This window comes from Pezoporus flaviventris, unplaced genomic scaffold (assembly GCF_033815535.1).
Source record: "Pezoporus flaviventris isolate CSIRO_AGI_PZ_B2104156 unplaced genomic scaffold, CSIRO_AGI_Pfla_v1 ptg000147l, whole genome shotgun sequence".
Lineage (NCBI taxonomy): Eukaryota > Metazoa > Chordata > Aves > Psittaciformes > Psittacidae > Pezoporus > Pezoporus flaviventris.
This window is the reverse complement of record NW_026892695.1, coordinates 173068-294963: the sequence shown is the minus strand read 5'-3', so window position 1 is coordinate 294963 and position 121896 is coordinate 173068. Positions and strand designations below refer to the sequence as shown.

The following is a 121896-nucleotide window of genomic DNA, read 5'->3' as shown; positions in this document are numbered from 1 at the left end:
AAAATGACTGCTACTGCTGAACCCAGGACAGTGAGTTAACACGAAAGGGATGTTTGTGGGTTTGTAGGACTGGGGGAATCACATTGGTGTTTTCCTTGTTTGTCAGTGGAGTCTGTTCTTCCTACCTACCCAGCAGAGAACTGATTATTCTTTTTCTTGCCTGATTAGTAAACACTGATGTAAATCCCCCTTTGCGTAGTTATGTTTGTCTTCTGTCGGTGTACATTGGTCTTCAAATTTTGTACGTGGGGAGGGAGAGAGGTACTACTGTCAGTCTCAGTAACTTCACAGTGTAAACAAAGGAAAAACTACAGTACTCCTACTGAAGGGATGGTTCACAGTGGCAGCGCAGGGCTGTATATTCCAGCCCTCTGAAAAGAGGGCTTTATATTATTGGATGTATGTAGAAACAGTTCCCTGCTGTGTTAGGGCAGTAGTGTTTCAGACCAAAATGTGGCAGAGTTCGGCTCCTATCAGGACTTACATTTCTGTTCTTTCCTAGGTCACGGTAAGAATCACAAAGATGCTGCGTCGGTCAGGGCTACGCACCCTATACCTACAGCCTGTGGCATTTATTACTTTGAAGTGAAAATCGTCAGTAAAGGTAGAGATGGGTAAGTGCCTTGTTCCAGTTCAGTGGCTGGTGATGTGGATTTAAAAGTTCTGCTGTACTCTGACCTCCTTTCTGGAAGGACTGGAGGTCCTGTGGCTGCAGGGTGGAACAGGCAGGTACATCACAAGGAGGTTGGATTCTCTTGGTTAATAGATGTAAAGGTGATAGAATGTGCTGGAGGTAGAGGCACTTACATAGCTGTTTTCTGTGCTGTTTGATATGGGCAGTTTTAAAAATTTCAGAAACTTTGGGTCTGGTGCAGATTGAATTAAAACTGGTTTTCCTCTTGCTAGCTAGATCTGGTCACTTAGATTTCTGGAATTATGATGGCTCAGAAGTGGAGTGAAATAGGGAGGAATCTTGACCTTAATTATGGACTGTTAGAGAGATGTTGGTGTGGTAAAGAGTACTCATAGAAGTACTTGAGCTGTGGAAGGAGAACTTCTGAGGCTGTTTTTTATAAACCCTATATGCATGATCAAGGAAAACATGCTCAAAGAGGGGGAAGTGGGGTGATTGCAAATATAATTTTGAATCTGCTGATTCTGTCATCTCTGGTCTAGGACCTGAATTTGGCCTCGAGTCTACCTGTCCAGCCTCTGGGAAAATCTCTTTGTCCTCCTACATCGTCGTTTGACCCCAGACAAGACCCAAACCTGAATCTGCTTAACTCTTGAAATCAGTAGTGGGCAAAACACACTCTGTATGCGTGTTAGCATGGTGATTCCCATCACCATCAGCAAACAAGTCTCAAGAGCATTAAAAGGCCATTTAAAAAATTCGAAACTCTCAAATGTAAATGGTCTGGGGGGAGGACTGGGAGGGTAAAAGGATGTCTCCTTCACAGGTTGAGCACCTGAGAAGGAGAAAAAAGATGTGTAATTGCTAAGCACCTCCATCATATACCTCCCAAAGTATAAAGGTGGTGACCACACTGGGAACATAAGCCAGATCAGTTTCATGATCAATGATTCTATTGTATTACAAGTCATTACCATAAAGTACAATGGGATAAAAACCTTAGCCCAAGCCCCACACTTGAAAAACACTAATACAGCCAATACCGGATGGACGTAAGATATGGTATACTGAAACTGTGAGATCAAGAGGAAAAACCTTGAGAGCCAATAAATCAGCATTGTGACGAGTGACTATCAATCCAGTCAGATCTGTTCTTATCTCAACCCCTCGTGCCCCACGTTGGGCGCCAAAAAGAACTGTCGTGGTTTAAACCCAGTCAGGTAACTTGTTCACTCACTCCCAGTGAGTGGTGCCAAGCTGACAACAATCGAGGTCCGTGTTCGTCTCCCCCCCCCCCTGCACCGGGGCTCTCCCCTTCCCCGCTCCCGGAGGAACGGGGAGGAGGATCGAGAGAGTGCAACTCCTACGGGTTGAGACAAGAACAGTCCAGCAACAAATCACCACCGCTACTATCAGCTAAAACAATGATAAGGGAAAATAACAAGGGAAGAGAATACGATACCACTGGCCAAGAAAACGAGTTCCACCCGGAAGCTCCTGTCCTTCCGGGTAACTCCCAGTTACCCCCCACCCCGGGCATGACGTGCTGTGGTATGGAATACCTCCCCGGCTAGCCCGGGTCAGGCGCCCCGTCTCTGCTTCCTCACAGCTTCCCCTCCTCCCTGGCAGAGCATGAGCCTCACAGAGTCCTTGGTCAGGGTAAACATCACTTAGCAACAACCGAAAACATCGGCTTCACCAACGCTGTTCTCAAAACTAGAAGTCAAAACACAGCACTGCACCAGCTAACACAAAGGAAAAAACATGACTGCTACTGCTGAACCCAGGACAGGGCCTTAGCTCAGGATAGATTGCACCACAGAGCAGCATGACAACTGGAAGCTTGGGGGAGTGTGCTGGAACCAGGATACTAAATCTGAGGAAGTTTTTCCTGCACCAATCCTACTTTTTGTGGTACTATTTAGTATTGCAGGCTGTTGTTGAGACTGTGTTTGCCCTGTCAGTCTCTACTACTTAACCAGGAGCAAGTGGAAGAACGGCCACAGCAACAGATCCTCTAGGTACCATTAGAAGCAACCATCCCCTGTGAGTTGTCACCTTGGGGAGCTGAGCTGGCAGTGGGGTTTGGATCCCATCCAGTCTTGTGTTCACTCTGGCAGTATTTTGATCCAAGATGTAACTGAATGAGGATGTATATGGAGTTCCTTTAAAGCAATATTCAAGATGTTGGAAAAGCAATAAAGGGACATTTCTGACAAGGCCTGGGTTTCTACAGCTACTGCAGATTGAATTTTTAATCATTATAAAGGTATCAGCCTGCTGTGTGTGTTTGGTGTTTTTCATTGCTAAAGGATGAACATCATGGGCCTAACTATCCAGAAGGGAAAGCCCCACAGCAGAGTTATCAAGTGCAATTAATTAATCCTGTCCTTCAAGAATAACATTTGAACTCTGGCTGGTGAGCAATTGTATTCTCTCCCTTCATTATTTCCATTATCATCATTATTATTATTGGTGGTAGCAGTAGTAGTTTTGCATTATACTTAGTTACTGGACTGTTCTCAGTGTGGCTGCATGGTTTTGAGTTGCTGGCTGTGCTTAAACCACGACAGCAGGCAGCCAAGAAGGCCAGCGGCATCCTGGCCTGTATCAGCAATAGTGTGGCCAGCAGGGCCAGGGCAGGGGTTGTCCCCCTGTACTGGGAGCTGGTGAAGGTGCACCTTGAATCCTGTGTTCAGTTCTGGGCCCCTCACTACAAGAGAGACATTGAGGTGCTGGAGCAGGGCCAGAGAAGGGCAACAGAGCTGGTGCAGGGCCTGGAGCATGAGTGTAATGAGGAGCAGCTGAGGGACCTGGGGGGATTAGTCTGGAGAAGAGATAGGCCCAGGAGAGACCTTAATGCTCTCTACAACTGCCTGACAGGAGGATAGAGCCAGGAGAGGGCTGGTCTTTAGGATAAAAGGAAATGGCCTCAAGGTGTGCCAGGGGAGGTTTAGACTGGATATTGGGAACATTTTCTTCCCCCAGAAGGTGTCTGTTATAGTGGACTGAAATGCAGGATTAGTCTTCAGTGTGAAACTTGCAGTCTTTATATGACTTGCCCTCATTTGGATGCCTTTCTGTTAGATATGTGTAGTGCCTCTACTGTCTCTCTTGACTGTTTTCTAGGCTTCATTCATGCCAGGAAATATGACCTGTTGCTTAGACTGGCAGTCAAATAATCTTATGTCCATTCAATCATAGGAAGCTGTTCAACTTCCCTAATATATTGGATAAAAAAAATTTGGCAATTCTGAACTCGGTTTCCAGCAGCTCATTTGGAAGTGAGGTTTGTTAATCACCAGGTCAGACCGAACAGAACTTCTGCATATTCTTTTGGGTGTCACCAGAATAAATAATCAAAGTATTCATTTCAGTAATGCTTTATGCTGTCCCAAGGCTGAATGCACCATTTTCCACTGACAATTTATGTGACCTTTGTTGAATACCAGGTGACTTAGAGAACAAAGTCAGCTGTCAAGAGTGGAAAAAAAAAAAATGAAGTTGAAAAACCAAATTGGTGCAACACCTCAGTTTCAGGTACAGTTGGTTTCAACCATGGTATTTTGTAGGGTTTGGGGTCATGTTGGATGTGATAGTGCTTGGGGTGACAGATGGAGAAGTTGGTTATTCTTCTAGATCCCAGCGGTAATTTTAGCTTGGTGAGGTTTGTATTATGCCTTTTCTCTCTTAAATGGTGCTCAAGTCAAGTCTTCATCTCTGATCTGTATTTTCTGTCTTTCAGTGTTCCTACATATATTGCTAACCTACATCATCAGTGTTTTCCCTTCCTGAAGGTAACTCGGAAAAGGGAAAGATTTGACACTTCCTACAGCAGACAGATACCAGTTGAACATGATCCTGAAAGTGGAAGGGAGCTGGGAATCTGTCCTGGGTTCAGTAGTAGTAGTAATTTTTCTCCTTAGTAGCTGGTGCAGTGCTACGGGAGGAACAAGATGGGGGAGTGAGCAAGCAGCTGTGTGGTTCTGAGTTACAGACTGTGCTTAAACCACAACAGTTCTTTGTGGCGTCCAATGTGGGGCTCGAAGGGTTGAGATAATGACAGATCTGACTAGAGTGTCTAATCGTATTTGTGATAAGCATTGATTGTTTCAGATTAATAGTCTTCTGTCACAATGCGGATTTATTGGCTCTCAAAGTTGTTGCTCTTGATCTCAGAGTTTTAGCATGTTGTACCTACCTTACAGCTGGTATTTGCTGTTTTAGTGTTTGTTGGCTGGGGGCCTTGGGCTAAGGTTCTTGTTTCACTGTACTTTATGGTAATGAATTGTAATACAATAGACTCATTGATGATGAAATTGATCTGGCTTGCGTTCCCAGTGTGGTCACCACCTCTATGCTTTGGGAGGTGTATAATATAAGTGTTTAGCAATTACACAACTTTTTTTTCCCTCCTCGGGTGGTTAGCCTATGAAGGAGACATACCCTTACCTTCCCAGCCCCCCCCTTTAAATCAAATGATTGTCAACCTGCTGTAAATTAGAATTTCACTGTTTCTCCAGTGTGATCTTCCTTCTTCTTGCACTGTGTCCTGGGTTCAGCAGTAGCAGTCATTTTCCTCCTTCTTAGTAGCTGGTGCAGTCCTGTGTTTTTGACTTTTGGCCTGGGAACAGCGTTGATAACACCGGTGTTTTTAGTTGGTGCTCAGTAATGTTTACTCTGACCGAAGACTTTCTGAGTCTCATGCTCTGCCAGTGAGGAGGGGAAGCCGTGAGGAAGCAGAGGCAGGACACCTGACCCAAACTGGCCAAAGAGGTATTCCATACCACAGCACGTCATGCCCAGGAATAGAACTGGGGGCAGTTACCCAGAAGTGGTAGCTCACTGCTCGGTCGGGCTGGGTATCGGTTGGCGGGTGGCGAGTGGTTGTATTCTTTCCCCTTGTTATTTCCCTTATCATTATTATTATTGGTGGTAGCAGTAGTGGTTTTGTGTTATACCTTAGTTACTGGACTGTTCTTATCTGAACCCGTGGGAGCTACATTCTTTCGATTCTCCTCCCCATCCCTCTGGAAGGGCAGGGAGTGAGCGAGTGGCTACGTGGTTCTGTGTTGCTGTCTGGGCTTAAACCACGACAGTTCTTTGTGGTGCCCAACATGGGGCTCGTAGGGTTGAGATAACGGCAGATCTGACCGGAGTGTGTCTAATCATTCATTTCTTTGTATTAATAGTCACTTGTCACAACGCTGATTAATTGGCTCTCCAAGTTGTTGCTCTTGATCTCGGAGTTTCAGAATGTTGTGCCTTACTTACAGCTGGTATTTGCTGTTTTAGTGTTTATCGGCTGGGGGGCTTGGGCTAAGGTTCTTGTTTCACTGTACTTTATGGTAATGACTTGTATTACAACAGACTCATTGATGATGAAACTGATCTGGCTTGCGTTCCCAGCGTGGTCACCACCTCTATACTTTGGGAGGTATATAATAGAAGTGTTTAGCAATTACACATCTTTTTTTCCCTCCTCGGGTGGTCAGCCTATGCAGGAGATATTCCCTTACCTTCCCAGCCCCCCACCAGACAATTTACAGCATCATTTGAGAGTTCTGAAGGCTTTGAATGGCCCTTGGATACCCTTGAGACCTGCCTGCTGATTGGGATCACCATGTTGTCACCCACACAGAGTGTATTTTACCCATGACCATTTTGTCTGATCTTGAAAGTTAAGCAGACTTGGGTTTGAGCCTAGCCTAGGGTTAGACGACGATATAGGAGGACCAAGAGATTTTCCCCAAGGCTGGGAAGTCATGAGTGGCAGGGTGTGGGGGGATAGTATGGGCAAGTATCTAGGCCAGTGGGCCCCTCCAGTGCTTTGGAGCTTTACCACTGAACAAGTGCAAAATCCAGAAAAATTAGTAAAACCTTTAAATGAGGTGTGTTGTCATTCTGGTCATACCAGAGAGGGACAAATCATGGCAACGTGTTGTGGCTTGGCCTATGCTTACAGAGCCCTGTTCAACACTGTCCAGCACCTTCAAAGGGAAGAAAATGTCTCTGGATCTGTTGGCAAAGCAACCGACAATGCAACTACTCTAACTCCAAATACGGCAGCTACAACAACCCCAGTGACAAGTACAGCAGCTACTCAAACTTTGACTAAAGTAGACAACTCGGCTACTCCAACTCCAAGTACAGCAGCTACACCAGCCCAAGCAACAAGTACAGCAGCTACTCAAACTCCGACCGCCACAGACAGTGCAGCTACTCCAGCTCCAAGCACAGCAGCTGCACCAACCCCAGCGACGAATAGAGCAGCTACTCAAACTTCGACCGTAACAGACAGCGCAGCTCCTCCATCTCCAAGCACAGCAGCTGCACCAGCTCCAGTGACAAGTACAGCAGCTACCCAAACCCCGACATCAGATACTGTAGCCACTCTGACCTCAGTGATAATCACTGCAGCTAAACCAGAGGACCAGTTTGTGCCAGTATCGGTTGCCCCTGTACGCAAGGGGAAAAGCAAAAAAGAGGCAAGAAAGATGAAGCAAGATGAAGAAACAATGTACTCATCACCCGGGACAGCATTTGACCAGGAGTTATTAGTACGTGAATCAGAGGAAGAAGAGGTGACTTCTTGACCCAGGACCTTAACCAAGCTATGGAATATGCAAAAAGTTTTTACCTGTCAACCAGGGGAGCACATCATCACCTGGTTGCTCCGATGCTGGGACAATGGGGCCGACGGTCACGAGCTAGAAGGTAGAGAAGCCAAGCAGCTGGGATCACTTGCTAGGGAAGGGGGAATTGACAAAGCATTTGCAAAAGAGAAACAGTCCCTCAGCCTTTGGAGGCGTCTCTTGGCAGCTGTGAAAGAAAGGTTTCCATACATGTTATGAGTCGTTCGGCCAAGGAATCAGCCATTGTAGAGATGATCTGTCGCAAGCAGGATGCCGGGAAAAGACACGTAGATCCAGATGAAGTCGAATGTGTACGACCCATATGGTGGAAATTTACACGGAATGCGCCATCATCATATGCCCACTCATTGGCAGTAATAACCTGGAATGATATAGCACCACCAACAGTGGATGAAATGATTTGTCAACTCTGAGAGTTCGAAGACAGTCTTACCCCTTCCATCATTTCAACTGTGGAAAAACTGTCTCACGAGTTCAAACAATTGAGAGACGATCTATCCGATCTCTCCAGCTCCCCACGGGTACCAACCCATGTCTCGGCTATTAAAAAAAGGCGTAATACTGCTTGAGAGAGAAAATATAGGAGGTATATGCCACGGGCCACCCTATGGTTTTACCTGCGTGATGAGACAAGGGGGGCACAAAATTACAAAATTGAATATATAAACCTCTAGAATCAGTTTTAAGTAATGTTAAGTTTGATTGCTTTGTAACGGTAGCAATGGAAAATTACTGAGGTGCATGATACACAGAAAAATAATAGAGTACAGCTAGAGAACATACTGAGAATTCTTGTACAAGATAAATCGTTACAGTTGACATAGTTTTAAGAAAAACAGTCTAGAAGAACAGGATGCAAGGATAAGGAGTTTCTGGGAATGGCAGGTGTCCAGGATGGGCTACAGTTAAACTAACTGATAAGTAGGAGGACAGGAGGATTATTATGTCTCTGGTGCTAACGAACCAATTAAACTGGTATGAGCATCTACTGTGTGTGCTTCAAAGGCTGCCAGAAGTGATGAAGGTTGTTGGAAGAAGTAAACGACCCTCATAGACCACCACCACAATTTTGTACACATGTGGGGAACTTTCTGGAAAATAATGTAACCCATACCTAATCTCAGGAATATGTATGTATGCCCAGGGACTATATAAGGACGTCTTGTGTAGCAGTATGGGGGCACATGGTAGGAGGAGATATCTCCCGTGTCTCCCGGCGCCACAATAAAGATCACCTGCTTGTCAACTTGAAAACTTATTTGGCGAGCCTGTTCCTGGAGTTTTCTCCGTATCAATTTGGCACCCCAGATGGGACCCTCTCTGCTCAGCTGCAGGACCCGCTGAGGACAGGACTCCCAAGGGCCCTCGGGAGTTTTTCCCAGAGGGACCCCTTGGCTCATTTGGACCGCTGCGGGAGCAGACAAGGGCCATCTTCATAAAAGGTATTATTTTCTTTTGTATAGTCTTGTCGTGGTTTAAACCCAGTCAGGTAACTCGTTCGCTCACTTCCAGTGAGTGGTGCCGAGCTGACAACAATCGAGGTCCGTGTCTGTCTCCCCCCCCCCCCGCACCGGGGCTCTCCCCTTCCCCGCTCCCGGAGGAACGGGGAGGAGGATCGTGAGAGTGCAACTCCTATGGGTTGAGACAAGAACAGTCCAGCAACAAATCACCACCGCTACTATCAGCTAAAACAATGATAAGGGAAAATAACAAGGGAAGAGAATACGATACCACCGGCCAAGAAAGCGAGTTCCACCCGGAAGCCCCTGTCCTTCCGGGTAACTCCCAGTTACCCCCCACCCCGGGCATGACGTGCTGTGGTATGGAATACCTCCCCGGCTAGCCCGGGTCAGGCGCCCCGTCTCTGCTTCCTCACAGCTTCCCCTCCTCCCTGGCAGAGCATGAGCCTCACAGAGTCCTTGGTCAGGGTAAACATCACTTAGCAACAACCGAAAACATCGGCTTCACCAACACTGTTCTCAAACTAGAAGTCAAAACACAGCACTGCACCAGTTAACACAAAGGAAAAAAAACATGACTGCTACTGCTGAACCCAGGGCAAGTCTGTAAGGTGCAGGGGGCATCCTTACATAAAGACTAAATTGGTTTGGTTTGGTAAGCGTACGCAAGGTTTGGCAGCCTTCCATAAATCGAGATAGGAAATCTCGTAGGTAAAGGCGTATACCCGGCTGCTAGCGTCCGTTTGCTATACATCCACAAGAAGCAGGGGGCATCTTGTGGTTTGGGTCCTACAAGATGCAGGGGATGTCTTGTGGAAATGGTTTTGGATCTTGTTGGTATTTGATTTATTTTGTGGTTTGTTACATTAAGGATTTTGGTCTTGTGATTTTTGGTATCGGTGACAGGATGTTATAACTGTGTTATTAATTGTGGTTTGTTTGATAGAATTTTAGTCTCTGTCTGTTTTTCAAGTGTTGTAACTGTGTGGAGTGTGTCTGTGGCATCCCTAGTGTGTGTGAGTGAGAGATTGATAATGTAAAATCAGCAGAGTGAAGACATCATGAAGAAGAGTCCTTTAGGGCACGTTTTGGCACACTGGAAAGAACCGGGAGAGTCTCCCGGGGGCTCGGTAAATAAGAAAACATTGGTAAAATATTGTAACCGATGGTGGCCTTTGTATACTTTGGAAGATCAGGAAAAATGGCCTAAAAATGGAACTCTGAACTATAATACATTGTTACAATTAATGTTGTTTTGAGGGGGTAAGGAAAATGGGATGAAGTAATGTGTGCAGGTATGTTTTTCACTTTAAGAAACCACATGGAGTGACAGACTGAATGCAAACTTAATATAGCTCTGCCAGATTCCTTAATTTTGGCTTTGGAAAAGGACAGGGAAAAACTGGAAGTTAAGATGGAGAAATGTTGTTCAGCCTGTGATATTGGGGAAAGATGTTTAAAGTTAAAAAACAGTGATCAGGAAGATAGGTCGGAAAATTATGTATCGCCGGTACCTCTGAGAGGAGCACCGTCTGCATCTGTCCTATCTGATATTGATAAGGAGGAAGAGATTGCTGTCACTGGCAACAAGCAGCACATTCACATTCGGAGTTAAGAAAGGGTTAAACCAGTAGTGCTGTTGCAGAGGCAGGCATCTGCAGCCGCTGCAGAGTAGGGTGAGCAACTGGGGGGGGGGAGGGAAAACCAAGGGGGAAAGGAGGGGAGCTCGAGCAGCTCCTGTGTTTGAAGGTGGGAAGAGGGATGTCGCGCAGAGGTGGGGGAGTGGGCTCTTCTTCTGTGGAAGCGGATGGGTGTGCGTGCTATGGGGAGTTTGGACGCTGGAAGTGGGACTGCCCTGGGCAGGGAGTGCCGTGGGGTGGCTCCTGTGGCTGAATTGGGACTAGACTGACGGGGACCTGGAGAATCTACCCTAGCAGATCCACTGGTTAAATCAAAACTAGGGACTAGAGGAAATAAAGTGGAATTTTAGTGGATACAGGAGGACCTCCCTGAAATAAAAGAAAACCTTAATCAGGTATATCTGTGAGTATGGGCATCTTAAGTTCCTGGTAAAGTGAAAAAATGCTTTGCCTGTTAAAACTGAAATAAAAGGGGGGATGGGGGGGGGGCTGCCCAATTAGATTAAAACAATATCCCTTAAAATTAGAAGATCAAAGGGAATAAAAAAAATCATTGATAAATTTTAAAGTATAGATTATTAATTTAATGTGAATAGGAATATAATACTCCTGTCTTGCCAGTAAAGAAATGTGATGAAAAAGTTGCAGATTGGCTCAAGATCTCGGAGCAATCAACAGAATTGCAGAGGATAGTATCTAATTCATATGACTTATTGACTAAATTGAACAATAATCAGAAATGTGTTTCTGTCCTGGATTTAAAGGACGCTTTCTTTTGCTTACTATTAGCCAAAGAAAGCGTCCTTTAGGCTGAGAAAGTTGGGGCTGTTCAGCCTGGAGAAGAGAAGGCTGAGTGGAGACCTCATAGCAGCCTTCCAGTATCTGAAGGGGGGCTATAGGGATGCTGGGGAGGGACTCTTCATTAGGGAGCGTAGTGCCAGGACAAGGGGTAACGGGTTCAAACTTAAACGGGGGAAGTTTAGATTAGATATAAGGAAGAAATTCTTTCCTGTTAGGGTGGTGAGGCACTGGAAGGGGTTGCCCAGGGAGGTTGTGAGTGCTCCATCCCTGGAAGCGTTCAAGGCCAGGTTGGAAGAAGCCTTGGGTGAGATGGTTTAGTGTGAGGTGCCCCTGCCCATGGCAGGGGGGTTGGAACTAGATGATCTTAAGGTCCTTTCCCTAACTATTCTATGATTCTAAGAAAGCCAAAATTATTTGCTTCCGAATGGGAAAATCCTGACACAGGAAGGGAAACTCAGTTAACTTGGATGGTATTACCTAAAGGGTTTAAAAACAGTCCAGCAGTTTTTGGAAATCAGCACTGGAACTAGAGTCATGGAAGCCATCTGCTCAGACGGGGACTCTGTTACAATATGTGGATGACTTATTAATTGCTACAGAAATGAAGGAAGAATGTATCCAGTGGATGGTGGAATTATTAAAATTTCCTAGGACTGAATGGTTATCGGGTGTCCAAACAAAAGGCCCAACTAACCCAAACCCGAGTTTCCTACCTAGGGGTATGAAATAACAGGAGGACAGAGAGAACTTGGAGCTGCTAGAAAAGAAGCCATTTGTCAGGCTCCACGACCGTTGACCGTCAAGGAGCTCCAGACATTCCTGGGAATGACTGGATGGTGCAGACTTTGGATCCATAATTATGGTGTTCTGGTAAGACCACTATATGAACTGTTGAAGGGAAACCCTCCCTCTTTAGAATGGACTGATACAGCAGAGGGGGCTTTTAGAAATTTAAAAACAGAGCTAATGAGAACTGCAGCTCTGCGACTTCTGATTGTGACTAAATCCGTTTGGCTATATTCCCATGAAGAACAGGGAATAGCTTTGGGGGTCCTTGCTCAGAAACTAGGACCCTATAGAAGGGCAGTGGCATAGTTTTCAAAACAGCTGGATAAAGCGAGCAAAGGATGGCCCGGATGCGCAAGAGCTGTGGCGGCAGTTGTCAAATTGTGGTCACTAATGTTGTGAATCCAGCATCCTTTTTGCGGGAGCAATCAACGGAACCACTAACACATGCCTGGTTGGCCCCTATAGAGATTGTATATTCGAGCCGATCAGACTTGAAAGAGAAACCTCTGGAAGATGCTGATTCTTGGTTTACTGATGGTAGTAGCTTCATGAATAATGGTGAACGAAAGGCAGGATATGCCATTACCACCATTTCACAGGTAATAGAAGCTAAACCTTTACCGGAGAACACCTCTGCCCAGAAGGCAGAAATAATGGCATTAACAAGAGCCCTGGAATTGGCTACCGATAAAAGGATAAATATTTGGACTGATTCTAAATACGCATTTGGTGTGGTATACGCACATGGTGCTATCTGGAAAGAACGAGGACTTTTGAGCACACAAGGGAAACAGATTAAACATGCTACAGAAATGCTACGACTACTGGAAGCTGTTCAGCTACCTGAAGAAGTAGCTATTATGTACTGTAAAGGACATCAACAAGGTGACTCCGATCAGGAAATTGGAAATAATTTGGCCGATTTTGAAGTCAAACTGGCATCTGAGCAATCTCAAATCATGTCCTTAATCCCTGACAGCAAACTAACAATTGAGAAATCTAAACCTAGGTATTCAGAAGAGGATAGAAAATTAATTGAAGATCTAAAAGGACAGGAAAACAAAGAGGGTGGGGTTCAGATATCTGATGGGCGAATTGTAATCCCCTATAACCAACTCTGGAAGTTAGTTCAGGAGGAGCATAATAAAACTCATTGGGGTAGTAACTCTTTGTATATATACTTAAATAAACAAATTGTAAGAAGAAATCTATAGACTATAGTTCAATTAGTGACAAAACAATGTCAGCTATGTCTTAAGAATAATCCTAAAACTGAAAATAGAAAACTTCTGCTCCCAGTTGTCCCAATTTGATATCTGGGACAGCAGTGGCAAATAGATTTTTCTGAATTACCGAGAAAAAGAGGTTATCGGTATTTGTTGGTGTTAATGGGTACTTTTTCAGGCTGGCCAGAAGCATTCTGTTGTAGGATAAATAATGCAGAACAAGTGATTAAAACATTATTTAACGAGATAATACCTCGATTTGGAGTGCCAGCGGCTATTTCTTCTGACTGAGGTTCACACTTTAGTGCAAAATTGTCACAAGAAATTAGCAGAAGATTAGAAATTGATTGGCAACTACATGTTCCATACAGGCCTCAGGCCAGTGGGCAAGTAGAAAAAATGAACCATCTGATTAAACAACAGATTAGTAAAATATGTCGGGAAACAAATTTATATTGGTACCAAGGTTTACCACTGGCTCTATTAAGAATTCGAACTAAACCTTGGTCAAAAGAAGAGGTTAGCCCGTTAGAATGTCAAACAGACCACCGCCTTGTGCGTTGCAAACTGAATTTCCACTTCAAGCCCAAACCTAAGAGGGGCGGCATTCCGAGGAGGAGGCTCAATGTTAATAATCTCCAAATAGCTGCAGTGAGGGACAGCTTTCAGGCTAACCTTCAAACTAGGCTTGAAGACCAGCTTATAGATGCTTCTCCTGAAGCGCTTTGGCAACATATTAAAAATAGCATCCTGCAGTCCTCTGTAGAATCCATTGGGTTCTCCTTAAAGAAAAACAAAGACTGGTTTGACGATAGCAAGCAGGAGGTCCAGGAATTGCTGACAAAGAAGAGATATGCTCATCAAGCACACCTTGCTCAGCCACTTTGCCATGTAAGAAAAGCAGCCTTTTGTCTTGCATGTAGCAATCTCCAACAGAAACTTTGAGACATCCAGAACAAGTGGTGGCTCAACCTAGCAGAAAAGACTCAATTATGTGCAGATCTGGGTGACCACAGAGGATTCTATGAGGCTCTGAAGGCAGTGTATGGACCCACATTTCAGGTTCAAAGCCCCTTACTTATTGCAGATGGCCAAACGCTTCTTGCAGATAAAATCTCCATCCTGAATCGTTGGTCTGAACATTTTCAAACACTCTTTAGTGCTAACCGTGTAGTCCAAGGCGAAGGAATCCAGCACATTCTACAACATGCAGTGAAAAATGAATTGGATTTAGCCCCTACCATGGAAGAGACTCTTAAGGCTATAAAGCAGCTGAAAACTGGCAAGGCAGCTGGGGTTGACGGAGTCCCACCTGAAATCTGGAAGCATGGAGGCCAAGCACTTCATGCTAAATTTCATGAGCTAGTTGTGTGCTGTTGGAAACAAGGTAAATTACCATCAGATTTTTGTGATGCAATCATCATCACTCTGTATAAGAAAAAAGGTGTAAAGTCAGACTGCTCAAGCTACCGAGGTATAACTCTGCTCTCCATTGCTGGAAAAATTCTTGCAAGAATACTATTGAACAGATTAGTACCCGCTATCGCAGAAGAACTTCTACCTGAAAGTCAGTGTGGTTTCAGAGCTAATAGAAGTACCACAGACATGGTATTTGTTCTCAGACAACTGCAGGAGAAGTGTAGAGAACAGAATAAGGGGCTCTATGTAACTTTCATTGATCTCACCAAAGCTTTTGACACTGTGAGCAGAAAAGGCCTGTGGCTGATCTTGGAACGATTAGGTTGTCCCCCCAAGTTCCTCAAAATGATTATTCTGTTACATGAGGATCAGCAAGGCCAAGTTAGATATGGCGATGCACTCTCTGAGCCCTTCCCAATAACCAGTGGTGTGAAACAAGGTTGCATTCTCGCACCAACTTTATTCACAATCTTCTTCAGCATGATGCTCCAAAGGGCTACGGTAGACCTTGATGAACAAATTGCAACCCTGGACTTTAGCAGGGCAAACTTTGGCCTTTTCAAGCAATTGCTAGGGGAAATCCCATGGGCAAGGCTGTTTGAAGGTAAAGGGGCCCAAGATAGTTGGTTGGCATTCAAGGACTGCTTTTTCCGAGCTCAAGATGGGAGCATCCCGACACGTAGGAAGTCAAGGAAGAGGGCCAGGAGACCTGCGTGGCTAAATAGGGAATTGCTGGGTATGCTCAAGTGGAAGAGGAGAGTTTACAGGTCATGGAAGGAGGGGCTGGCCACTTGGGAGGAATATAAGGCTGCTGCTAGAGGATGTAGGAAGGCAGCTAGGATGACTAAGGCCTCCTTAGAATTAAACCTCGCGAGAAGAGTCAAGGACAGCAAAAAGAGCTTTTTCAAATACATGGCAAATAAAACTAACACCAGAGGCAATGTAGGCCCACTGATGAACGGGATGGGTGCCCTGGTGACAGAAGATACAGAGATGGCAGAGTTACTGAATGCCTTCTTTGTCTCTGTCTACTCTGCTGCAGGCAGTCCTGAAGAGCCCTGTACCCTTGAGACCTTAGATGAAGTCAGGTGAACGGAGCGGTTTGCCTTAGTCGATGAGGACTGGGTTAGAGACCAGTTGAGCAGTCTGGACATCCATAAATCCATGGGTCCAGATGGGATGCACCCGCGGGTGCTGAGGGAACTGGCAGAAGTCATTGCTAGACCACTCTCCATCATCCTTACCAAGTCTTGGGAAACGGGAGAGGTGCCTGAGGACTGGAGGAAAGCAAATGTCACTCCAGTCTTCAAAAAGGGCAAGAAGGAGGACCCGGGTAACTATAGACCGGTCAGCCTCACCTCCATCCCTGGGAAAGTGATGGAACACCTTATCCTTGGTGCCATCTTAAGGCATATCAAGGATAAGAGGGTTACGAGGGGCAGTCAACATGGCTTCACCAAGGGGAAATCATGCTTGACCAATCTTGTTGCAGAATGAATCTAAGAGCAGGACCATAGAGTTCTGGAGGACTGTGCAAGCAAGGCAGGGGGTGGCCCCCACAGGTGGCCGGAGACCAGACCTGGGAGGAGAATGTGGAGGAAGCTGTGGGGGGCTAACCCATACTGTTGTGCCAAGAAGGAGTGGCTGAATACCACTCCTATATATGTGTGAACTGCGTCACAAATAAAGTAGAAGTTGATAATGATAACCCATATTGGGTTGGCCTGTCTGCTTCTCCTCGCCGCTTACACAATCTCTTAGCCTTTTATGAGGAAATAACACGGTGGATGGATGATGGCAGAGCGGTGGATGTGGTCTACCTTGACTTCAGCAAAGCATTTGACACAGTCTCCCACAGCATCCTCACAGCTAAATTGAGGAAGTGTGGTCTGGATGATCAGGTAGTGAGGTGGACTGTGAACTGGCTAAAGGAGAGAAGCCAGAGAGTTGTAGTCTATGGGGCAGAGTCTAGTTGGAGGCCTGTAACTAGTGGAGTGCCTCAAGGGTCAGTACTGGGACCAGTATTATTTAATATATTCATCAGTGATTTAGATGAGGGAATTGAGTGTACTATCAGCAAGTTTGCTGATGACACTAAGCTGGGAGGAGTGGCTGACACGCCAGAAGGCTGTGCTGCCATCCAGCGAGACCTGGACAGGCTGGAGAGTTGGGCAGGGAATAACTTGATGAAGTATAACAAGGGAAAGTGTAGAGTCCTGCATCTGGGCAGGAACAACCCCAGGTTCCAGTATAGGTTGGGAAACGACCTGTTAGAGAGCAGTGTAGGGGAGAGGGACCTGGGGGTCCTAGTGGACGACAGGATGACCATGAGCCAACACTGTGCCCTTGTGGCCAAGAAGGCCAATGGCATCCTGGGGTGTATTAGAAGGGGGGTGGTTAGTAGGTCGAGAGAGGTCCTCCTTCCCCTCTACTCTGCCCTGGTGAGACCGCATCTGGAATATTGTGTCCAGTTCTGGGCCCCTCAGTTCAAGAAGGACAGGGAGCTGCTGGAGAGAGTCCAGCGCAGGGCAACGAAGATGATTAAGGGAGTGGAGCATCTCCCTTATGAGGAAAGACTGAGGGAGCTGGGTCTCTATAGTTTGGAGAAGAGGAGACTGAGGGGTGACCTTATTAGTGTCTATAAATATATAAAGGGGGAGTGTCGCGAGGATGGAGCCAGGCTCTACTCAGTGGCAAACAATGATAGGACAAGGGGTAATGGGTACAAACTGGAACACAAGAGGTTCCACTTAAACTTGAGAAGAAACTTCTTCTCAGTGAGGGTGACGGAACACTGGAACAGGCTGCCCAGGGAGGTTGTGGAGTCTCCTTCCCTGGAGACATTCAAAACTGGCCTGGACACATTCCTGTGTAACATTATCTAGGTGTTCCTGCTCTGGCAGGGGGATTGGACTAGATGATCTTTTGAGGTCCCTTCCAATCTCTAGCATACTGTGATACTGTGACTGTGAAAACGGCATTTATATTCGATATAGTACTGATGGTAGCCTATTCAATCTAAGGCGACTGAAGGCCCACACTAAGACCCTAAATCACCTTGTCTGTGAACTGCTTTTTGCTGATGATGCCACCCTTGTTGCCCACACAGAAGCAGCTCTGCAGCGTTTAACATCTTGCTTTGTGGAGGCGGCTGAGCTTTTTGGGCTGGAAGTCAGCTTGAAGAAGACAGTAGTTCTCTACCAACCTGCACCACAAAGAAGATTACCATCATCCCCACATTACCATTGGCGAGTCAGAGCTTAAGTCAGTTCAGCTCTCTGGGAAGCATTATTTCCTCGGATGCCACGATCGACAAAGAGATAGACAGCAGAATAGCAAAGGCATATAGAGCCTTCAGAAAACTCCATAAAAGAGTCTGGTGCAATAAATACCTGAAGAAAAGTACAAAGATCAGTGTCTATAGAGCCATTGTACTGTCTACTCTTTTATATGGGTCTGAATCATGGGTCATCTACCGCCATCACCTGCGACGACTCGAATGCTTTCATCAGCGCTGCCTCTGTGCAATTCTAAACATCCATTGGACTGACTATGTGTCAAATGTTACTGTCTTCAAACAGGCAGGTGTCACCAGTATTGAGGCCACATTGCTGAAATTGCAGCTGCGCTGGGCAGGGCACGTCTCTAGGATGAAGGATCACTGCCTCCCTAAGATTGTGTTTTACGGTGAACTTGCCACCGGTAGCCGCAAGAGAAGTGCCCCAAAGAAGAGATATAAGGACTCCCTGAAACAATACCTTAGCCTTGGCCATATTGACTACCATCAGTGGTCCACCTTGGCCTCCAATCAGGAGACTTGGAGACACACCATACATAATGCCGTTGACTCCTTTGAGAACTCACGCAGAACTAGTCTCGAGGAGAAAAGACAGCATAGAAAGAATTGGGCCCCGCCTATACCACCCAAGGAGACCTTTCACTGTGCTTTTTGCAGCCGGATTTGCCTATCTCACATTGGCCTTTTCAGTCATCAGCGCGCTTGTAGTAAGCGTGGGTAAAGCCCTTTGCAAAGTCAAGCCATGATGATGATGATGATGATGACGATGATGACGACGATGACTGCTTAGAACAGCCTCTTTGAGAGATCCCTGTGTTTGAAGTTAGGTTAGTCAAATATTGTCACTCCTGTGAAATAACTTTGCTTGTAGCTTTTTGGATAATTTCTGCCCAGTGAGAATATACAGTGCTTCCTGGCTGAGTAAATGCATAGAATCATAGAATAGTTAGGGCTGGAAAGGACCTTAAGTTCATCTGGTTCCAACCCCCCTGCCATGGGCAGGGACACCTCACACTAAACCATATCACCCAAGGCCTCGTCCAACCTGGTCTGAACGCTGCCAGGGATGGAGCATTCACATCCTCCCTGGGCAACCTATTCCAGTGCCTCACCACCCTAACAGGAAAGAATTTCCTCCTTATATCCAATCTAAACTTCCTCTGTTTAAGTTTTAACCCGTTACCCCTTGTCATATCACTACAGTCCCTAATGAAGAGTTCCTCCCCAGCATCCCTATAGGCCCCCTTCAGATACTGGAAGGCTGCTTATGAGGTGTCCTGAGTTCAGCAGTAGCAGTCATGTTTCTCCTTCTTGGTAGCTGGTGCAGTGCAGTGTTTTGACTTTCGGCCTGGGAACAGAACTGATAACAAGGATGTTTTGGTTTGGCCAAGGACTTTGTGAGCCTCATGCTCTGCCAGGGAGGAGGGGAAGCTGGGAGGAAGCAGAGACAGGACACCTGACCCAAACTGACCAAAGAGGTATTCCATACCACAGCACGTCATGCCCAGGATGTAACTGGGAGTTAGCCGGAAGGGCTGGGAGACTGCAGGGTTGGAGGAGGTATCGGTCGGAGCTTGGTCGGGCTTGGGGGCCGAGTTATCGGTCAGCTGGTGCTGAGGTGTTGTATTCTCTTCCCTTGTTATTTCCTTTATCATTATTATCATTGGTGGTAGCAGTAGTGATTTGTGTTATGCCTTGGTTACTAAACTGTTCTTAACCCGTGGGAGTTGCATTCTTTTCGATTCTCCTCTCCGTCCCTCCGAGAGCAGGGGGAGGGCAAGAAAGGGGGGGGAAGTGAGCGAACAAATACCTGACTGGGTTTAAACCACGACATGAGGTCTTCACACAGCCTTCTCTTCTCCAGGCTGAGCAGCCCCAACTTTCTCAGCCTATCTTCATACGGGAGGTGCTCCAGTCCCCTGATCATCCTTGTGGCCCTTCTCTGGACTTGTTCCAACAGTTCCATGTCCTTTTTATGTTGAGGACACCAGAACTGCACACAATACTCCAGGTGAGGTCGTTTCTTTAGGAGTTAAATTATTATTTGGAAGTACAGTCATCACTTTGGCTCTTTCCATCTCTTATCCAATTACAGCCTTTTATTGGTAGAATCGAGCAAAACCTTAAATTTGTGTATATTAAGTCTCTGCACTGCAGAATCCACCACACAAATTTTCTTAGGAGCCAGAAGTGATGCTGTCCTCTTTAAAGGTCACTGGGCTGGAGTAGCATGCATGCTGATGTTTACTGCTGAAGTACTTGGGAACTGGGGGAGGGAACCAAAAACTTTGTCTTTTTGAACTTAATCTTCATAGAATCCTAGAATGGCTTGTGTTGGAAGGGACCTTAAAACTCATCTCGTTCCACCTCTTCTGGATGCGCTCCAACAGCTCCACATTCCTCTTGTGCTGTTGCCCCAGAGCTTGATGCAGGACTGTGGGTGGGGGTGTCTCCCCAGAATACAGCAGAGGGGAAGAATCCCCTCGACCTGCTGTTCATGCTGCTGGAGATGCAGCCCATTCTGTCAGCATGCTGTAAGATCTAGAGGGAAAGCTATTGGCAATTCTGCTGGTCGTGTGCTGTGCAGACACGTGTGTAGAGTGAGCATTTTCTCGCATGAAGGCTTGCTACCAAGGTCCTTCATTCACCTGCTGTGGCCAAGGAGAACTGGTGTATGTATGAAAGGCAGAGCTGATGTTATGGCTTGTGGGAAGTGTTGCTGATTTAGTATAATCAAATTTTAAAAAGCAGCTGGGCTGAGGTGCAGGAGAAATCTGGAAGAATTTAGTGCTATGGTAACCGCCAAGGCTGCTGGTAAGTGGAAACAAGACCGTTCTGCCTGAATCACTAGCATGTGTCTGTGGTTTGTTTGGTGGTTTGTTGGGGTTCTTTTTGTTTCTCTGCTCTATTTGGAATTGATCTACTGATGCAGTATTTTTCTGATCTGGTTGGGGGGGCAGTCGCAAGTATTCCATGTTCACTGCTGAGAAGATGGTTTTAGGTGGTCACTTTTGCCTGGTTTTATTTAAGGTATATATTTTATGTATGATGGATAATGGGTTTAAATGTATCATTACCCAGACCCCTAAAAAAGATTATTTTTTTTTACTTATTTTTTTTTTCCTTCCTGTTTGAAGTGGGTGCTAACTTTTCTGTGCACCCTCTTCTAAGAGTCTCTTGGAATCCCTCAAAAAGAGACTGCAGTTAATGGATACCTCAGATAGAGTCTGTCCACACCTGAAACCTCCAAAACCAGGGATGATATAGGCACACAGGCTCTGCAGAGGTTTACATTGAATGATATTTAATGTTATAATTTATTCATAAAAAAAAAAAAGCAAACAAGCAAGTAGTAGGTCTGTAAGTACTGCTTAACTAGTTCTGAATTTGTTGTATACACAAAACTGGCTTGGAGTATTTGGAACCGAGGACGTGAGCAGCTGTTCAGCTCAGTTCTCATCTGCAGTGAAAAAAAAACCAAAACCCAAACCAAACAAAAAGCAATAATAGAGACCAGGAAGGGGAAGAATAGAAACCAAAATCAAGGACGTCATTATACTGTTGTCTGTAATAATCACCATGTGCATTTGTGTTGTGAATGACGGAATGACGCTCGCAGTTCTGGTTTCCCCTGGCTTCTCAAAGAGGATAACAGAACTAGAAGTGTAGCAAGAGTATTAAGATGTATAGAGGAGCTTCCATAAGATGAACAACTGAGTGGACTGTGAGTAGTCAAACATGAGAAGAGACCATTGCAGAGTAGGTTATGAATGAGGACCGTCAGAACCTTGAGTAAAGTTAACAGATAAATGCTCTTCCCCTGTCTTCTAATTCTTAAAATGCAAGCGTCAAGCAAAGCTAGCTTGGACCGTAATTGAGTGGTGGATGTTGTCTTTTTAAAGAGCTTGCAAAGGTTCAGAAAGTGGTCAAATTAATGGGAGGAAATCTATTGAGGTGTGAAATACAGAAAGAACACCTTTGGAAATATGTAAAATGTGTTGGACAACGAAAGAATGCTCTTGGAAAGTACAACCGTTTGCTGTATCCTGTGCATCCACTGCCAGCTGTTCCTGGAGGCAATACCTTAAGCTAGATAGACATTTGTCCCCATATACTATAGATGCCCTTAGGTATTTTTTACGTTCTTGTTAACCACCTATATAAGTGGGGGTATTTTTTCTGATATATGGAGTAAAAAAAAAACAAACAACAAAACCAAAAAAAAAAACCAAAACCAACAAAAACACAACCCACAAAGGACAAAACAAAACCAACAACAAAACTCAAAATCCCCACTAGTTTAGTTGCCAATTGCTTTCCAGTCCTCTTCCTACACATGAACAGCAAAAGAGTAGCTGTAGTTCTATACTGGAAAGCTGTCAGTCACTAAAGCAGACTGGCATTTTATCTTGCATTCAAGAAAAGACTGAAAAAGTAATGGGAAAATGATTTCAACATTGACCTTAAATGAGTGTGGATTGGGTTTTTTGTTTTTTACTGCTCTGTTTCTGCTGCAGGAAATCTGGTGGCTTGGCCATTCTGTGTTTGACTGATACTTTATTTGGTTTTTTGAAGGTACATAGGAGTAGGACTTTCTGCTCAAGGGGTCAGCATGAACAGGCTTCCTGGTAAGTCAATGTTCAAGTTTGTTCTGGTTATCAGTCTTGTCCTGGGTTCAGCTGTAACAGTTATTCCTTCTTAGTAGCTGGTGCAGTGCTGTGTTTTAGCTTTAGCCTGAGAACAATGCTGATAACACACTGATGCTTTTAGTTGTTGCTAAGTAATGTTTACTCCGATCAAGGACTTTTTGAGTCTCATGCCCTGCCAGGGAGGAGGGGAAGCCAGGAGGAAGCAGAGACACGGGACACCTGACCCAAACTAGCCAAAGGGGCATTCCGTCCCACAGCACATCATGCCCAGTATAGAAAGTGGGGGGAGTTACCTGAAAAGCCCAGATGGCTCCTCAGGTTGGGCAGGCTCCTCAGGTCAGCGGGTGGTGAGCAACTGTATTGGGCATCACTTGTGTTGGGTGACTTCTTGATCCCAGTCCTTGATTGAGCTGCGGATATGAGAAAATATTTCAGCTGATTGCTCTGATGCTGGGACAATGGGGCTGATGGTCACGAACTAGAAGGTAGGGAAGCCAAGCAGCTGGGATCACTTCCTAGGGAAGGGGGAACTGACAAAGCAATTGCAAAAGAGAAATGAGCCCTCAGGCTTTGGAGGTGGCTCTTGGCAGCTATGAAAGAAAGGTTTCCATACAAGGATGATGTTATGTGTCGGTCAGCAGAGCGGACCACGATAGAGAGAAGCATCCAGTCTCTGAGGGAATCAGCCATTGTAGAGATGATCTGTCGTAGGCCGGATGCAAGGAATGCGCCTGTAGATCCAGATGAAGTCGAATGTAAATGACCCGTAGTCCTGGGTTCAGCTATAGCAGTCACTTTTCTCCTTCTTAGTAGCTGGTGCAGCGCTGTGTTTTTGACTTTCATCCTGGGAACAACGCTGATAACACTGATGTTTTTAGTGGTTGCTAAGTAACGTTTACTCTGACCAAGGACTTGTAGTCTCGTGCTCTGCCAGTGAGGAGGGGCATGGGAAGCCTGGAGGAAGCAGAGCCAGGACACCTGACCCAAACTAGCCAAAGGGGTATTCCATCCTACAGCACATCATGCCCTGTATGTAAACTGGGAGGAGTTACCTGAAAGGCCCAGATGGCTGCTCGGGTCAGGCAGGGTATCAGTTGGCACATGGTGAGCAACTGTATTCTCTCCCCTTATTATTTCCCTTATCATTATTATAATTGGTGGTAGCAGTAGTGATTTTATGTTATACCTTAGTTACTGGACTGTTCTTATCTCAACCCGTGGGATTTACATTGTTTCCATTCTCTTCCCCATCCCTCTGGGAGCAGGGGGCATGAAGGGGGGAGCGTGTGAGTGGCTGCGTGGTTCTGAGTTACCGGCTGGGCTTAAACCATGAAAACAGTTTTGTTTGGGTTTGTTTTGTTTTTTGTTTTTTGTTTTTTTTCCCCTGTCATCTTTCACAGATCCCAGGGCATCTTTCTACTTCAATTCTGTCTAAAGAAGTTAATTTCCATGTATCAGTTTATGCTTCTGTTGTTCCTCTCTGTGACTCCAGTGACAAATGAAGGACTTGTGCTACAGGACTTAGTCCCAATGGTAAATATAAATATGCAAGATGGGACCTCACTGAATCTTCTGATCTGAAGCTAATTCAGTTATGCATCAGTCCTGCCTGAAAGGTGTGTGTCTAAACCAGCATTCCATTACCTTTCTGGCAGTGTTAAAGGACAGGTTGGATGGAGTCTTGGGTGACATGGTTTAGTGTGTGCTATATCTGTCCATGGCAGGGAGGTTGAACTAGATTATCTTAAGGTCCTTTTCAACCGTAACTATTCTGTGTGATTCTGTAACTTATTCCAGCACTGTACTTGTGTTGGAAACTTTTCCTGATGACTAAGCTGAATCTCCCATGTAGTCAAAGTCCATTACTCTTGGATCATGTGGAGGTGGAGAATAACTAATTTCTTTCATCTTTGTGTACATGAAGACCTTTATCACTGCTTTGTGGTCTTCTCTCTGACCAAATATCCCTGGCTCTTCATTCACCCTGTCCCTATTTGCCATGTTTTCTTGATTTGTCACAATGTGTGGTGACCTTTTCCTGAACTCTAACCACTGGGTGTATCACAAGCACCAGTGTCTTACTCCCTGTACTGAAAGAAAACATTGAAATTCAGAGCAAGTTCAGGAAGTGGCTGTTATCCCACACTGAAGACGTGCAAAAGAAAATCCTTGCCAAGCTTTCACAGTTTCTAAGGCTTAAACAGAAATGGGAAGGGAACAACCTGAGAAAAGAAGGGCCTCCCACTGGCTTCTAGAGCAACCAGCAAGCGCCCTGAAATATGGGATTAAATTGAGTCTGATTTCAAATCCTCCTGGCTAAGTCAACATTTTGGACATCCAGCTTGATTTTTCTATCTTAAGAAGTAATTGCTATTAAGCTTGTTTAACTGTTCATGCAGCTGATCAAGCTGTCTTAAAATACCTTATGGTATTTGCCCTGCTGCAAAGCTCTTCCAGAACCATACTTAAAAATAGTTGACCAAAATGTCACATGGGATTTCTGTGCACTGTCTTAGTGTAAGGTCTTACACCATGGAACTTGTACTTCTTTGCCTCTTTAGTAAATATACCTCAGCTATAACTTCTACTCTATTTGCTATGTTGAGGAAATAAAGCAAATCAAAGTTTTGCTTTTAGTTTAGATGTAATTTTAATGCTGTGTCGTGGTTTAAACCCAGTCAGGTAACTTGTTCACTCACTCCCAGTGAGTGGTGCCGAGCTGACAACAATCGAGGTCTGTGTCCGTCTCCCCCCCCCCCCCCCCCCCCCCCGCACCGGGGCTCTCCCCTTCCCCGCTCCCGGAGGAACGGGGAGGAGGATCCAGAGAGTGCAACTCCTACGGGTTGAGACAAGAACAGTCCAGCAACAAATCACCACCGCTACTATCAGCTAAAACAATGGTAAGGGAAAATAACAAGGGAAGAGAATACGATACCACCGGCCAAGAAAGCGAGTTCCACCTGGAAGCCCCTGTCCTTCCGGGTAACTCCCAGTTACCCCCCCACCCCGGGCATGATGTGCTGTGGTATGGAATACCTCCCCGGCTAGCCCGGGTCAGGCGCCCCGTCTCTGCTTCCTCACAGCTTCCCCTCCTCCCTGGCAGAGCATGAGCCTCACAGAGTCCTTGGTCAGGGTAAACATCACTTAGCAACAACCGAAAACATCGGCTTCACCAACACTGTTCTCAAAACTAGAAGTCAAAACACAGCACTGCACCAGTTAACACAAAGGAAAAACATGACTGCTACTGCTGAACCCAGGACATGCTGTAGTCTATCCTTCTTGCAACTTGTTAACACATTAGGAAGACAGATGGGTGGGAAAGGTCAAGGGAAGTGATTCTGCCCTTCTGCTCTGGTGAGACACACACCCCTTTCGTGGTTTATACCCTAGCCAGACAGCTTGTTCACTCACTCCCAGTGAGTGGTGCCAGGCTGAGAGCAATCGCCCCCCCCCCCCCCCCCCCCCCCCAGGCTCTCCCCTTCCCCATGCTCCCGTGAGGGATGGGGAGGAGGATCGAACGAGTGCAACTCCCACGGGTTGAGACAAGAACAGTCCAGCAACCAATGTACAACACATATCACCACCGCTACCACCAACGACAACAATGATAAGAGAAAATAACAAGGGAAGAGAATACAATACCACTTGCCAAGAAACAAGTCTGACCCTGTCCTTCCAGGTAACTCCCAGTTACCCCCCACCCCGGGCATGACGTGCTGTGGTATGGAATACCTCTTTGGCTAGCCTGGGTCAGGCGCCCCGTCTCTGCTTCCTCCCGGCTTCCCCTCCTCCCTGGCAGAGCATGAGCCTCACAAAGTCCTTGGTCAGGGTAAACATTACTTAGCAACAACCGAAAACATCAGTATCACCAGCACTGTTCCCAGGCTGGAAGTCAAAACACAGCACTGCCCCAGCTACCACAAAGGAGAAAAATGACTGCTACTGCTGAACCCAGGACAACCCCCCACCCCCCTGGAGTATTGAATCATCTGGCTCTGGAGTCCTCAGTACAGGAAAGGCGTGGACCTGTTGGAGAAGGGCCCAAAGGAGGGACACAAAAATGATCAGAGGGCTGGAGCACCTCTCCTGTGAGGAAAGGCTGAGAGAGTTGGGCTTGTTCAGCCTGGAGAAGTGTCCTGGGTTCAGCTGTAGCAGTTATTTTTCTCCATCCTAGTAGCTGGTGCAGTGCTGTGTTTGGGTGGGTTTTGGTTGGTTGGTGCTGAGCAATTGGATTGTGCATCACTTGTGTTTATTAGGTTTTGGTTTGTCTTCTTGTTGTGGGTTTTTTTTTTCCCTTTTTAGTTTTATATTCTCACCTCTTGTTATTTCCCCTATCGTTATTATTAGTAGTGCTATAATATACCTTAGTTACTGGACTGTTCTTATCTCAACCTGTGAGGTTTACGTTCTTTTGAATCTCCTCCCCATCCCTCTGGGAGCAGGGGGAGGAAGGGGGGGGAGTGAGCGAGTGGCTTTGTGGTTCTGAGTTACCGGTTGGGTTTAAACCACGACAAGAAGAGAAGACTCTGGGGAAACCTTATTGCGGCCTTTCAGTTCTTAAAAGGGGCCTATAAGAAAGATGGGGAGAGACAGCAGGGCCTGTTGCAACAGGGTGAGGGGTGATGGTTTTAAACTAAAAGAGGGGGGATTCGGGCTGGATTTGAGGAAGAAATTTTGTACAATGAGGGTGGTAAAATCCTAGCACAGGTTGCCCAGAGAAGTGGTGGATGCACCATCCCTGGAGACATTCCAGGCCAGGCTGGATGTGGTTCTGGGCAACCTGATCTAGAAGAAGATTTCTCTGCTCATTGCAGGGGGATGGACTGCATGAGCTTTGAAGGTTCCTTCCAACCCAGTCTGTTTTGTGATTCTATGAAAAAAAGGATCAGGAAGCAGTGGCAGTCCAAGCTGTTGACAGTGTAGACTCCACATGTCAAGGCTGGGCAAGCAGGCATCAGGCTATGGGCAGGCTGCCTGTTGTGCTCTGTGCACATCGGGCTGAAGTAAAGCTACTCGTGTGATGCTTGTGGAGTGTGTAGGGAACCTTGGAGCACCACAGAGAAACCCAAATTCTGTTCCTTCTATCTGTTATTATCCATAAGGAAGGTTTAATGCTGTAAAGAAACATGGAGACATTCAATTTACCTGCCCCTCAACCCCCTGCTTTGCTCTTAGTGTTGTAGCTCTTAAAGAACTTGAGGCCATTGAGGTTTCTAGTTAAACCACTCAAATTATTCAAGAATGGCTGAAGGAAGCCTTGTGATCTCTTAGGAGAGGTTTGAGTACTTGCTTTTACATGATCATTGCTTATAATCCTCTTTGCTTGCCTGTTTTCTTTGCATTTTCTACTTGCACTTTGTTGGGTCCTCCTCAGGACTAAGCACCAGGGACCTTTGAGTGTAAGCGGCGAGGAGAAGCAGACAGGCCAACCCAATATGGGTGATAAGCAAACTTCTACTTTATTTGTGACGCAGTTCACATATATATAGGAGTGGTATTCAGCCACTCCTCCTTGGCACAACAGTATTGGTTAGCCCCACACAGCTTCCTCCACATTCTCCTCCCATGTCCGGTTTCCGGTTACCTGTGGGGGCCACCCCCTGCCTTGCTCGCACAGTCCTCCAGGGCTCTATGGTCCTGCTCTTAGAGTCATTCTGCAACAATTCCCCCCTTTTTCTTTGTGCGAGCAAGGCATTGTGGGTTATTCTGTTCACCTGTTTTATCACACAACTATAAGCAAGTCTAATAGCTACGATGATTAACCTAACAATGATACATAAGTGCAATACTTTAAACCGCAGTGTTTGACTCAACCTGTAATGCCCCGTGAAGACAACCATCTAGTTATTCTTAGGATATTGCTCATTTACTATTGTTGGGTAAGCTGAGCCAGGGTTCTCAGCTGTGCGTGCATCAAATTAGCATAATCAGAGAGACTCATACAACACATTCCATCAAACTCTTCACGTCCATGTCCCTGTTCCAACAACAAAAGGTTCTGCAGTGTTGCATGTCTTACAGAGTCAACATTAAAACAAATCAGAAATCGCCTTCGATGTAGAATTGTCTGCTTAGCAACTCAGCAACCCAGTCTGCTTAGTTGAGCCAAGGCCCCAGCTGAAGCACTTACAGTGATTTGGCATATTATGATTGGATACATGTTTTGAAGACCCTTAGTGACTAACATATAATTGGTTAAACACAGGTGTGAGAACTCAACCTTGAAAGCTTGCCAACAGTCCACAGTTCTCATTAACTTGATGAATTCCAGCCTCTTATCTTGCTTGCTTAAGCTTCTTCAGGCCTCTCATGGCCTTGCTGTATCTTTCAGGACTATTCAAAGTTTATGTACCAATTATGCATTCTCCCGTGAGAACACTGTCTCCACATCTTCCCCCCTTACCTTTTTATATATGGTTTGGATGACCCTACTTGAGCAGGGGATCTGGGCTAGATTATATCTCCAACATATGCCAACTAGAGGCTGCTGGGCCTGCCCCTTTTTTCTGCTGTATGTCTCTCTGGTAACAGGCTGTATAGCTCTCTGATCCTTCACATCAAGGTCTGGCATGGCATGTGTCCCCACCGCTCCACGCCTGCTGGGTTGCAGCCAACAGCAGAGCTAAAGGTTCTTCTTGGTGGCAAACACAGAAGCCAACCCAGTCTTGCCCTTGATTGTGGTAGCAGGCATTTGGTCAGCCTCAGTCCTTCCACCTTGTTGTCAATGCACAGTTTCACCTGCTTCATCCAGTAACAAGTCGCTAGTACAGCAAGGCACACACAAATTTACATTAGCAGAGTAACTATTACAGGGTGCAGCAGCATGTTGAAGATGCTGATGGCAGTGAGGGACTAGCCAAAGTCATTTCTTCCCAGTGGAATTCTCCCACCCTCTTAATTTGTTCCATCACCTGCTTTATAAGACTACCATTGTATTAAAATCTTTCTAGCTTTTGCCTTAGCATTTTCTAGCAGCAAATTTCCATACTCTAACATCTCTTTTACAAGTGACAAATCTATACAATACAAGGTGCAGTTTCTTATTAGCAACTAGCTAGTAAATACAGGTGGTTTTATACACAAAATCACAACCTCTAATAATAGCTGTTTTACAAGCACACATATTCAGGATGTTACTTTTCAGTTGCCCCCAAGTGATGTTTTGCAGTTAATCGTTCTTTCTCTTCCTCTATCTCATTCTGCTTGGGGTATTCACGGTCAGCTCCTGTAGCTGAGGATCAGGTTTTTCCATTCGTCTGTCCAGCTCATGGCAAGGCTTGACAAACTTTGCAGGCAGTCGCCATGGACTTGTAGGCAGGAGGACACAAATATACCCCCCTCCCTCAGGTTATCAGTTCTTCAGTTCTTGAGAAGTAGACTGGTTAAACAGGTTAAATGCAGCATCATTACTCTCTCTCTCTCCCCCCCCCCCTTTTTTTTTTTATTTTTTTATTTTTTTCAAAAGCCATCCTGCTGGGCAGCAACTATAGCAGCCTGCCTGCTTCAGCAGCAACCATAAATACCTGCCGGCAACTGCACCTTTACGTTAACCCTTTCATGCCCAAAATGTTAAACAGCTACCCGTTGAAAGCTTTTACATGAACCCAACAACAAGAAAAATACCCAGAACACCGTCTGCCCTCAGCACACACATACAAATACACACACGCGTATGGGATCCCACAAGCACACCACACAATATTTGAAGCACCAAATCCAGATAATCATTACTCCCACTACAGTCCCACGTACAGAACGTGGCACAAGGACCCTGTGGAGACTAACAGCAAACCAGCTCCGAGAAGCATCATTGCAGTGCGAGGTGGCAGGCTCAACCTTAGCGGGTGTCCCCGCAGAGGCTCTCCCTCCCCCACATCGTATGAGGCTTGGGCTTTTATACTGACCAAAATGCACACTCATTCCGACACAGGTGGCCAGCCTGTGCTGGAAGAAGTGGTCAGCAGTATCTACAAAGGTCTCCAAGGGTTGATAGAAGCCTGGACATACTTATATTTACCAACTTCTAGTACATGAGTATCACAGAGAAACTGTATGGGCTCCCCCTGTCAATTGCAAGAAAAAATCATAACATATACAGCTTGAGTGTAAGAGGATTTTAACGCATACGTGGTCACTGTTTGTCAGGCCTCCTTAACTATTTTGAGATCAAGAGCTTCCCACTCTTTAGCCCCCTGCTGTGTAGCAAACACAGGATATGCAAAGATGCCCATTGCAGAAAATTCCCCAGTAATGATCGTATCCTTGGTTACCCATTGTTACACCTGAGCGTCTCCAGGGCCAGTAAGTCTAAGCAGACCGACCCAGGAGACGAAGAGTCAAGGTCTGGAAGCAGAGGATATAAATCTGGCTCGGATTCAGGGGATTCAGGGGCTGATCCTGCGCCGGACTCAGGGTCTCCGTTGCTCGCAGCTGTGTCTTTCTTGTCAGATGTCTCTCGTTCGGTATGTAGCCATCTGCAGACCTGGCTCCTCCGTGACTGAGTTAAAAACTTTTTCACTCTAGGGCATAGTGGGTTGGAGAGGCTCGCAGTTCCTTTAAATCTCCCGCTAGCGCATGATCTCTATTTTATACTGCGTGCTTCAAAATGGCGCCCCAATCGATCCGGCGCCGAGGCACCGCCCTCTTTCTTTCGGATTCCTCGACATTTATCATGCGTATACCTTCTAATATACTTTCTCTGTCCTTTTCAAAGTCCCTACTTTCGGAACTGGGGTGGTGGGGGAGCAGGGGGTTACACCTCCTCCGCGGCACCTTCTGATGGGGGGGGGGAAAGGAAAGGGGGGGGGTGGGAAACCCTGTGCTCCCGTGGGTTGGGGGAAACGAGTTGTAATCTTCCCCCGGTTTCAACTGACCGGGGACGTCTGTTCCTAGTTTCTCCATTGCTACCGCGGCAGTTTTCTTTTCTGCCTTGTATCTTTTTATACAGTTTATTGCTTCTCTCCATGGTTTACCGAGTTTCTTTGCCGTTTTATCATCATTTAGCATTGAGTCAAATAGCTCATCACCAAACTTTCGCCACTCACTCTCCTCAAAAACTGTATTAGGATCTACAAAAAATCCCTTAGCCTTCCCTACAGCCACTAGACCTGCTAGCTGCTTTAGAGTCTCAGGCTCAATTCCCCTCTTTTATAAAAAGCACTGTAATAAGTTCAGGGCTCAATTCCCCTCTTTTATAAAAAGCACTGTAATAAGTCCAGGGCTACCTCTCGGTCCATTTTCATGGCCGGCCTTTTCCGGATCGTCTTCTTCTGGGTCGTCCTGTAACCTCGGTCTCCGGATCGGCCTCCCGACGCAGCAGTGTCTGGTTCGTCCCAGCGGTGGACTCCTTTCGGTTAGTCCAAGCACCCGGGTCCGTCACGCCACCGCAGCAGCATTGCCCGCGCTCCCTGGCCGCTGCCGCCGGCGCCGCTCACTTGCCATTCCGGGTCCCCATTAAACCGGGGCCCTGTAATCCGGGTCCCCGTTAAACCGGGGCCCTGTAATCCGGGTCCCTGTTAAACCGGGGCCCTGTAATCCGTATTCCCGTTAACCGGGGCCCTGTAATCTGGGTCCCCGTTAACCGGGGCCCTGTAATCCGGGTCCCTGCTAGTCCGGGCCCTGTATTCCGAGTCCCCGCTAGTCTGGGCCCTGTATTCTGGGTCCCCAGTGACCAGGGCCCTGTAGTCCACGTCCCTGTTCGGGCGCCGTTTGTAAGCGGCGAGGAGAAGCAGACAGGCCAACCCAATATGGGTGATAAGCAAACTTCTACTTTATTTGTGACGCAGTTCACATATTTATAGGAGTGGTATTTAGCCGCTCCTCCTTGGCACAACAGTATTGGTTAGGCCCACACAGCTTCCTTCACATTCTCCTCCCATGTCCGGTTTCCCGTTACCTGTGGGGGCCACCCCCTGCCTTGCTCGCACAGTCCTCCAGGGCTCTCTGGTCCTGCTCTTAGAGTCATTCTGCAACATTTGAGTACTGTTTGATATAGAGTTTTGGGATAAAAGTGGTTCTTATGTAACTTTAGGTGGCACCAAAATGTATATTTGGTTCAACATTTAATACATTTTATGGCAATTTGGATATGTTACTATTACTTCTACTAGATCGGTAATGGCAAGACTGTCTCTGCAGTGTCCTGGTGGAGTTATTCAGTGAAAAGTTAGTATATAACCCAACTCCACATTTAAACCTTTAACCTTGCTAGCCAGGAGGAGATACAACTTTTCAGGAAATTTCTTTTATTTGTGCAGTAAGTATAACCCAGATTGAATAGTCCCCAAATCTTTGGTTTGGTGTCTGATTTGCATATAGGTAACTATAGTACCCATAAGGAATTTCATAAAGACACACATCACTTATTTAGTACCTGCGTAAATTGTAGAGTATGGCGATTAGTTTCTGTATATTAGTTAAAGAAAAAGTAAGGCTGATATCGATATTTTATTATTTTTTTTAGTCTTTTTTTATTTAATAAATAAATAAATGTGCACTCCCCCAAAGCACCTTTAGAAACACCCCCAGGATGTAGATACACATGCTTATGCTTCTGGTACCCTCTAATTTATCCCAACAAACTAGTTTGTGGGACTGCATATGAACTGGGTCATGTAATTGGGTTAATAATGATGGGCAGGGGGCACTGGTTGTTTTGGGGGTTGTTATTAACGTGGATCTGTTTGTTGCCCAGTTGAAGCAACTCCTCTGTGAAACTTAATTCTACAAACGCATGGGTAAAAGTGGTCTGAGATGATTTTTGATAGAAGTTTTACTCTCACCTGTGATATGTGCTGAAAGCCTTAATTAAAGCCTGAGTGTTCCCTCCAATTAACAGTTATCCAGCTGATCGTGGAGACTTTTTTTATGAAGGAGCGTCTTGCTAGGGTGTACTGGGCTAAAGCTAGCTTGGTTGGCTGCATCTCTTGGGCTAGATACCTTTTATTTTGGTGATTAGTCAGTTGAACTTGCTTGGATTATTTTTTTTTTTCCCCCCACTGTGCTTTGCTTCATTCACTCACATAATAAAGCATTGAAAACAAATGTTAATGACAGCATATGCTTGTCTTGCTGTTACCTATCTTATAGCTCACATGATGTTGCGGTTTAAACCCAGCCACGCAGCTCGTTCACTCACTCCCCCCCGCCCTCCCTCTTCCTCCTCCCAGAGGGACAGAGAGAAGAATTGAAAAAAATGCAACTCCCACGGGTTGAGATAAGAACAGTCCAGTAACTAAGGTATAACACAAATCACTACTGCTACCACCAATAATAATAATGATAAAGGAAATAACAAGGGAAGAGAATACGATATCACCTGCCGAAAACGAGCCCGACTGAGCAGAGAGTGCCCTTCTGGGTAACTCCCATTTACGTCCTGGGCATGACGTGCTGGGGGATGGAATACCTCTTTGGCTAGTTTGGGTCAGGTGTCCTGTCTCTGCTTCCTCTTGGCTTCCCCTCCTCCCTGGCAGAGCATGAGACTCACCAAGTCCTTGGTCAGACTACACATCGATGTTATCAGCTCTGTTCCCAGGCCGAAAGTCAAAAACACAGCGCTGCACCAGCTACTAAGAAGGAGAAACAAATGACTGCTACTGCTAAACCCAGGACAGTATCCACTTATATGGTTATTCCATACCATTCATGTCATGCTCAGATCCCACATTTTCAATATACCATTGCTCTTACATATATATGCATCCACATACGCAGGCAGAGCGAAAGAGATCCTTTCTTAGTGCATGGACCAATCCCTATAATGCGGAAGAGTCCATTTGGTCCATGATGTCAGGTTCCATCTCTTGTAACAGTCTTTCAGGGCAGGCGAGGCTGTGTGCAGTGTTGGATCGTTGCCTGCTGATGCTGATCGTTCCTTTACCGCAGAACTCGTCTGGTTCTATCAAAGTTCATTCTCTGTTGGGATGATGGTCGGAGGGAAGTCGGGGCCAGTCGCTGGTGACCTGAAGACATCTAGTTGATGGGCTATAAAAGCATTACACAGCAGGCAACAGCATACAATTGAGTTCACTGGCTGTTTTCCCCTAAAATCAAATCCCCTTGAGGTCTACATCGGACTTCCCCATCTTCCCGCATTACCCACCAAGTATATCCAGGTCCCTGAGCAAAAGCAATCCCACGAGTGGGTTTGCCTTTACCTGAAGCAGGAATAACCCTGACTGTCTTCCCCAGCAAATTCTTCATATGCACCACGGGAACTTTGTCCCCCTCTACAATATGTAAAAGTTCTGACTGGGCTGGGCCAGCCCTGTTGGCAGATCCTCTGGTGTTGACCAACCAGGTGGCCTTTGGTAAGTGTGTATCCCAATGCTTGAAAGTTCCCCCACCCATCGCTCTCAGTGTAGTTTTTAACAGCCCCTTGTACCGTTCGATTTTCCCAGAGGCTGGTGCATGGTAGGGTATGTGATATACCCACTCAATGATGTGCTCTTTGGCCCAAGTGTCTATAAGGTTATTCCGGAAATAAGTCCCACTGTCTGACTCGGTTCTCTCTGGGGTGCTGTGTTGCCACAAGATTTGTTTCTCAAGGCCCAGGGTAGTGCTTCGGGCAGTGGCGTGGGGCACAGTGTATGTTTCCAGCCATCTGGTGGTTGCTTCCCCCATGCTAAGCACATGGCGCTCGCCTTGGCAGGTTGCTGGCAGTGTGATATATTCAATCTGCCAGGCCTCCCCATATTTATACTTCAGCCATTGTCCTCCATACCAAAGAGGCTTTAACCGCTTGGCTTGCCTAATTGCAGCACATGTTTCACAGTCGTGAATAACCTGGCCAGTAGTGTCCATTGTTAAGTCCACCCCTCGAACGTGGGCCCATCTGTATGTTGCATCTCTGCCCTGTTGGCCTGAAGTGTCATGGGCCCATGGGGCCAAAAATAATTCACCCTTATGTTGCCAGTCTAAGTCCATCTGAGCCGCTTCAATCTTAGGCACTTTGTCCACTTGTTGTTTGTTATAGTGTTCCTAAGTGGCCTGACTCTTGGGTACATGAGCATCTACATGGCGTACCTTCACCACCACGTTCTGCACCCGGGCAGCAATATCTTTCCACAGTGCAGCAGCCCTGATGGGCTTACCTCTGTGTTGCCAGTTGCTCTGCTTCCATTGCTGCAACCACCCCCACAGGGCATTTGCCACCATCCATGAGTCAGTAGAGAGATAAAGTACTTTTCTCGTTCAGCAATGTCCAAGGCCAGCTGGATGGCTTTCACCTTGGCAAACTGACTCGATTCACCCTCTCCTTCAGCAGTTTCTGCAACTTGTCATCAGGGACTCCATACCGCTGCCTTCCATCTCCGATGCTTTCCCACAATACGGCAAGGCCCATCAGTAAACAAGGCATACTGCTTTTCACTTTCTGACAGTTTATTATATGGTGGGGCCTCTTCAGCGCGCACCACCTCCTCCTTTGGTGACATTCCAAAATCTTTGCCCTCTGGCCAGTCCATGATGACTTCTAGAACGCCTGGACGACTGGGATTTCCTATTCAAGCTCGTTGTGTAATTAGTGCAGCCCATTTACTCCATGTAGCATCAGTTGTGTCATGTGTAGAGGAGACCCTGCCTTTGAACACCCAGCCCAGCACGGGCACCAGGGTTGCCAGGAGGAGCTGTGCTTCAGTGCCAAACGCTTCTGAAGCAGCTCGAACCCCTTCATAGGCTGCCAGTATCTCTTTCTCAGTTGGGGTATAGCTGGCCTCAGATCCTTTGTATCCCCGACTTCAGAAGCCGAGGGGTCGACCTCGAGTCTCCCCTGGAGCTTTCTGCCAGAGGCTCCAGGTAGGACCATTCTCCCTGGCTGCGGTGTACAGTCCATTTTTTACATCTGGCCCGGTCCGGACAGGTCCAAGGGCTACTGCATGAACTATCTCGCGTTTAATTTGCTCAAAGGCTTGTTGTTGCTCAGGGCCCCATTTAAAATCATTCTTCTTCCGGGTGACATGATAGAGAGGGCTTACAATCGAACTGTAATTTGGGATGTGGATTCTTCAGAACCCCACAGCACCCAAGAAAGCTTGTGTTTCTTTCTTATTAGTTGGTGGAGACATTGCTGTTATCTCAACCCTTCGCACCCAACATTGGGCGCCAAAAAGAACTGTCGTGGTTTAAACCCAGCCACACAGCTCGTTCACTCGCTCCCCCCCTTCCTCCCTTCCCCTCCTCCTGGAGGGATGGAGAGGAGAATCGAAAAGAATGCAACTCCCGTGGGTTGATATAAGAACAGTCTAGTAACTAAGGTATAACACAAATCACTTCTGCTACCACCAATAATAATAATGATAAAGGAAATAACAAGGGAAGAGAATACAATATCACCCGCCGAGAACAAGCCCGACCGAGCAGAGAGTGCCCTTCTGGGTAACTCCCAGTTACATCCCGGGCATGACGTGTGTCGTGGTTTAAACCCAGTCAGGTAACTCGTTCACTCACTCCCCCCCTTCTTGCCCTCCCCCTACTCCCGGAGGGACGGAGAGGAGAATCGAAAAGAATGCAACTCCTACAGGTTGAGATAAGAACAGTTTAGTAACTAAGGTATAACACAAATCACTACTGCTACCACCAATAATAATAATGATAAAGGAAATAACAAGGGAAGAGAATACAACACCTCACCACCAGCTGACTGATAACTCACCCCCCCCCCAGCCCAACCAAGCTCTGACCGATACCTCCTCCAACCCTGCAGTCTCCCAGCCCTTCCGGCTAACTCCCAGTTACCTCCTGGGCATGATGTGCTGTGGTATGGTATACCTCTTTGGTCAGTTTGGGTCAGGTGTCCTGTCTCTGCTTCCTCCCGGCTTCCCCTCCTCCCTGGCAGAGCATGAGGCTCACAAAGTCCTTGGCCAAACCAAAGCATCGCTATCAGTTCTGTTCCCGAGCCGAAAGTCAAAACACTGCAATGCACCAGTTACCAAGAAGGAGAAACATGACTGCTACTGCTGAACCCAGGACAACGTGCTGGGGGATGGAATACCTCTTTGGCTAGTTTGGGTCAGGTGTCCTGTCTCTGCTTCCTCCCGTTTTCCCCTCCTCCCTGGCAGAGCATGAGACTCACCAAGTCCTTGGTCAGACTACACATCAATGCTATCAGCTCTGTTCCCAGGCCGAAAATCAAAAACACAGCGCTGCACCAGCTACTAAGAAGGAGAAAAAAAATGACTGCTACTGCTAAACCCAGGACAGAAGGTTTGTGAAGCTACGAAGCTGAGAAGGGCTATTAGCTGTTATTAGAAGGGCGGAGTGCTAGTAGTGGCAATGCCTGGGCTATGGAAGGGTTTCACGAGGATGTGTGATGGAAGAGGGTCCTGATGAAATCCATCCGCGGGTCCTGAAGGAGCTGGCAAATGAAGTTGCTAAGCCCCTGTCCATCATATTTGAAAAATCGTGGCAGTCGGGTGAAGTTCCCAACGACTGGAAAAAGGGAAATGTGACCCCCATTTTCAAGAAGGTGGAAAATGGATGATCCAGGGAACTACAGACCCGTCAGTCTCATCTCTGTGCCTGCCAAAATCTTGGAGCACATTCTCCTGGAAGGCATGCTAAGGCACATGAAAGACAACGAGGTGGTTGGTGACAGCCAGCATGGCTTCAGTAAGGGGACATCCTGCCTGACCAATTTGGTGGCCTTCTATGATGGGGCTACGGAACTGATGGACAGGGGTAGAGCGGTTGACGTCATCTACCTGGATTTGTGCAAAGTGTTCGACACTGTTCCGCATGACATCCTTGTCTCTAAATTGGAGAGACATCAATTTGATAGGTGGACCACTCGGTGGCTAAAGAACTGTCTGGATGGCCGCACGCAAAGAGTTGTGGTCAATGGCTCAATGTCCCGCTGGAGGCCAGTAACGAGTAGTGTCCCTTCAGGGATCGGTGTTGGGACCAGTCTTTTTCAACATCTTTGTCGGTGACATGGACAGTGGGATTGAGTATGCCCTCAGCGAGTTTGCCGATGACACCAAGCTCTGTGGTTCAGTTGATAGGCTGGAGGGAAGGGATGCTATCCAGAGGGACCTTGATATGCTTGTGAGGTGGGCAGATGCCAACCTTATGAAATTTAACCATGCCAAGTGCAAGGTCCTACACCTGGGTCAGAGCAATCCCTGGCACAGCTACAGGTTGGGCAGAGAACTGATTCAGAGTAGCCCTGCGGAGAAGGGCTTGGAGGTGTTGGTCGATGAGAAAATGAACATGAGCCGGCTTCAGTTTGCGCTTGCAGCCCAGAAAGCCAACCGTATCCTGGGCTGCATCAAAAGGAGCGTGACCAGCAGGTCTAAGGAGGTGATCCTGCCCCTCTACTTTGCTCTCGTGAGACCTCGTTTGGAGCATTGTGAATGGTTCTGTTGTCCTCAACATAAAATGGACATGGAACTGTTGAAACAAGTCCAGAGGAGGGCCACGTGGATGATCAGGGGACTGGAGCACCTCCTGTATGAAGATAGACCGAGAAAATTGGGGCTGTTCAGCCTGGAGAAGAGGAGGCTGCGTGGAGACCTCATAGCAGCCTTCCAGTATCTGAAGGGGGGCTATAGGGATGCTGGGGCGGGACTCATCATTAGGGACTTGTAGTGATAGGACAAGGGGTAACTGATGAAAACTTAAACAGGGGAAGTTTAGATTGGATGTAAAGAAGAAGTTCTTTCCTGTGAGGGTGGTGAGGCACTGGAATGGGTTGCCCAAGGAAGTTGTGAATGCTCCGTTCCTGGCGGTGTTCAAGGCGAGGTTGGACAGAGCCTTGGGTGGTATGGTCTAGTGTGAGGTGTCCCTGCCCATGGCAGAGGGATTAGAACTAGATGATCTTAAGGTCCTTTCCAACCCTAACTTTTCTGTGATTTTATTTTGGGTAATTTCTGGGCCAAATGCCTTCTAGCTGTGTCTGTTTTCTTGCTGGTGCCTGGCAGTGTTCAAGAACAGGTTGGACTAGGCCTTGGGTGATATGATTTAGCATAAGGTGTCCCTGCCCATGGCAGGGGGGTTGGAACTAGATGGTCTTAAGGTCCTTTCCAACCCTAACTATTCTATGTTTCTATGATTAAAGAGGCTGTGATGTGCAATGCCGCAGTTATTAATGCTGTAGATTGCGATGGAGTGAGAGCATCTACAGGAGTTGTCTTGGTGGTAGTGGAAGTAATCATCGAATCACGGAATCCCTGGTTGGAAGGGGCCTCAAACTTCATCTGATCCAGCATTTCTAGGCAAAGCATGACCTAATGTAGATGTCCCAGCACCCTGTTCAGCTGAATCTTAACAGTGTCCAGTGCTGGGGAGTCACGGAGCAGTGGGACAAGGACATCTTTATCTCTGCTGGTGGTGTCCTTGTTTGGTTTTCCCCAGCACCCTGTTGCCTTTCTCTGCCGCACCCACTCACTGGTCACTCCTATGGATCTTGTGTCCTTCAGGACCCCCAGGTCCTGTTCCCCAGCGCTGTTCCTAGCCGGGCAGATCCTAGCCTGGGCTGCACTCTGGGATTTTGTGACTTCTTGCAAAGAAAACAACTTTTACTATGAACATGCTGTGCAGGAATTGCAAGAAATGCACAAGCTTATGTACCATTCCCTCTTTCTTCCCAGTAGGTCTTCGGTTTTGGAGTCGTGATGCTGAAGTGTGCTGTGTAGGAGCTGTGGCTTATCATTGGTAGACTCACACAGTTTTTATAAGCAGTCGAGAATATCAAAACAAGAACTGCTGAACTGGAAGTTGGTTTTGTGCCTGGAAGCATGAACAGTTTCCTTCTTGATCCTCGTGGCTGCCACAGCCCCCGGCACTCCTGTGCTCTGCTCATTAGGTGTGCCTCCTCATCAGGTTATCTTGCGCTAGCTGGATGCAAGTTGTTTAGGTGGGACATGTTTTAAAACATGAGCCTTCTGCTGAGAGCTGATACTGGGTGAGTTGGCATGGCAAGAGGAGTTTGACATATGCCTTAGTTCACTGCTTGATACTTGCTGAAGAGTGACCCCAGAGCGGTGATAATAAAGTCCTCAAATGACAGTCTGACACTTTCTCAAATGTGTTCAGAGGTGGAGAGTATCAAAAACAGCTCCTGAAGCACAGAATGGGGATAAGTAACCTTCTGAGTTAAGCGTTTTATTTATGGATATTTATGTGAAAATTAGGAATGTATAAAGTAAAAGTGACTGCCTTGTTACCCTTCTGACCCACTTCAGTTCATGTGTTTGCTTGTATTGCTCCTACTGACTACCCTGTCTGCAGCCAGCAAAACTGCTGCCAGCCATTTGGGCAGGGTTTTTAGGGAGGTGTTGTTTTTTCCTCCTCTCTGTCTGTTGGTCTTTTTAGTTAGACCTGCCTTTGGGCATGCAGACTGCAGTGTTGAATGGAGAAGGCGGACCAAACGCTGAACTTTCAGTAACTATGCTTCACCCTGGAATATTTGGGAAGGTGCTTAGTCACATCATTTAAGCTGAACAAAACCATCAGTCAGTATTTCAAGACAGAAACCCTGGCATTGGAAGGTTAATCAAAGAAATTGTTTCCACTATTAAGTGCTCAGGCATCAGTGATTCTTACTTAGGGAGTAAGGATGTCCCACACTTTTTGATGCCCTGATTTCTGTGCCATAACTCGTTTGGAGATGGGCTGGCTCGTTGTAGAGGTTCTGCGCTCTTATGCAGCATGTTCCCACAGATGCATGATACTGGCATGCTGGAGCCTGTCTTCACCTGGAGCTTTCTGCCATCCCACAGGTTGTGTTAGTTCTGTGCCATGTGCAAAAAGAGTTTCTAAAGTGGAGTGGGGACAGCATTGCATAGCGGGTTTTGTGCTTTGGCCTTCACCAATACCACAGGCTGCATCTCCAACTGTAGCTCAGGTTATGGACAATCCATGTGATCTTAGTGACAGTTAAGAGTTGACTGGTGATTTAGAGACAGGAATTTAGCTGTCAACAAGAGTTGTAATCGGCACTGTTTGGTTTTCAGAATAGAAAAAATAATTTTATAGTGGCTGTACCTATTACTTGAGCCTTTCAGATAAAAGGTAACATCAACACAAAGCTAAATCTCACTGCGACTCAAACTGATGAAGAACAGATGTTTCTACTGATGGATAAATATGATCCTCTTCAGAAAACCCTGTTGCTTTACCTTAATTGATGTGGAAAGTAGTTAAGGAACCTCAGTTTTGCATCTAGAAGGCCTTGTTGCAAGCACTTAACATCATGAGATGTGCTGCTTCTGGAAGACTTCTCCATAAGGTCTTGTGTTTATGTAAAAATTTCTATAGTTCATAATTTGCTTACCTCATTAAATACCGTTTCAGGGATTGTTTTTAACAGGAGCTGGGTGCTAGTCCCCTGCATTCCACAGGGAACCCTGACGTCTCTTCTGTCTGAGCCACTTCACTGCTCTGCCTCAGTGTCTCTGTACAATGACTCTTACCCATTACCTTGCGAGATTTTTTGGAAGGTGTCTTAATATTTTATAAAAGTGTTCTGGCCCATCAGCTAAGAGTTGAAATGTTGGCCTATAAAATGAGCTTGTGAATTATTTAGTGCAATAAGATTTGAAGCCTGTGTACGTGATAAGCTTTTGTATCCAACTTGTTCTTTGCCTCTGTCACTTAATAGATCATAGAATCCCAGCCTGGTTTGTGTTGGAAGGGGCCTTAAAGCTCATCCAGATCCAGCCCCCTGCCATGGGCAGGGGCACCTTCCACGAGAGCAGGTTGCTCCAAGCCCTGTCCAACCTGGCCTTGAACACTGCCAGGGATGGGGCAGCCACAGCTTCTCTGGGCACCCTGTGCCAGTGCCTCAGCACCCTCACAGGGAAGGACTTCTGCCTAAGATTTCATCTCAATCTCCCCTTTGGCAGGTTAAAGCCATTCCCTCTTGTCCTGTCCCTACAGGCCCTTGTCTGAAGCCCCTCTCCAGGTTTCTTGTAGGCCCTTCAGATACTGGAAGCTCTGAATCACTCTGTGGCCACAGCTGTGGGAACACTGTCCTCTCCTCTTCAAGAGGGAGAGTCCTGAAGAGGCCAGTGTGTTGCCTGAAGAACACTTCCGCTTTTAAAAGCTGGATTAATCTCTCTTCTTTGCAGTAGTTACCAGTTATATTTGGCCTTTCTATATGTAGGAAATTCACAAAAGAATCTACAACAGAATTGGGGTAGAACAGAGCAAAATCAGGAGCTCTGAATAGTGGAATTACTGTGAGGTGTGGAAAAGGGCAAGCGGGCAGGACGCAGTCCCTGAGCCCAGCGGTAACTCTGGCACAGTGTTACTAGCAGAAGAAATAAAATATATTAATGTTAGAATTGGACACTTTTAAAATCACCAGCTGAGAGTTGTGCTGTACGATGCCCACAGAATGGGAAATGTCACCACCCAAGGGGAACACAGAAATCCTTATCAGCTGTTGGAAGGGAAATGTAAATGTGAGAATGCAAAAGGTGCCTCTGGCCATTGGGTTACATCTGTGAGCAGACAATGCTGCACTTGGCTGAGAATTATTTCATTAAATGCTTCTGCTGGAAGATGGTGTTAGTGGGAAATACAACTGCAGGCAAGATAAAGCAGAAATAGGTTTTTAATGGCTTTTGAAACAAAATCTCTCAATGACTTTTGGCAATTTGTTCCTTTAATTATTTCTCATAAGGGACAAACGAGGTTGAAATCTAATTGATGTATCATGATTGATGACTTTTCAGTTACTGGTATGTGAAAATTAATATTGGGATGTATCAGGAGTAGGATTAAAAATTTTGAATTTCCTCCCCGAAAATTGTGTCCTCAGCTGAAGTGGCCTCACTGCTGACTTGTTCTTTTGTCTTGTCTTGTGCAGGATGGGATAAACATTCCTATGGGTACCATGGGGATGATGGGCACTCCTTCTGCTCTTCGGGGACAGGACAGCCCTATGGCCCTACGTTCACCACTGGAGATGTGATTGGCTGCTGCGTCAACCTCATCAACAGTACCTGCTTCTACACGAAAAATGGCCACAGCTTAGGTAAGTAAAGAAAGGTGTTCTCAGGAGAGGGTTGCTCCTCCCCTGCTCTTGCTGCTGGTTACTCTAATACTTGGCATGTGTCGTAACACTTGTCCCACATTTGTGGAATGGGAGAGAAAAACAGTGCTGGGCAGCAGTCAGGAGTTGGAAATGGGCTGCAAGACAGAAATGCTTCCAGCATGTGAAAGGGTTTCCATGCTGCTTTATCTGTTGAGGTAGGTTAGGATTGCATCCCTAGCTTCTGCTCTTTTCTTCTGCTACTGCACAACCAGTGGGAGGTAGGATGAGATGGCAAATGTTTGGTCAACAGGGAAATAAAGAAGTGGTACGTTTAGTTAGTGTGTTATTCAACTACCTGCAAAGCAACTGTACCAGCATCTTTTCATTTTTTAAAGGGACTTGTCCGTCTGTGAGCCTTAACACGTCAGTCCAAGCATTCCCAAACTTGGACATTAATTCAGCTTAAGAAGTCTTACTTAAGCACTTACCTACGATTAGGTTCATTCCACAGTTGTTTATTTCCCCTAAAGTTATGGACTTAAAAATTTTGCCCAAAGGTGTCTCTCACAGATAGAATGATAGAATCATTGAATAGATAGGGTTGGAAAGGACCTTAAGATTATCTAGCTCCAACCCCCCTGCCATGGGCAGGGATGCCTCACACTAGACCATGTCACCCAGGACTTCATCCAACCTGGCCTTGAACACTGCCAGGGATGGAGCATTCACAACTTCCTTGCGCAACCTATTCCAGTGCCTCACCACCCTCACAGTAAAGAACTTCTTCCTTATATCTAACCCAAACGTCCCCTGTTTACGTTTGAGCCCATTAACCCTTATTCTACCGCTGCAGTCCCTAATGAAGAGTCCCTCCCCATCATCCTTGTAGGCCCCCTTCAGACACTGGAAGGCTGCTATGAGGTCTTCTCGCAGCCTTCACTTCTCCAGGCTGAACAGCCCCAACTTTCTTTTTCATGGTTGGTTTCTGAGCTGCGAGCGCACAGTGAAGCCGACTCATATTCAGTTTCTCATCAACTAAAACCCCCAAGTCCTTCTCCAACAGGGCTGCTCAGAATCTCTTCTCTGCCCAACCTGTAGCTGTGTCAGGGATTGAGGGCGCACTCACTCCCAATGTCCATGTCGCCAACAATCCCACTTATGTCCATGTCGCCAATAAAGTTGTGGAACAAGATCAGTCCCAACACTGATGAACTTCACTCGTTACTAATCTCCAAATGCACATTGAGCCATTGACCACAACTCTTTGCGTGCGGCCATTCAGACAGTTCTTTAGCCACCCAGTGGTCCATCCATCAAATTGATGCCTCTCCAATTCAGAGACAAGGATGTTGTGCGGGACAGTGTCGAATGCTTCTTTGCACAAGTCCAGGTAGATGACGTCAACTGCTTTGCCCCTGTCTTATCAGTTCCATAGCCCCATCATAGAAGTCCACCAAATTGGTCAGGCAGGATTTCCCCTTAGTGAAGCCATGTTGGCTGTCACCAACCACCTGGTTGCTTTTCATGTGCCTTAGCATGCTTTCCAGGAGAATCTGCTCCAAGATTTTGCCAGGCACAGAGGTGAGACTGACTGGTCTGTAATTCCCCATGTCTTCCGTTTCCCCCTTCTTGAAAATGGGGGTTATATTTCCCTTTTTCTACTCATCAGAAACTTCACCTGACTGCCACGGTTTTTCAAACGTAATCGACAGTGGCTTAGCAATATGATGGACAGGGGCTTAGCAACTTCCTTTGCCAGCTCCTTCAGGACCCGCGGATGGATTTCATCAGGTCCCATGGACTTGTGCGCATTCAGGTTCTTAAGATGGTCTCAAACCTGATCCTCTCCTACAGTGGGCCTAAGGTCTTCATTCTCAGGGTCCCTGCAACCGCCTTCCAAGACTTGGGTGGTGTGGTCAGAGCATTTGCCAGTGAAGACTGAGGCAAAGAAGTTGTTGAGAACCTCAGCCTTCTCCAAATCCAGGGTAGCCATTTCTCTTGATAGCTTCCGGAGAGGGCCCACGTAATCCCTCGTCTGTCTTTCATTTGCTACATACCTATAGAAGCCCTTTCTGTTTTCCTTCACATCCCTTGCCAGATTTAATTCTAGCTGGGCCTTAGCTTCCTGGGCAATGTCCCTGTATTCTTCCCAGGCCACCTGTCCTTGCTTCCACCTTTTATAAGCCTCATTTTTCCCCTCTAAGCTTCCTCAGCAGCTCCTTATTCATCCATGGAGGTCTCCTGGCCTTCTTGCCCCATTTCCTTCTAGTTGGAACGCAACGCTACTGAGTGTAGCAGGTGATCTTTCAATATCCCCAGCAGTCTTGGGCCTCCCAGCCCTCTAGGGCTTTATCCCATGGAACCTTACTGAGCAGGTTCCTGAAGAGGCCAAAGTCTGCTCTCTTGAAGTCCAGGGCAGTGAGCTTGCTGTGTGCCTTTCTCACTGCCCTGTGGATCTCAAACTCTACCGTCACATGATTGCCGCAGCCAAGGCTGCCTTGGAGTCTTACATTCCCCACCAGCCCTTCCCTGTTGGTGAGCACGAGGTCAAGCATGGCACCTCTCGTTGTCAGCTCCTCTGTTACTTGCAGGAGGAAGTTGTCTTCCATACAGTCGAGGAATCTCCTGGATTGCTTGCGCCAGGCCGTACTGACCCTCCAACAGATGTCCGGGTGGTTGAAGTCGCCCATGAGGATAAGACCCTGTGAGTGTGAGTCTGCTCCTGTCTGTCTATAGATTGCTTCATCCATGGCATCTTCCTTATTGTGCGGCCTATAAGAAGATCCCCACAGTAATGTCCCCCATTGCTGTTCTCCCTTTCACCCTGACCCACAAGCTCTCAGTTGGCCCATCACCCGTCCCCAGGCAGAGTTTCATACTCTCCAGTCTATCACTGACATAAATAGCTACTCCACCTCCCCATCTGCCTGGTCTGTCTTTCCTGAAGAGCTTATAACCTTCCATTCCAACACTCCAGTCATCGGAGCCATCCCTTCCATCTCTTCTGTTTGGAACTGTAGCAGTGTAGTTGAGGATGGAGTTGTTCTCGGGTGCTCTTGAATCCTGTTGCAAGGCTTTTCCCCGGCAGTAATGCAAAGTGTTGAATGTTCATCCCTGTCTCTCTGGCTAGTGAGAACTATTTATAGCCTTAACCGGAGCAATGTTATGGTAAAACTCTGTTAAGCCCAAGTGAGTCTTGAAAACTGATTCCTTCATAATAACAGAGGGAGAAGCAAAGAAAAGAGGAGCTGCCTTTTAGAAAATCAAGTTTTGGGTCAGATGTTGGAAACATTTAGGCTCTTCCCTGAACCTTTTTCCAGATGCAAAACCTTCCAGAGGAGGGGGCTGGGGAAGGAAGTTACTTCTAGATACTACAGGTCGTGAAGAGCATTCTCAGAGCTGAGAGTTGCTACCTAATGTTGCTGTGTTTCGGTATGTGCCAAGTGCAAGGTCCTACACCTGGGCCGGGGCAATCCCAGGCACCGCTACAGTTTGGGCAGAGAGGAGATTCAGAGCAGCCTTGCAGAGAAGGTCTTGGGGGTGTTGCTTGATGAGAGACTGAACACGAGCCAGCTTCAGTGTGTGCTCGCAGCTCAGAAAGCCAACCGTATTCTGGGCTGCATCAAAAGGAGCGTGACCAGCAGGTTGAAGGAGGTGATCCTGCCCCTCTACTCTGCTCTTGTGAGACCTCGCTTGGCGTACTGCGTATGGTTCTGTTGTCCTCAACATAAAAAGGACATGGAACTGTTGGAACAAGCCTAGAGGAGGGCCACGAGGATGATCAGGGGACTGGAGCACCTCCTGTATGAAGACAGGCTGAGAAAGTTGGGGCTGTTCAGCCTGGAGAAGAGGAGGCTGCGTGGAGACCTCATAGCAGCCTTCCAGTATCTGAAGGGGGGCTATAGGGATGCTGGGGAAGGACTCTTCATTAGGGCCTGTAGTGGTAGGACAAGAGGTAACGGCTTCAAACTTAACGAGGGGAAGTTCAGGTTAGATATAAGGAGGAAGTTCTTTACTGTGAGGGTGGTGAGGCACTGGGACAGGTTACCCAAAGAAGTGGTAAATGCTCCATCCCTGGCAGTGTTCAGGGCCAGGTTGGACAGAGCCTTGGGTGGCATGGTTTAGTGCGAGGTGTCCCTGCCCATGGCAGGGGGTTTGGAACTAGATGATCTTAAGTGCCTTTCCAACCCTAACTATTCTAGGATTCTATGTAGCCAAGCAGGGAGAAAATCTTGTGTCTTTTTAATTCTAGTATTTTTTCCCCCCACAGGTATAGCCTTTACAGACCTCCCTGTAAGTACACCTCTTTTCTTTTTTTTAACTAGGGATGCAAAGTGAAGGGAGAGGGAAGAGTGTTTGTGTGATTGTTTGATGCCCTGTTAAAGAAAGCAATGTTAAAGCGTTACTGAATGATGCGGATGCTCTTTTTTCTGTGACTTTGTAATCCTGTGCCTGGGTTTGTGGGCTAATCACATGCCTCCTGTCATCCCTCGCCACCTCTGGAGGGTGAGGCATCCTCTGGAGGTGGTGAGGGATCCTTTTCCTCTAATTAAAACAAGGATTCAAACTTCATTACGGGTCAGTGTCTTCCTAATGCAGCTTTGACTCTGGGGAGTCTGTGCAAAGCTATTGAGTAGCCTCTCATATGTCCCATCATCAATCTGGCTTTAGCATGCCTGCTCATCACACAAGTTTTTGACAAGCCTTCTCCCACGATGAGTAACCAGCTCGTGGAATTGCCGGAGGAATGTATTTTGTATCCATGTGGGGCTGATAGTTACTCCTCTGATTCGCCAACTGAGTTACACCAGGCAATAGCATCTAGTCAGAACGTAGAAAAGCACGACTTTCACAGTGAGTCATGAGCAAAACCATGGTTGCTCTTTTTCAGACTCTCTTGGACAAGGAGCAGAATTTTAGAAAAAGAAGATAAAGACAGGTCAGGCATACACCGATACATCCACTGCACCCACTTCCCTCATACACAGAACTTCTTGTCCCTGAGATTGCACTCCTGTCTTTGTACTTAATAACCCCAAGTGAATTTCCTCTGAGGAATTCCTTGGTTTCCATAACTTGTTTAGGCCTTCAAAGTGCTGATTTTCTTGGTTGGCTAGAAGCACAGAAGCACTGTGTGGAAGAAAGCTTGCTCTGCCTGGCACCTCTTGCTGAAAAATATATTTTGTTCCTCTAATTTTTGTGTTGTGAGAAATAATGCCTAGCCCTCCCTGGTTGCCTTCCCAATGGGATTTATGGCTTTACCGATCTCTCCTGTATCCCAGCCAGTGTCTGTGCTGAAAGATGTTCCAGTTATTTAATATGCCTTTTCACATCAGCTGTCAATACTGTTTTTTCCTTGGTTCCCAGGCTCGCTGAACTTGGTTGCAGTGTGTTCAAAGCCAGAAACCCTCTTTCTGTGGGTTGTTTCATAGCATTTTATTCACTTGATCTAAGTACAGTTTTTAAAAAAGTAAAAGATGATTTTTACCTGTCCTCACCTTTTGGAGTGAGTTGTTTTGACAGCCTTGCTCCATAGCAGGAACATTCCTCTGTGCTGTTATCCCTTAGCTTTAGGTGCTCTTTGTTTTCCCTCTGGACTTGGATTACATTAGGAGTCACAGTTTTACCATATTACTTCTAATTTTTTCACCACTTTGTTTTCTCATCTGGCTAGACTGCTTCTCTTTCTGAGATGAGAGCACTCTTCATGTTGGGGTAGATGGGTAATTACTATTTAGGCTCTTATCAATAAAAAATAGCCATCCAGCACCCATACCATTGCTCTGTCATTCGCAGCAGAAGTGTGGCCATAGAGCTTTCCAGTGTGGATTTGGCAGGGGAAGATGTGAAGAGCTTGTCAGAAGCATCTGCCTGGTTAGTGGGCTCTGGGGTGATGTCTCCCTGCATCTGGCAGGGTGGTGGAGATATGTGTGGTTTCTAAAAGTTGCTAACCAGAGAGGACACATCCCACATGTGAAAAACGGAATTTTAATTTGGAGGTGATTTGAGAGCAGTTGGGGATGGGCAGCTTCCCCTCAAAGATGAGCACACCCCAAAATGGCCGAAAAATATGTGATATGTTGTATCTTGTTGGTTTTTTTTTTAACTTCTAACTTCCAGGTATTTTGGGTGTCTGATTCCTGGCTTTGTATGTCCTTGGGTTCATAATACTAAAAAGCTAAGTTAATAAAGAAGTTGAACTTATGGACTGTGGAAAAGGTCTGATCCCTCATTACAGATATTTCTTTGTCAGCAAGGTTTGAAAGAGGAGAGACTGACTTTAAACATGCTGTTTTCCTCTGGTAGCTCTTCCTGTGTCGTGCTCTTATTTTCTTTGCACACCTCTAACCCAGCGACTTCCTTGGCGTGAGAATAGGAAAGGAGGTGTGCTGAGTCAGCAACAATGTGGTCATCCTCATTTCCAGCCTCTATTTATAGGTTCATGTTTTTTCCTTTGGTTTTTGAGATTTGATCATCTCAAAGGTAGAGGAGGTTGGTCAAGACCTTATCCAGTTGAGTTTTGAATACCTCAGAGGATAGAAGTGCTTCAGTCTCTTTGGAAACCTGTTCCGGTTCTTAATTATCCTTACAAGAAAGAATTTCTTCCTTACGTCCCATCAAAATTTCCCTGGTTGCAGCTTGTGCCCATTGTCCTTTCACTGAACATCCTTGAGAAAAATCTGTCTCCATCTTTTTTTATCACATTCCTTTTGGGAGTGGAAGACTTGCAGTTAGATATTGCCCTTTTGCCTTCTTTTCTCCAGGGTGATTCCCTCAACCTCTCCTTATGTGCTGTGCACTCCAACCCTCTGACCCTCATAGCAGAACCCTGCTGGGCTGGGCCCCATTTGTGATTTTTTCTTGTCCTGGGGAGGTGGATTTGGAAGTGGGGAACCAAGTATGGTACTGCAGACGTAGCCATGCCAGCGAAAGCAGAGAGAAGTAATCGCTTTCCACAGCATGCTGGCTCCATTTTTACCAATGGGATTAGGATTCTGCTGAGTTCCACCTCATAACCGTCTTAATACCTTTAGTAAAAAGTAAAATCCACAGCAAGGTCTCAAGGGGCAATCAGTGACGTTGCCAGTGTCTCAGGTCTCTGCAATAGTGAAAAAATGAGTTGAATAAGTGTTCCAGGTAACTGCAGGGAAGCCCATGCCCCTCGCTATAGAGGAGGAGAGAACTTAGGCTTTCTTTAGGATGACCGTCTACCCCACAGTAGTAGATCTTGCTGATTTGATCTAGAGAGGTCTGCCCCTCTGCTGATCTACTCTGACATGGATTCCACCATGAGCAAGACAGGACAACCAGGCACCTTCCAGACTTGAATTCCACTGTGGACATCCGCGCGTCTTGCCCAGTGTCTGGTTTCTGGCTAGGTCAGTATCCAGCGTGTCAGCTGCCAAGGAATAAGAGAAATCAGTCAAAAAAAGTGGAGGACACATAGATCTGCGTATTGACATGATGCCCGTTTCATTTTTATTGCTGTTGTTGTTAGCTGCTGGCTCTTGAACTTTGGTAGAAATTGCTTAGAAGACTAAGCCAGGAAGTGGACAGGCCATGGCCAGCAGCCATGGCATCAGTCAGTGACTGCTGGGGGATTGAACCCGTGGCTCTGGTTTTATGCAATAGTTTTCAATAACTGTGCAATAAGTCGTGGTGTTCCTTGAGAGGTCCCCAAAGGGCTGTTGCCCCTCCCTGCTCCAGTACATTGTTCAATGCAAAGAGCAGCTCTTCTGTCTTACCAAACCACGTAACTGGAACTAGGAACAGAAATCTCAGTTTAATAGACGTTTCTTTTTCTTCTTTCCTAGTCAAATCTCTACCCTACGGTGGGTCTTCAGACTCCAGGAGAGATAGTTGATGCCAACTTTGGGCAGCAGCCATTTGTGTTCGACATTGAGGACTACATGAGGGAGTGGCGAGCAAAGATTCAGAGCACCATTAAGCAGTTTCCCATAGGAGCCAGACTAGGCGAGTGGCAAGCCATGCTGCAGAAGTAAGTCACTGTTCTGATGTTCAGCTTCCTCTGTTCTTTTAGGCCATAAATACTTTTTTTAATGCTAATTTATGCATTCTTATGGCAAAAATTGCCAGGTAGTGCATTTTGCTCAAATTGTGTTACCCTCTGTTTTGTTGTTTGATAGTCTTTCCTATGTAGATCGCTGCTGTTTCAAATGTAAAAGATATGGAAGAAGTTTTCAGCCAAAGACTGTGTGAAAGTTTGTAGGAACTTTGAGGTGAAGCACTGGGGGAAGGGGAGGGTAAAGGACACCATAAAAACTCTTAACATACAAGAAAAGCCAGTATGTAAGTCAGCTGAATTGAGAAATGAAAGAGCAAGAAATAGCCTAAACCAAAGGCTTCCAAACTCAACTTAACTGAAAACACAGTTATGGCACTTTGTAAATGTATGAATATTGAATGCATTTCCAATGGCAAAAAGGATTGAGTGGAGCTTGACGAGAACAATTGACAAGAGTTGTCAGAGGTCAAGAGTATCTTCTGCCTGAAGGAAGACAGAGCTGACTAAGGCTTCACAGCTTGGAAACAGGTAATTGAGGAAGATGGAAGTTGGAAGATGGAGGAAGTTGTCTGTCATCAGTCATTCACACCATGAAGAGCATGGCTAGAAAGTAATTATTCACTGTTTCCCAAACCACAAGAATTAGAGGAAAAGCACATTCTCAATTAAAAACAATATTTTTTTTTTTTCATTGAAACTGTGGGACTTGCTGCTGCAAGAAGTAGTGGGAGTTTAAGTAGATTTTAAAAGATACATATTTAAATATTTATGGTAATCCACAGAGGCCAATTCCACGGTTATATTTTGAACCTCCAGGTCTATGGCTGTTGCTTCTATCTCTGATTACAGAGAGCTCTGTGTTTCACCTTTTTATTATGTTCTTTCCCTAAACACCTGATACCGGTCACTGTCATTCAGGAGACTTAGATGCAGTTATAATCACATCCATGTGATCGTTCTTGTTTTCTGTTAGTCTTGTATTTAGTTATTTGAAGATAATTCAGGGCAATCAGCAAAACTTTTGAAAAACAACTAGCAGAAGCTATTGAAAATAGTAATAATATCTTTCTTCAAGAAAATAAGGAGCAGGAGGCTTGCCAGAGAGTTTGTAGGGCCTGTAGGAAGACTGCAGTATAAAAAGAGACCTTGGGGAGTATAAGACCATATCAAATTGAATTCTTTGCCTGTGTGTGTCCAGAAATCAGGTAGGTTGTCATGCTGGGATGCTTCTTTATGAAGGACTTGGCAGAGCCTGTGTCTGGGTTTGAAGTGTCTGTCAAAGAAGCACTGGAATAAATAGGTGAGGGGAAGTCAAGAAAGTCTCTGGGATCAGATATTTGCCCAGACTCCTAATGAGACTCAAGGAGAAAACAGGTGAACTTGTGGCTGTGGAACAAAATTTCTCTCCAAACTGCCTTGCATCAAGAGAAGGGGAGGATGGTGTGTATGGTGCCGTGTTTCATTGAAGGGTTTCAGAAGAGAGTCAGGCACCGATGGGCTGAGAGAACCTTGATGTCTGACTTGGACAGGTGCGTAGAAGCGCTACTGAAGTGTAGATGCGTTGGACACATAGATAATAGAATAGATCATAGAATAGTTTCAGTTGGAAGGGACCTTTGAAGGTCATCTAGTCCAACCCTCTGCGATAAGCAGGAATACCACCCCTGGAAGAGTTAAAAACCCATAGAGATGAGGTCCATAGGGACATGGTTTAGTGGTGGCCTTGGCAGTGCTGGGGTAACTTGATCTTAAAGGTCTTTTCCAACCTAGCTGATTCTGTGATCTTCAACAAGATCAGGTTGCCCATAACCACATCCAGCCTGGCCTCTAGTGTCTCCAGGGTGTAACCACCACCTCTTTGGGGAATCTGTGACAGTGTTTCGCCATCTTCATCATAGGAAATTTCTTCCAGGCTGCTCTATTTCCTCTGGTTAAAAACCTGCCCTGCTAATTACTCTGCTTTAGAAACATATCAGGCGATGTGAGGGGATGCACTGTATGTCCTTGTGTCCGCTTGTGTCCCCTCCTCCAGAGGCCAAACACTGGTACCAACGTATTTCAGCTCCATGTGTTTTGGGTTCTCTCTGCCACTCAGGGCACCCTGTCCATCCCATAGTCTCTGTGTCCAAACCACTTTGGGGTGAAAATGGAATGATTTTAACTCTTCAGAGTGTAATAGACCTTGTCATGCCCCTCATGCATCCTCCACTGTTAGGCAACATGTGGAAAAATCAAAAGCATAAGAAATCACTTTTCTGTTTCTTTATTTTCTCGGAATCATCTTAATTCATCAACACCTTCCTGTCATTTTGTGGTGGTTTTATGGCTTGAGAAGTTTATGGTTGTGCTTGGTTTAGTGTTTTTGTTTAGGGTTTTTGGCTTGCGAGGCTTATGCTTGCATGGTTAGGGTTTTGTTTGGGGCTTGTATGGGTTTTGGGGGGTGGTTTTTGTTGTCAGTTTTGGGTTTTTTCAATTGAGAAATTGCAAGAAGGTGTCTGACACTCAAGAATACCTGTAGCCTCCCATTGTGCGTGGAGAAATGTGCTGAATTCAAAGAAGCTTCTTAGACTGCCTCTTTTGTGGGATTTTACACAGGATTTAGAATCATAGAATCGTAGAATAGTTAGGGTTGGAAAGGACCTTAAGATCATCTAGTTCCAACCCCCCTGCCATGGGCAGGGACACTTCACACTAAACCATCTCACCCAAGGCTTCATCCAACCTGGTCTTGAACACTGCCAGGGATGGAGCATTCACAACCTCCCTGGGCAACCTATTCCAGTGCCTCACCACCCTAACAGGAAAGAATTTCCTCCTTATATCCAATCTAAACTTTCCCTGTTTAAGTTTTAACCCGTTACCCCTTGTCCTGGCACTACAGTCCCTAATGAAGAGTCCCTCCCCAGCATCCCTATAGGCCCCCTTCAGATACTGGATGTGGGTTTTGCAAAGAGGAGCCTGCAGGCATGTCAGTGTGGTTCTTGGGCTGCTGTCTTCGTCTTGGAAGTCCAAAAAGCCTTTTGAGAAGTTCCCTCACTCAAACTAAGGTGGGTCTATGCAGCCAGAGGCTAAGGGCACATGCCTGATGTGGATTATGAGTTGTTTAAGAGACAAAAGAGGGAATGAGTGGGTGAGGAATTGCGCTGGAATGGATGGGAATAAGGGACCCTTCAGGAAGGAATGAGATCATCTTTGGGATCTGATGAATCATTACACGGAAATGTCAGCTTTTTTTTTTTTTTTTTTTTTTGGTAGCAAGCAGAAAAAAAAAAAAGTAATGCAAGGATTTGTCAGGGGAAAACCAGAGGCCAAAAATAATTCTGTTACTGTGTGAATATGTGGTGCACCCTTAATGTGATGTTTTGGTTCTTTCTCTCCAAAAGCATGCAGTAGAAGTGAGAAAAGCATGAAAAAAACCCAAGAACAAGCCCATAAATCAGGATATGCCTTTGCACATGGGGTGGGTGGGTGTAAGGCAGGGAATAAATATACAGCGTTGGTTGTTAAGGGTAAGGCAGAAGTGTGAAAAAATGTCTTGGATAACCTTTACAACGTGATGAAGGAACAATTCTACTGGGCCCCTCACTACAAGAGAGACAGTGAGGTGCTGGATCAGGGCCAGAGAAGGGCAACGGAGCTGGTGAAGACTCTGGAGCACAAGTGTGATGAGGAGCGGCTGAGGGACCTGGGGGGATTTAGTCTGAAGAAGAGAAAGCTCAGGGGGGACCTTATCACTCTCTACAACTGCCTGACAGGAGGATGGAGCCAGGAGGGGGCTGGTCTCTTCCAAGGATCAAGTGATAGGATAAGAGGAAATGGCCTCAAGCTGCGCCGGAGAGGTTTAGACTAGAGATTAGAAACAATTCCTTCCCCGAAGAGGGTGTTCAGGCATTGGAACAGGTTGCCCAGGGCAGTGGTGGAGTCACTGTCCCTGGAAGTATTCACAGACTATGTAGATGAGGCCCTCAGTGACATGGGTTAATGGTGGCCTTGGCAGTGCTGGGGTAAATGGTGGACTCGATGATCTTAAAGGTATTTTCCAACCTAAATGATCCTATGATTTTAAGTGAAGTTAACCAGATGGCACATTTAGAAAGAATAAAGGAGGGGTTTTTTTCACGCTCTCTTCCATAAGGTGCCATGAAAACAGCATGGATCCAAAAAGTGACTGAAGAAGTTATTAGAAAGAAAAATCTATCAGAACTATGGTGGAGTGAGGTTCCACCACCAGGATAGGAGCTACCTGACTGATCATTGGAAGCTGGAAGGGTTATAGGGAAAAGTATATTTCACGTGTGCCTTGTTCCTTTATTTTTTCCTAGGCATTTGCTTTTGCCATTTAGGAGGTCCAAGTACTGGGCAACAGGGTGTTTGGTCTGACCCAGCATGGATGAGATGTAACAACTGGCATTGACTTTAACATTCTTTTTCATTCTGATGTACTATACCGTTGACTCAGTGGGGGCATTCCGTTCTCTGCACCGCACCTTGCCCGGCTTTGGAAAGACAAGATCTGCTTTTGGAAAGCAGCCAAAGAGAAGGAAGGGTTTAATTGATATTTAAATGGAAATACTTGGTTCCTAGTGCTCAAAAGGTGACTTTTTCAGAAAAAAAGTGCATCCCCTGCATCTTCGAACGTGAAAGGACCTGCAGTGTGTGAGAGCACTGGTCTGTCAAGCTTAGTTTTATGAGTATGTTGGTAGCACATGTTCCTGCAGCACTAGAGTGGTTTTTTCCTTTCCCGGGTAAAAATGACGGGTTTTGCCACTGCATTGTTGAACTGAATGTTCAGCCATGTTGGACCTTTCCTTTTATCACATGGTAACGCAATTTCTGTGGGAGGGTTTGCTGAAAGACTGTGAAACATCTTTGGACAACCAAGTGGATTGCAAAAGTATCTCTTCTCTGCCTGTTTCCAGACTCCCTCCCAAAATATCACCAAATGAGGGAGCCATGACTTCCCTTTACAAAAGCCACTGATTCTTCTGCAGTAGGACAGGTTTATCCCTGTATTTGTTCCTTGCGTTCTCCAGAATTGTTCCTGCTGACATGCATGGTGGAAGTGTCAGGGTCACTGCTTTGGAGTTTCTCATATCTCCTTTGGACTTCTTTTTAAGAATCAGCATCGTGTTTCTATCTTCCTCCTCTCTGTGGGCAGGTTTCGGTCAGGGATTATACCTCATGTTAGTAGTCCATCTATTTCAGGTTGGAGCCCCAAGCTCTTGGGATGATGTTTTCTTGTCCTGTGGTTTCGTTCAGATACATAGTATCTTATTTAATCTCTAACCTTGCAGTTAAGCATTCATTTCCTTCTCTTCAAAGACTCTCCTCCCTGACAGATCCTGAGAGGTGCAGACTTAGAGAGGCTGTCACTGGGAAGGTTTGTTGTTAGGAGTGCCTACCTGCAGAGCAAGAATTAGCCTGGCAGAATTTTTCATCTGTGTTGCACTCCTGGATATCCTGTCACTGGAGAGGCTGATCTGGCAAGGTTTTCAAGGGCTTGGAATCCTGAAAGGGACTCATGTGGATAACTTGTTGTCTTTGTGTGTTGTTACACTCTTAAGGATCTCTACCCTTTTTTAGCTTTTGCCATGAAGAACCTGAGTAGGAGTATCTGAGACTTGAGGTCAGCTGGTGTGGTTGATTATGGGAGGGGGGGAATGCTGTAGGTCCTTATTTCTGATAAAGTGGGAGGACTTGGCATTGTTCATTTGAGAGTCTAAGTGGTACCATGCAGAAAGAGAACTTTATGTGCGGGAGAAGCATGCAGTTGAGTTCTGTTTTGAAGAGGAAAAGCCAGATATGGTACAAGCCTCTCTACCACCAACCACCATGACTGCTCCAGGTGAGAGAAGCCCTCTGAGATGCAGCACAGAGATAGCTGCTCCCATGATTCGAGCACTTCTGCTGTCTACAAGTCTTAACCATGGTTCCCAAGTGGTAAAAGCACTCATTTGGAGAACCTGGGATTCAGAAAGTTTTTTTATTGTCTGCATGAACATGTCACATAGGTCACAGTGCAGTGTGGTAATGTTTCCCCAGAACTTCAGGAGAAGTACCTCTGGATGCAAACATGCTGCTGGATGTTTGAGAGTGTGCAGCACGGCTGTAGGAAGTAGCTGAGACAGAACTGATAAGTCATTGCTGAAAATGAGCCTGTCATAGTGACCAGCGTGTAATACTGCTGTGTACCCAGCAGGGACCCTTTCTGTGGTGCCACGGGCAGAAGTGGCATAGGGAGGAGCTCAGGTTTTGTGCAGTATTTAAATCTTTACTGCCTCTCACTCTGGCTACTGAATTACACTGGAGCAAGAGTTGCCTTTTCCCTCTGTTCCTGTCAGCCTGGATCAGTGTTGAGTGTTTCAACCTGGCTGAGCCAGGGTAACCTGGCACCTACTGTGCTTGAGAGCAAGAGGGGTGCGCTTGGATCTTCTTGTCTGTGCCATGCCAAGGGCAAAGGGCATGTCTTGGACCAACCCTGGTCAGAAGCACTTGCTTTTAAAGCAAGTTTTAAAAATTGCACACATGCTTACAATGTTATGCCTGAAAACAATTGCTGACTCATAAAATACTACTTCCTTGTACTGAGAGTAGCCAAGTTGAACATGAGGTTTGAGCTGTGACTTAGTTCAATACCAGCTTCTTCATGAGAAGCCTATTTTGAGATTCATCACTAGAAGCTTTGAAATCCTGTGCTGACTTTTTAGCTTTTGTTAAGATCTGGTGAGCATTAGCATTTAACCACTATATCCTGGGAGGCAGAAGTGCTTTAGAAATGCTCTGTTCAGAAAGATGCTTTGTGGTGTTTGTTTTCTGACAGTGATGCTGCCTCCTCCTCCCTCCCAACATTTTTGAAAATACAGCTTTAAAATGTGTTAATGTTTGTAAAATCAGTGCTGATGGTCTACTTGTTGTAAATCAGCAGATAAAACTAGCTGTGAATGTGTAGAATTCATAAGAAGATTCAACTACCAGAGATAAAATTGCTGGCAAAATAAGTGGTGGAAGAAATTCAGGACCAGAATGTTTTATTTTTGAGATCTACTTGGAAACCGTGAGCCTTTCTGAGGTTCAGATGTGCTGTCTCTATAAGACGTCACTGGATGCAGTACTAAGCCCTTACAAGTGACCCTGGACAGCAGGCATGAAATAAATAGCGTGTATGAACTGGGATTCTTTATTTTTTTTTATTATTCTCCCCCAGCCCCTGTAAGGTGAATTTAGAGCCTTCCTCCTGTTTGCTGAGGACCAGGTGCCTATCTTGTAAATTTACACTGTCTGAACCCTGGTTATGTCCTAAGCAAGCTGAGTTTGGTCACTGCACTTGCAGTTTCTGTTGTGATGAGTGGATAGAGTCCACAGCTCGCTAAAGTTGTAAAGTAGGTATGCTTTATTCAGCGCTGAGGCGCATGGGGGATAGCTCCTCCAAAAGCATGTGCACCTCATCGTTGTTTCCCCTTTACATTTATCCTCTAAAGTTATACATATGCATGAGGTTGCACAACACGCCTATGCATATTCATGTCCTATCCCCGTTTCGTATTATAATGAGCTAAGAAGTCCTTTGCGTCTGCGCAGTGCCTTCTGGTGGTCGTGGGTGAGGCTCTCAAGATTAAGTAAACGAGTCTTCCTCGAGCCTGAACTTTTCACCTCTGGTCGTTACGCATGCTCCCTGGAGGCTCTGTCTTTGTCCAAAGCGCAGAGCCAATTTCAGCCGGCCCAGGCGTCCAATGGACTGGAATCAAGTCACAGTCCCTACTTCTTAACAATAGCTATGTCCTTATATCTTGTCCTAGCATAATCATGAGTGAGCAATGATATCGTTAAGCAAGTGTCCTGATCTGTTCCCTTGTACATTGCAAGTACGATAAGCATGAGCAAGCAGTAGCGTTGTTAAGTAAGCGGTTTGACCTATCCCCTTGTGCATTGCAAATACCATGTACGATAAGCATGAGCAAGCAGTATCATTGTTAAGCAAGTGGCTCAACCCTAACCCCCCTGTACATTTGTTAACCCTTTGCATCAGTTGCATTGAAATTTTTTTTTTTTTTTTTTTCTTCAGTGGATTATCCTGTTTTACCAATGTCTTCATATGTTTGTATTTTCCTATTTTCTAGTATGGTTTCATCGTATTTGGTTCATCATGGGTACTGTTCAACAGCAACTGCCTTTGCCAGAGTCACAGACACCACAATCCAGGAAGAACAAAACTCAATAAAGAATAGACAAAGTAAGTCTCTTGGGTAGTCACTCCCAAAGCCTGGCACGCTGGCCATGTGTTACCTTGAGGAGTCTGCAGAAGAATGGAGTGCTGTGAAAGTAGAAAAGTTACTCCATGACAGTACAGAGCTGTACAGAGCGCACTGCTGACTCATTTTTGCAGCCTGTGGGTCAGCAGAGCTTGGGGACCACTGCTGGGAGCACTTTTCCCATCATCACTGTGTCTCCTTGTCCTGGGTTTGGCTGTAACAGTTATTTTTCTCCTTCCTCGTAGCTGGTGCAGTGCTGTGTTCTGACTTTAGTCTGAGAACAGTGCTGATAACACACTGATGTTTTTAGTTGTTTCCAAGTAATGTTTACTCTGATCAAGGACTTTTCAGTCTCGTGATCTGCCAGTGAGGAAGGGCACAAGAAGCCAGGAGGAAGCAGAGACAGGACAGCTGACCCAAACTAACCAAAGGGGTATTCCATACCACAGCACATCATGCCCAGTATAGAAAATGGGGGGAGTTACTCAGAAGGCCCAGATTGCTGCTCACGTCAGGCTGGGTATCGATCGGCAGGTGGTGAGCAATTGCATTCTCTCCCCTTATTATTTCCCTTAACATTGTTATTATTGATGGTAGCAGTAGTGATTTTGTATTATACCTTAGTTACTGGACTGTTCTTATCTCAACCTGTGGGAGTTACATTCTTTTCATTCTCCTCCCCATCCCTCTGGGAGGGGGAAGAATTGGGGGAGTGAGTGAGTAGCTGCGTGGTTCTGAGTTACCAGCTGTGCTTAAACCATGACACCCCTCCACTCTCTGCCCTCTTTGCCTGAGGAACTGCCCTATTCTTTCCTTTGCCTGTCTGCTCTGAGCACTGACCTGCATGCCTGTCAGTGTTGAGTGTGCAAAGTTTTCTGATCAACTTGGTTAATTTTCCTCAGTCTTGTTGAAAATGAATAGCTGAATCCTGGAAGTTGAGATGACTCAGCTTTGAGTCCAGCAGTTTCACACATCAGGCTAAACATGGTATCTAAGGTGCTTTCTTGAAGGTAGTGCTAAATCAGTGGCAAATAGAATGGTTACCTTGGACTTTATCTGAACTGAGGTCACTGTGTGCCAGAGATCCCTTTGGGTTTGGGTTATTAGCATTTTGGGTCATTAGTTTCATTAGCCTGCTCATAGGGACTCAGACATATCAATCTGTTTTTACTGCAGCTTCCAGAGTTAATGAACTTTCCAGTCCTTTCATACATTTTGTTTTCATGCAAGTTCTTTGCATATTGAAGGTTTTGCAAACTTGCAGCCAATGTGTTTAGCTTTCACTGGGTGAAGGATTTGCATTCACTGTCTGGTTTGATTACTGATGTTTCCTCCAGAGTGGCTTATCTCTTAGCTGGGGAGGCTGTAAGGGCTTTTGGTTGCTGCAGAGTAAGGCCTGTGGCTGTTGACTGCAGGCTACATCAGACTCTGTAGTTTCCATTCCTTTTGTGAACTGTTCCTGATGTGATTGTTACACATAGGGAGGATCGTGCCCTTTTGCAGCTCACTCTCCATACATTACATGCGCTTAGCCAGCATTCAGGTTCATCTGGGGACTCTGCTTAGTACCCACGATAACTTGTAGCTGCTGGCCGGTAGTGGTGATGGACTTTATGCTTTCGAAGTCATGCATTGTGCAACCCTGACCCCAGTCAGTGTTCTGCTGGTGTGGGTTTTGGTGGTAAAGCCTTCCAGAGGTTCATGAGCCAGTGCAGTCTCATTTGTCCGAAGACAGGTGATGAGACAGACAGAGGAGCTTTGAAGCTGGGGCTCAAATAAAAGGTGTGAGGAATACACAGATGGGAAAACAAAGAGAGGGGGAAGTAAAAAAGCAATGACATCTGTGAGAGTTGCCAAACAAGGCAAAGAGAGCTGTCAGAAGCAGTGAGATGAGAAACAGAGAGTGAGATGAAGGAGTGCAACACACATTGGTGTGAGAGCTACCTCTTTGGTTTTGGCTTTCAGCTACGTTGACAAGCAGATAGACACTGAGACGTGGGAGCCAAAACAAGTCATTGCATGTTGTTACTGGGGGTTGCTAATGAGGATTTCCAGGCTGGGCTTTCAACTGCTCATGACTTGCAAAAGTCATGGCTTGCTGTCATTAGAGCAGGTGATCCAAAATCTTCTTTCTGTTGTTTGTAAGGAGTCCTGGAAAAACAGAGAAGGAAGTGCAATGCATTTGTAGTTTTAAGGACACTTGTTAAAAAAAAAAAGTGTGAACCTCAGTAGATCAGCAACTTTGCTGAGTGTTCAGGGGTGGGATCTCAAGTTAGGTCTTGCTCTTGTGTCTTCTGACACATGCGGGCCATGAACACCCAGGATCATAGATGGCTTCTGCCTTGTATCTTTGCACCTCCTAGAAACATACAACTCGTTGGGCTGTTTCTAGCTTAGTCAGTAGCTGATTCTTGGAGCCAGCTTACAGGTGCCGCATTCTTATTGCAGGCCAAGCTCAGGTTACTTCAATGCATTGAGGTGGGACTTGCAGGAGCCCAGTTTTGTTGGTATAACTACTTCTACTTAGAGGTAGTGATATTGGGGAAACAGCACTGGGCTGTGGTTTAAGCCTGAAGACCCTCTAAGAATACTCTGCTTGTCTGATGCTCAGCCATACATACACTTCCAAGTGTGAACCAGCCAGAGGATGTAACATGGGAGTGACCTGGGGTCTTCACAGAATCACAGAACCATTAGCATTGGAAGGGACCTCTGGGGATCATCCAGTCCAACCCCCTACCAAGGCAGGGCCACCTAGAGCAGGTCACAGAGGAACCAGGTGGGTTTTGAATGTCTCCAGAGAGGGAGATTCCACAACCCCCCTGGGCAGCCTGTTCCAATGCTTTGCCACCCTCAACAGAAAGAAGTTCTTCCTCATGTTGTGTGTTAGTTTATGGCCATTGCTCCTCATCTTGTCTTTGGGCACCACTGAAAAGAGTTGGCACCATCCTTCTGGCACCTGCCTTTGAGGTATTGATCTGCATTGATGAGATCCCCTCTGTCTGCTCTTCGATAGACTAAACAGCCCCAGCTCACGCAGTCTCTCCTCATAAGAGAGATGCTCCAGACCCCTGATCATCCTTGTGGCCTCCACTGGACCCTCTCCAGTAGCTCCTTGTCTGTCTTGTACTGAGGAGCCCAGAACTGGACACAGTGCTCCAGATGTGGCCCCACCAGGGTCAAGTAGAGGGGGAGCATCACCTCCCTCGACTGCTGGCCACGCTCCTCCCCATGCACCCCAGGATACTTTTGGCCCTCCTGGCTCAAGGGCACACTGCTGGCTCATAGTTAACTTATCATCTACCAATCATCTACCAGGTCCTTCTGAGCTGAACTGCTCTCTAGTAGGTCAGCCCCCACCCTGTGCTGGTATTTTGGGTTCTTCCTCCCCAGGTGCAGTACCCTACACTTGCCCTTTTTGAACCTCATTAGGTTTCTCTCTGCCCAATTCTCCAGCCTATCAAGGTCCCGCTGAATGGCTGCACAGCTTCAGGTGTATCAGCCGCTTCCCCAGCTTCCTATCATCAACAAACTTGCTGAACAAGTTGAATAAGACTGGACTCAGTATTGATCCCTGGGGAAAACCACTGACTACAGGCCTCCAACTGGATTCTACTCCACTGATCACAGCCCTCTGAGCTCTGCCATTCAGTCAGTTCTCAGTCCACCTCACTGTCCATTCATCTAACCCATGTTTCCTAAGCTTACCTACCAGGATGTTATGTGAGACAGTGTTAAAAGCCTTGCTGAAGTCAAGGTAGATAACGTCCACTGCTCTCCCCTCATCAACCTATCCTGCCATGTGTCGTGGTTTAAACCCAGTCAGGTAACTTGTTCACTCACTCCCAGTGAGTGGTGCCGAGCTGACAACAATCGAGGTCCGTGTCCCCCCCCCCCACCGGGGTTCTCCCCCACTCCCGGAGGAACGGGGAGGAGGATCGAAAGAGTGCAACTCCCACAGGTTGAGACAAGAACAGTCCAGCAACCAATGTACACAAATCACCACCGCAACTATCAACTACAACAATGATAAGGGAAAATAACAAGGGAAGAGAATACGATACCACCGGCCAAGAAGACGAGTTCCCCCCGCAAGCCCCGTGTCCTTCCGGGTAACTCCCAGTCACCCCCCACCCCGGACATGACGTGCTGTGGTATGGAATACCTCCCTGGCTAGCCCGAGTCAGGCGCCCCATCTCTGCTTCCTCCCGGCTTCCCCTCCTCCCTGGCAGAGCATGAGCCTCACAAAGTCCTTGGTCAGGGTAAACATCACTTAGCAACAACTGAAAACATTGACTTCACCAACACTGTTCTCAGGCTGGAAGTCAAAACACAGCACTGCACCAGCTAGCACAAAGGAAAAAAAAAACAAACATGACTGCTACTGCTGAACCCAGGACACCATGTCATCATAGAAGGCTATCAGATTGGTCAAGCAAGATTTACCCTTTGTGAATCCAGGCTGACTACTCCTGAAGACCACCTTCATGCTTGGTGATGACCTCTGAAATTGTTGTGTCCTGCTTTCTTTTCCATGGCTACATAGCTCTGGGACTAAAGGACAAAAGTCCCAGAGCACCTCACCCCAGTGCACCTACTTCATCCTTCAGATCCTTCCACTCTTGGTGTTTCTGAGCTACTAACAGATTCTATCAGGCTTTTCCTCACACTAATCCATAATAAACAAGATGTGTTCCCCAGTTCTTCCTAGCCCATGGGCAAGGTGGTAGTGGGGAGCCATGTAGCATATGTGAGACAACTCCTCTGGCCATTTTTGTTGGGCAGTCCTGTGTGTCAATGGATCTCCTTTTGCTTTCAGGAATACAGAAGCTAGTGTTAGCAGGCAGAGTGGGAGAGGCTATAGAAGCCACCCAGCAGCTCTATCCTGGTCTTCTAGAACATAACCCTAACCTGCTCTTCATGTTAAAGTAAGTATGAATAGCTTTATACTCCCTAATGTTGAAATGTGTAGATGGAGAGAAGAAAGAGGCTGTCCAGCCATCCAGTCTGGCTGCACACCTTTGTCTGAATTTAAACTGTTTGAGATCCCTTCAAGAGCAGGTGGGAGAGGACGGAGGTTCAGTCCTTTGCACAGTCCTTGTAGCAATGTAGACCTAGCCCTTTTGTTGCTGCTCAGACCTGGTATGGCTTTGCCTTGTGAGGTCAGGCCAGAAGTAGGTGAAATTTTAGCTCTGTGAAGGAATTTCTGCTCCTTCACAGATGGCCTTTACTTGTCTTGTGGAGATCTTGCAGCACTGGAGCACGCGGTAGTCACTGTGAAGGTTCCTAGAAAGGCAGGGGTATAGAAAAGGCTGTCTGGGGAAGAGTTTAAAAGGAAAAAGAGCTTATGTGTCCCAGTTTTTCCAGCCATACAGAGTGGCTCTCCCCAGCCTTCTGAGACATATAAGGACAATTCCCAGTAAAGCTAAATGAGGAGCTGTCCTCACTGTCCCTGTGGATATTGCATTTTTTACCCTTGCTTCTCTGTTTTCTATTAGCCACCAGTATTTCCAGGCTGATGGAGTAGTGGGGGAACTATGATGTTTGGCAGATTTAGTATCTTCTACCTGGAAAAAAAAACCCAACCAACAACAAAACAAACAAACAAACAATCAAAAACCAACCCACAATTGAATTTTGGAGTACCTGCTAGAGGTGGTGGAGATGAAAGCATGCTGTAAAGGAACAGTTTATTCTTACCACAGTGGAAATAAGCTTGCTTTTGGGGAATGTCTCAACATTCATTAACTTCGAAGTTGCAGTTTCCAAACTCCTTCCTCCTATAGCATTATCAGAGCACTTGCAATACACGGGTACCGGGAGTCTGGAATGTCTTTTTGAAAGCCAAGAAGTTTAACTCCTATGCAGTTTCCGGAAGTTCTCCACTCGGTAACTGAGGAAGCCTTGGTGCAGAGCATCCTGGCTGTCACGCAGCCTCTTCTCCTTCTTACCTCCTGTGCAACCAGGTGTCGGCAGTTTGTGGAGATGGTGATCGGGACAGACAGCGAAGTCCGTTGTTTCAGTGCCCGCAGCCCCAGATCCCAGGACAGTTACCCCAGGTCCCCCAGCTTAAGTCCTAGACATGGATCGAGCAACTCACACGTTCATAGTACTGGTAAGCGTGTTTTCTGTGTCTTGTACTGAGAAGAGCAAATGTCAAAGGTGGACATGGTTGTGTGTTACCTTACCTGCTACTTTCTGTGCATTATTCTATGAATTCTCCTTTCCTTTCTGATAACCAGCTGAGAAGACATACTGTGATCATGGGTGTGTCTACACTGTTGCAGAACTGGTTTTGCATTAGGTATTTTCCACTGACAGTTGTCTGCACAGCAGGTTATTTTCACAAAAAAGAAGCTTTTGAAGATGGCCTTCTAGTGCAGCCACTAGTGACTCAGTGTTCCACTGACAGAGCTGTACAGGGAGGTCTGGAAAACAAAGCATGTTCCTGGACCTTGGAGTCTGCAAAAGAATTGCTTTCCAGTAACAACTGAGCAGAAGACGCTCTGTTCTGGCCAACTGAGGGAAAGGTTAGGGGGATGCCTTGCATTAGAGTATCTACTGCCCCCGTGGACTTTGCTCTTGCAAGATATAAGCAGAGATTCAGAATGTTTGGGGTTGGAAAAGAACTTAAGATCATCCAGTTCCAACCCCCTGCCATGGGCAGGGATGCCTCACCCTAGACCATGTTGCCCAAGGTTCTGTCCAGTCTGGCCTTGAACACTGGAACACTGCCAGGGATGGAGCATTCACCACTACTTTGGGCCACCTGTTCCAGTGCCTCACCACCCTCACAGTAAAGAACTTCTTCCTTATATCTAACCTGAACTTCCCCTGTTTAAGTTTGAACCCGTTACCCCTTGTCCTATCAATACAGTCCCTGATGAAGAGTCCCTCTCCACATCCTTGTGAGGACCCTTCAGATACTGGAAGGCTGCTATGAGGTCTCCACGCAGCCTTCTCTTCTCCAGGCTGAACAGCCCCAACTTTCTCAGCTTGTCTTCATATGGGAGGTGATCCAGCCCCCTTATCATCCTCGTGGCCCTCCTCTGGTCATGCTCCAACAGCTCCGTGTCCTTATTTTGAGGGCACCAGAAGTGCACACAGTGCTTCAAGTGGGATCTCAGGAGAGCAGAGCAGAGGGGCAAGATCACTTCCTTCGACCTGCTGGTCATGCTTCTTTTGCTGCAGCCCAGGACACGGTTGGTTTCTCGCCTGCAAGCACACAGTGAAGCAGATAATATTCAGTTTCTCATTGACCAGCACCCCCAAGTCCTTCACTGCAGGGCTGCTCTGAATCTCTTCTCTGCCCAACCTGTAGCTGTGCCTGGGATTGCTCCGACCGAGGTGTAGGACCTTGCACTTGGCTTCTTGGCTTGGTTGAACTTCACGAGGTTGGCATTAGTCCACCTCTCAAGCGTGTCAAGGTCCCTCTGGATGGCATCCCTTCCATCTAGCGTATCAGCTGAACCACACAGCTTGGTGTCATCGGCCAACTTGCAGAGGGCACACTGTCCGTGTCACTGACAAAGACGTTGAACAAGATTGGTCCCAGCACCGACCCCTGAGGGACACCACTCATTACTGGTCTCCAACTGGACGCTGAGCTGTTGACCACAAGTCTTTGCATGTGGCCACCCAGCCAATTCTTTATCCACCGAGTGGTCCGTCTATCAAACTGATGTCTCTCCAGTTTAGAAACGAGGATGTCGTGCGGGACAGTGTCAAATGTTTTGCAGAAGTCCAGGTAGATTACATCAACTGCTCTGCCTCAATCCAGGAGTTCTGTAGCCCCAACATAGAAGGGTCACCAAATTGGTCAGGCAGGATTTCCCCTTAGTGACGCCATGCTGGCTGACTGTCGTGGTTTAAGCCCAGCTGGTAACTCAGAACCACGCAGCTGGTAACTCAGAACCACTCCCCCTCCTCTTCCTCACCCCACTCCCAGGGGGATGGGGAAGAGAATGGAAACAATGTAAATCCCATGGGCTAAGATAAGAACAGTCCGGTAACAAAGGTGTAATACAAAACCACTACTACTATCACCAATAGTAATGATAAGGGAAATAACAAGGGGAGAGAATACAATTGCTCACCACCCGATGACCCGAGCAGCCATCAGCCCCTTCTGTATAACTCTCCCAAGATTCAAGATTCTGTACTGGACGTGAACATACTGTGGTATGCAATACCCCTTTGGCTAGTTTGGGTCAGGTGTCCTGCCTCTGCTTCCTCCCGGCTTCTTGTGCCTCTCCTCACTGGCAGAGCATGAGACTGAAAAGTCCTTGATCGGGGTGAGCATTACTTAGCAACAACTGAAAACATCAGTGTGTTATCAGCATTGTTCTTAGACTGAAGCCAAAACATAGCGCTGCAGCAGCTACTAGGAAGGAGAAAAATACCTGTTACAGCTGAACACAGGACACTGTCACCAACCACCTCTTTGTTTTTCATGTGTCTTAGCATGCTTTCCAGGAGAATCTGCTCCAAGATTTTGCCAGGCACAGAGGTGAGACTGACTGGTCTGTAGTTCCCTGGGTCTTCCGTTTTCCCTTCTTGAAAATGGGGGCTATATTTCCCTTTTTCCACTCATCGGGAACTTCACCTGACTGCCACGGTTTTTCAAACGTGATGGACAGTGACTTAGTGACTTCATTTGCCAGCTCCTTCAGGACCCGCGGATGGATTTCATCAGGTCCCATGGACTTGTGCGCATTCAGGTTCTTAAGATGGTCTCAGACCTGATCCTCTCCTACAGTGGGCCTAAGGTCTTCATTCTCAGGGTCCCTGCAACCGCCTTCCAAGACTTGGGTGGTGTGGTCAGAGCATTTGCCAGTGAAGACTGAGGCAAAGAAGTTGTTGAGAACCTCAGCCTTCTCCAAATCCAGGGTAGCCATTTCTCTTGATAGCTTCCGGAGAGGGCCCACGTCATCCCTCGTCTGTCTTTCATTCCCCACCAGCCCTTCCCTGTTGGTGAGCACAAGGTCAAGCATGGCACCTCTCGTTGTCAGCTCCTCTGTTACTCGCAGGAGGAAGTTGTCTTCCACACAGTCGAGGAATCTCCTGGATTGCTTGTGCCAGGCTGTACTGTCCCTCAAAGAGATATCAGGATGGTTGAAGTCCTCCATGAGGCCTAGAGCCTGTGAGCATGAGACTGCTCCTATCTGTCTATAGATTGCTTCGTCCACAGAGTTCTCCCGATCAGGTGGCCTGTAACAGGCCATCTATGTGTATTTTGTTTCAGTATTCCCACTGTTGTGGACAAGCAAACACTGAATTGAAAGGAAGACAATTACTTGAATTGGTAAGTACTGCGGAGGGATTCTTCATTAGGGACTGTAGTGTTTGGACACGGGGTAAGGGGTTAAAACTTAAGCAGGGGAAGTTTAGATTGGATATACGGAGGAAGTTCTTTACTGTAAGGCTGTTGAGGCGCTGGAATGGGTTGCCCAGGGAAGTTGTGAATGCTCCATCCCTGGTGGTGTTCAAGTCCAGGTTGGACGGAGCCTTGGGTGACATGGTTTAATGTGAGGTGTCCCTGCCCATGGCAGGCGGGTTGGAACTGGATGATCTTAAGGTCCTTTCCAACCCTAACTATTCTATGATTCTATGAACGCCTCCAAGATGTCACTCACCTTCCTAAGCCAGTATCTTTTTTTTTCCTGTATTGTATTGTGAGGAGCCCTGGGTATTTTTCTCCGACTAGACAGTCAGAATCATCCCATCAGTCTATAGAAGCTCTTGGTAATACCTTTTTTTCAGCCAGGAGATGCCTACACCTGTAGCACGAGGCAGCATTCATATGTATGGCTCCATCCATGGGACATCACCTTCACAGTTCTCTCTGTCAGTCCTTGTGCTTTGAAAATAGTGATCATTTCATCAGTGCATATTTGAAATGTTAAGCAGAACTGTTGTGCACAGTCTGCTGCATCCTTGTCATTAAAATGCACAGAATTGCTCCTTGTTTGACTCTCTGTTGTCATGATAAAACCAGAAATTCCCTAGCTATAAATATAACTGTATGATCAGCTGATGAATTTGGATATATCAGTATTTCTAGAAGAGCAGCCATGCCCAGGTCCCATCATCTAGCCAAGATCCTGCGGTCAATAGTAGTTGCCTAGGGAAGGGTATAGGAAGGCAGAAAAAACATATTGAGGTTTTCCCAAATTATTATTTGAGCCTCTAATCATTTGCAGTGGTCTGGGTGTTAAATAGCCCTTGTAAGCTTAGCCAGTCCTTTCTGAATCCATATAAAACTTTCAGTAATGACCTGTTTGTGTCCTGCGTTAGTGAGGTCCACAGCTTGTTAGGGACCTTTTTGGGGGGAGCAGTTGAGAGTTGGTAAACTTCTTTACAAACCATCTATGCTTCATATTTCAACAGTAATTTCTATACTTGTGTGAGCTGTTTCCGCTCATCCTTTATTTACAGCCTGGTTTTAGAACTTCCTTAAGCTTGGATGTTGCCGCTGAGCAGTGAGGTTCTTTCCATATTCATTTGTGTTTTCTCTAAGCCCCATTGAATTTAAGAACAATAAGCCATAATTTAAGCTCTGCATCCTTATTTTGCTGTCTTCCTTTGGGGCCTGCTCTCTTGCTAAATTGTTGGCTTCACAATTGAATTATATTGTCAGTCTGGTCTCGTTTTTCCCTTTCCTCTTGACTTTCAGGAGCAGATAGCCCAACCTGTAGAAATGGAGTCATGTCCACGAAAAGCAAACAGAGTCACAGTAAATACCCAACACTGAGTTCATCATCTTCATCTTCCTTCTCCTCCTCCCCCTCATCTGTGAATTACTCTGAGTCTAATTCTACAGATTCTACTAAATCTCAGCAGCACAGTAGTATGAGTAACCAAGAAACCAGGTATTTGTTTTCCTTTGTAGATGCCTGAGGAGGCTGAGATGGTGGGAGAGGGCTCAGTCTGCTTTCTGAGGAGCCAGGCATTTGTCCTGCTCTTCTGAACAGCAGAATAACTCCTCATTATCTACAAGATCACTACTATTCCCAGCAGAAACAAGCCTGTTCCAGTTCCCCTGCTCTGGCTTGGGCTTGGGGGCTCATAGAATCACAGACTGGTTTGGGTTGGAAGGGACATTAGAGATAATCCAGTTCCAGCCCCCTGCCACAGGCAGGGACACCTTCCACTAGAGCAGGTTACTTCAAGCCCCGTCCAACCTGGCCTTGAACGCTGCCAGAGATGGGGCAGCCACAGCTTCTCTGGGCAGCCTTTGCCAGTGCCTCAGCACCTCCACAGGGAAGAACTTCTGCCTAAGATCTCATCTCAGTATCCCCTCTGGCAGGTTAAAGCCATTCCCCCTTGTCCTGTCCCTACAGGCCCTTGTCCAAAGCCCCTCTCCAGGTTTCTTGTAGCCCCTTTAAGCACTGGGAACTGCTCTAAGGTTTCTCTGGAGCCTCCTCTTCTCCAGGCTGAACCAGCCCAGCTCTCTCAGCCTGTCTCCAGAGCAGAGCTGCACCAGCCCTCGTAGCATCTCTGTGGCCTCCTCTGGCCTTGCTCCAACAGCTCCATGTCCCTCCTGTGGTGTTGCCCCAGAGCTGGATGCAGGACTGCAGGGGTGGGTCTCCCCAGAGCACAGTAGACGGGAAGAGTCCTCTCCCTCAACCTGCTGTTTACGCTGTGGAGATGCAGCCCAGGACATGGGTGGTTTCTGGGCTCAGGTGCTCACTGGTGGGTCATGGAGTGGTTCTCATTGACCAACACCCCCAAGTCCTTCTCAGGGCTGCTCCATTCAGTCTCTGTCCAGCCTGTGTGTTTGGGATTGCCCCTACCCAAGTGCAGGAATTTGCCCTTGGCCTTGTTGAACTTCATGAGGTTTGCACGGACCCACTTTCTTCCTTTCACCTCAGTGACAGTGAGATGGAAGTGGAGGCTGAGCATTATCCAAACGGAGTCCTGGAACATTCATCCACCAGGATAATGAATGGAACCTACAAACATGAAGAGATCCTGCAGACAGATGAATCCAGCATGGGTAGGGCCTCAGAGGCAAGAGGGGTAAAGGGAAATAGAAAGAGTTGGTATTGAGAGTTAAATTGTAATTGGATTGTAGAGAAAAAAACCACATACCCAGCCCAGTGAATGAAGTTCTCGAGATGCCTGTTTCATGGGGAAGATGAATCTGTCCTGGAACTAAACTAGCTCTGGCTTTTCATAGTCTCAGCAGTGCTGGTGATGTGGAGCAGGGAAAGCAATAGGAGTCAAAGGGTTATTCAGCACTGGTTGTGAAACCAGCTCAAAGCAGTCCTGGCACTTTTGCCAACTGAGGAACCGAACAGAGCTGCGCAAAGCTGGCTGATGCCCAGTCACAAAGTGTCCTCAGCAAAGTGTGGTCAGCTACAACTGTCGTGTTTGTGGATGCTTTAGCTGGGAGAGAAAGGATTAATCAGCTACACTACCTCTGAAACTGGGGATTCCTCCAGTTCGAATGGGTCTTGTGGGCAACCAGTTCTGGGAAGTTGGTGGTGTTAGCATCTCTGACTGAAAGTTTTTGGAGTCTGGGATTGGTTAGACCAGGAGTTTCCATGTTGTGTGCACTATATTACACATGTGAAGGGGAAACACTGTTGGAGTTGCAAGCTCCCATGATTTTATCAGAAGACTCAAAATGTAGCTAATCCTCAGGCATTAAGCAAACTGAGCTCAAGTTTTCCTGTACCTAAAAGGTGCTGTGAAAAAAATATTACTGGCTCTTGCAGTGCAGGGATCACAAAAAGCTTCCAGTGGGATAAACTTAGAGTGGAGAGCAGCTACCTGCTCCAGAAGGGGAAGGAGTTTATGGGTGGCATGTCACAGAGTGGGCAGCAGTGGGGAATGGAAGACGGTTGTTACTTCTCCACTGCCTTTCTTCTAGAAGACTTCTGCCCCCAGAGGCAACTCTGTGGAGGGAGCCATGCTGCCACGGAGCGAATGATCCAGTTTGGACGTGAGCTGCAAATACTGAGTGAGCAGCTTTGCAGTGAATATGGAAAGAACACAGTGCACAAAGAGATGCTTCAGGTAAGCCTGGGCCTTGTGCTGCATCACAGTAGTTCTGTGGGCCAGCACTGGGATTGTGGGTTCTTTTGCAGAGCTCTGGGTAGCCCCCACTTCTGCTCCTGGTGAGGAAGAGGGGGCCTGTATGGGGATCAGAGGTGAAAGCTTGGTGAGCACAGAGCATCTAGACCCAATTTTCAGCACAGGAGAGAAGAAACACAGTTCCTGCCTGCCTCCCTGGAGCAACTGCATGCTCTTCTCTACAGGTGACTACCTGTCTTACCGTGCTGGCTCCCCTGGCAGGTGGAGGGGGCACCCTTTTTAATCCACTATCTTGATAGCTCAGTGTGGTCCCTTGCTGCCAAGAAGGGCCCTTTCTTTTCAGGAGGTAGGCACCTGTCACCTTGTCAGTGGCAGGAGGTGCCCCAGCTGATGGACCTGGTTTTCCTGTGTCTTTGCAGCCATGCATGACCTTACTGTGCCTTTCTGTTCTCTCGCACAGGATGCATTTAGCTTGTTGGCTTACTCAGACCCTTGGAACTGCCCCGTTGGTCAACAGTTGGACCCAGTCCAGAGGGAACCTGTGTGTGCTGCTCTTAATAGTGCTATATTGGGTAAGGCCTGGTTCCTATGTGAGTGCTACCCACTGGACTTACCTCTCAAGGGCTGTTCTGTGTCAGGCAAGCCTGTGAGTGTCAGGAAAAGCTCAGAAATATTTGTGGTTAGCTTTTGCCTCTTCCTGTTGCTGGGGACTGATAGGGCAGTGATGCAGGAAGGGAGGTGGGAGGGAAGCCTGCAGAGAAGGGATCCTTCTGATGTAATCTAATTTTGACTCCCTTCCTTGGGTCTTTCTCAGTGCTGCTTCCAAGGATGTTCCTTATGATTTTCCTCCCTTGCTTACTGAAGAAGCCAAGATCTCTGATTCATTTCTTGCTCCTCTTGCTTCTTGCTCTGAACTCACCTGAATCATTTTGCTGGCATTACCAGAGCTCTTCCATGCTGTTTGGGTTGGCAGAGTCTTGTCCTGCCATCATCCTACTTTCTGGCAGGGAATGCAGTTGCTCTGTTGCAATAAACTGTAAGTGAAGCAGGTTTCCACAGTGCTGGCTGTAAAGCAGAGGGGAGCCATAATACCACTTACCTTTGAGCTTATGCCAAACATGCAGAGTTAAATGCAGACAGGGTTTGTCTTCCCTTCAAGCGTTGCCTCTGTGTGTTCCCATGATGTGCATATAGTTTGGGAAGGAGAGTCCCTTCCCCTGACAGTCAGCATGGACTGAGTCCAGCTGGGTAACTCAATTGTTGTTTGTCCAGCACTTGAGAATCATGGTCAAGTTGCTGAGGGGTGTCACCAGGGAGATATGAAAGATGGCGTCTGGACATGCTTCATCACACAGATGGCAAGATACCTTGTCTGTCAAGGTCAGCTAAGGATTCCCTCTTGCATACATAGCAAACATTATGTTGAAAAGAAGCAGTGCCCAGTGAGTGAGTTTGTCTAGTGCTTGGACAGCTGTGTAGACTTGCATAAGCGGGAGAGATGGAGACGTTGCCTCTCATTTGTTCCCAATTTCTCCTGCCTTTCCTTATTCTTCCATGCTATAATATCTCATGGTTTGAGGGTTTTCTGGCAGACACTAAGGCAACAGGAGCTCAACTGCCTTTTTCTTGCTCTGGCCACCACAGTAGCGATTTCTCAAAGGCCCTGGTGAGCTGTGGCTCCATGTGGGATGTGTCACGGGTGGTAGGGTGTGCAGAGGAGCAGCGGTGCAGAGCCACTGTTGCTCAGGAGTAGCTTCCTTCCAGAGCCAGTGCCTTAGAATCATAGAATAGTTAGGGTTGGAAAGGACCTTAAGATCATCTAGTTCCAGCCCCCCTGCCATGGGCAGGGATACCTCACACTAAACCATGTCACCCAGGACTCCATCCAACCTGGCCTTGAACACTGCCAGGGGTAGAGCGTTCACGACTTCCTTGGGCAACCCATTCCAGTGCCTCACCACCCTCACAGGAAAGAACTTCTTCCTTATATCCAATCTAAACTTCCCCTGTTTAAGTTTGGACCCGTTAGCCCTTGTCCTACCACTGTAGTCCCTAATGAAGAGTTCCTCCCCAGCATCCTTGTAGGCCCCTTCAGATACTGGAAGGCTGATATGAGGTTTCCACGCAGCCTTCTCTTCTCCAGGCTGAACAGCCCCAACTTTCTCAGCCTGTCTTCATACGGGAGGTGCTCCAGTCCCCTGATCATCCTCGTGGCCCTCCTCTGGACTTGTTCCAACAGTTCCATGTCCTTTTTATGTTGAGGACACCAGAACTGTACACGGTACTCCAAGTGAGGTCTCATGAGATCAGAGTAGAGGGGCAGGATCACCTCCTTCGACCTGCTGGTCACGCTCCTTTTGATGCAGCCCAGGATATGGTTGGTGTCTGGGTTGCGAGCACACACTGAAGCTAGCTCATGTTCAGTTTCTCATCATCCGCGCAGGGCTGCTCTGAATCTCTTTTCTAACTGCTGAGGGCACACTCAATCCCACTGTCCATGGTGCCGACAAAGACGTTGAACAAGACCGGTCCCAACACCGACCCCTGAAGGGACACCACTCATTAATTGTTTCCAACTGGACACTGAGCCATTGACCACAACTCTTTGCGTGTGGCCATCCAGCCAATTCTTTATACACAGTGTGGTCCATCCATCAAATTGATGCCTCTCCAATTCAGAGACAAGGATGTCGTGCGGGACAGTGTCGAATGCTTCTTTGCACAAGTCCAGGTAGATGACGTCAACTGCTTTGCCCCTGTCTATCAGTTCCGTAGCCCCATCATAGAAGGCCACCAAATTGGTCAGGCAGGATTTCCCCTCAGTGAAGCCATGTTGGCTGTCACCAACCACCTGGTTGCTTTTCATGTGCCTTAGCATGCCTTCCAGGAGAATCTGCTCCAAGATTTTGGCAGGCACAGAGGTGAGACTGACTGGTCTGTAATTCCCCATGTCTTCCATTTTCCCCTTCTTGAAAAGGGGGGTTATATTTCCCTTTTTCCACTCATCAGGAACTTCACCTGACTGCCACGGTTTTTCAAACGTGATGGACAGTGGCTTAGCAACTTCCTTTGCCATCTCCTTCAGGACCCACGGATGGATTTCATCAGGTCCCATGGACTTGTGCGCATTCAGGTTCTTAAGATGGTCTCAGACCTGATCCTCTCCTACAGTGGGCCTAAAGTCTTCATTCTCAGGGTCCCTGCAACCGCCTTCCAAGACTTGGGTGGTGTGGTCAGAGCATTTGCCAGTGAAGACTGAGGCAAAGAAGTTGTTGAGAACCTCAGCCTTCTCCAAATCCAGGGTAGCCATTTCTCTTGATAGCTTCCGGAGAGGGCCCACGTAATCCCTCGTCTGTCTTTCATTTGCTACATACCTATAGAAGCCCTTTCTGTTTTCCTTCACATCCCTTGCCAGATTTAATTCTAGCTGGGCCTTAGCTTCCTGGGCAATGTCCCTGTATTCTTCCCAGGCCACCTGTCCTTGCTTCCACCTTTTATAAGCCTCATTTTTCCCCTCTAAGCTTCCTCAGCAGCTCCTTATTCATCCATGGAGGTCTCCTGGCCTTCTTGCCCCATTTCCTTCTAGTTGGAACGCAACGCTACTGAGTGTAGCAGGTGATCTTTCAATATCCCCAGCAGTCTTGGGCCTCCCAGCCCTCTAGGGCTTTATCCCATGGAACCTTACTGAGCAGGTTCCTGAAGAGGCCAAAGTCTGCTCTCTTGAAGTCCAGGGCAGTGAGCTTGCTGTGTGCCCTTCTCACTGCCCTGAGGATCTCGAACTCTACCGTCACATGATTGCTGCAGCCAAGGCTGCCTTGGAGTCTTACATTCCCCACCATCCCTTCCCTGTTGGTGAGCACGAGGTCAAGCATGGCACCTCTCGTTGTCAGCTCCTCTGTTACTTGCAGGAGGAAGTTGTCTTCCACACAATCAAGGAATCTCCTGGATTGCTTGTGCCTGGCCGTACTGACCCTCCAACAGATGTCCGGGTGATTGAAGTCGCCCATGAGGATAAGACCCTGTGAGTGTGAGGCTGCTCCTGTCTGTCTATAGATTGCTTCATCCACGGCATCTTCCTTATTGTGCAGCCTATAAGAAGATCCCCACAGTAATGTCCCCCATCGCTGTTCTCCCTTTGACCCTGACCCGCAAACTGTTGACTGATCAGCCGTCCCCAGGCAGTGTTCCATACTCTCCAGTCTATCACTGTCATAATTAACAATTCCACCTTCCCGTCTGCCTGGTCTGTCTTTCCTGAAGAGCTTATAACCTTCCATTCCATCACTCCAGTCATAGGAGCCATCCCACCGTGTTTCTGTTATGCCCCTGATATCATATCCCTTTAGCCGTGCACACATCCCTAACTCCTCATGCTTATTCCCCATACGATGGGCATTTTTATAGAGGCATCTGAGCTGAGCTCCGAATGAAGCCGGCTCATCGACTGGAGCGACTGAAATAGCTCTGCGTCGCTCCAAGCATTTATTACAGGTGCTGGCAACTGACTGGGGGTGTTGGGAAGGATAGATGCCTCCCTCACCCAACACATCTCATTTAAAGCTGCGTTGACCAGCTAGGCAAGCCTCCTACCAAAACAGCTCTTCCCCTTCTTTGTCAGACTCTAGCTCCACCAGCTTCCAGTAGACCTGGCCTTCCAGACCTATTCCCTTCTTCTAAATAACCAAACCCCTGACTATGGCACTACCGTTCTAACCATTTATTAATCTGCCAAATCTTCCTGGCTTTTTTAAGGTCCTCCCCTTTAACCTGGAATATTGATGATAAAACTATCTGAGCTCCAGAGCACCTGACCACCTCTCCCAGGGCTCTGTAGTCCTTCTTAATGTTCTCCAGGCTACTGCTATCTATATCGCTAGCACCCACATGGACCACTAGAAGTGGATAATAGTCAGCGGAACTTACTAGATCAGGCAGCCTCTCTGCGACATCCCTGATCCGTGCCCCTGGTAGGCAACACACCTCCCTCGAGACTGGGTCAGGCCAACAGATAGGTGCCTCTGTGCCTTTTGAAGTAGAGTCACCTGCTACAATAACCCCCTGCTTTTTCCTGGCAGCACCAGTAGTGATCCTCTTTCCTGGTGCATCAGCAGGTTGTTCATGTGGCGAGGTGTGTTTTTCCTCGTTAGCCCCCTGCAGAACTGCAAAGTGGTTCTGGGTGGGGATGTCACATTTAGGAGGAAGCCCCTTGCTTTTAATTGTCCTTTTCTTCCTTTCTTTGGGTGGGTTTCGGTTTTTTGGTTGTTTTTGTTTGGGTTTTTGTTTTTGTTTTTTTTTTTTGCGGGTTTTTGGTTTGGTTTGGTTTGGTTTTTTTTTTTTGGGGGGAGGGGGGGTGTTACTAGTTCCCAGCTTCTTGGGTTAATGCCCTCCTTTTCTGTATGAGCTGTGATGTACGCTTGTGGTCCCTGCACAGTTTGGGCCTGGAGCAAGCAGTCCAGCTCCCTGTCAGCTTCCCTGACATCTTTGAGCCTGAGTCTCCCACAGCTCAGCCACCTGCTGCAGGAGGACCTCCACCAGGGCTCACCGAGTGCAGCCCTGCCCATTTTGTACCCTTGCCTCAGGCGACAAGTGGAGGCACCTACTACACTCCGAGGTCTGCGCTGCAGCCTCCCTTCTCATCAGCTCTGTTTGGGTGCCTACGCTGGCCACCGTCCAGGCAGCCAGAGCAGAGCTCCCAGACCAGGCCCTGGTCCTGAGGCGAGTGCTCACCATCGCACTTGCTGCCTGCGCAGACTGCCGTGCTATGCCCTGTTTGCCTTGCTTCTGGTCACTTGGGCTCCCTGGGGCAGGTTTTTACCCACTCAGGGATGGTGCTGTTCCTCCTGGCGCTGCCCCTTGTGAGTCAGCTGCTTGTGTCGGCTGAGCTGCCAGCTCCTGGGCAAGTCCTGTCAAGGACTTGAGGCTCCCTCAGTGGCTCTCGCTGCTCAGAATTGAGGCTCCTGGACGCTCTGTTTCCCCTTGCTCTGGTTTTGAAGGCATCCTCTCTGGAGCTACTCACCTCGGCCTTCTGCCAGGGGTGCTGGGCTTGGTGCCTGGGTGGGACTGAGTGGGACCGAGTGCAGGCAGCCCGCACTCAGCTGGACACATCTCCTAAACAGATTTCAGTTTTTTCTGTTTTTTGCCCCCACAGAATCTCAGAACCTGCCAAAGCAGCCCCCACTGATGCTTACCCTGGGCCAGGCCTCAGAGTGTTTGCGGCTTATGGCTCGCGTGGGCTTGGGCTCCTGCTCCTTTGCCAGAGTGGATGACTATTTGCACTAGCCACCAGAACCAAGATGGAGTTGACATCGTTGAATGCTGCCCTTCATCTTCTGTTGCTGCTACTCTACACCACCACCTCGTTCAACAGCCTGACCTCCCTGCCACCCCCACCCCCTCTAGCACACACACACACACACAGAACCTGTGAACATATTGAGTGAGTCCCTCACTATGTGGCTATTCCCGACCCCAGGAACGACTGGCAGATCTTACCTGCCTCTCTGCCATTGCTGTAGCTCCAGCAGCACTCAGTATTTTGCTGGTTATTCTAATGTAGTACCTTACAATGTAGGGATTTCTCTTTTATTTTGATTTGAGTTGTTTCTCATGGATCTGGAGAGTTTTGCTGAGCTGGTTTCTGCTGATTTACTGAGGAACCTCATCAAGTTGCTGACAGCTTGTTCTTCCCTTCTCCCTCCATCATGCACATACAGCATCATTTTCTGTGTTAGTTATCTGAACTCTTCTTGCAGTAGCAGCTCAGAGGGAATTTATTTTATTTGAATCCTGTTTATTATAAAGGTCTCTTCCACCTCCACAAAGTCATCGATGTATTTATTGCTCACAGACTCAGTCCCAGTCATACATGTCATGCAGCCCTTCAGGAGATTTGATGAGGTAGGTCCTGTCATGCACTAATTATGAGAAATGAAGGAGCTTGGTCCTTCACGGTACATGCCTCTCTCAAGAGCACGAGCCTCACAAGTCCTTGTCTTTGTGAGTGGGAAGAGTAGAAGACTTGATATTGCCTTATGTTAGCGGCTGAACTACAGCATCATCTCTCAGTCCTCAGTCCTGTGAAATGGGTAAATCCAGCTCTCACAGCAGCTAGAGGGACAGGACTGGACTGATGAATATGAAGTCATCTACTATTGTGTTGGTAGAAGCAGGTCGTTGGCCTCCAGGAAACATCTGTGGGTGCTGCCAGTTGGGCTGTCAGTTTTGGTGTTAAATCACAACCCCCCCTTTTTCATCATATAGGGGGGCTCTGTCACTAGGACTCAGTAATAATAGTAATACCCCTCAAGTAACACTGATCTAAATAAGCACTTTTAAATTTTGCCAGTGTCTTGGGAACACTAAGCTGACCTGTGCTCATCCTTGCAAGTGGCACCAGCTGTGGATTAGGTCAGTACCAGCTTTGTAAGATTTGAGCCATTCAGAAGGAAGCAGGAACATTTCTTTAAGGAGTGCTGAGAAAATTATTTTAGTTTCAGGCCCAAAGCAAGGATCTGTGTGTGAGTAACCTCCGAGTAAGATGGACTAATGTGTCCATTTGCAGTATGTATCAAGCCCAGGGACTCGAGTGCCACTAAGCTGGCATTCAAACCATCTGCCTGTGTTTCTGAGCCTGTACTTTTAAGTGGTGAGGCTGTGTAGCAGAACCACGTGCTTTGCATCCTCTGATGTACCCTTGGGAGACTTCAGGCTTGGTCTGGCTGCACAGGAGGCCGTGTAATTCTGCACCAAATGAATTTTAGGTCAGTACCCCTGAGGAGGGCCCAGGAGAGCTCAGACTCAACATGTATTTTACTGCTGTTTATGATTTTGTTTTGGAAAGGTCAATGAAAGATGAAGAGATTGTGTTGAAGTTTGCCCTTAAAATGAGGGTTAGCTTTTGCCAGGGCTTCATGCAGCCAGAGAGCTTGCGTGCTGCTGAAGAAAGGAAGGTGCTGTGTGACCTCTGTGCAGAGCTTTAAGGATTTTCTGCGTTTGCAGCTGGAACATGAGGTCTGAAACCAAGGCAGAGCAGGGATCAGGTGTCCCCTACACTGCAGAAGGCAGCTGTGGCAGTGAATATGCAGATGGTGTTGGCAGTGGTTCGAAATGCCTATCACTACCTTTTGGTGAAGGTATATGATGTGTAAAGGCAGTGCTTGAGCCATGGTGGCCTAAGAAAACAGGCAACATGAGGTTTAGAGATGGAGGAGAGATTTTTATTAGATCAACTCAGCTGAAAGAAGCAGAGGGAGAAGCTCTGTGTACTACAGCTTTTCTAGACGGACAGGAGCAGAGAACTGCACCACACAGAATTTAACTTGCAAATCTGGGGCTTCTGTTTCAGTTCTGGGAACAGCTCATGTGACTGAAAGCTTCTCTACTGATTCTCAGTTCTGTTCGTTGTCCTAGTGAGGGCTGTTACCCAGCCTGTAGTCCTTTCCTCACTGCAGTTGTAGAGACACTTAACTCTTTTCTGGAGCCCTTGTGTGCCTGTGCTAAACCTGAGGCAGCACACGAACTTGTCCTGGTGAGAGATTGTTCTGCAGGCTCTCCATTTCATAGACCCAGGTTTATGGCATGCTGAGGAGCTGATTGTGGGTACTTAGGTTGGAAATACCATGGTACATGGCTTTGCCTTTCACATTTGGCAACTTCCTCTGCTGTTGGTCAACATTCAGCTTGCTGCTGTCTGGCTACAGTCAAAATTCTCTCTCATCTTTGTAACAACGCTGTCTTTATCTGAGTTGTTTTGGTTTTTTTTTGTTCCTTCTTTTTGTGGTTCCTTTAAGCCAAGTCCGTCATGTGTCATATTAATGCTTCACTTAGTCTTTCGGCAAAGCTGTGCTGACTATCCTAGAGCATTTTGTTTTGTGTTGTTTTCACTGCAAAAAAAACCCAAGAGATGCTCCTAGATATTGGGTTATTCTGGTGCCAAAAAGTTCTGGTGTAATGAGATGGTCTCTCTGTCTTCTCATGGAGAGCCTCCCTGTGGTAGTGTCCTGGGTTCAGCAGTAGCAGTCATTTTTCTCCTTAGTAGCTGGTGCAGTGCTGTGGTTTTGACTTTCAGCCTGGGAATAACACTGACAACACCGATGTTTTTAGTTGTTGCTAAGTAATGTTTACTCTGACCAAGGACTTGGTGAGTCTCATGCTCTGCCAGGGAGGAGGGGAAGCTGGGAGGAAGCAGCGACAGGACACCTGACCCAAACTAACCAAAGGGGTATTCCATACCCCAGCATGTCATGCCCAGTATGTAAACTGGGGGCAGTTACCTGGAAGGGCTAGATAGCTGTTTGGGTCGGGCTGGGTATTGGTTGGTGGGTGGTGAGTGGTTGTATTCTCTTCCCTTGTTATTTCCCTTATTGTTATTGTTATTGGTGGTAGCAGTAGTGGTTTGTGTTATACCTTAGTTACCGGACTGTTCTTATCTCAACCCGTGGGAATTACATTATTTCGATTCTCCTCCCCATTCCTCCGGGAACAGGGGGAGGAAGGTGGAGGGGAGTGAGCGAGCAGCTGCATGGTTCTGAGTTACTGGCTGGCCTTAAACCATGGCAGTTAGAAACCATCTTGCTCTTGTGTCAGGGTTAGTGCTGAGGGGTCACACTCATCTCATGCTGGTGATTAATTATGAGTCTCTGCCACTGGCAGTGTGCAGCACAGTGGCAGCAGATCCCTGTAGACAAGACAGCAATGATACTTTCTGCTTCTTGCACTCAAAGCAGTAGTGCCAGCTTGAGTTGTTCTTCTCTGTCTACTTGACCCAGTTTCTGACAGACATCACTGCTGTAACTAGCACCCATTGCTGCTGCCAGCTTCTTGCCAGCTCTTGTACCTGTTGTCCTGATTCTGGTTTTTGAGGAGTGCAAAGGCTTTTCTGCTGTGACATATCTGTCCCATACCTGTCACTTGTTTGGTTGGTTTTGGTGTTGTTTTGTTTTTTTTTTTTAATGTCAGGTATTCCTGTGGTTTCACTAGTGGTTTCTGATTGTTGTGCTCAGGTTCTGACTAATGCAGCCATGACTTTGTGTGGGGACGTGTAAGCTTGTTTGTGATGTGTGGGCAGCTTCAACCAGCCCTGGAGGAGCGGCCACCACTGGGCTGCGATGGAGCAGATCTCCTCATTGCCTTGGGAGGAGGGGAGGTCTCCTCTTTGGTACAGCATTGCCTAAATGGACATTACGCAAATTGTGCACATTGATTCAGTTTAAGCTTAGTATTTGTGAATTAAGTTATCTGACACTTTGCATGAAAGCTTGAAAAAGGGGGAGGGGTGGATTTTAACTGGGAAAAAGCCTATGAAAATATACTGGAATTATGGTAAAGAAACCGATGATCTGCTGTGTATTGACAGAATTATTTTTATTAAAATACACATCCCTGTGCAAGGGCCAGCATGGAGCCATGTGATTTGTCAGCCTTACACACCAGTGATCCCCGTGGCTTGGGACTGGCCATTCAGAGGGAGCTGGGCTCTGCCTAACAACGTTGAGCTGGCTCTGGGATGAGTTTTCCCCATCCAGGGGTGAGGGGACACAGACAGAAGCACGTCCCTGTCGTTAGGCAGGTCCCTTGGTGGTCAGGGCTGGCTCTTGGCTTGAGCATTGCTGCCTCACGTACAGTTTTTAGAGGGAAGCAAGCAGTTAGACTTTCTGGTACGTCTTACACAGCTTTGGTAACAGGACATTTAGGGGGCAGGTCATGCTGCAGCAGCTGCCAACATCTGTATATATTTCTGCTGACGCCACTATATATTTCCACTACACCATGTTCTCAGCATAGCAGGAAGCACATGATGGCTGTTCTACAAAACATCTACAAAAGAGCTTCTCCCACAGTTGCTAGAGTGTAGAAGTGATGCTTCCAGTGATCGAACCCTTAGAGCAGACCCTGGAAATTTTCCATTGGCGTCCTTTTTTCACAGACCACCTCCCGCATCTTGGGTCCCAATGCTATGAGTTCAGTAACATTCCCACCTGGCAGCAGTTAACTCATCAGCTCATGTGAGCAGGAGTTCCTTGGGGTCTGGATGAGTCCTGAATGGCACTGCAATTCCACCCATCACCCAAAGCAGGCTATCACGGTGGAGAATCCTCAGAAATAACATTGGCATGTCCTGCAGAGCATTGTTTTAATTTGTTAGTGAAGGGATAGAGACTAGTAAAACCATAATTATGAGGGTTGGTTTCTTTTTTTTTCACCACCACCTTTCTCATAAATGGTGCGATGTGGCATTCCTAGATGATCTGCTGGTGCTTCTCAACGTTTTCACCTCTCGTTGGCAATAGCATCTTGTAGCGCCTTCCAGATCTTGTCAACACAGCTCTTTCTGCAGGTCAAAACTTTCCAGATTAGCTGTGTGCCATGGCAAGAATCACTTTTTCTCCTTGAGCACCATGTTCTCCATTTGAAATCTGGTTGGGGACCTGTGTGGTTTTGATTTGCAGCAGTGTTTAAAGCAAATGGAGGAAATAATCTTTGCAGCCCTCCAGTGTGAATGACTGGGAAAGGCTGCTTAGTAAGGGGAGTGTTTAAAGAGTCTCTGAAATACAGACTGGGGCTTTCTATCCATGAGCTTACCACCTTTGCATTACATATGGTGCAGATCCGTTTTTTTTCTTTTAGAAGACAACATGGCCATCACAGCCCTCGGTGTTACATGCTCCCAAGGTATAACTCTGGAGCTTTATGTCTATAAACAGCCAAGTGCCATCCATGAGATGTTTGTCCCCCAAAATCTGATTCTGCTTCAGCTTCCCTTTCCATTGATGCATCATCCCATGGTGCTTATGATTTGTGGGATGGGTTTTTCCTGTCCCCTGCCTACATTCAGTACTCTAGAAAATACAGCCCTGACTGTTTTCTAGTCATGAGCGTGAACCACTGATGAGGTTTTAGGCTGAGGATCAGTCCATGGCACTTACCACTGAGGGGGTTGTGTCCTCACCCTCTGGGCACTGCGGATGTTTTCATCTCCCTCACCTTACAGCAGCCACCAGCATATTTGGAAGCTGATAAAGGGTTTGGCAGATCTTCTCCTTGAACCCTTCACTCCAATCACCTACTTTTGGAATGCCTGCAATGCCCATGGGGCAGAGAGCATGCTGTAAGGATGAATAGCCTTACCTATGGGTAAGGGTAACCTCACCTATGGGTCAAGACCTGGCCCCCCTATCGTGTTCCCAATGAAGCATGCAGTGACCAGGCACAGTTTGCGCCAAGCCTGGAGAAACACGTGCCTGTGGCAAAAGGGTTTTTCAGTCACACCATGCCTTGGGCTTGTGGGATGTCTCCTTGGGCTGAAGAATCAGGAAAAATTCAAAGAGCAATTTGTGGCAATGAGTCTTTATTATCATATTTATATATTTATTATAAATATTTGCTCCACTGGGCACATCCTAGTGGGGCAGTGACAGCAGGAGTAACTTCGTGGCCACCATTACAATGGTCCTGGGGTGGTCCGGGCTGGATCTACCTACAGTGATGGTGCCCACTGCCATGGGACCCTTTGGAGAAGCACCATGAGCACTGTCAGCTCCCTCCAGAGATGGGAGGACTGGATGGGCGAGTTGGATGGTGGACGGCAGAAGGAGGATTTAATTTTTTCCTTGGAAGCTTTTGCATAGCTCCTCAACTAGGGCTTCCTGGGGCTGGCTCAGACCTCATCGCCAGTGACAGCCACAATCCTGCATTGAGAAAGTGAGGAAAGAGAGTGAAAATATGAACTATGAGCTGTTCCCTTCCCATGCACTACTTCTCCCCTCTCTGTGTGCAGCCCCATCCTGGATGGAGGCTTGGAGCCATCTCCAGCAGCCTCTGCCCTCCTCAGGCTGATGGTCCATGTCTGAGCCTTCCCAGACCACTGGCATTAGCAGAAACCACCAAAACAGAAGGGTTTTCCCCCTTCTGCCCATCCCACAGAGCTGTTTTCCTACCACCACCCCCATCACCACCCCGCAGGTCTATGCTCCCAGCTGGGTCTGAGTTGTTGGTAGGGATGGGGGGAGCTGCTCTAGCTCCCAGCCGTACTGCAGTGCAAACCCCGGGGGTACTCACACAGCTGCAAGCAGGGAGTAGCCTCAGGGCGTCTTGTAGATCTTCACATACTGGATAGGTTTCTGTGCATACTTGATGCATCATTTGGTGGACGTGATGTGGGCTGTCAAGGGAAAGGAGAGATGTGAATGCCCTTGGCAGCACTTTGCAGCTAACTGCATTGCCAGACACTAACACTGCAGGATATTGAACATGGGATGGCAGCTGTGGAGCTTCTCAGCAGCTCCCACAGCACCCTGCAGCAGGGATTGGTTTCCCTTCATGGCCACAAGGACAGGAATGGGAAACATGGACAGTAGTGGGCAGAGGGAACACGTGGGACCCACAGCCCACACTGCTGCAGTGTATGGTGATATCGGGTTGCTCAGTCTGGGGATGAGTTTTTGGGGGTTTCCAAGGTAGGGTCACAACTTGCAAGGTGTTTTGGGAGGCTCCAAACAGCTGCAACGGTCTCCCCCTTCCAAACACTTGTTCATCCAGCTGAGATCTGGGGAACAGCTGCTAGTCTCCTCCAAGCAGGGTTGGCTTTGCTGAGGTCACCTAGCACCCTAAGGAGAAAAATGTCTGCTACTGCTGAACCCAGGACACACCCACTTCAACCACTTTTCCCCAAATTTCAGACATATTCTAGGAAGCCTCTTAGACAAGGGGATTTCTGTCGTTTATTTTGGGGGCCACATCCAGTGGCAGGTCAAAGAGGCTGAGGAACGGGATGGCCTCTTCTGCTTTCTGAGGAAGAGCCACAGGGCTGAGAGCGGCTTCCAGGAGGTTTCGGGAGAACTGAAATTTACCCAGGAAAGCAGATTCTGTGATGACAAAATGTCAAGTCTAATGATTTCCTCTTCATTTCTAAAAGGAGAGACAACCCAAAATCTCTGGTCAGTCATGGGTTTAGCTGGTTTGCCTGAGTTGTCAAAGGCAAGTGACTGATGAGTTCCTGCCAAACCATCCTCCCCAACCACCCTGCCCATACCAAGAGCATTGGGTTAGGCACTGAAACACTCAGCATTGGATAGGATGGGATGAGACGAAAAAGCCACACTGGACTGAACTAGGAGGGACCCCAGAGAAAGTGGTGACAGAGATGCTTTTGGTGACTTTATAGAAAGGGAAGAAATGGGGCAACAGCAGTGGGATGCCTGTGTCTGAGCCCGTGTCTGAGCCCAAGTCTGAGCCTAAGCATTGCCTCCACCTCCCACATGGGCAATGGGATTGACATGGGATGATCAGAGGGATGGAGGCTCGTGATTATCAGTATACAGACAGGTCATTCCTCAGGGAGATGGGACAAACCCTACCACAACCCCAAAAGAGTCATCCCAGACCCCAGAGAGGACCCCGAGGGCAGCACCACACAGCACTGGTGGACATCAGCCCAGCTTCCATGCAGAGATCTGCTCCCTGGGAAGATGAGATGCAGCTGTAAGGAGGGGGTGAGGACCTGGTGGGAACCCACATGGGATGATGCTGAGTGGGAGCATGGGAGAGGACCTGACTGTGGCTTGGGAACGAGGCAAGGCTTCTCGGAGGAGAGGAAAGGTGAAAATGGACTTCCGTGAAGATTATCTCATGTTTGTGTGACTTCTCTAGAAGAAGAAAGGAGAAGGAAACAAATCAAATGTGCTGACAACTCTGTTTTGGAAGAATGGTCTGCAGGCCATTCAGGTCTGGTGGCCTGGCATGGTAGCAGGGTGGCCATGCGGAGAGCTGGGCACAGCATCGCTGGTTTCTAATGCTACTTTTCCCAGAAAAGGGATCTGCAGGGAGAAGACACCTTATGCACAGTCCCTGAGCCCCCTTCTACAGCCTCTGCATCCCTCAGGCTCTCCCCCCTTCCCTTTTGCAGCTCCTGCCACCTCCCTGATGTACAGACCCTCAAGCCCAACAAGCCACCAGGGTCACACCACCTCCTAGACATCGGTTAAAAGCAAAGGGCTGTAATTAAGGGGGAACTGAGCTGATAGCTTTCTCCAGACAAAACATCTCCTCACGCAGAAAACCTCATGTGCCAAGCTCACTTTTCAGGCTCATCTGAGGCACACGGTCACTGCTCCTTTTCCCTAGCTAATTAACCCTGTACCATCAGAAGCATTAGTAGATGCCTCCACTATCTGCGCCTCATAAAGCAAATGACTGCATGTGGAGTATTTGAAGGCCTGAAGAGGCTCCAAGAGGCTCTCTGGAGGACTTGGGCTTTCCCCTGTATCTTTTGGGCTTGGCCTTAGTCTTTCCCAGCCCCTTCCAAATTGCTGTGCCTGGGTGCTCCCGGCGATCTCCTAGGCCATCCCCACCAATGGCAGAGTCTCCTCTCCATGTGTGAAGCTCCAGGGCCTCCCCAAGGTTTGCCTGGTTGGGCAGATGCAAAGGCAAGGAGCCATCTGTGTAGAGAGAGGAGGAGGGACAGGCTGTGCACATGATTTTATTGATGTCTACACCAATTGCAACCCCACTATAGTTGAATGCAGCCCTCTCTAGAGAAAGCCTTCATCGCCATCAACCATGGCCAAAAAGGCATAAATCCACTAGAGCCTCCTTGCCATGGCTAGGAATAAGGGAATTGGAAAAGGCAATGTGTCAAGGGAAATAATAGCATAACAAACTGTATGGTAGGCAGCAAAAAGACCTTACAAACAGAGATCAAATCTGGATCTCAAATGGTGATACAAAACCAATTAGAAAGAGAAAGCTGACAGCAATGGAAATTGATGAGAGAGTAAAAGGAATTAAAGCCAGAGAAAACCAACTCTTTAATATCATAGAATCACAGACTGGTTTGGGTTGGAAGGGACATTAGAGATAATCCAGTCCCAACCCCCTGCCACAGGCAGGGACACCTTCCACTAGAGCAGGTTGCTCCAAGCCCCATCCAACCTAGCCTTGAACACTGCCAGAGATGGAGCAGCCACAGCTTCTCTGGGCAACCTTTGCCAGTGCCTCAGCACCCTCACAGGGAAGAACTTCTGCCTAAGAGCTCATCTCAATCACCCCTCTGGCAGGTTAAAGCCATTCCCCCTTGTCCTGTCCCTACAGGCCCTTGTCTGAAGCCCCTCTCCAGGTTTCTTGTAGCCCCTTTAGGCACCGTGACCTGCTCTAAGGTCTCCCCGGAGCCTTCTCTTCTCCAGGCTGAACCAGCCCAGCTCTCTCATCCTGTCTCCAGAGCAGAGCTGCTCCAGCCCTCACAGCATCCCTGTGGCCCTCTTCTGGACTCACTCCAACAGCTCCACATCCCTCTTGTCTTGGGGACCTCAGAGCTGGATGCCTCTGAGGGATAACCCTGACACACTGTGGGTCCCGGAACCAGAGGTCTCATGGGCACCATGAGGCAGGTGGTGATCTCCCAAGTGCACCAGGAGGTGCTTCAGCTTGAGGAAGCCTTTTAAATTGTTGACTTTACTCTTCAGGAGACTTCAGACCATGGAGACACCCTGTTTGCTTGGTCTCAGTGCCCTCCCCTGGCAGCTGTGCTGGGCTCACACAGGACAGCAGGTCCTGGGTTACCCAGATCTTCCCATAGGATCCACAACTGCTGTCCCAGGCAGGTGCCCTTCTCCAGTCCTGGGTCGGGACCCTCTGTTGGGGGTTTTTAATGTACACCATGGCCTCACAGCCCTGTTCCTGTCCCTATCCACAGGTGACAGCAGCTGCAGAGGTCTGTGCTGGTTGGAGAAGTCAGCTCCAAAGGATGGCCCAAGCCCCACTGTACTGGATACCATGGAGCTGGCAAGGGCAGGGGCTGGTGGGACCCACATGCACCATAGACAGGGCAAGAGGCTTCTCAATGGGCTCAGCTGGGGCCAAGGTCATTGTGATGCTGGTTCTGTGCTGGCACATCTCTGCCAGGAGCTGATGCTAGGGAAGGCGGATGAAAGCCCAGGCTGGAGGTGAGGCGCTGGGCTCCCAGGCACACTGTGTTCATCCCCTGCACAGTGCCTTGCTGGACATTTCCATGCAGAGCCCTGGGGTCGGTGCTGCATCCATGCCACAGCTGTCAGGAGAGGGCACCAAGACCAAGCAAACAGTGTGTCTCCATGGTCTGAAGGCTCCTGAGGAGTAAAGGCAATGGTTCGAAAGGTTTCCTCAAGCTAAAGCATCTCCTGGTACACCCAGGAGATCTCCACATGCCTCCCTTGTCTGCTTAAGCATCTGTTCTACCTGCCCAAGGACGTCTGCAGGACACAGCTCAGATGCACTAAAGTCCTAGGGAAGATGTGGCTACCAGGCTTTGCTCATGTATGGCTTGCATGGGGCAATGCAAAGGACAAGCTGAAAGCTGAAAACCCAAAACCAATGGCAGTGTTGTACCTAAAAGCCCTCAGAGTAGTCTTCAGCCCTTCTTGCATCCCCTTGAAATGAGTACCCAAGTGCCCAGAGCACCCCATTCAGCACCATCCCATCCCCCCAGAGAGACCCAAGAGGTTCTGGGAGGCAGCAAGAAGAGCTCCCATCCCACCCCAGCCCCTTGGCTGTCTCCATTCCTCGGCATGACAAGCAGCAGCACAGTTATTGGGGCTGGGAGAAGAAATGACACCACCACTCTCCCATACCACATTAAGTAAACCTGTATTTTGTGGCTGTGCTCAGCAGGCGGGTGCTAGTGGGGCCGGCAGCACCCCAGGAGCTGGTGCCCTGCTGGTTGATGCAGCACAGCGCTCTGGGGAGTCAGTGCCCACCCTCAGCATTGGGGACCTGATTCGGAGAAAACTCCAGGAACAAACATGATTTTCCAACCTATCTTCCTGATTACTGTTTTTTTAACTTTAAACATCTTTCCCCAATATCACAGGCTGAACATCTCCAGCTTAACTTTGAGTTTTCCCCTCTCCTTTTCCAAAGCCAAAATTAAGAAATCTGGCAGAGCTATATTAAGTTTGCATTGTCTGTTACTCTGCGTGATTTCTTAAAGTGAAAAACATATCTGCATACATTACTTCATCCCAATTTCCTTGCCCCCTCAAAACAGCATTAACTGTAACTATGTATTATAGTTCAGAGTTCCATTTTTAGGCCATTTTTCCTGATCTTCCAAAGTATACAAAGGCCACCATTGGTTACAATATTTTACCAATGTTTTCTTATTTACCGAGCCCCCAGGAGACCCTCCAAGTTCTTTCCAGTGTGCCAAAATGCATCCAAAGGACTCTTTTTCAAGATCTATCCACTCTGCTGATTTTCCATTATCAATCTCACATTCACACACACACATACACAAACGGGATCCCGCAGACACACTCCACACAGTTACAACACTTGAGACAAAGACAGACTAAAATTCAAACAAACAAACAACAGTTAATGACACAGTTATAACATCCTGTCACCAGTACCAAAATCACAAATCATTACTGTAACAAGCCACAAAATAAGACGAATACCAGTAGAATCAAAAGCAATACATCCTAACCCCGATGGCTCAGACCATATTGTAACATTAATAGGGGGGTTTCCTTGAACCCTTTATAGTTGACCAGCCTGTCAGTGTCCCAAGAAGGATGAGACCCTTGTGCCCGACCAGCCTGTCAGTGTCCCAAGAAGGACAAGACCCTTGTGCCCAACCAGCCTGTCTGCATCCCACTGTGGGACGTACTGGACAGCCCACTGTATCGGAGGGTGATTCGACTAACCTATTCAGGGACGCACGCTGGCAGCATCACTGAATCAAATCCCTTATGGGCTGTTGATAGCACACTGGACCCAAAACCATTTCCACAAGACACCCCCTGTGTCTTGTAGGACCCAAACCACAAGATGCCCTTGCTGTCACTGATACCAAAATCACAAGACCAAAATCCTTAATGTAACAAGCCACAAAATAAATACCAACAAGATCCAAAACCTTTTCCACAAGACGCCCACTGCGTCTTTCAGGACCCAAACCACAAGAATCCCCCTGCTTCTTGTGGCTGTATACCAGTAAAATCCAAAACCTTTTCTACAAGACGCCCACTGCGTCTTGCAGGACCCAAACCACAAGATGCCCCCTGCTTCTTGTGGGTATATACCAAACGGACGCTAGCAGCCGGGTATACGCCTTTACCTACAAGATTTCCTACCTTGATTTACGGAAGGCTTCCAAACCTTGCGTACGCTTACCAAACCAACCCAATTAGCAATTTAGTCTTTATGCAAGATGCCCCCTGCACCTTACAGACTATATAAAAGAAAAGAATACCTTTTATGAGATGGCCCTTGTCTGCTCCCACAGTGATCCGAATGAGTCGAGGGGTCCCTCTGGGAAAAACTCCCGAGGGCCCTAGGGAGCCCTGTCCTCAGCGGGTCCTGCAGCCGAGCAGAGAGGGTCCCATCTGGGGTGCCAAATTGATTCGGAGAAAACTCCAGGAACAAACTTGCCAACAAAGTTTTCAAGCTGACAAGCAGGTATTCTTTATTGCGGCACCGGGAGACACGGGGGATAGCTCCTCCTAACGTGTGTCTCCCCATTGCCACACAAGCCGTCCTTTTATAGCCACTGGGCATACATACATATTCATGAGGCTACGCATGGATTACATAATTTTCCAGAAAGTTCCCCGCATGCATACAGAATTGTGGTGCTGGTCTCTGAGGGTCGTTTACTTCTTCCAACAATCTTCATCACTTCTGGCAGCCTTTGAAGCATGTGCAGTAGATGCTCATACCAGTTTAATTGGTTCATTAGCAGCAGAGACATAATAATCCTCCTATGCTCCTACTTATCAGTTAGTTTAACTGTAGCCCATCCTGGACACCTGCGGTTCCCAGATACTCCTTATCCGTGTGTCTTGTTCTTATCCCTGTGTCCTGTTCTTCTAGACTGTTTTTCTTAAACTATGTCACAACTATAACGATTTGTCTTGTGAGAATTCTCAGTATGTTCTCTAGCTGTACTCTATTTTTTTTCTCTATGTATCATGGACCTCAGTAATTTTCCATTGCTACTGTTACAAAGCTATCGAACTTAACATTACTTAAAACTAATTCTAAAGGTTTCTATATTCCATTTTGTGATTTTGTTCCCCCTTGTCTCAGACCTCTGCAGCCCCTCCCAGGAGGATGGCTATAAACCTTCCTTCCCACCAGGATGCTGGGTAGCCTGAACCAGTCTCAAACCTGCCAAGAGGAAAGGTGAAGCTTGGTGAGAAACAACAGATATAACACCACACGTCCATGCCATCCTCCCCACCCTGCTCTCCTGCTCCTCTCCCTTTGTCCCTGTATGCTGCCCCTGGGTATGCGGTGTCCTACAAGCAGCTCATCCCACGGCCCGGTGCCTCTAGAGCCTGTGCAGAGCCTTCAGGAGCGGCGATGGACTTGTTACCACAAAAGTCAGTTTGAGAAGCTCTCTAAGACTCAATGTGGAGTTTTAGAAAGCAGCATTCTTTATTGCAGCGCTGCGCGCACACGCAAATCATTTCGCAAAGGTGAGCGCACCTGTTACTTGCTGGCGGCAGCTCTGTATTTAGCGTACTCATAGCTTTCCCCATGGAATTATTTGCATATTCATGCGATTTCCAGGAACTAATTATAATATTTGCATCCTAATTACGCATGCGCCTTCTTGCTGAGTGGGGGTCTCTGGTGGTCCCCGTTAGTCTTCCTCACTGTGTTTACTGAATGACCTCAAGTACTTGTGCACGCTCGCAAGGTCCTAGTGCTCTGTTAGCAGTGGTATGTCCTTGCTTCTGTTCCAGTCTCTGTCATCTGGAAGGCTGGCATCCTTGGTCTTATTTACTGTCTCCTTAGTTGTTATCAGTCCCATGATGTTCCTTCCCCTGTCAGCCAAACATTCCTTACTCCCTCCGTGTCAGCAAGTTAGAATAGCTTGCTGTATTTTACTATGTTAAAGTCATACATATTACTGTTAGTTTAAACCTAATAATTTAATCCTACAGACTCACCTCCTTAACTCAGCCCTGTAGAAGTGGCCAGTCATGTCCATTCCTCTTTGTGATGGAAGACCGCCACCCATGGACTGGCCACGCAGACCTGGCCCAGTCCTGTCCCTAGATCAACTGAACCTGTGGCAGCCCAGGAGACAGCACAACATTGGGGAAATTGCTAGGACTTACATAATTGCTGGGGAAGAGCACTCCTTGGAAGTGCCTTCAGGTTAGCCAGCCGTAAAGGGGACTTCTGTAACTGACGCAGCACTCGAACGGTGTGTAAGGGGCTAGAGAAGACAAAGAGAGATGGTGAATGCTGGCTTTGGAAAGCAGTCTTTAAGACCTTCCCCCATGACACGACTGATGCACACAACATCCCCCCATTCTGCAGATGCTGCCATGAGGAGCCCCAGGTGCCCTGCTCCATTCCTGGGGCTGGAGGATGCTCCGGGTTATCCCCCAGCACCAACAGCCCTCAGCTGGCTTTACCAAAGCCACCCATCCCTGGGAGCAGTCTCCATCCTTTCCTGCACTGTGGGACTGTGAGAGACTGATCTGAAATCAGACTCCATTGTCCACTGTCTCAAAGATTAGCATGAGAAGCTGAGATGGAATTCCACTAGTCCATTGTCTCAAAGATGGGTGGGAGGAGTTGAGATAAGACTCCCATATCCATTCTGGGAGAAGGTTGTGAGGAGCTGAACTGGCACTCCATCATCCATTGCCTGAGGGATGAGTGGGAAAGAGCTAAGACTCTTCCATCCATTACCTCGAGGAGTGCTCTGAGGAATTGCTGCCCATTATCCCAAGAATTGCTGCAGACACATGCAGGTGAAGAGCTGGCTGCAAGACCATCAAAACTGGTCCACCAGGAACACGTGTAATACATGACATTAAGAGCATAGGTACTCCCCCAACTCATAAAAGGGGGAAAAGGTAATCACGAAAGGAAGCCATTGCCATGAGGATGACTCCAGAAAGACACCTCCATGAGGACACTCTCCACCAATGAACACCGATGATGCATCTTAATTTCACTCTTGGGATCACAAACAAAACAGGGTGTGGCACTGTGGATGTACAGCCCTGCCCTCACCAGGGGGTTGCTCTTCCTGCCAGCAGCGCTGTCCCTGCTTCATACCGTGGTTTCTTGCCCTGACCTCCCCAACAGGACAACTCTCAGCCCTGACCCACAGCGGGGGCCCACGAGGAGCTTTATCTGCATCACAGTGTGGAGAGAGGGCAAGTAGCATCGCGAGCACCAGGACCATCCTTGCACTGAGCATGGTGGCAGCGTGATGGCTCTTCCTCTCAGGGTGCTCCTCATCAGAGCTCAGCTGTGAGCTCAGGCAAAGGGGTGCTACAATTTATCTTCAAAGAATGTTGACCAAATTCAAGTGAAAGACCTGTAGGTTTCCTTTGACCAAGGGGATTTCCATGTCACGTGGGATCTTCAGGGTTACTGACAGTGGTGATACGTAGAAAGACTGAACAGACTTGAGCAACTTTGTTCATCGAGGAGGGCCTGTGGGAAAGCCACAGGGTCCGCAAAGGAAGTGAAATCCTCCTCTGCAGAGGCGTAACCCCGAGGACTCACAAACCCACAGAGGGGATTCATGACAACAGGAAAGGCAAAGCCCGGCTTTCCCCGCAAAGTCACTTAGCCCCAGAGCCACCACAGACATGCTGGAGATGGCTGGATGGCTTCTGAACTCGCTGGGAAGCATTAAGTGGAAACGCAGTGACCACTGCTGCCACAGACCAAGGGAGCTCACAGCCTGCCCTGACCATGCCTGGGGCAAAGCCACTATCTGAGGGCTGGACCCTGATCAACACAGAAGGATTTTTGGGATGGACTTGCTGCAAGCCCATGGCGAGTCTCCCCATGGCTTCACCCAACCACTCCATTCATGGAGGATGCTTCAGGTGGGCAGCCAGGGCAGCATGTAGCACTGGTGACTGAACAAGTACAGGGGCACCCTGAAGCCAGTCAAGGAAGAGACTGCTCTGGATGGAGAGGACCTTGAGAATTAAAACTACTAGTGGGGGCCTGCTTCTGCAGAGTTGGGCCGGCTTATCTGGCAGACGGTCTGGCCTGGGATGCTCTGCTTCCCCTTTCTCAGGTCTTCCAAGCCATCACTATTGCAGCCAGACAATTCACAATTCCCTGGAGACCCTCTGATGTTTATTCTTTTACTTTTTGGGAAGGGAAAGGCTGGTGTGCTGTCATTAACTGATGAGTGCGGGAAAGCCCCACTGCTGACCCAAGTTCCCTTTTCATTTGACTGGGCTCTGGAGAATTTGCTTGTTTACATAAAACATAAGCAGGGCTCTCTTGATCCTACACGAGGAGGAAGAGGAGGAAAGCTTGGGGACACCTCAGGTGCAGCCTTTGCCAGCAATGGTGCCAGTGGAGGGAGGAAGGAGCTGGGCAGAATGTGCCCCATGCTTGGAAATGGGGTCTCAGCAGGTAACTGAGCACACCCAGCTGTGCTGGAAAACAGCTACACTGTCACTGTGCTGCTTGGGAACACACAGGCTCCACGCTGCAGAGGAAGCTGGGCTGCCAAAGCAGGAGAGATATGGCTGATCATCACCAAGTGCCTGAAACCTGTCCCCAGGGAGGTGGTGGGAGGGTTAGCAATAAGCTTTTCCCTATTATCTTTGGTTCTACCCAGTCACTTTGAGTCTTCTCCATTTAGAATATTGTCCTGGGTTCAGCAGTAGCAGTCATGTTTTTCCTTTGTGTTAACTGGTGCAGTGCTGTGTTTTGACTTCTAGCTTGAGAACAGTGTTGGTGAAGCCGATGTTTTCGGTTGTTGCTAAGTGATGTTTACCCTGACCAAGGACTCTGTGAGGCTCATGCTCTGCCAGGGAGGAGGGGAAGCTGTGAGGAAGCAGAGACGGGGCGCCTTACCCGGGCTAGCCGGGGAGGTATTCCCATACCACAGCACGTCATGCCCGGGGTGGGGGGGTAACTGGGAGTTACCCGGAAGTACAGGGGCTTCCGGGTGGAACTCGCTTTCTTGGCCGGTGGTATCGTATTCTCTTCCCTTGTTATTTTCCCTTATTGTTTTAGCTGATAGTAGCTGTGGTGATTTGTTGCTGGACTATTCTTGTCTCAACCCGTAGGAGTTGCACTCTCTCGATCCTCCTCCCCGTTCCTCCGGGAGCGGGGAAGGGGAGAGCCCGGCGGGGGGGGGAGACGGACACGGACCTCGATTGTTGTCAGCTCGGCACCACTCACTGGGAGTGAGTGAACAAGTTACCTGACTGGGTTTAAACCACGACAGTTCTTTTTGGCGCCCAACGTGGGGCACGAGGGGTTGAGATAAGAACAGATCTGACTGGATTGATAGTCACTCGTCACAATGCTGATTTATTGGCTCTCAAGGTTGTTCCTCTTGATCTCACAGTTTCAGTATATCATATCTTACGTCCATCCAGTATTTGCTGTATTAGTGTTTTTCAAGTGTGGGGCTTGGGCTAAGGATTTTATCCCATTGTACTTTATGGTAATGACTTGTAATACAATAGAACCATTGATCATGAAACTGATCTGGCTTATGTTCCCAGTGTGGTCACCACCTTTATACTTTGGGAGGTATATGATGGAGGTGCTTAGCAATTACACATTTTTTTTCTCCTCCTCCGGTGCTCAACCTGTGAAGGATACATCCTTTTACCCTCCTAGTCGTCCCCCCAGACCATTTACATTTGAGAGTTTTGAATTTTTTGAATGGCCTTTTAATGCTGTTGAGACTTGTTTGCTGATGGTGATGGGAATCACCATGCTAACACGCATACAGAGTGTGTTTTGCCCACTACTGATTTCAAGAGTTAAGCAGATTCAGGTTTGGGTCTTGTCTGGGGTCAAACGACGATGCAGGAGGACCGAGAGATTTTCCCTGAGGCTGGACAGCCATGAGTGGCAGGGTGTGTGGGATAGTATGGGCAAGTATCGAGGTCAGTGGGCCCCTCCAGTACTTTGGAATTTCACTACCGAACAACTGCAAAATCCAGAAGAATTAGTAAAACACTTAAATGAGGTGTGTGGTCATTCTGGCCATACCAGAGATGGACAAATCACGGCAACGTGCTGGGGCTTGGCCTATGCTTACAGGGCCTTGTTCAACACTATCCAGCACCTTCAAAAGGAAAAGAATGTCAGCGGATCTGAGGGCAAAGCGACAGTCGCTACTCAAACTTTGGCTGCAATGAACTGCGCAGCTACCCCAGCGGCAAGTACAGCAGCTGCTCAAACTTCAACTGCAACAGACAGCGCGGTTACCCCAGCTCCAAGCACAGCAGCTGCACCAAACCCAGCGACAAGCACAGTCGCTACTCAAACTTTGGCTGCAATGAACTGCGCAGCTACCCCAGTGGCAAGTACAGCAGCTGCTCAAACTTCAACTGCAACAGACAGTGCGGTTACCCCAGCTCCAAGCACAGTAGCTACACCACCCCCAGCAACAAGTACAGTCGCTACTCAAACCACAGTGATAATCACTGCAGCCAAACCAGTTGCCCCTGTACGCAAGAGAACAAGCAAAAAGGAGGCAAAAAGGGTGAAGCGAGATGAAGAAACAATGAATTCACCACCCGGTCCAGAATCTGATCAGGAGTCATCATCACATGACGAAGAAGAAGAAGAAGAGGTAACTTCTCGACCTCGGACCTAAACCGAGCTGCGGAATATGCGAAAAGATTTTACCCGTCAACCAGGGGAGCACATCATCACCTGGTTACTCCGATGCTGGGACAATGGGGCCGATGGTCACGAACTAGAAGGTACAGAAGCCAAGCAGCTGGGATCACTTGCTAGAGAAGGGGGAATTGACAAAGCAATTGCAAGAGAGAAAAAGTCCCTCAGCCTTTGGAGGAGGCTCTTGGCAGCTGTGAAAGAAAGGTTTCCGTACAAGGACGATGTTACGAGTCGTTCGGCCAAGTGGACTACTATAGACAAAGTCATCCAGTCTCTGAGGGAATCGGCCATCGTAGAGATGATCTATCACATCAAGCCGAATAACGGGGATACACCTATAGATCCAGATGAAGTTGAATGTACACGACCCATGTGGCGAAAACTTACACGGAATGCACCGTCATCATATGCCCATTCATTGGCAACAGTGACCTGGAATGACATAGTACCACTAACAGTGGATGAAATGGTTCATAAACTCCAAGAGTTCGAAGACAATCTCACTCCTTCCATCATCTCAGCTGTGAAAAAACTGTCCCAGGACCTCAACAAATTGAGGGACGATGTATCTGATTTATCCAGCTCCTCACGTGTACCAACACGCGTCTCAGCTATTAACAAAAGACGTCCTATTGTTCAAGAGAGGAGATACAGAAGGTATACGCCACGGGGTACCCTATGGTTTTACCTGCTGGATCACGGAGAAGACATGACAAAGTGGGATGGAAAACCTACTTCAGCTTTGGAGGAACGGGTGAGTGAACTGAAGAGGGGAGCAAGGGCCAAGACTGATCGTCCCATGAGAGCTACGGCTTAAGTTTCTGGTGAGCAGTTTCCCAGATGGAGTGGAAGAGCTGATTTTACTCCAGCTCCTGTGATAACGAAGAATAATCCCTTTCAACACGACTTAAGTGTCCAATGCTGTGACGACCATTAGAGGGGCCCTGCCTCCAGCCAGGTGGAGGTAGGGGACAATCGGATTTACTGGACTGTGTGGATCAGATGGCCTGGCACATCAGTCCCACAGAAGTATAAGGCTCTAGTAGATACCGGTGCACAGTGTACCCTGATGCCATCAAGCTGTCAAGGGGTGGAACCCATCTATATTTCTGGAGTAACAGGAGGATCCCAAGAGTTGACTGTGCTGGAGGCTGAAATCAGCCTGACTGGGAGGGAGTGGCAAAAGCACCCTATTGTGACTGGTCCAGAGGCTCCATGCATCCTCGGCATAGACTACCTCAAGAGAGGGTACTTCAAAGACCCAAAAGGGTACCGGTGGGCTTTTGGTATTGCTGCTTTGGAGACTGAGGAAATTGAGCAGCTGTCCACCTTGCCTGGTCTCTCAGAAGATCCCTCTGCTGTGGGGTTGCTGAAAGTTGAAGAACAACAAGTGCCAATTGCGACCACAACAGTGCACCGGCGGCAATATCGCACCAACCGAGACTCCCTGATTCCCATCCATCAGCTGATCCGTAGACTGGAGAGTCAGGGGGTGATCAGCAGGACCCGCTCACCCTTCAATAGCCCCATATGGCCAGTGCGAAAGTCTAATGGAGAATGGAGACTAACAGTAGACTATCGTGGCCTGAATGAAGTCACACCACCATTGAGTGCTGCCGTACCGGACATGCTAGAACTTCAGTATGAACTAGAGTCAAAAGCAGCCAAGTGGTATGCCACGATTGATATTGCCAATGCATTTTTCTCCATTCCTTTGGCAGCAGAGTGCAGGCCACAGTTTGCTTTTACTTGGAGGGGTGTCCAGTTCACTTGGAACCGACTGCCCCAGGGGTGGAAACACAGCCCTACCATTTGCCATGGACTGATCCAGACTGCACTGGAACAGGGGCAAGCTCCAGAACACCTGCAATACATTGATGACATTATTGTGTGGGGCGATACAGCGGAAGAAGTCTTTGAGAAAGGGAGGAAAATATTCCAAATCCTGCTGAAAGCCGGTTTTGCCATAAAACGGAGTAAGGTCAAGGGACCTGCACAGGAGATTCAATTTTTGGGAATAAAATGGCAAGATGGACGTAGACAGATCCCCACAGATGTGATCAACAAGATAACAGCAATGTCTCCACCAACTAATAAGAAAGAAACGCAAGCTTTCTTGGGTGCAGTGGGGTTCTGGAGAATGCACATCCCAAATTACAGTTCGATTGTAAGCCCTCTCTATCATGTGACCCGGAAGAAGAATGATTTTAAATGGGGCCCTGAGCAGCAACAAGCCTTTGAGCAAATTAAACGCGAGATAGTTCATGCAGTAGCCCTTGGACCAGTCCGAACAGGACCAGATGTAAAAAATGTGCTGTACACTGCAGCTGGGGAGAACGGTCCTACCTGGAGCCTCTGGCAGAAAGCTCCAGGGGAGACTCGAGGTCGACCCCTCGGCTTTTGGAGTCGGGGATACAAAGGATCTGAGGCCAGCTATACCCCAACTGAGAAAGAGATACTGGCAGCCTATGAAGGGGTTCGAGCTGCTTCGGAAGTGATTGGCACTGAAGCACAGCTCCTCCTGGCACCCCGGCTGCCCGTGCTGGGCTGGATGTTCAAAGGCAGGGTCTCCTCTACACATCATGCAACTGATGCTACGTGGAGTAAATGGGCTGCACTAATTACACAACGAACTCGAATAGGAAATCCCAGTCGTCCAGGCATTCTAGAGGTCATCATGGACTGGCCAGAGGGCAAAGATTTTGGAATGTCACCAGAGGAGGACGTGGTGCGTGCTGAAGAGGCCCCACCATATAATAAACTGTCAGAAAGTGAAAAGCAGTATGCCTCGTTTACTGATGGCTCTTGCCGTATTGTGGGAAAGCATCGGAGATGGAAGGCAGCTGTATGGAGTCCTGGACGACAAGTTGCAGAAACTGCTGAAGGAGAGGGTGAATCGAGTCAATTTGCCGAGGTGAAAGCCATCCAGCTGGCCCTGGACATTGCTGAACGAGAAAAGTGGCCAGTACTTTATCTCTATACTGACTCATGGATGGTGGCAAATGCCCTGTGGGGGTGGTTGAAGCAATGGAAGCAGAGCAACTGGCAACGCAGAGGTAAACCCATCTGGGCTGCTGCACTGTGGAAAGATATTGCTGCCCGGGTGCAGAACCTGGTGGTGAATGGTACGTCATGTAGATGCCCATGTACCCAAGAGTCGGGCCACTGAGGAACACCAGAACAACCAACAAGTGGATAAAGCGGCTAAGATTGAAGTGGCTCAGATGGACTTAGATTGGCAACATAAAGGTGAATTATTTTTGGCCCGGTGGGCCCATGACACTTCAGGCCATCAGGGCAGAGATGCAACATATAGATGGGCCCGTGACCGAGGGGTGGACTTAACAATGGACACTATTGCCCAGGCTATTCATGAGTGTGAAACATGTGCTGCAATTAAACAAGCCAAGCGGTTAAAGCCTCTTTGGTATGGAGGACGATGGTTGAAGTATAAATATGGGGAGGCCTGGCAGATTGACTATATCACACTGCCACCAACCCGCCAAGGCAAGCGCCATGTGCTTACCATGGTGGAAGCAACCACCGGGTGGCTGGAAACATACGCTGTGCCCCATGCCACTGCCCGGAACACCATCCTGGGCCTTGAGAAACAGATTTTGTGGCGACACGGCACCCCAGACAGAATTGAGTCAGACAATGGGACTCATTTCCGGAATAACCTTATAGATATTTGGGCCAAAGAGCATGGCATTGAGTGGGTATATCACATCCCCTACCATGCACCAGCCTCTGGGAAAATCGAACGGTACAATGGGCTGTTAAAAACTACACTGAGAGCGATGGGTGGGGGAACTTTCAAGCATTGGGATACACATTTACCAAAGGCCACCTGGTTGGTCAACACCAGAGGATCTGCCAACAGGGCTGGCCCAGCCCAGTCAGAACTTTTACATATTGTAGAGGGGGACAAAGTTCCCGTGGTGCATATGAAGAATTTGCTGGGGAAGACAGTCTGGGTTATTCCTGCTTCAGGTAAAGGCAAACCCACTCGTGGGATTGCTTTTGCTCAGGGACCTGGATATACTTGGTGGGTAATGCGGGAAGATGGGGAAGTCCGATGTATACCTCAAGGGGATTTGATTTTAGGGGAAAACAGCCAGTGAACTCAATTGTATGCTGTTGCCTGCTGTGTAATGCTTTTATAGCCCATCAACTAGATGTCTCCAGGTCACCAGCGACTGGCCCTGACTTCCCTCCAGCCATCATCCCAACAGAGAATGAACTTGGAACATCATGGACCGAATGGACTCGGCAGCATTATAGGGATTGGTCCATGCACTAAGAAAATGATTTTTTTTCCTCTTGGTCTGTATGTATATGGATGTATATATGTGGGAGAGCGATGGTGTATTGAAAATGTGGGATCTGAGCACGACGTGAATGGTATGGAATAAGGGGTGGATAATGTCCTGGGTTCAGCAGTAGCAGTCATGTTTTTTCCTTTGTGTTAGCTGGTGCAGTGCTGTGTTTTGACTTCTAGTTTTGAGAACAGCGTTGGTGAAGCCGATGTTGTCGGTTGTTGCTAAGTGATGTTTACCCTGACCAAGGACTCTGTGAGGCTCATGCTCTGCCAGGGAGGAGGGGAAGCTGTGAGGAAGCAGAGACGGGGCGCCTGACCCGGGCTAGCCGGGGAGGTATTCCATACCACAGCACGTCATGCCCGGGGTGGGGGGTAACTGGGAGTTACCCGGAAGGACAGGGGCTTCCGGGTGGAACTCGTTTTCTTGGCCGGTGGTATCGTATTCTCTTCCCTTGTTATTTTCCCTTATCATTGTTTTAGCTGATAGTAGCGGTGGTGATTTGTTGCTGGACTGTTCTTGTCTCAACCCGTAGGAGTTGCACTCTCTCGATCCTCCTCCCCGTTCCTCCGGGAGCGGGGAAGGGGAGAGCCCCGGTGCAGGGAGGGGGGGGAGACGAACACGGACCTTGATTGTTGTCAGCTTGGCACCACTCACTGGGAGTGAGTGAACAAGTTACCTGACTGGGTTTAAACCACGACAGGTTGGCGTGTCTTGCTTCTCCTCGCCGCTTACATAAGATAAGAAGAAGCAAGGCTATGAACTAACTTCAACATTAAGCATACACATAAGAGATAGTAACCAATCACTGTATTAGTTTAGACATGTGCTATCCTCATGCACAAAGCGGGGCAACCAATTGAAAAATGCGTGATCACAGTAGAATGATATAAATATACGCTTGTCACATAATAAAGTGTCTTATGCTGGGTTCACATTGGATAGGGCATAGTCCGTTTCTTCCCTCAGCTTCCAACCACCATTTCCCTTCTGCCACAACTGGACATATAGCTATAGCTCCTTGTCGTGGTTTAAACCCAGTCAGGTAATTCGTTCGCTCACTTCCCCCCCCTTCTTTCCCTCCCCCTGCTCTCGGAGGGACGGAGAGGAGAATCAAAAGAATGCAACTCCCACGGGTTGAGATAAGAACAGTTTAGTAACTAAGGTATAACACAGATCACTACTGCTACCACCAATGATAATAATGATAAAGGAAATAACAAGGGAACAGAATACAACACCTCACCACCCACTGACCGATAACTTGCCCCCCCTCAGCCCGACCAAGCTCCGACCGATACCTCCTCCAACCCTGCAGTCTCCCAGCCCTTCCGGCTCACTCCCAGTTACATCCTGGGCATGACGTGCTGTGGTATGGAATACCTCCTTGGTCAGTTTGGGTCAGGTGTCCTGTCTCTGCTTCCTCCCGGCTTCCCCTCCTCCCTGGCAGAGCATGAGGCTCACAAAGTCCTTGGCCAAACCAAAACATCTCTATCAGCTCTGTTCCCGAGCCGAAAGTCAAAACACTGCACTGCACCAGCTACCAAGGAGGAGAAACATGACTGCTACTGCTGAACCCAGGACATTATCCACCCCTTATTCCATACCATTCACGTCATGCTCAGTTCCCACATTTTCAATATACCATCACTCTTATCTCGGTGCACTCTTATCTTAGTGCATGGACCAGTCCCTATAAAGCTGCTGCGTCCATCTGGTCCATGATGTCAGGCTCCATCTCTTGTAACAGTCTTCCAGAGCAGGAGAGACTGTGTGCAGTGTTCACACGCGTGAATAACCTGGGCAATAGTGTCCATTGTTAAGTCCACCCCTCGATCATGAGTCCATCTCTGTGTTGCATCTCTGCTCTGATGGCCTGAAGTGCCATGGGCCCACCAGGCTTAAAATAATTCACTGTCCCCTTCAGCAGTTTCTGCAGCTTGTTGCTGGGGACTCCATACAGCTGCCTTCCATCTCCAACGCTTCCAAAGCACTGGAGGGGCCCAGTGGACTAGATACTTGCCCATACTGTCCCACACACCCTGCCACTCATGACTCTCCAGCCTTGGGGAAAATCTCTTGGTCCCCCTATATTGTTGTTTAACCCCAGACAAGACCCAAACCTGACTCTGCTTAACTTTTGAGATCAGACAAAATGGTTGTGGGTAGAACACAGTCTGTGTGTGTGCCAACATGCTGATCCCCATCACAATCAGCAGGCAGGTCCCAAGGGTACCCAAAGGCCATTCAGAGCCTTCAGAACTCTCAAACGATGCTGCTGTGCTTGTCACTGGGGCTCGTGTAGCTGCTGTGCTTGCCGGCTCTCCCACCACCAGCTTCTCTTTTCCTGAGTCCAGCTCTTCCTCCTCTGCCTTGCTGGGAAGTGCTGCGTGGTCTCCTGCATCCTCCTGGGGCTCGGCGGGTGGCTGCCGGGGAATGCTCTCGGCCGTCGCGGGGCTGGGCTCCTCCGCGGGGCTCGGCTCCTCCGCGGGGCTCGGCTCTTCCGCGGGGCTCGGCTCCTCCGCCCCCTTCTCCCGCTGCTCGGCAGCCGCCTCCTTCTGCTCCTCGACCGCCCCGGCCTCCTCCACCGGCAGCCGTCCCCTGGCGGCCTCCGGCCCCGCTCCCGCCGCCGCTTGGTCCCCGGGGCTGCTCTCCCGGGCCGCTTCAGCAGCCGCCGCCTCCCGGGACCGCTCCCCCTCAGTTCCCTGCAGCCTTACGAAGATGGAGAGTAGGGCGAGGGCCAGGACGGTGAAGAGCAGCCGGACGGCCAGGTACAAGTCCACGGCCACGTCCGTCCCGCCCTGCTGCTGGAGCCCACCCGTGTTACAAGCCATTGCCATAAAGCACAGTGAGACAAGAACCTTAGCCCAGGCCCCATACTTGATAAACACTATCACAGCAAATACCGGCTCTACGTAAGTTACAACGGTCTGAAGCTGTGAGATCAAGCAGAACAACTCTGATACCCAATAAATCAGCATTGTGACGAATGACTATTAATCCAGTCAAATCTGTCGTTATCTCAACCCTTTGTGCCCCACGTTGGGCGCCAAAAAGAACTGTCGTGGTTTAAACCCAGTCAGGTAATTCGTTCGCTCACTTCCCCCCCCTTCTTTCCCTCCCCCTGCTCTCGGAGGGACGGAGAGGAGAATCAAAAGAATGCAACTCCCACGGGTTGAGATAAGAACAGTTTAGTAACTAAGGTATAACACAGATCACTACTGCTACCACCAATGATAATAATGATAAAGGAAATAACAAGGGAACAGAATACAACACCTCACCACCCACTGACCGATAACTTGCCCCCCCTCAGCCCGACCAAGCTCCGACCGATACCTCCTCCAACCCTGCAGTCTCCCAGCCCTTCCGGCTCACTCCCAGTTACATCCTGGGCATGACGTGCTGTGGTATGGAATACCTCCTTGGTCAGTTTGGGTCAGGTGTCCTGTCTCTGCTTCCTCCCAGCTTCCCCTCCTCCCTGGCAGAGCATGAGGCTCACAAAGTCCTTGGCCAAACCAAAACATCTCTATCAGCTCTGTTCCCGAGCCGAAAGTCAAAACACTGCACTGCACCAGCTACCAAGGAGGAGAAACATGACTGCTACTGCTGAACCCAGGACACTCCTTTGGGTGTTAAGATTGTGCTGAGTCAGCACTGAGGCTTTATGGCACTGTTTCTGGTATAAATTCACATGAATATAAAGGTACTAAAGAGAATTTGGAAAATATTATTGTGGAAGAGAGTGCCATCAAATCCCTACAGCTGTTAGCTTGACCTGAGATAAAGGTTGTGTCACTAGGAGCCCCTCTATGACAAAGCTGAGTGACAGGGTAGATCTTCCTGGTGATGTTATCCACATCTGAATGCATTACTGGATTAAAATAATACTCAGTTTGCTATGTCCACAGGGCCTTCACATTCACTCTTTTGCAGTGCTAAGACTTTTGGGTCCATCCAGCAATTCTGTATGTGCAGTGAGCAGCCTCTCTCCAAGTGGGAGAATGTCTGTCCATTCTTCAGATGGGGAGAGTTATGAGAGGTCAGAGAGCTGATGTTCTCAAATGGCACTGGCCAGTGCCCACACTACCAAATAATCACTTTGTCAGCCAACAAGTTGTGCTCTACTTCTGATAGGCAGCTACAATTATAAATACTGCTGCAGTTAACTTAAAGGGACTTTCTTGTGTTCAGGAGTTAGTTGTGAAACACACCTTGAAACATGTTTGATGAAGTTTTAACGGAGTTTTTAGCTCACACTGAGCAACTAAACATCACAATGGCAGAATTCCTGTGCTAATGCTCTAATTTTTGCTATCTCTTACCCTGACATGAGTATCACAGTGACAGACTTTTGCAAAACCTTTGGCACAGTTACAGCATGGGAAGGGAATTCACACCCAAGTACAATAAGTAGTTCCTGTTCTTAGATTTATATATGAATTGAACAGTAGCAGCAGTGATGAGTCAAATGTTTCCCAACAAACATGTATTCCCAACTGCAGCTGGATGCATTTTATACATCTGATCTCTCACCTCCCAGCCTCTCATCTTTTGGTGCCAGTAGTTCTGGAGCAGGAACTAACCACTTGGCACAGTTGTCCTGCTGGATCTTGGCTGGCTTTGGAGAATAACCTGTTCCCTTGGGACAGGCTGTGCTGCTACTGTCAGAAGTCTTGCATCTGTTGCCCTGACTCATGCTTCCAGGGTCACACCTGAAGGGAGAAGGAAATCAGTACCTTCTACTAATGTTTTAAGTTCTTATGAAAAATAAGTCCACTCTTTTACAACACTGTACCATTAACCTTAACATCTTTAAATCTGTATCATTCCTCTTCCTACCAGTGCAATCACACTGATACCTATGGGCAAGACTAGTTAAGTCCTTACAGTTTAAATTATGCTTTATACAGTTCTTGGACAGTTTCAGCTACTCAGGCTGAAATGACACTACTGTTGAAGAGCAATAAGAGCAGAGCTGCTGCACAAGGAAGGACAAGCCAGCAGCTGAGGGTGACCGCAGCACAGCCAAAGCATGGTCTTACAGCACCAAGCAAGGTGCTGGTAGCAGTTGTTCTCAGCAGTTCCAGATGAGGCAGTTAAGCCCAGGGTCCACCCATGGTTGGTGGGGGAAGGTAGCAGCAGGAGATAGGGCCAGAGTCAAGACTGGAGACAGAACTACAATAGACGTCCAAAAGGATCCATCCAGAAAAGTTACCTATGACATCAGTCCAAGGTCCAATAAGGATACAGAGATAGGACTGGAGGCAGATATACTTACAGCACAGCTCAACAGAGACCAACAGCCTCAGTTGCTCAGAGCTCCTTGGCTGTGGGCAGATGGTGGGTGAGTAGAGGGTCCAGATGAGGCTGATCAGGACAGTTAAGGTTCTCAGGGCCCTGACAGCTACTGTAGCTAATTCAGGAAGCATCAAAGTGTTGGTTGGAAGGAGCATCTAGAGTCTCCAACCCAACCTCCCCTACCAAGCAGAACTATCACCTACATTACATTAGCTCGGCCATGAGTTTTTCTGGCTGAGTTTTAATGATCCTCCCAGAATGGTGATTCTCCACTTGCCTGTGCAGCCTGCTCCATATTTGTACCATCTTGCTGGTGGAAAATCAGCAAGAGGATGAAACAAATTGTCCTTGTCACACAGAAATTCTGCTGTAGTCAGAGGTGTGATAAGAGCAGGAGCAACTACCTGAACTTCTTTTCATCCCCTACTTTAAATACTAAGTTTAAGTGGTAAAGGTGAAGAACAAGCTTCAGAACAGACAAGATAGGCTCCTTATTCACCTACCTAGCACTTGGTGAACGTTAGAGGCTTTGGTTTCACTAGCAAGATCCAAATGATCAGGAATATATCTTCCATTTGCAGTCCTAGACCTAGCCAGTTCCACTGGCTAGTACTCCCAGGGCTCAGTGTTTCATCAAGCCATAGAAAACCTTCTCTGAAAGGAGCAACTGAGAATTTACACAAAGTTACACTTGCCTTCCCTAAGAATGTGGGAGGTGAAGGTGATAGGATTTGGATGAGAAACACTCTGGGAACAATCTATGAGGCTTTGTAAACAAGCAACCCTTGGGGCAATAAGTCAGGATGTTGTTGTAACAAAGAATTTCAGTTGAAGGCCAGAGGACATGGGGGATGTGAGAAGAAGTGAAGCAAGAAGGTGAAACTGTTGTCTAGAACAGCGCATGATCAGCATTGTGATTGGACTATTTACCTGGGGATTTTTACATGAACCAATGAGACTGAATGTGGCATGCTCGTGCAGGTCAGGAAAGTACTGAACAAGGGGATAAAAGGCCTTGATTGTGATACGTGGATTGACTCCACAACTCATTAAAAGTTGCAAAGTAGGTATGCTTTTTATTCAGCGCTGAGACGCACAGGGATAATTCCTCAAAGTCATGCGTGCCTCAGTGCTGTTTCCCTCTACATTTATTCTCTGAAGTTATATATATTCATAAGGTTGCACAATATGCCTATACATATTCATGTCCTATCCCCGCTTCGTATTATAATGAGTTAGAAGGTCTTTTGCGCCTGGGCAGTGCCCTCTCTGGTCATGGGCAGGGGTCTCAAGATAAAGTGAGTCTTCCTCCTGTGGATAGGGGTCTTCAAGATGAAGTAAATGAGTCTTCCTCTTCTTGAACTTTTCACCTTTTAGTCTTCACGTATGGCCTTAGGGTTTGGTCAGTGTCCCAGCCATAAACCATCTGCTTCTCCCCCTTCAGGGGTCTGCTTTTCCTTATCAATAGCTGCTTATCAGTAGAATCAGGCGTCTGCTTTTCCTTGTCAATAGAACCAGGTGTCGGCTTTTCCTTATCAATGGTTAGTGCCTTTGTTCTGCTTAGTAGGCATGGTAGGTACAGACAATACTTTTGTTTAAGCAAGGGAATTCCTCTAACCCCCTTGTACAACCCCCTTGTACATTGGTTAACCCTGTATCGATCCCCCCTTTTTCTATAAAATGAGTAAATTCTTTTACTATATTATTTATGACAGAGCTATTCATGTTCCTTCTATCGATTTATGAAGTGATTTCAATATAGATTGCATTATGCCAGGTGCAATCATTAAAATGAGTAGTCCTATAGCTAAGATTAGAAGGCCTTGTTTAAGTATTTTCCTGAACCATCCAGTAACTCCTAGGTTATTTAGCCATTCATAAATCCCACCTCCAACAATTCTAAGCTCCTGCATATTTTCCAGCAATTTTTGCAGCTTAGCATGAATTGATTCAGAATGGTCAGATAAATTCATGCAGCACATACTTTCGAAATCCCCACAACCATCCTGTAACGATATCTTTGTTACCTCCCGGGGTTGTGAGCTTCTAGTTGGAAAGGCTTCTGGCTAACCTGAAGAGGTGTCTGTTAGTACCAACAAATGTCTATACCCCCTTTTTCTGTCCTTTTGCAAATTCTTTTGCAACATTTTATGTACTGCCATTACCATCTAAAGTCTTTTTGAAATAGTTTACTGTTTCTACTTGATATTTAAATTTCATTTCTTTTTTCAATCTTCATCGTTTATCATAGATCATTTACAATTTCAGGAAGAAAATTTTGTTATACCACAAGTAATCAATATTAAAATAATTAATATTAATATTTTTGCAACCAGTTGCCTTAACCAGGAGAGATCAGGTAACCATGAAGTTAAGGCCCTGATCTTCTCCTGATTCAGGCAACTGTGCACACACCCAACAGTCACTGCAATTAACAATTTATTAACGTTCTGCATTAATTTCAGATATTAGTCCCAAACTGGTATGTCAGTTATCACATAAATCCAAATTATGACTGATATAATTTCATATGTGAGGGTCCTGAAGGTTCAATCCACCATGTCTTCTCTGGTTCTGGTGCTTTCTTTATTCTTGCAAGCAGGTTGTTCCTTTATCTTCACTTCTGTAAAGGTGGTCAATATTATCTGATACGGTCCGCTCCACTTCTCCTGTAGAGGATCTCCTGAAAAATTCTTAACATAAACCCAGTCTCTGGATCTAAAAGGGTGAGTCAGATAATCCGTGCCTCTCACTCTTGTCCTCAGTATTCTCTTATTTCTTTTAATTGTTTTTCTAGATTGACCAGAAATTTTAGGAGATAACCTTCTCCCACTTCCAGAAGACTTTCTCCTTTAAACTGGGACTGATATGGTCCTCCATATAAAATTTTTACATGGGATAGCCTCTTCTTTTGATCGAGGCTTAGTTCAAATTCTTAACAGAGCCAGTGGTAAGGCTTGGTATTAATATCTTGACATATTTTATTAATCTGTTGTTTGATTATCTTTTCTACTTGCCCACTGGCCTGAGGCCTGTACGGAACATGTAGTTGCCAATCAAGCTCTAACTTTTGCTAATTTCTTGTAACTATTTTGCACTAAAGGGCGAGCCTCGGTCGGAAGAAATTGTCTCTGGTACCCCGAAACAAGGTATTATACTGTTTAACAGTTTTCCAGTTCCTGGTCTTGCATTATTTATCCTACAAGGGAATGCTTCTGGCCACCCTGAAAAAGTATTCGTTAACACCAACAAATATTGGTAACCTCCTGTTCTCAGTAATTCAGAAAAATTTATTTGCCAGTGCTGTTCTGGATAACTTCCTCCCCGGTTGTACCAATTTGATTTCTATTTTCAATTTTAGGATTATTCTTGAGACAGACCTGACATTTTCACTAATTGAACTGTGGTATATAGATTCCTTCCTGCAATTTGTTCATCTAAGTATTTATACAAAGACCTGTTACCTCAATGTGTTTTATTATGTTCCTCCTGCAAGAGCTTCCAGAGTCGGTTATAGGGGATTATAATTCTCCCATCAGGTATCTGAACCCAATCTTCTTTGTTTTCCTCTCCTTTGAGATCTCCAATCAATTTTCTATCCTCCTTTGAATATCTAGGTCTAGATTTCTCAATTGTTAGTTTGCCGTCAGGGATTAAGGGAATGAGTATTTTCAATTTCAGAGTCACCTTGTTGATGCCCTCAGCAATACATAATAGCTACGTCCTCAGGTAGATGAACAGTTTTCAGTAGTCATAGAATTTCTGTAGCACGATTAATCTGTTTCTCCTGTGTGTTCAAAGGTCCTCGTTCTTTCCAGATGGCACCATGTGCATGGACCACACCAAATGCATATTTGAAACAGTCCAAATATTCATCCTTTTGTCTTTAGCCAATTCCAGGGCACGTTCCAGGTTTCTTTCAAATCTGGTTGGCTTGAACATACAGTTTCATATAGTGGCCAAGCAGTCGTGTGTTAATATTTCTGTTGGTTGTTCCTGCAAAAGGATGCTGGATTCACAACATTAGTAACCACAATTTCTAGATCATCGTGTTGCACAAGGGTGGCCTGGTATTTTAAAAAACATGAAGGAGATAACCAGTGGGCTTCTTTCTGTTCCAGGAATGCTGATACAACATGGGACATTAGTACAGTAATCTTTTGTCCCAAGGTAAATATGCAGGCCTCTTCAATATTCATGACCACTGCTGCCACAGCCCTTAGGCATCTGGGCCAGGCCATCCTTTGCTCACTTCATTCAGCTGTTTTGAAAAATACACCACTGCCCTCTGAGAGGGTCCTAGTTTCTGAGTAAGGACCACCAAAGCTATTCCCTGTTCTTCATAGGAATATAGCCAAAAGGATTTAGTCACATTCAGAAGTCACAGAGCTGCAGCTCTCATTAGCTCTGTTTTAAATTTCTAAAGCCCTCCTCTGCTGAATCAGTCCATTCCAAAGAGAGAGGGGTTTCTTTTAACAGTGCATATAGGGGTCTTACCAGAACACCATAATCATGCATCCAAAGTTTGCTTCATCCAGTCACTCCCAGGAACATTTGGTGATCCTTGATGGTTGATAGTTGTGGAGTTTGACAAATGGCTTTCTTTCTAGCAGTTCAAAGTTCTCTCTGTCCTCTTGTTATTTCATATCCTAGGTAGGAAACTCAGGTTTGGATTAGTTGGACCTTTTATCTGGTTACCCAATAACCATTCAGTCCCAGAAAATTCAATAATCCCACCATTCGCTGGACACATTCTTCCTTTGTTTCAGTAGCAATTAATAGGTCATCCACATGTTGCAAGAGTCCCCGTTTGAGTGAGTGGTTTCCATGATCCTATTTCCAGTGCTGATTTCCAAAAATCATTGGACTGTTTTAAACCCTTTAGGTAATACTGTCCAAGTTAATTGGGTTTTCCTTACTGTGTCAGGATGTTCCCATTCAAAAGCAAATAAATTCTGGTTTTCTTTGGCCAATGGTAAGCAAAAGAAAGAGTCCTTTAAATCCAAGACGGCAAACCATTTCTGATTCAATTTAGTCAATAAGGTATACAGATTAGCTGTTACTGAATATCCTCTCCAAATCTGTTGATTCCTGAGATCTTGAACCAATCTGCAACTTTTCTTTACTAGCAAGATAGGAGTATTATATTCCAATTTACATTCAATTAAGAATTTATATTTTAAAATTTAGCAATGATTTTTAATTCCTTTTCCTGTAGTTTTAGAGGATATTGTTTTATTCTAATTGGGCAGGCCCCCCTTTTTATTTCTACTTTTACAGGCAAAGCATTTTTCACCTTACCTGGAACTTCAGATGCCCATACTCCCAGATATACATGGATTAAGGATTTCTTCGATTTCAGGGAGGTCCTCCTGTTTGCTTTTTCTGTTGAATTAAAGATAAGCTCAAAACTGCAATTAACTGATTTTTAACTCTTAATTTCATTTTGCCTTCTTTAAATATTGCTTCTTGTCCTAACAAAGATTTCGGAGAATTTAGCATGCATAAGAATTTTATGCATTCCTATTTGTTTTCCCAATTTGTACTTTAAGGGTTTCAGATGGAATGCCTCTTTTTGCTTTTTTTTTTTCCTTTTTTTTTTCTTTTTCTTGGTTGCCAGTATCTCCCACATCTGTAACAAACTCTTTTCCCTCTGAATTAATGCCGAATAAGTTGTTCCTGTATCCACTAAAATTCCACTTTATTTCCTCTAGTCCCTAGTTTTAATTTAACCAGTGGATCTGCTAGGGTAGATTCCCCAGGTCCCTTGTCAGTTTAGTTCCAATTTAGCCACTGGAGCCACCCCATGGCACTTCCCCTCCAGGGCAGATCCACTTCCAACGTCCAAAACTCCCCACAGCACACACACACACCGATCCGGTCCCATAGGAGAAAAACCCACTTCCCCCACCTTCCACCAGTTCCAAAGCATTCAACAACCCCTCAGTCCCGTCTATCAACATATCTGTTCCCACTTGTTTGCCTGCCCCAGCACTCATTCCGTGCTCAAATACAGGAGCTATGTGAGCTCCCCCCCTTTCCCCCTTGGTTTTACCGTTTTTTTTTTTCTCACAGCTGCTCACCCTGCTCTGCAGGGGTTACAAATGCCTGCCTCTGCAACAACACTTCTGGTTTAATGTGAATGTGCTGCTTGTTGCCAGTGACAGCAATCTCCTCCTCCTTATCAATATCTGATAGGACAGATATAGAGGGTGCTCCTCTCGGAGATACCTGTGATATATAATTTTCCTATTTATTTCATTCCCCCAATATCACAGGCTGAACAACATCTCTCCAGCTTAGCTTTCTGCTTTTCCCTGTCCTTTTCCAAAGCCAAAATTAGGGATCTGGCAGAGCTATATTAACTTCACATTCTATCTGCAACTCTGGGTGGTTTCTTCAAGTGAAAACCATATCTGTATATAGTACTTCATCCCATTTTCCTGGCCACCTCAAAACCAACATTAATTGTAACAATGTATTATAATTCAGAGTTCCATTTTTAGGCCATTTCTCCTGATCACAGAATTGTAGAATTAACCAGGTTGGAAAAGACCTTTAAGATCATCAAGTCCAACCATTACCCCAGGACTGCCAAAACCACCACTAAGCCATGTCATTAAAGGCCTCATCTCAATTTTTTTTGAACACTCCCAGGGACACTGATTCCACCACTTCCCTGGACCGCCTGTTCCAATGCCTGATCGCCTTTTGGTGAAGAAATTTTTCCTAATACCCAGACTAAGCCTCCCCATGCCCAGTTTGGGGCATGTCATCATGAGATTAAAATGTGTTTTTTTAAATCTCTCTCCTACAATTCGACCATTTTTATTGCTTTATCTAATTAAATTCACTAAGAGTTACCAGACAATGGGAGCTGTAGCCCCATTTTCTGGTCTGACAAATTTAAAATAAATAAATTATACATGTACACACTGCCATAAAGGATCCTCTGCCTTAGGCATCAAACAGCCTTAAAGAACTGCTATCAAACCCTAACACATAACAGACAGAAGGAGGAATCCAAGCCAGAGAAAATTCCATATCAAATTGGAAAAATGCTTAGCAGTCTCTAGAGCAATCCAAGTCTGGAAAGGCAAAACAAACACAATTAATATCACTGTTTCTTTATAGATGAAATGAAAGTTCAAGTATTGACCATGGGAAAGAGCCATTTCATTGACACACTGTTCTCTTTCCATATCATTCCTGAATGTCTTATGGGTTTTTTACAGATGAGCATATAATAAATAGGGGGCTAATACCTGTCCTCTGGTACTTAACTTCAGAGACTTCACACCAAAATCCCAATTAAAACTTTCCCCAATCTAATAACCAATCACAAGCTTGGCAATTAACTTTTCAAAAGCAAGCTTTTTACACTCACAAGGTTTTTACAGATACAATTCATACACATATAAGAACATCACAGTCTTTATAAAAAGATACACCTGCACACAAGAGCTGATATTCCATACATACGCATCAAGTACTCAACTTTATCCAGAGAATTTTCATATCAAATTTTACAAATTAAAAAATAACAGGGGTGTACATCATGTAAAATTACAGGAGTGGAGAATTGTAACTTTTAAGCTGGCAACAGTCTAACTAAAAACAGACATTAGTTACAATATTTTATCAACATTTTCTTGCTTACCAAGGCCCCAGAAGACCCTCCCAGTTCTTTCCAGTGTGCCAAAATGTAACCCAACAGGCTTTTCTTCAGAATTCCCTTGTTTTGACCAGCTCCCATTTCAAACAATCTTTTACAAATCTCTATAGCTTCTCTTTCCCAGTGCTCTGCAAACGCACTTAAAAATATGAGAGCACCTACATACAAGTTTTATGATATTCTCAGGGGGTTCAGTAAAATAATATCTCTGGGTTCTGAAGGTTAACTCCCCTGTTGTTAGATCATAGTTTTGGTTCCAGCAAAATTTACACTGTCCTAGTATCCACGGCAGGTTCCACTGTTCAAAAGTTATTATGCACCCATATGTGAGGCTACAAGCCTCTGGTACCGATTGTAAAGTCCAGGTCTCAAGAGTAGGTCTACAGATATTAGAGGTTATCCTTCTCTTATACAGCCACTGGGGCGCAGAGAGGGAACTCTTCTTAACCCCCCATTAGCCACAGTTTACTTTTGTCTACTCCCCCACCGCTTAAACACTGTAATCTTTAACACTAACGACAGACATATGCACACACAAAGCACTTAGGCACAACACAAAACAAAGACACTTTGTCCTCTCCTGGAGAACACTGAACGGCAGATCAGGACTCCGCTGGCTTTGTAGCTATGCTACGTCTCAGTCACACAGAAACACAAACACACGTGGGATCCCACACACTCACACTATGGTTCCGACTTACCCTTCTCCTGCTTCTTATGGTAGGAGGTCCATCCTGGTGCCCAGAATTTGAGATGCAGAGGAGACCTGGTGGGTTCGCCTACCCTTCACCTGCTTCCATTACGGTCATTAGCAGATCCTTCCTGGCTACCAAAACCTGGGATGCGGTGAAAACCCGGACTCACCTGATCCACCCTCAGTATCGCTAGCAGCTGCTCTATCGGTCGGCGAGTCCCCTTCCTGCAAGCCCTACCTGCCAAGGGGAACTACGCTGTGCGCCAGACGTCTCTGCGAGCCTTACCAGCAGCCCCGGACCATGCGTACGCCTTACAGGCCCCCTAAATTACCTAAATTCCAAGCATACCGTTTCTCCACAGCCGGCACAGGTGTTGTCTGTCCTCACAGGCAGCGGACGAGGAGCGGAGCGCCTAGGATGTCTGCCCCTCAGCCGATCCTGCAGCAGAACAGAGATCTCCTGGCTGGCTCGCCAAACTGATGCGCGGATTGACTCCACAACTTGTTAAAGTTGTAAAGTAGATATGCTTTTTATTCAGCGCTGAGACGCACAGGGATAATTCCTCAAAGTCATGCGTGCCTCAGTGTTGTTTCCCTCTACATTTATTCTCTAAAGTTATATATATTCATAATGTTGCACAATACGCCTATACATATTCATGTCCTATCCCCGCTTCGTATTATAATGAGTTAGAAGGTCCTTTGTGCCTGCGCAGTGCCTCCTCTGATCATGGGCAGGGGTCTCAAGATGAAGTAAATGAGTCTTCCTCCTGTGGGTAGTGTTATAAAAATCTAGCCAATCTGTTTTAATTGATTTTTATTATAATTAATATCAAGAGACAATAAGCAAGCAGTGCTGGGTGCGCCGGGGAGTCTCCGCTCTGCCCGAGACACACACGGGGAACTTCTGGGGATAGTCCCTTATACTTTTCAGTTTCCCGGGCTTCTTGGGCTTCAGCCAATCCTGTTGTCTTCTTTTCCCGGGCTTCTTGGGTTTCAGCCAATCCTGTTGTCTTCTTTTCCTGGACTTCTTCAGCCAATCCTGTTGTCTTATTTTCCTGGGCTTCTCCACCTGTTGTTGGGGTCTTGTCTCCGGGTGAAGAAATATTATGTCTATCAGAAGTCTGACCGCCATCTTAGCCCCCATAAATTCCACTCCTTATGTGTTTATTTGTTCAGCGCACAGATTTCACAACGTTCTGTAGCAGGACATACCTCTAAGTTACCTACCCCCCCCTTTTCTAAGAACATTCATGCAATTTAAACAATGAACAAAACATTTATTTGCACAATATTGCAGTTGACCCAGGGGAATTATTCCCTTGTTTCTTTTTCCTCCTCACTGTGGTATTGACAGGGACACTTATCATACCCTTTGCACATAGCACAATGATCACAAGGGATTCCATCTCCACACAAAGTGCAAGGATCACTAGTACTCCTGAGTTGCTGACACGAATCACTTTGATGTAACTCACAGGTAGGGGTCTTCAAGATGAAGTAAATGAGTCTTCCTCTTCTTGAACTTTTCACCTTTTAGTCTTCACGTATGGCCTTAGGGTTTGGTCAGTGTCCCAGCCATAAACCATCTGCTTCTCCCCCTTCAGGGGTCTGCTTTTCTTTATCAATAGCTGCTTATCAGTAGAATCAGGCATCTGCTTTTCCTTGTCAATAGAACCAGGTGTCTGCTTTTCCTTATCAATGGTTAATGCCTTTGTTCTGCTTAGTAGGCATGATAGGTACAGACAATACTTTTGTTTAAGCAAGGGAATTCCTCTAACCCCCCTGTACAACCCCCCTGTATCAGCCCCCTTGTACATTGGTTAACCCTGTATCAATTGTAATAAAGTTTTGTCTCAGTATCCTCACTGTCCTGAGTCTGTGTCTCAATACGCCACATAAGAATAGAGGACAGAATCCAAATTCTAGTTTGGACTATTTAAGTTTTGCAATTTGGGTGGAGGAGGATGGTAAGAATCGTTCTTCTAAAACCAGAATTCCATTTCTGAGACAGCATTCAACTGTTCTAACTGGCATGGTTAGTTATTGAAAAATTCCTTGGAAGGAGCCACCTAAGCTTCTTACTTGCCTGCTGGAGGCAGCATGGTTGTAGTTATATTGGTGTAGGGACACAGGCAGACCAGCATTGCTACAGAGGACTGGTATTTTCATGAGACTAACAGTATTCGGAATTTTCATCTCAGACAAGGAGGCAAAAAAGTACAAAATGTAATCAGTTCTAAATAATGTTAAGTTTGATGGCTTTGTAATGGAAAATAACTTAGGTGCTTGAAGGTAGTTGACATAATTTCAGGTCCTCAGGACTTTAGCACAAAAGGGTTGAGAAAAGCAGAATAGAAAAACAGGACCTGGGGATGGGGAGTATCTATGACTAGCAGATGTCCAGGGTGGGCACAGATAAACTAACTGATAAGTAAAAGGACAGGATGATTGCTATGTTTGGGGTGTTAATAAACCCATTAAGCTGGTGTAAGCATCTACTATGTCCAGGATGGTAGCAGTTCAACTAACTGATAAGTAGAAGGACAGGGTGATTGCTACGTCTGTAATGTTAATTGAGCTGGTTATGAACATTGTTGAGAAAAACGACCCTTAAAGACCACCATCACATTTTTGCATGCATGTGGGAAACTTTCTGGAAAATGATGTAATATGCCCAGTGACCATATAAGGATGACCTGTATAGCAATTCGGGGACGCACATTAGGAGGAGCTATCCCCCGTGTCTCCTGGCACCGCAATAAAGAATACCTGCTTGTGAACTTGAAACACTGTTGGCGAGTTTGTTCCTGGAGTTTTCTCCAAATCACATCAGAATTGGAATAGTCAGAGGTTCCCAGGGCACTAGCTGTCTTCTGAGCAACAAGTAAAGCACCCTCTTGATTCATTCCCTATCTAGCAGATTAAGCAGGTGTTGGCAGTGAGAGGATGTGATCACATCATGGGAATAGGCTGTGGTTATACACATAGACCCAGTTCTTAGATGTGGCATTTCATGACATGGACTCAAGTTGATGCAGAGACTCAAATCTAACTTTATTACAATCAAGCCCTTTTTATCCCCCTGTTCAGTATTTTCCCAACTTGCACATACATACAACTTTCAATGTCATTGGCCCCTGTAAAACTCTCAAGGTAAATAGTCCAATCACAGTGCTGCAGACCCTCTCACAACCCCCACATCCTCTGGCCTTCAACACCCCAACTCATTGCCCCAGGGCTTGTCAAAGCACCAAGGCCTCAGAGCTCATTCCCAAACTGTTCGTCATGCAGATCTTATCGCCTTCACTCTCCACACTTAGACTTCCAGATTTCTGATAGTTTTACTTTCCAATAATTTAAAATACAATTAAAATTCAAAATTACATCACAAAATGAAAAATACAGCACAGTGCCATGGGATGTGCACTTGGATGGGTATGTACAAGCTTTCTTCACTGCCGGTTTCCACTGAGATTAATTGGTAATAAGTATCCACTACAAAGGTAGGAGAATTGCTTTCCTGGCTAGCGTCTTCAAATATTCACCTTTCCATCAGTGTAACTGATACGCGGATAGACTCCACAACTCGTTAAAAGTTGTAAAGTAGGTATGCTTTTATTCAGCGCTGAGACGCACAGGGATAATTCCTCAAAGTCATGCGTGCCTCAGTGTTGTTTCCCTCTACATTCATTCTCTGAAGTTATATATATTCATAAGGTTGCACAATATGCCTATACATATTCATGTCCTATCCCCGCTTCGTATTATAATGAGCTAGAAGGTCCTTTGTGCCTGCGCAGTGCCCCCTCTAGTCATGGGCAGGGGTCTCAAGATAAAGTAAATGAGTCTTCCTCCTGTGGGTAGGGGTCTTCAAGATGAAGTAAATGAGTCTTCCTCTTCTTGAACTTTTCACCTTTTAGTCATCACGTATGGCCTTAGGCTTTGGTCAGTGTCCCAGCCATAAACCATCTGCTTCTCCCCCTTATCAGTAGATTCAGGTATCTGCTTTTCCTTATCAATAGCTGTTTATCAGTAGAATCAGGCGTCTGCTTTTCCTTGTCAATAGAACCAGGTGTCTGCTTTTCCTTATCAATGGTTAGTGCCTTTGTTCTGCTTAGTAGGCATGGTAGGTACAGACAATACTTTTGTTTAAGCAAGGGAATTCCTCTAACCCCCTTGTACAACCCCCCCTGTACCACCCCCCTGTACGTTGGTCAACCCTCTGCATCATAACCACCAAAAACTTTAAAGTTGTGAAAACTCAGGTGCAGTAGAAAAGCTGAAACACTTTACAAGGATGTAAGTATAAGTCATCAGACATGCAGGTGGGCTAGAGCCCTGTACTAATGCTGCGCTATATGACTGAGACAAATTAACAGCTTCCTGCTGCTTAAAATCCTTGTCCTTCTCTCTGTCCCTACCCCTAGCCCTGGCTGCAGTGACAGGGAAATGTCCAGCAGAGTGGTATTTGTTTATTCCCAGATTAGTTCTCTGCTGATGAGATTAAGACAAGCACTAGACTACACAGCAGGAAATGACTACTTATTGTGGCAACAGTAAGATAATTCAACTCATACTGTCTTAGGCCACAACAACCCTATGCAATGCTCCAGGCTTGAGGAAGAGTGGCTGGAAAGCTGCCTGGTAGAAAAGGACGTGGGGGTGCTGATTGACAGAGCTGAATGTGAGCAGTTTGTGCCCAGGCAGCCAAGAAAGCTAATGGCATCCTGGCCTGTATCAGCAATAGTGTGGCCAGTAGGGCCAGGGAAGTAATTATCCCCCTGTACTGGGCACTGGTGAGGCCACACCTTGAATCCTGTGTTCAGTTCTGGGCCCCTTATAACAAGAAAGACATTGAGGTGCTGGAGCAGGGCCATAGAAGGGCAACAGAGCTGGTGAAGGGCCTGGAGCATGAGTGTGATGAGGAGTGGCTGAGGGACATGGAGGGGTTTAGTCCGGAGAAGGCTCAGGGGGACCTTATCACTGTCTACAACTCCATGACAGGAGGATGAAGCCAGGAGGGGGCTGGTCTCTTCCCCCGAGGAACAAGGTTGGACAGAGCCTTGGGTGACATTTAGTCACCCAAGTTTAGCACGAGGTGTCCCTGCCCATGGCAGGGGCGTTGGAACTAGGTGATCTTAAGGTCCTTTCCAAACCTAGGATTCTGTGATTCTATGATTCTATGACAAGAGGAAATGGCCTCAAGGTGTGGCAGGGGAGGATTAGACTGGAGATTAGGAATAATTCCTTCCCGGAAAGGGTGGTCAGGCATTGGAACAGGTTGCCCAGGGCAGTGGTGGAGTCACCGTCCCTGGAAGGGTTCACAAACCGTGTAGATGAGGCCCTTAGTGACATGGTTTAGTGGTGGCCTTGGCAGTGATGGGGTAAAGGTTGGACTTCATGATCTTAAAGG

At 47.0% G+C, this 121896-nt stretch overlaps 1 protein-coding gene across 2 annotated transcripts; it reads left to right on the top strand.

The window, feature by feature from the left end:
• Positions 1–542: 542 nt before the first annotated feature.
• On the top strand, positions 543–70756 carry LOC133282942 (ran-binding protein 10-like). Of its 2 annotated transcripts, none has more exons than XM_061479314.1 (8): positions 543–614; positions 43388–43555; positions 47826–47848; positions 51370–51554; positions 59699–59811; positions 64650–64758; positions 65797–65945; positions 70506–70756. In XM_061479314.1, the coding sequence occupies exons 1-8, from the start codon at positions 611–613 to the stop codon at positions 70727–70729; spliced, it is 975 nt and encodes a 324-aa protein (XP_061335298.1). In that variant the 5' UTR covers positions 543–610; the 3' UTR covers positions 70730–70756. The 2 variants fall into 2 exon arrangements, with proteins under 2 accessions (XP_061335298.1, XP_061335297.1); XM_061479313.1 differs by lacking the exon at positions 543–614 and adding an exon at positions 22185–22551.
• Positions 70757–121896: the final 51140 nt, after the last annotated feature.

Excerpts from the sequence above, each read along its gene's own strand:
- LOC133282942 (XM_061479313.1), top strand. Across the intron at positions 47,849-51,369 it reads TAGCCTTTACAGACCTCCCT|TCAAATCTCTACCCTACGGT; the intron begins GTAAGTACACCT and ends CTTCTTTCCTAG. Across the intron at positions 59,812-64,649 it reads CTCAATAAAGAATAGACAAA|GAATACAGAAGCTAGTGTTA; the intron begins GTAAGTCTCTTG and ends TTTTGCTTTCAG.